This window comes from Pagrus major, chromosome 14 (genome assembly GCF_040436345.1).
Source record: "Pagrus major chromosome 14, Pma_NU_1.0".
Classification (NCBI taxonomy): domain Eukaryota; kingdom Metazoa; phylum Chordata; class Actinopteri; order Spariformes; family Sparidae; genus Pagrus; species Pagrus major.
The window spans coordinates 12,954,159-13,095,822 of NC_133228.1; the positions used below are offsets into that span (position 1 = coordinate 12,954,159).

Here is a 141,664-nt window from a genome sequence, read left to right on the forward strand (position 1 = left end):
ACATTAATTTTTTTAAGTTTTGGGAGAAATACAATCATAGCTTTGTTTATGAACGAGAAAGAAATCGGAAGACTATACAAGATTACACATAAATTCTTTGTAGCTGTGATTACATAATAAAACTAAATACAGTTGAACAGAAACCTGTGTCATAACATAATTGCTGCAGATCACATTTTGTTAGTGTTATTCACCCTGCAGTACATTATGCTTATGTCTGTCTTCTACTTTAAGTATGTTTGAGGATTTTTGTTAAGCTTTTGCCACACACTGGAAACACTGAAAGCTACCTTTCCTACACTGAGGGTACATGTTCATGCATCGAGTCAGAGAGATTCAAGGTCTGTAATTATTTTAATGACAGAAAGTCATTTTAGTCATTTCTAAACAAAAGCAAACAGAAACTGAATAAGTAGGCACTTGGTCAGTGTGGTCATTAACAACATTTAAGACCTGTTTATTCAGGTATATGCACTAAAAATGGCTCAGATATCTCTTCTGTGCTGTTCACTCTCGTTTTTGAAGACTATATTTTGAGGAAAGGAGAAACTGTTTGCTGTAACCATCGTCTTGAGTCACCTTCCAACAAATTCACCATTTTATTTTTTACCTTTGACAAACTTACTCAGCTACCCCTGAAAGATGGGCTTGGTAATGCACCATAACACATACTTAGTGTGGTCTGAGTTAGTCTATGATTTTACTAAATGACATTTTTTTTATTATCTTTTTATTATCTTTGTAGTGTGAAGTCACATTTCTATTACTGCCTGAATTATTGCACAATTTTTTTTTTTTTTTTGTCTGTCCTTTCCCACCACCTGAGTTACTTGTATACTTTTACTTTGAAGGCGAGGCCACGCTTCCGGGTTGTGTCTCTGTTGTGCTCCCCTTCACTTGATGCACCAGTGAGAAGCAGGAGGTCGGGACCCTAAATGGGGGAAGGGTGGGAGCGATAAGCAAGGCTGATTCTCCCCTCTGTCTCCCCCCTCTCTCCCTCCCTCCCCCCGTCAGCCTCCGTCTGCAGCAACTCTCAATTGATTTCACCTCTGAAAAGACCCATTCATGGCTTTAAGTGACTAGTCGTCTTTATTGAGGTGGCTCCACTAGACAACAGAACTGATGCTCGACTGCATTTCGCATTCAGTGAGAAAATGAAGCAACTGACTGATCTATGTTTCATTATTTAGTGTCTAAACCTTAAATATAATCATGTCATGAAGATGTTTCACTCATAAGTGTGATTCAGTAATCTCTGAACCTACTGTGCTGAAGATGAGCAGCAGTTAAAGGACAAGTTCACCCTAAACTGAACATTCAGTCTTTAACTACTCAACCGCACACCGATCGAAAGTCAGGGGGAAGTTTTATAGTCCGTCAAACATTTCTGGAGCTTCACAGCGAAACAGATTTGCAGCATTCTCTTAAAACAAATGAAGATGGATGGGGACTTGTTTTAAAAATGCAAAAATACATATGAAGTAAGACACAAAATGGCTGCATACAGATTGTCTGGCGTGATCCAAGTCCCCACAAGCTCTAAGATTCCCCTGAAATCTTTGCTGTAGCTGCTAAGCTAAAAGCGTTAGCATGCACCCCATCCCGAAATGTTTCACAAGCTCGACTGCGTGTCGAGGGTGTAAGGAACGTCTTTTCAAATCAATTTTGGATCGCAGAGCTTTCAGAGACTTTGATTACGCCGGACAAGCTTTATGGAGCCATTTTATGTTTTGTTTTCTGTTGTTTTTTCCCCGTTTTAAAACAAGTCCCCATCTACTTCAGTTGTAGAGGAGAACGTTGCTGCAACTGTGACTGCAAAACTTTATCGGACTTTCCATCGGCATTGGGGTGAGTAGACAGTGGCTGAATTTTCATTTTTGGTTCGAACTCATCCTTTAAGTCGTTCACCGGCTAAAAAAAACAAAGATTAGCAAAAACCAATGACAATACAAAGCATGCATGAAGATGTGGGCATAAGAAACAACATGTCTTTTGTTTGAATTTTGTTATTTTCTTATTCAGACATGTAATAAACAAGTTCACACATTTTAAAACAATTGAGCATGGCAAAGCAAAAAGCAAATCAAAAAATATCAACAAGTGACACCAACATATTTTTAAGTGTCTTTCCATTTTTGCCACAAACCGAATAACGAACGTCTGTCGGGACGGTTCTCTCGGCTCCACGCGCACATAGTCCCAGCTAGTGCGGTGAGCCTGCGAGATCTCCGACACATTAAATGATGCTAACAAACTAAGAGACACAGCCTGTCCCACAATATACCGAGACCGTAATATTATCATGCCATGACAGTTTCTCAGGATCTGTGCTAAAATGTAAAAAGTAAAAATCTTGACAATAACACTGGTATGATGGATAATACAACCACATCAAAACATTGTAGTACAATATTTTTAGAAATATCCATTTCATCTGTGTATTATTCTACAGGTTTTTATAAGTTATTGTGTAGTTAGGTTGATCTATAAGTTGTTCTGCTGGGAGTTTAGTAGATTCTAAAGCTCCCCCCACTTTGCTACATCAAAATGGAGGAGTTTAAACAGTCTCTGAAGTCCATCACACTGTGCGCCCATCCCCTATACAGCTGATAAATGTGCATGTCCACAAGTCGAAGCTCTTTTTTTTTTCTGTTGTGCGAGCACCGTGCTGTATATCCAGACTGGGTCCGCTGTGGGGGCAGAACAGTGTGAGCATCCACTCGTTTTTCCAACGCGCAGCCCTGTTTGTGCAGCAGAGATTAAAAGGAGAATACCGGGTGTCATTTACAGCTACAGCCCCTCAAACTACCGTCTACAGTTAGGTGCCAGTTCCTCAGTCGATCCCTTGTGCAATCAGCGTTACTTTTTTGCAAAACGAACTCTCCCGTCACGAACCTGGTTGGAAATAAGTTCGAGAACATAAAAGCATGCACAATAAAAGTGGAAACCTGATGAAATATGACGTCTTTGAAGAATTGTTAGCGTATCTGCGCAGATAATCAGCCTGTGGGAGTCATGTGATTGACAATAACCATGGTGCAACATCATCATGAAGCAGACAGTGACTGGTGACAGAGCTTGTATGATTTTCAAAGCTGCATTAAATGATATTTTTGTATGAGGTTACAGCAAGAATGAAAATTTAGCTCATAAAAACAAAGCCCTGAGAGATAGAATGTGTTCGCAACCGGGGCCCTGTCACAGCCGAACGCGATGCAGTCACGTCTGGTGGAATCGTGACAAAACAAATCCCTTTGAATTTTAAGTTTCCGGCCTTCTAGCAAATATTAAGTACAATAAGTACAAGAAGTCAGCTGCTAGCTTATTTCAATCTTCTGCAATGTCAGGCTGGCATGGTATCGCTAATGCTCGTCTGTTTGTGAGGGTAAGAAAACCAATGTAATGAGCTAAAAGCTGTATATAGCCACATATTTACCCAGATTTTAGCTCTGGTTCGGGGTCTGGACTTGGCGAGTAGCTAGCCATCAAGTAGCTGTAAAATACTTTCTTTACCAGCTACTAGCTAACTTCAATCTTCTGCCATTTTATGCTGGTCTGGTAGTGTTAACAGCAGCTTAGCATATCTGAACTGGCTCGCTGGACATGGTTGATGTATTTGAGGGTCAGAAATTAGCTAAAAGCTGCACAAATCCAATATTTACCCAAATTGTAACTCTGGTTAGGTCCATACTTGGCTAGTAGCTAGCTAGCTAGCTAGTAGCTGCGAAAGACTTTTCTTTTTTTTTAACCAGAAAACCCAAGTAATGAGCCAAAAGCTGCACATATCTGTAGAGTTGCTAATTTTCTACATGTTCTCTATGTTTATACCAAAAATATCACTTAATGCAGGTCTGTGGGTGTTGTTTATATACAGTACAAAATCAACTTCTGCAAAGACGGACAAACAAAAACCCTGATTATATCTCCCACTTAGCTGAATGTGCGCAACAAACTAGGAATAAAGCAAAAAGAGGGGTAGCATTGATTATTGGCACAAACAGAAAACAAGACACCGGTATTATCCTTTTAAAATTATATATTATACCTTCCAGCACCTTTGAAAAGAGGGCTTTCATCAAAACCTGCCCAGTGCCTTTACACGGACACGACGAGCTTTACCTGAACTTAACAACCTGCTCCAAACAATAAGCAAAAAATGGTGCCAGTAGCAGTACGGCCACAATGCTGTGTCAAAAAGTCACTCCTACAGCAGCGGCAGTCCAGAAGTAAAAGCTTAGAGTATCAAGAACAGGAGCAAAGGTTCAGTGTGTAACAGGTGGTTCAGGTTCGTAACAGGTAGGTAAAGATTCCACATGGGGGAAGAAGAGGTCACTCTGCCGGCCGATGAAGATGAAGGGTGGGGCTGCAAGGTTCATTCAACAAAAACACGTAAAAAAAAAGAAACTTGATGACCTTGGCGGGTGCATCTGAAGGAAACCATGCAGGACCATAGAGCTTGTCCAAACAATTACTCAGACGTGTCTCAGGTCAGTCCTGAGGAAGTTCCTCGTCAGAATAAAACTGTCTTAGTAAATATTCTTGTGGCGAGCTTTGGACTGCGTGTGGGATCCTTTTCGATTACACCGAATGTCTGAGTGGAAATGTAGATCAGTAAAAACTTCAGGTGTTTCGTATTGCTTTCTAAATGTAGGATTCCGGTACTGTGAAGAATCTTTAAACTCGCCAACTCGGATGTGTCGGCAACTCTGACAATCCTACTGAAATATCCAAAAGAAAGGAAGCGGGGAAAAAAAAATCGGTATCGTACAGCTGTAGAGGCAGGACGCTCCACCAGTGGCGTGAACTTGCAGATGAGACGTGGGTGGAGGCCGGTGGTGGGAGGAGGTCATGAGCGGGTTGACTCAGTGGGACTCCCCGTTGACCGAGCTCCCCTCTCCTCTCGGTGAGGAGGAGCGGGAAAGCCCCTTCTCTGTGTTTTCCGAGCTGGAGCCGTTCTGGCTGTGGTGGTCGGCCGTGGACGCGGCGCTGGACGACGTAGCCGAGGTGGACGTGGGCTTGGCCTTCTCCTTAAAGTCCGTTATGATGACCGTCAGGTCCCCGACCGTCACCTCGAGGTGCTGGGCGCTGCTCCGGTCGATGTTTTTTAACCTGGGCCTGGTGAGCGAGTGCAAATGGTTGGGAAAAGTGAGAAAAAAAAGCATTTTAAGACGAGTTTTGTTTTCATCAGCCCTTGCTCTTCTATTACAACACTATCTTTTCATCTGATTTACCCAATAGTGCCTTGATCTTTCTTCCAGACACTCCTTTGAAATTTATTTCTGGTGTTTCCCACCCTCCTCACTTCTGTCTTTTGAAGTATTTTATGATATATGACAACACATCAGCCCTAACGTCAGGTGGCAACATAAACACCGTCTATTGAGTTTATTCATGCATCCCCGCACCGTCTGATTCCCGTTGATCCCTCCGCCTCATGTGATCTTGTTTACCTCATCTTCTTGTGACTGTTCTTCTTGAGCGCCGGCTCTCTGTCGCTCTTCTCCCTCTCTACTCTCTCCTTCTTTTCCTTTTTGGGCTGCGAGGGCAACACGAACTGCTGCGTTACCTGCTGCTGCGAGACGAGCTGGGAGACGGGGCGAGGTTTCCTGATCCGGGGGGAGAGGAAAAGAGAAATAGACATGAGAGAGTGTGGGGGGGGGGGGGGGGGGAGAGAGAGACAGAGTGTGGCAGATTAATGAGAGGGAAAATCATGGTGAGCACATGGCTTCATGCTAGCGTACCGCCACAATCAAGAGCCAATAATCACTGCCAGCGCTTGTTAGGACGGAGCTGCTCAAGTGTTCTTAACTCTGGCAGCACGGGGCGACACACGCTGAGTGCATTCAGAATACAACCCGGGATTGAGCCATCTGTGAGATATGAGGTGTACCTGCACAGGCTTGTTTTTAGAGCCGCTCAGGAGGGCAAACACTGACGAGCTGGGATCTGTTTTGGTAAGCACGGAGAAGTGACAGGAATTGTAAGTGTGCAAAAATAACACAGACAGAGTTCAAAACAAGCATGCTAACGCTCAAGAAAATCCAGGAAACTAAGAGTGGTGTGATGCTGTGTAAAGGAGAAAAGTGATTCAAAATGTAAACATTCAAAACTTCACCAAAATATTAATAATAATATTAAATGTTGTTAGCATGCTAACTGTCCCAGTCCAATGTTCTTGTGTTAGCAGTGTGAACGCCACACACTTCTCCAGTCGAGATTGCTAGCTGAATGGCTAACTGAGCTAACTAGCCAATGGCAGCTAGCAACAGGTGGCCAATTTGTACATGTTGCACCTTTAACAGAATGAGATTTTTGACAAATAACCATTGGTAATGTGGATATAATGACTGAGTGAGTAAAGGAAAGTATGAGAAAAAAAGGAGAACGGTCAGGTAAGTTAAAAAAAAATCTAAGACAATATATACAGTCTCATGTCAGGATAACAATATAGTATTTATATATTGACCAGCCCTTGTAATATATAAATACAGACGTAAAATTTAAGTTTGAAAAGCTACAGAACAGAGCTAAAAACTCAAACCATTGAGCTGAAGCTAGCTAGTGAGAGAGCCACAGCTAGCCTTAGCTAAAGCTACATTTCCCACCTCTTCCCTACCTGTGTCTTCGACTTAAAAATCTATTTTGCCAACCCAAAAGTGTAGTAATTCAGTTATCCTGTATGAATGAGGCTTCATCCAACCGTGCAAAAAGTAACAGCAGTTAAACGTGTCCTGCTAAAAGATTACTAGCTAGCTTAGCAAAGTATCATGAGCTGACACGGCCATCTCCGTCCCTGTTGGAAGGTTCTTTTTTTCAGCATCGCATCTTTAAAGGTGTAAAGTAATAAATTAACACCACATTAAATTTACCTGATATATCTAGTGGTCACATTATTTGGCTAATCAGCTTCTAAACTTTCAAACTTTTTTTCTCAGCTTCAACCTTTGTGTAGCTCCTGCTCTCTGTCTTAGCACAGTACATCACATTTTTATCACAATGCCACACCCAACACGTTTTCCCTTTTCCCCCCCTCATGTGAAATGTCCAATTCCTCCTGCACTGCAGTCTTTCTGGAGAGCGTACACAGCCATAAATGGTGTCAGCAGCAGCATCAGGGGCATGATCCCTCACCGGCTTCCCACCCACGATCACTTTAAGTAGCGTTAATGGCTTCTGTCATCGTATAATTATATTTTCCGTGATGGTTTATTGAGATTTTGATTATAGATAATGCACAAACAGAGTGATTTGTTTTTGGCTGCCATGGCATCATATGTTACGGTCCCCGGCTTGTTACTGATGACAGAGAAACACAGTGGCTCGCTGATAACCGAGGATGATACACCTTCTTAACACGGCCTCCACTAACAGGCAAATCTCAAATCAAATATAACTGGAACACGGTTAACTAAATGTTCCTCCTCACAGTCACATTTCCATCCTCCGCGGATGTCTGCTGTCTAAAAAAAATGATACATTATGCAATTGGTCTGGCAACAGTTTGCATGCATGAAGGCTGCGATCGTATTTCTGTGCAGGAGTGTGTGTCTGTGTGCGTGTGTGTGTGTGTTTGGTGCTGGCAAGAGCCCTAGCCGAGAGGCGAGCGTGTTGAAAAGGCCATCTGTTGAGGCGGCCTACACATCTAGTGTCGGATTTTTGCACGCGCACGCACACAAAACGCATTCAGACGCAGACGCGCTTATATGTGTGAATGCACCAGCGCACATCGCTGCATGGAGACACTGCAGCAAAAAAGCCAGAGGGGTGTGTGGAAATCAAAACTGGGTGCAAATGAAAACGTATGCATGCATTATAAACGAATCAACAGACAACGCCGAGGCACGCTGAAGCGCAATCACACACAGACAGACACACACACACAGACACACACACACAGCAGTGAGCAGATGAAGCACGAGGGCATGATGAGAACAGCAGAAGAGCACAGTGTGTTTTCGGAGCCATGTTGAGCAGTCGTATCCGCAATTAGAGCTAAATATTAACACCAACAGCTAATTTCTTAATTCATCGGCCAGGTTTTACAGCTGTTCATTACAACAGATCAGCACATAACATATAAAATATGTATCTTAGACTTTAAAGGAGACGTATTATTCTCATTTTCAGGTTTATACATTTATCTTGGGTTACTGCTAGAATAGGTTTACAGGCTTTAATGCTCAAAAAACACATCAGTTTCCTTGTACTGTCCAGTGCTGCAGCTCTGTATTCCCCCTCTCTGTTTTAGCTCCTGTCTCTTTAAGGCCCCCCCTTCCTCTATACCCAGTCTGCTCCGATTGGTAAGCTCTCACATGCCTGAGTGTAGCAGAGTAGCTGTGCTACATCAATTCTTAAGTGCCAAACCAAATTATGCGAATGTGTGACATGGTGACGTAGTGTGATGTCACAAAGTCACGGAATTAAAGGCGGGACTACTGACGAGGCGTTTCGGGAGCAGCGTTTTCTGTGGGAGAGAGGAGCTTCCGTTGGTGTGGACATTGACCTTTTTTAACTTTCAAGATCTTCTCCTTTAAAGGTGCACTATGTCGTTTTGGCATGACATTTTAATCAGAGGAGACAGATCTTCATTGACTGAATCTCATTAATATCGTTAATATTAAGCTTCTGAGTTTTAATTTCATCTCCCAAAACTCCACAGTTCCCCTTTAAGCTGAGCATTGTATGGATGCTCTTGCACTGTGCCTCTGTTGCACTGCACAACAGCTCCGCTCAAGTGTACTAACCTGTGTGTGAACCCTTTGAAAAGTATCCCAATTACAAAACACTGGCCTCCAGGTGCTTTTCGTGAAAAATGTGCTCTCGCTCTTGTAATTTTAAGGGTGCAACGCAGTCCAAGAACAGAGCGTACAAATGTGCTGGACTTGATAAAATCCATCCGCGAAATTAGTCCGAGCACCAGGCCAAGTTGTTTTTGTGCAATGCGACACATTTTTGCCAAAAAAAGAGCCTCGGTGTCCTATTTAGCTTAATTTAGAGGCTTTTACCTTGTTTTCTAAGGAGGAAATACATCTAAGCGAGGCTGCTGGTCCGCTGTTGTTAAACACTAGTGAGATGACCTAAATTGGGGCCCAGCTTTAAAGGAGTCTCTCCCAGAGTCAGTTTTTTTACTTCTTCCTCCTGAGTTATCATTGCCTCCACAGAACATGCAGCGATAGAGTGAAATGCAAATGGGTCTCTTGGCCTACATAACTTGTCTGATAGGGGAGGAGATGTACAGTAGAGATCCTCTAATACGTCTGTCTTGTCAGCAGCACGACACTGCAGAAGTGCTGACACCTCTTTAAATAAAAGCACAGGCCGCTCGAAGTCCTCCGGTAGCTGCTCTCCTCGCCTTCCTACTTTACCCGAGTGCAATAAAGAAATGACTCTCTCTTTCTGGAGCTCGCACACAAAGTGGATACTGTCACAACGGAGTCGACCGTCCCGCCCTCGGGCCACGTTGCCGCATCCAAAAATAAAAAAACAAGACGACTCACTGACTCCCTCATTCATAGCTTCCCTTTTAGTTTATTTGATTTCTGTTCAGGATGTCATCATGTGTCCTCTCTTCTATGTAATTTACTGCAGACGAACCAGATCAATTACTACCGTCTCATTAGTATGTTTTGCTTGAAGTGCGATCAAGGAAAAATGTCACCTGAGACTAATCGTGATCTTTTCTATTTAATGCTGCATGTGCCTGAGAGCGTATCAACATATTTTTGTACATCCAATCTTCTCCGTGTGTTACAGTGGAGTAGATTTTCACTAATAGAGCCGGTTCAATAACCTGGAGGTGAAAGAGGAGACGGACAACCTAATATTACGTTGAGGCCCAGCAGCAGGCCTAAACAGAGCTGCCTCTGTTAACCCAATCAGATGGTTATTATCTTAGCACTTAGGCCTTCGCTGCTGGCCTCCATCTGGAGGCCGAGTGTGTGTTTGTGTGCGCGTCTATTGATTTCGACAGGAATTTCTGAGCCTAATGTAACGGCCTATTCTTTCTGTCATTAATGCTGCGTGTTGGAGCTGTTGTTCCAAACAACATTTGCTCCACTCACACCATCTATCACACACAGCGGCTAATGGAGTCCCACATGAGGGAATTATGTTCGACTTCGTTACGAGAAGGGACAACGTGGAAAATTCTGTCTGTTGACGGGGGGGGGAGAAAACAATGGATGTTAATCACAATCTCTTTACTTTGTGGGTTTTAATTCAGAGATTTAGAGTAACATTAACATTTCAGAGGGAAAGAGCGAGCGAGACGTCACCCCGGTCACAGTGAATCAGGGCAACACTCGCTGCAGTATTCATAATGCAAAATCCAGAGCTGACCAGGGCAACATGTCTAACCTGAGGAAAAACCGGGTCGGACATAAAATATATCTAAAAGCCAAAGAGTGTATTGTGTTTGACAGCCTGAAAGCCAGGTCCCCTGCAGCAGCTGCAGCTAACGTTAGCACGCCAGTAACCTCAGCTTGTAAAACATAAGGTATTATCAACAACTATTGCCAATGGAAAACCAATATAGAGCGAGTCAGGTACCGTGAAATGGAAATACAGCGTGAGTGGCACCTTTTCAACTGTTTTCTTCCAGTTCACTTCAACTCAAGTTGCATGAACTCGATATTCTCATCTAACATTTCCAGGGCATACCAATGAACCCTCCTTCCATATTTGGTTGAGATCAAACATATAAAATAAGCATAATTCTCACTTTAAAGCCCTTCGTCTCAAAATCTTTTACAGCTTTGGCTTTTAACCTCAAGCTTAAAGACAAACTCATCTCGAGCTGCAGACTGGAGGAGCTGGAGAGCAGAAAAGCTGCCACTGATCCCTCACACATTTCACTGACAGGGGAACTCTGGCTGACCTCTTTGCAAATATGTCACACACACACACACACACACACTATCCCTATCTCTTCTCTACCCTTTTGCACTCTCATCCTCCTTCCACTGCACCCGCTGACCTCACACTCCTCCAACTCTGGCCTGTGACTCCCAGAAGCAACACCACCAGAACATATCTCCTCCAGCTCTGATTGGGTCACGGCCTCAGACCAAATGTTTGTCCATGAAAATTTCAGTAGGTGGTCGAATTATGACTCAGAATGGTTTTGGCCAGACCGCCAAAGTTTCTGCCACAGCGGACAAGCAGGTCACGGATGCCGCAGCAAACAGACACTCAGCAATTGACACAGATGGTGTAGCGGGTCGTGAACGAGGCCAGAATCTGTTTGCAGACAATTCACAACACAAAAAAAGACGACTCAGAAAAACCGCCGGTGGTGTAGTCTTCTAAATGTACCACGAACAATGGGATACACAATCCAAAGGCTATTCAATACATTTTAAACAACACTCAATCAAGTGTGTGATTTGTTTTGACCCCAGTGGACTCTGCAGTTCAGCTCTAAAATCAGCAACGATTGGTTTGCGGCCTCAATTTTTTTCAAATATACCCACACAGTTACTCTCGATTCTTCACGGACCTTGTGCACATTTTGACAGAGACCTACTTTCTACCAAACTATGCCTACCAACTGTTTATCCCCACACAAGGAGGAGGAAACCACTCGAGGTTTATAATGTTTTTGGGTGGACAGACAACACAAGTGTTGGTGCAAGGAGGTCCATACAAATGAGGTGCAGTGATGTCGGTGCAGTATTTTTCTTTTAAAGTCTCTTGCTTTTGAAGTCTTTTATTTTGAAATACATATTTGTGTATGCATGCATCTTCAAAGCTCAAAATAGGTGTCTCCAGAGGCGCCCCAGCAGCTCAGCCGGTGGAGCGCGCACCCCATGTGCAGAGGCTGCGTCCTCGCATGTACAGAGGCTGCATGTCATCCCCCTCGCTCTCATCCTGTTTCCTGTCCAATGAAGCCATAGAAAAGGCCACAAAAAAAATGCCATCTCTATACTGATCATTCCAGGCATTTACTCTCTAAAATGCTGTTTGGTAACGCACTCCACTCAAAAGACGGCAGCGCTGAACTCCACAGATGTTTGGACTGCTTGCTAACATTTGTCGAGTACATTGTGTGGTGAGCAAACAGCCCACAGGACAGCTGATGGACTGAAAATAGCGGACTGGAGTGCGCTACTATAAACAACTCTCATCTCACTGCTCTGTGATGATTGTAAGATCATTGTGAAATAGCTTATTTTATGCCCTGTTGAACACTCTCTCAATCTAGATGTAGGTGTGTGTGTGTTTCAGGTTTTCTATCAGCGGGTTGTAGGCTGCTCCCGGGAGCTCCTCCAACCCGATGATTAATGTCTCTCCCTGCCTGTACATGCTACCACCGTGTGTGTGTGTGTGTGTGTGTGTGCAGGAGAGAGAGAGACAGATGGCTCTCTACGTCCTGTGGTTTATGACACCTTCTACAGCCCGCTAGCCACACTATACACCACATTCTCCTCTCTCATACAGGCCCGGCTGCACACACACACACACACACACACAGAGCAGTATGTCATGCAATCAGTGTCACCGCAGTAATTACAGGCTTATCACGTAGCCATAATCTTGAGCCACAGTGACGTGATAACAGCCAGCTTCATTGTCCTCGGTGTACACACGGTGTTTGTATGCTGTGTGAGCGCTACAACCAGTAAGCCACGCGACAGAGCCGAGTGTGCCCGACGTATACGGAGGATGTTGTCACGTAGATGAGATGAGTGAACATTGATTGGCTGTGTACCATATGTTGTACCCGCGTGATACCCTTTTTTAAAGATTTGTATCAATCGCTTTACTGTAGTACGTTTTCCAAATAAATAACATGTTTTGTGGCTCTCTACCTGCAGATCCGGTTCATGAAACCTTTATCAGCATCTGATACACTTCAATGCCAGGGTTATGAGAACTCTGTAGTTCCACGTATTGTGGTCCTTTCCTTAAAAACAGGCATAAAAACAGTTGCTACTATGCTTTTGTTTGGTAGCTAAGTAGCTAGCGAGCTAACGTTACATTGTTATTGCTGATTTGTGGATAACAGTCCAACATTTTGATGTATTTCAATTAGAATTAGGTAGGGTTAGGAAGGGGGCGTGTCGCAGTTGCCCTGATGGACTGTAGTGCCGCTACACCCGTCTTGTAGCTTGTCTCGTGCCACATCTAAAAGGTGAATTTCGGTATCACCCAATCGGTTTGCAATTTTTTAAATCAGCCCAACCCTAATTTCAATGTTGCGTTCCCCGCACTTTGATTGTAGAGGTAGAAGCATTTGTTGCTAATGTTAGCCCTATGAAGCACCGCTAGTTGCCAGGTAATGAAGTGATGTTATTGCTTATTTGGTGACTTGATAGTGGTGAACAAATTGTGACCGTCCAAGCTCTTCCATCTCCATCAAATAAATGGCAAATGGCATTGTGATAATACCAGGTTTGCCACGGTAACACAACACAAATCACCACAGCTGAAGACGGCATACTGGAGATTTCAACCGCTACCCCTTGTGACTCTGTCCTGAGGGGCGAGGGGGCACTTGAAAACGAGGGGAAGAAAAAGGAACTGAGCCACAATCGCTCATGAAGAACACACACGAACAAAAAAGGCTGGATGTGTTTCATTAATCCCTCCACTTTTCTGAGTATGTGACACTGATATGTAGCACCAAAGGTGTTGCACAACAGCACATAACAACCCCAGCATTTCGATTATTAGCACTTAAGGTGAATGAGTACACACTCCGACTCCGAGGCGAGTCGAATGTGTTGCTCTCTGCTAGTTTGCACATTTTGTGTAATCAGATTGGGTAATTAACAACACCAACATTAACACAGCTGCTAAAAGGTTTGGCTTTCTCCCACACACCCCTGCCTACCAAAGCACCAGATTAGTTTCTGATTTTAAAGGATTTGTTTAATTGTGACCCTGTGAAAGGCCGTAAAAAGTGAGGAGGAGTGTAAACCTTGCCGAGAAGCCAATAATATGTCTGACAGAGATGTAAGGAATGGGTAACTGACTTTATCGCCAAAAGGGGAAACTCTGTATTCAAGTCTTGTTGGAATAAGTGCGTGCACAGGCAGCGGAACAATATGGAAGCACGGCTAATTCACACTTTACACTGTGCATTTCAAATGGATACATTTGTCTTCAGGCTGCGTTTTAATGCATACACATATTGCATTATATATTACTATTCCATGGCTGCTGCACACACTTCTATTACTAATGCAGCTCTTTCCAGAGGATAAACAGATAGAAAAGAGGGATAATGAATGCTTTACTTTTTTGCAGAAGTTCTGTGCAGCATCCTGATTCCAAATTCAGGATCCATCATCCTATTGTGCAGTCAACTGTCTGCCACAGCTCAGTTTCTGTTTCACATGATCAGATAGCTCCAGCAGACTGATCAGTATCTCACAGTCGTGCAAAAGCTTCTAAATGGCAACACTTTCATTACAAATGTTTCCTCTCCGCTCCTTGTTTTTCATTTTTTGTGATCGCAGTTCATTTCATTTCACTGAAATGTCCACGATTTGCAGCTTTTCTCTGTTTTATATCGTTCTGATTGTTGGAACAAGACATTTTATGTGTCACCTTGGAGTTTGGGGACATTTTTCTGACTGCAGCCCGACTTAAAGGTGTTGGTACTTGCCTCAGTCCTTCCTCTGCTTTTATGTTTTGGTTAGAATGTAGCTGCGACGATTAGTCGATTAACTGATTTAGTCAACGAAACAACTACTTCGATAGTCAGTAAATGATTGTTGATGATGATGAAGTGATTGTTCAAGCAAATCTTCAGCAACATTTGCTGGTCCCAACTTGCTTTTGTGTCATTTCTGACAGTAAATGAAGAGTCTTTGGGTTTTGGACTGTTGGTTGGACAAAAGAAGCAATTTGAAGACGTCACTTTGGGTTTTGGGAAGCATGTTTCACAATTTTCTGATATTCAATAGACACTAAATGATTAATCAAGTACTTGTAAAAACATTTGACAGATTAATCAATAATGAAAATAAATAAAACTCTTAACCGACACTTTGTAAAGAGGCCAAACCAGCTGCAATTGAGCCAACCGCACAAGAACAACCCAACTTTTAGTGCGTGCACTGCACATGAACCGCGAGGGCGAGCTAGTGCTGCCGATGATAAAAAAACATCTAAAAAGCCAAACGCTGACAGGTACCCAGCCAGCGCAGAACGGCTCGTGCTTGTTTGACAAAATCTGCACATCAGTCAATCTGTCACTGGGAGATGCCCTGGGTTAAGTTCAACTCCTCGAGAGAGAGAGAGAGAGAGAGAGAGAGAGAGAGAGAGAGAGAGAGAGAGGCAGGTAGAGGGAGTCGGATAGAGAGCCAACATGAAAGGTGGGTAGAAAGTGAACACAAACACTGGAGCCAAAGGCAAAGAGAGGGAGAGGACTGATAGGAACATGATCGAGCTCACTGTCCTGACCTGTAGAAACAGAATGCTGCTAAACAAGCTCCTCATGCACACAGCCAGTGTTTCCCTGGTGGCGACTGGCTTGTCAGAGCTCAGCTCGGTGAACAGATGCAGGTGGTGTAGGCGAGACACCAGAGAAGGTCACACACACACACACACACACACACACACACACACACACACACGCCGCTCTATTACACCCAGTAGTATTTGGCTGAGGGCGGTGTTTGGATTCGGGTCTGTCAGCACCACTTCACATGACATTTTCGGCTTTATTCCGAGACAGCAGCGCTTCACCTTCCATCTGACAGTTTAAACATTAAGATGATACTCTAATCCAGGATGAGTCATAATGGGTGCGCTGGGAGAGGCCCCCTCGAGTTTCTTGCTCAAGGACGCTTTTGCCTGGGCATTTCAGCTGCTGCAGGACTCAAACCTGTGACCTTGCACTTATCAAAACAGCCTCTTTTTAAGCACCAACACCGCTGTACTGTGACTTTTATCCTTCCTGGTGGGTTTCAAAGGCTGGGACTGAGCCCAAAGAGTGGCAGGAGGAGCGACGTCTTAAAGGGTAATGAGGCTGTATGATATGTCTGAAGCACAAACGACTGCATCAGGTTTGTGACCAGGGAGCGTTTTCCTCTATAAGGCACTTTCAATTCGACTTTCCAGCTGCACAAGTTTTTTCCCGAGCCGCTGACAGAATTAGCGAGTCAATCAGCCACTTCGCCTCTTTGTCACTCCCGTCTCCCTCTTCCATTTCACTCGTCCTCCGATAAGCGAGTCCAATCCTGCTGATGTATCCCTGTCTTCAGTCAAAGTCGACGGCGCGCTTTCAATCAGCCGCCAGCTTCGGGGTCCCTGCAGTAGATCATGTCTCCATATCAGAGGGATCTTTAGGCTCTGCGAAGCCTCACCTCCATAAAACAGTCATCTTTATCTCTCGACGGCTGTCGGCTTTCAAACTCTCCGCATCCTAAAATAGTTCTCCATCACGTCCGCGGATGTTGGATTTATTCGGCATCCATCATCTGGAACGCTTGCTGAAAAGATCGGCGCTGATTTGTCATTTTACAGATTTGAGTATTCTTTAAGCAAAAATAGTCAAAATTCTCTGATTGCAGCTTCTTAAAGGTGCAATTTTGAGTTTTGGGGAAGAAATTTCATCAGTCAAGTCAAGAAGAGAAAGATCTTTTAATGCCTAAACAAACTAAATAAACAAACTATCTTCATTTTCATGACTGAATAAACAAACTGACCTTAAAGGACAACACTGTTTCATACTGTTTTACTTTGTTGTGGCGGACCCTGCCACCTTTCTAGCTTCAAACAGTGTTCTGGGGACCTTATTTTCCTCTGAGAACAGCTTGTTTATTCAGTTATGGAACAATACATATTTCTGAGCTTGTATTTCTTCTCCACTACACAGATCCCCTTTATATGTGAATATTTTCTGTTTTTTATCTCGTCTACGCGATAAATGAATTAATATCTTTGGGTTGTAGACAAAATGAGACATTTTTCACCGTGTTCTGACATTTTAATGCCCGAACAACTAACCAAGAAATGAGAAACTCACTAACAGATCAATCACCGATGAACAAAAATTGTTAGTTGCAGCGTCGATACAGATCCTGGTCAGGAAAAAGAGACGTTTTAATGCTGTTAGATGACAAGCTGATTTAAACCCGCTCTCGCAGCACCCACACTGGCCGTCAAACCTGTGACCTTCAGGCTGTGGGACGCTGGACTCTCCACGCCTGTGTCAGGCATTAATTCATTACTCCACAGTAATGGCTCAGTCATGCTTGTTTAGTAACCAGCGAGGGAATTTTGCCATGCCCTACATTTATATTCCGCGTGCCGTTTTGCCCTTTAGCACCTTTCGGCTTGCTCGCCGAGAAATCCGCTTGTCTGTTGTGTTCGCTCGTTAACAGCTGCGACCACCTGTGTGGCCATTTTGCTGCGGCATTAGCCTGGCGTGTGGCGTGAGTGTGTGAGCGTGGAAAAGAAAAAAAAAAAAAAAAACTATTTCTGCAGCACTGCAGTCGAAAAGTGGGTTGTTAAGATTAAATACTCTCACGGACGTTTTTCTAAATTTGTCATCAAGCATCAGGGGGTGTGAGCGAGGAGTTCTGGGTCCTTGCGTCCTTGCCAACTTTCCCCACTGCCCAGATGGGTGAGACAAAAGGGTGTCAGAGCGTTTTGGTGACGCGAGGTATCAGACAGGTTCTTGGCGAAGCTGCGGGCCGCTTGTTTTGAACGGAAGCGCAGACACACAGAGAGAGTCCCTGGAGTGTCCTCTCAACAATCCAACCCAACAGCAGCATGGCCGCCGCTCACTCTCTGCGTCTGCCTGAGCAGAAACTGTGCACTTGAGCGTGTTTGTGTACGAACATGCATGCAGTCATGTGTGAAATTTGCATGTTGAGTGCATCTGTACGTGCACGTGTGTGTATGTGTGTGTGTGTGTGTGTGCACGCGTCTCTGATGACAGCAGGCTGATTAAGCTGTTGCATAGTAATGAGCTATGGCTGTCTGTCTGGCAGCTGCTCTGACAACCTCTTTTCACAACTAGCCCTCCCACACACACACACACACACACGCACACGCATACACAAATGCATGCACCAACATGAGCAAAACCCACAATTCTGAAAAGGCATCAAAGCTGACAACCGCACTGATGTGTTGTTGTTGTTGTTGTTGTAGTTAAATCATTGGGAAAGTTGTGCTAACGCGAGAGAGAATAACCGGCGATGCATTAAAGAGCGAGCGCACACACACACACACACACACACACTTCCTGTCCTTCACCCTTTGTTGTGTTTTCATCCTGATAATGACTGCCACTCAGGGATAACAGTCATTTCCTGCTTCGAATCACCAATGTCAGGACAAACATCAGCAGGCACAGAGTGTGTGTGCACCTACATGTTGTGTATTTGTATGCTTGAGCATGCATGTGTGTGTGTGTGTGTGTGTGTGTGTGTGTGTGTGTGTGTGTGTGTGTGTGTGTGTGTCCCAAATATCACCGGGGCAACAAGATGGATGTGTGTGCCCCCCCTCTCCCTCATTTTACAGAGGTCAGTGTCAACAACCAGGGCAAGAACATGGAGACTAATGCAGCTGAGGATTAAGAAGTGTTGAGTTTGAGGGAAACACGGAAAAAGTAGTTGTCACACAAAAACCATGCAGAACACGAGAGGAAAAGGAGGCAGCCTGTTACATGTGTGTGTTTATAGTGTGAAGGGTTAAATACCCATTGTCTCGTGGTGCAAATGCACTAATTGCCCCCCCCCCCCCCCCGACACACACACACCCCCACCCTCCTTTGCACAAGACACCAGAGGTAACGTACATATCCACGGCCTTACCTTGTTGATGTCCCCTTCCTGACATCACACATCATGCACTTGAAAGCTTCTGCCGTGTTCTTGTACGTGCACACGCTGCAGTCCCAAAACCCCTCGTCGGAGGAGGGCTTCGGTTGACGCTTCGGCCTTTAAAACAATACAAAAATAAATAAAAAAAAACAGAGAGAAGAAAAGAACATTAAAAAATGAAGGAGAGAAAAAAAGGGGGTCGAGGAGAGGGACGGAGGAGGAGGAGAGGGGGCGAGAGAGGAGGCAAGAGTGAGTTGAGCTCGCATCCACGAAGGCTATCGATAGCAAACATCTGGGTAAGCCTATAGGATTTGGGGGAAATCATCTGCAAGCGCGCTGTGATCCGACCACACTGTAATTGGCGATGAGGTTTTAACACCCCGCACACACACACACATACACACACACACGCAGAGAGAGAGAGAGAGAGGGAGAGGGAGAGAGAGAGAGACCGTGGAGAAACCCATTTTTTTTCCCGATGTCCGCTCCCCCTCTCCTAGCTTGAATATCTCGGACGCCGCGGCTCGGTGGTTACCTTGTGGGACTCCTCTTGTCGCCCATGCCAGACCAGGGTTTATCTGGAGGTGCTGAGACGAGCACAAGTCGCGTTATTTCCGATTATTTCACCGAAGAAGCGATGCGCCCGTGCCGCTCGGCTTCCAGCTGTCGTGGAAACTCCGCTTGGGAAATGGTCACGTGACTCGGCGCGGCCAATCAGAGGCCGGGTTACTTCCCGAGGCTGACATTCCTCTTGATGAATCTATGCCGCCTTCGCGCACCCGCTGTAAAGCTCGTACTTCTGGGCACCAAGATTTTTTTTCTTTTCTTTTTAATACATAATTCAAATTTACAAACTGTAAGGCAACAATTGATTACAGTTGGGAACTTTCCTGAGTTAACAGACACTTATTAAAGGGGCACTATCTCGTTTTGGAGAAGAAACTCAAACTCAGAATTGTAATATTTACAATATTAATGAAGTAATAATACAAACTCAGACATATTTTTTTCCCCATAAGTGAATAAATAAGCTGCAAATAAGGTCACTTGTGTTGTCCTTTAAGGTCTGTTTGTTTATTTAGTTTGTTTTAGCATTAAAAAAATCAGCCAATGATCTTTTTATTAAAAATGTCTTCCCCAAAACTACACTGTCATAATGTCACTAATTTCCATTTTGAATCAGGAAATGACTCAGAGAAACGCCTTCTCATGCTGTCTTTGATTTAAATGTCACTGTCACCTGCTCGATTCACTTTGAATACAAACACAGAGCAGCTTATGCCAAAAAAAGAAAGGACTATAAAACCATAAATCTAATTGATATACAATTAACGCATATTTTTTAAAAACTTTATATACAAAATTCAAATGTACACACTGTAAGGCCACATTAAATACAATGACAACATTCCAGAGTGAACAGACACTTCTGAGCACATTAAAAAGGACATAAAACATTAACAGAGACAATAATAGGGGGAAAAAATAGATCAAGGCATTATATTGGTGCTGTCACTTTCTAGTAATACAAAGAGATGTATACGTTTGTACTTTAATCAATTCATTTCTAATAACACGTGAAGATGGGTGGGGTTTTCTTTTTATACATGTATGCATACAGAAAATTTGCTAAGATTATCAAAACATTGACCATTCCGGCTTGTTTTGTGTCTTATGACGCCATAAATAATACTTTTATGATCTGAAACTCGTCACACGTAAGAGACAAGCGCTTTCTACACAGCAGCTACATCTTCATCTCACGGCGTTATCATTTCCGACAGCGCCTGAACGCAACAAAAGCCCTCGCTAATGTTGCGTCTCCGGTAATAAATGTGTTAACGCGGCTGCTCGGCTCACAGCACCGGGGATCCTCTCACATCCCTGCATCTGAACCGTGTCAGACCCGCAGAGATGCCGCAGCAGTGACAGACAACACGCGCATAAAACAGAAAACATGCGGGGAATCCCTCGCTTTATCTGCGTGCTGACGCAAGCGGGCATCGATAAAAGCACATTTCCAAGCGAACCACCGTACCGTGACTTTCCATTTAACACGCTGCTTTTCCAGGGCTGGGACTGTCCCCAAAACGTTTTCATATCAAGGGCAACCAAATGGATTCTCCTTTATCTCCCGACGACGGGATTTTACCGCAGGGGAACCCCGACTGCTGCATTTTAGCTGCTGCAATATTTAGGATTCACACTGTGTCTCACAGCGAGGGGCTCAGAACTGCTCATTCACTTGTGATAATCGCTTAATCCTTTTCAGTAATGTATCAAGTGGCCAGAGAAGAGGCAAAGCCCTGGTTGTTCTGTTCACTGTCAAATAAAGAGACAATTTTATTATTTCTTTTATCGTTTTTATAGAGAAATAATAAGAATTCAAACACTTTTAACTGATTGTACTCACTGTACATACTTTAACTTCCGGTTTTCACTGCAGGGCTTTTAGACTACTTGTATTTTCCATAATGGAACCTGACTAAGTACATTTACTCAAGTAGTACTGTAGTACAATTTTGAGGTACTTGTACTCCACTACAGTTTGAAGGCACGTTTTGTAATTTTACTCCAACACATTTATTTTTAAGACTTTAGTTACTAGTAACTCTGCATGCTGCATCAAAGCTAAAGCATGAATTTTTTTAAATGAATTGATTTCATTAGCAATCAGATTAAAGGTGCACTGTGTAGTTTTGGGGAAGACATTTTATTCAGAAGAGAAAGATCTTCATTAACTCTTTGTTTTCATGACTGAATAAACAAACTGACCTTAAAGGTCAACACAATTTCATACTGTTTTACTTTGTTTATATGTGGCGGACCCTGCCACCTTTTAAAATTTAATTTTTGGATACTTTATAAAACACTGCTGTTTTTATACTGTAGTATTTGTTCTTTTATTTAAGTAAAGGATCTCAATACTTCTTTCATCATTGCCGGTTATTTAGCTAGACAAGCAACACCTTACATGCATTTGTAAAAGCCCAGTTCAGTTCTGTTAACTTTTCTTACAGTAAATAACCTTTTTTCTTCAGCATTCTTTATCTGATTCTGCAGTTAATAGTGGATCAACCAGCAACTAATTTGGCTTGTCGTTACGAAGGTTTTATTGACTGAAACAGAAAAACACGTATAAATACAGTCAAGCAATCAACCAAGTGTTTCTATCACCATAAAAAAAAAGGTCTCAGTTCTATGTACAAGGAGAAAATCATCCAACTTACAAAAATAAAACAATATTTTGACAAATGTCCAAACTGTGTCTTTAGTCACTGAGCTCCTCCTCGTCACTGAAGTATGCGCTCTTTTTGATCCTTGGTTTCTTAGAGTCTGAGGATGTTGAAGCGTGAGCACCCTCTTCTTGAGACAAAAGCCTCTGCTTCCTCCGCGTCTCCTCCTCTTCCTCAATACGGGCCGCCTGCAGGGACACAAAAGTTTGCACATATTCAACTTTCCAGTTCCCATAACCTCAGTTTTACCTCATATTACCTCCTTGCTCCCATCTTTTTTTGAGGCAGTGTGTATGTTGCGTTTGAGTAAGGACGTTGCAGGTGATGTTTAGGACGCTGACTATTTAGTTTTCTGTACCTGCACACTTACCTGAAAAGCAATAGCTTGGCTCAGACTATCTAAGGCTGGGTCCTCTCCCTCGTCTTCACTTTCTTCTTCTTCTTCACTATAAGGGAAAAGACGCATAAATTACAAAAACGGCACAGTGTACTATACAATATCTCACAACAGCTATTCAGCTACAAAATACTTACACATGCTCAGGTTGTTGATCCTTCTTCTTCTTTTTCTTTTCCTTCTTCTTCGGAGGTTCTCTCTCACCCAGCATGTTTTTGGGGCATGCGTAGCTCAGATGACCTGTGTCCTGTAATGTAAAAAAAAAAAAAAAGATTATGCTCACAATTTAAAATAAAATTTGACAATATCACAGGACAAAAAAAATGTTGAATATGCACTGACCCCACATTCGTAGCATTTAGTTTTGTCTACGTAGTTCCGTCTCCTTATAAACTCAGTCGCTCGCCCGTTGTCGACGGCAATGCTCGCCTTCAGTGTCCTGCCAAACAACTGGGATACAAACACAATCTTAAAGTCCGACAAGTGAACATCCGTTCTAAGAAACATTGACAAGCAGACTGCAGCTTATGTGAAGACTAATGAACTGAATGCGACACAGACTCACCTGCTTGTTGTTCACAGCTCTGACACAGTTATGAGCCGAATCTCTGTCCAGGAAGAGAACAAACGCCACTCCTTTACTCTGGCGGGTGTCTTTATCTTTAACGATTGTAACCCTGGAATAAGACAATTATTATTACATATTTAAAACCCATGTTAAAACTAAAAACTACTACATTACTACAGAGCCTTTCACTGGTTGTTGTGGGTTATGTGTTCCTCATGTGGTTACACATTGCTGTATAACATATATTTAAAAAGTTGATGACAGAACCTCACTTACTTTACAACTTTTCCATATTTGGTGAATAGCTGAAATGGGAAAAAAGCGTTTGGTTTCATTAAGGAAGTTGCTTACATTTGGAGACCAGAGTGGAACTATTTTGCCATGACACTGATAAACACTTCCATAAGTGACTAAAAGGGCTAACTTACCTTGTGTAGGTCATTGTTGGTAAGAGAGAATGGCAGGTTCGACACATAAACAGTGCTTTTGCTCGGTGCCAAACCTCCGCTCATACTGAACGCATCCGACAAACTATAAAAAACAAACTCAGATAGCCAAATGATCATAAGCTATGTCTAATGCATAGCTAGCTGCTTTGCTAGCTTGGTAAGTCCACTCGGCTAAGTAGTTAATGTAGCGGTAGCTTTATACACTTTAACGTTACTTTAAGCACCAGATGACTTACCAACACAGCCTCCAACGTTTGAATAATATCTAAATTTGTCTAGAAATTGCAGAAATGTGTGTATTTGCAAGCAGCTAGCAAACAGCAACAAACGCCATAGCCGTGCGTCGCAGCTTGATGACGTAGCGCACTCCTCGTCCAATAATACAACCTTTGTACATGTAGCTAACGGAAAGGCTAGGCTATCTAAACGATAGACGAAGGTGAGCCTGTTTTGCTAACTTGTGTGGAATAAATTGCCTTTACCGCGGGTTATTTGGCACACCTTCATGTATAAGGTGCCATATTTCGCCGTAGATATTTATTTATCATTTTTGTGTGTCAGTATCGATGAGTTAACTGGCCCTTAGATGAAATAAAACGTGCGGGTGTTTGCAGCATATATGGGGGCTAGCTAATTAGCAACGCTAGCTGTCCGTTCTACATGGACCTGCAGCAGTTAGTAAATTAACCGATAGAGAAAATGTTGATTTGGTTTTTGTAACCTACCGGGTAGGTGGTTGTCGGACGGGTGCTGTCAAGCTTGTGCTATGTTGAAATGGGCACCCGATTGTGTGTCAGTCTATTCTGCAGGGCAACATCAGCCGGCTCATGTTGTTAGATTACATCACAAAGTGCTCTATCTTATCTTATTTCACACTGTGTCGCACTTCTGGCAAAATAGAGTTGTTGTTTTTTAATTTTCCATATAGCTTACAAAAGATCTGTCTTGTTTGTTGTCTTTCATGGGCTTGATTAAGATCAAAACAGTCGCTTGAAAATATAATCCAAGTGTCTTAACTCTGTATCTGTCTTAATATCTTTTTACAGATTGCGGTGAAGTTCTTGTTTTCACAACATCACACTGATTTACAGAAGTTCCTGTGTCCAAAAGTAAGTTATTACCTAACACTTTTCTGTGCATTACATTCATTCATCAACACGTTGTTTTACACCAAACAAGAGAACTGCTCCTACTGCTTAAACTGATCTGAAAATAAAGATTAAGATCACGACATTTCTCAAGTAGGGCATGCAAAAATTGGGACAGTATTCAAAGCATTTTGTATATCGTTAACAGTGTTTTTGCAAGAGCAGTCTTGGTGTTGCAGCCAGGTGTTTTTCTAAGGAAAAAAACCCAAAATGCTTTCACATAAATAGACAAACACAAACCTTTCCAGTCTCACAGTTGTCATCAAAATAGATGTAGACTACAGTTGACACTACTAAGAAATACAGAAACTAGTTTTCAGTATTTATTTTGTGGAACCACCCTTGTGCAAACACATGTATCTTTTGCTCTTTGCCTTTCGCAGTGACGTACAGGAGAGACAGGAGTATACGAGAGATGTATGATGAACGCTTTATAACAGAGAGACCGGTGAGTGTATGTGAAGTGATTTCACAGTTTAATTTCTTCATGTCATGTCACTTTAGACCTTGTTTTATCACAGTCATAGGTATGCAGACATAAACATAAGCAGGAAAACTTAGTAGTCTTCTATATCTAAACGATATCGCTCCCACCCAGAGATTTATTTCCACATCAGGTCCAGAAGTCTTTAGCTAACATGTTTCCTAAGTCATGAGTCACTTGAGCAGACAGATATCAAGCAGAAGTTGTTGAAATAAAATCTGCAACTGTTTTTTAAAAAACAAACAAAAAACGTGTAACTGAAATGTACAATCATACAATGTGCACATGTATAGGGTCCGTACCCACGGGGAGCTGGAGCACCGGAGAGGAGAGGCCCCTTTGGCAGGCCAGAGGACGACTACGGCCGCGGCGGGTACGAATACGAAGGAGGTCCGCGCTTTTTTCCGAATGGAGGAGGCCCACGAAATTATCATGAAGACCAGAGGGGCTACCATAGCGACAGTCTCCATTTCCCCGCTGAACGCAGAGCTGGTCCACCTTCAAGGAGGGTGAGTGCATAGATGTAATAGAAAATGAATTGCCCAATATTTTGATAATCGAGTAATTGTTTCAGTCATTTTTCAAGCAAAAAGTTCAAACATCTGCTGGTTCCAGATTCTTCAATGAAAGAATTTGTCATTTATGATGGGTAATGACAAGTGTTTGGGTTTTGGACTGTTGATTCAACAAAAGTGGCAAAAATTGCGATGAGACTTTTTCACCACTTTTTAATAATTGAATTGAGGAAGCGATTAATTGATAAATCGTGAAAATAATCGGCAGATTTATTGATAATGAAAATAATCATTAGTTGCAGCCCTAATGAACACGTTGGATAAAAGTTTATGGAGTAAAACATTCTGAAGCAGAAATCAAAACAAAAATATATTGTGAACTTGCAAAGACTCTGGAGAAAAAGTCAAACAAACAATAAATAGATTCAAGTTAATGTTGAACAAACAGTATTCATTAAAAAATATAGAAGCACATAGAGTTGCAAATAAGATGTTCAATTCAATCAGATGTGAATGTTGGGCAAAAAGTTTTGAAAGTCAGAAATATGAGCAGCAAAGTAATTGTTAAATCATTTTGTTAAGTATTTTTGTCATTATTTTTATTGTTTTATTATTATTAATAGGTTTCTAAGTATTATTTTAAAATTATTTTCATTATATTTTAGACCAACTGACTGCATATATCAATTTACACAGACATTTTGATTTATAAACTTTAAAGGAAAGTGAATACGATGAGTAAGATCTGAATAAGAATATTGTTGGTTTAATGTGCACACTAATAACTGGCCAGCTGGGGGCGCTATAGTTGAACTTTCAGGGTGAAATATTTTCAAGCCACACAATGTGTACTACATTTTAGCTGTTTATTATGGTGTGCACATCAGTTGCTACTTGGATTTTGTTTTGTTTGATTTTGAAAACTTTTTATTATTTTAGGTCATGATCACACTGTATGAAGAAGAATGTGTCACTTTCTGTTTTCCATAGGAGGACTATCCTTACAGAGGACCCAGGGAAGACCCACACACAGGACGGCCTTTGGAGTTTGGGTAAACTTCTTTCTGTTTGTTTTAAAGGGGGTACATTTTCCTCCACCAAATAATGAATCTTTACTACCAAGTCGTACTTCATACCTAACATCACTTATTAAAATTGGATCTTATCATTCTGGACAGCAGGGGACAGTCTTTTTCCATGTGCTTGTGCTGTGAACAAGTCCTCTGTGTGGGTTTCTGCAGGGGCAGGCCTCCGTTTTCAGTATGTCTTTGAAATGTTTGTTTAAATAGCAGCAATCATGAATCATGGTCTGCTCTGACCCATATTGGCCATATTTCTCCCTGCGCTCACCTGGCTCCACACTGTAATAGGTTAGATGACTCCTCAGTCTTAGCTGAACAGTGTCTGTATTTAGGCCACAGATTGGGTTGCAAAAATTGAGGCTCCAGATTTTAGTTGACAGGTTTATGATATTCATTCAGAGTCCTTGGCTGTGGTCCCACTCAGTCATTTCAGTAAACATACTGTACGTTATAGTTAATGGGGAAAATTAAAGCAAACTGACAACAGATAGCAAACGCATTTACTCACTTGTAACGTTTATCATCTCAAAAATCTTAGCTTAAAACTATATAAAATAAACATTCAATTATATAAAAAGGTCAAAAATATTGATTAAGATGAATTCAGATGTTGCCTATTCATGTTTTCAAGTAATTTAGTCGCTATGATTTTGAAGAAGAGCGTCATTTTGCATATTTGTAACACCTCAAAGTTAAAATCCCTTGTTTTCTAAAGAATTAAGTTAATTAAAACACTAAAACTGGTGCATTTGACGATGCAAAATGCTGATGATCAGGCTTTCAAGTCGCATCTGTGCTGTTTGATGGTGCCAAAATGATTCATCTGTTTTTGCTGTCGATGGAGGTTTCCTTAGCTGGATAAAACAACAAAGGTAAAATAAGATGACACAAATCAGCACGACACCAGATGCTCTGCCATCTTTGTTGTACTTCAATGTCATGTGAAGAGTTCCATGATTTCTGCTTAAATCTCTTGAATCTTATAAACTGCACTGTTGTTTTCAGTTGCAAAATCAGGAAAGAAAGTGAGACAAATTATACTCATTGGATGAACTACGAAATTCTTTTAATGCTACCCGGCCCTAAATATAAATTGACCAAATGAAACTTCCTCCCATGTCATGCAGTGTGTTTCTGTACAGTAGTTATCTGTAACTGATCACATATTTATGTGTTTTTTATCCCCTCAGCGCCCGTGCACCACCTCCTCATAGCGTGCGAAACCAGGGCATCTACCCAGCACCCAGATCACTCCCAGAGAGCGGGGAGGACACACTAGTACAAGCCATCCTTAACCTGGACAGAGGGTACGCCTGAATACATAATTAATCACATAATTAATCATGTGCTTTCATTCAACTTTTCATTCAACCTTCATTTCAACTACAGCCACCAGTGCGTATGAAGTGTATTTGGTCAGAATGACAACCTACATATATTTTTGGCTCATAGCAGTGTTTCCATCAGTGTTTTTTTATGCACGTTCAAGTGTAGTATTAGATTTGATTAGTTTGTTTCCAGATTGAAACCATGTTCATGTCAACATTTAGATGTCTGTTTTTTGTCTGTCTAGCACATCTACAATTTGCTGTTTTAATGTGTAACTCTCCCTGTTTAATCTTTTGCTTATTGTCTGTCATCTCTCTCTCACACTCTTTATCGAAATTGTAATTCTGGCTGAGCATCACTGTAGCTGTAGCATACTTCAAGTTTTTACACAGAGTATTCACAGTTATGTGTTGCTAGATGGCAGCGTTGAGCCACGTTTGCACAAAACCAGGAATGGCTGAAGTACTTGTGTTTTAAATTTTCTGAAGCAGCTGTGGCAGATATTATAACTCGAGACCTTTTTGTCAGATGAGGAAAAGGAGCTAATGTGTCATTCACACAAACCTTTGGATGTTCGGACCATTAAAGTACCGACAGCCCACACACTCTCCTCTGATTTTCCAGGGAGGACAGAGACCACTACAGGAGAAAGGCAGCCCCGTTCCCTCCTCTCAGAGAACGCTCCCCTGTGCGCCGCGAGGTGGCCCGCTCCCCCCACAGTCGCTCCGGCTCCAGCGTCAGCAGCAGGGGCTACTCACCAGACAGAGCCAAGAGCCTGCCGTTTCCCTCACAGCAAGGCAAGAGTATGTAGAACTTAGAGTTAGCACTCCCCTGATGCAGTAAGGAGCTCCTGTGAAACCCTTTTGTGAGCATCATTGCTCACACAGAATTTTTATACTAGGAATATAAGATTTGTAGTCGGAGTCGATCTTAAAATGTACAAATGGATAAAACTGCAGTATAAGCTGATAGAACCTGCTCATATACAACCAGCAACACTTCCAAAATGAAGCAGACCATTTATAGTCACTGCCTACAGTTAAAGTGTTAGTCATGACTCATTTAGTGCCAAGAACTCATAAAAAAGGACGTGCACTCACTGAGTAAAACATCATTTGAAAATCAGCCCTGCATACAAAAATAAACAAAACGATTGGGAAAAGATCAGTTAGGCCTTTGTCCAGGACAAATCCTCTTCATGTTCCTCTTTTATCTCACTGTCTCTTCCATGACTGATAATCTGGCTGACTGGCTTTTCAGGTGCAGACGGTCCAGAAGGTCACGCAGGTGTCGCTGAGCACGCCTGGGCGCCGCTCTTTTCCCAACAGAGTGGACATGATACTTTGGGTCTGTACATTGAGCCATGCGAACGAGCTCGGACTTGGGTGACAGTGGGCTGATACGTTGTTCTTCGCACGTCTCCTTGCATCCTTGTCATGTCAGAAAATGTGAGAGGGAAATATTGTTGCGTCCTCAGAGATGTCTGGAGAAGGATGCAAGGACAGGACAGAATGATTTCAAGTTTAAACCTATAGGATATAATGAAGCGTATGCAGTGTAATCTATAGAATACAATTAAAAAAACAGACCCTAATGAATTTCAACCACAATGAACTTCTGTCACCCATGTCTGAAGTAAGATAGATCATACATTTTGTTTCTTAGCCGGTAGCTAGTGGTTCCTTTTACTTTCCTTTACCTTTTTATAGAAACCATCTCTACTAACTGTTGTGGAGGTACATTAGCACTTTACATTGTTCCGACACACACATCTTTGAATTAATTAAATTTAGGGGGCAGGTGTGGAGCAATATATGAAGATTTACTGTAAATTAATCTCCTCACCAAGTAAGATTGGTCCTCTTATGTTGTCCCATGTTATTATCAATTCAGACCAGACATGACTCGCACTAAACAAAAACTACTTTGCAGTTCAGTTTGTCTGCTCAGGGAATAATAACTGTTACAATGTGTAGGAACAGCCTTTATCAAAGCTTATAGGCAAGCGTGGACATGTAGCAAAATTGCTAACTAGCTATTTTAAAGGTGCACAATGCTGCTTTTTCAGTAACTGTTTGAAATACATGCCCTTTTTGCTCTAATGTAAAAGTGGCTTAAAGTAGATTTAAAACTCATGTTGCAGACTCATGATTAAGACCTCTGTCTCTGTTTATAGGACCAAAAAAAGTTGCATACTGCACCTTTAATGCCTGTCAGATGAAATTAAATGTTTTTATTGACCTTGCTGACAGTGGACCCAACACCAGTTTCCCAGTTATTTAACAATAAATCTTGAATTAAGCGGACTATTAAAAAGTGCTAAAGTATCTCCTTGTTTACTGCATGTTGTTTGTAAGTTTGTAGACCTCCCAAACTCCCCGTTTCCTCAAGTAATCCAGTGTTATTTAGGTCTGCTCCATCAGTGCTGGTTACGTTTCCTTTTAAAACTCCATCTTGATTGTGCTCCTTACTCACAAAATGAGCTTAACAGACCTCCAAAATGGGGCTAATCATGCTGATATGGCCAAAAATGTTTGGTAATTTGAAATGCATGATTGTAACCTGATTGAAGCAGAGCTCAACATTATTACTCATATTTTTAGTGAAGCATCAGGGGAGTGAGTGTGCTCGCTAGATTACTGTAAGATAAGAAGGCCAAGTTATGATGTGCTCAGCCAGTGACCTTACGGTTTGGTCTTCCTACAGGTTATGAAGAGACTTTTTCGCAGATCAAGATGACTGGTAAGTACAGATCAGTTGAGTTGTTGTAGACAGGAGGGAACCGTTGCATCAAAAACAGTTTGGCAGTGTTTAATCAGACAATTTAAGCACTGCTCCTACATGACACAGTACATGTTATTACCATCTTTCAATTGATTTTCAATCCAAATTACTGAAAGCGAGACGAGATGACATGCAGAGGATTTGTTTCGGAAACATACAAAGGTTACAATCGTTAAACTTAACCTATTCCCAGTCTGGGTAACCCGAGAGAGACAGAGAGCGTTTCTAATGTGTCCCGCAGCCAGTCGTCCTCCCCGCTCCATCTGCCACTTTGTCAGGCCTCATAAAGATGCCACCAGGTCGTGTGTGGAAGGACGAGGAAAGGGTATAGGATGTCTGATGGATATTCCTGAAGCTTCCACATCGGGGTGTTTTTGTTTCATAGCGAGGTTCTTGGAGTTCATGTTTGGTGGTAGACGTGTCTGCAGAGTCTCGGATGCTTGAGGGAAGTTGGTAGAAGAGCAAATAGAAAGTGAGAGAGGAGATGGTGTCTGTCTGGTTGTACAAGAGAGAAATGTACTTTACAGTGAATCCACCCGCTGTAGGACCGTAAAACATCTGTTTCTTGATTGTTCCAGCTGTTCTAGCCTCGGCACCGTCAACACCTTTACAGAACGCTGATTACCATAAACAGACTCACTCACTTTCCAGACATACTAATTGTCCTTTTTCCATTGGATTTCTGCTTCCCGCTGCTTTCCTCCTTTCTTTTGTTTATCATTGACTTATTCCAAATCCTGTTATTTTGCTCCTCACTCAAATCACATGATGACAAACTCTTTTTTGTCTGTTTCTTAATCCTTCAGACAAAATTCCTGGCCTGTCGAGAGAAGGCTCCCCACACAGCGCAACTTCAAATAAGGTGAGCATAAGTTGAGTTAAAGGTGAAATACTATGTAGTTTTGGAGAAGAAATTCAAACTCAGAATTTAAAAATTTGCAACACTAATGAGGAAATAATACAAACTCAATAATAGAAATATTAATCTTTTTGATAACTGAATAAACAAGCTGTTCTCAGAGGAAAATAAGGTCCCCAGAGCACTGTTTGAAGCTAGAAAGGTGGCAGGGTCCGCCATATATAAAACAAAATTAATCGGAATGAAATTGTGTTGTCCTTTTTAAGGTCAGTTTGTTTATTTAGCTTGTTTAGGTGTGAAAAATTATATATATTATACATAATAATGAAAATCCTAAAAATATTGATGTTCTTTGTGCTTAAATTTTACTTTACGTTTACTTGACTGAACAGGAACATAACACAAGCCCTCGCTTTGTTTCATCAATATAAGCTTTTGTCTTGACATTATAAATCAAGCAGTTCAGTCCACGATGTACTGTGGGCCGTTCTGTTCATTATATATGGTGGACTTTGTCACTGTACAGCCGGACACATCTGGAACTTCTTAAATTCCATCCTTTTTAATAAGTGTTTAGTCCCATTGAAGTATGTTAATGGGTTTTAAAGTGGCCCTCACGCAGAGCATAAAAGCCATCGGGCCTGCGCTTTGTTTACCTGTGCTGTAAGCAGACTTCAATCACAAGAACTCGTAACGCTGAAGGGAAAAGGGCTCAGGTGTCGCCGAGAATACGAGCTGTCCTCCCTCAAGGCGCTCGTGTTCTTAAAAAATACTTTGACTGTTTTGAGTAGGTATTGGATGTAGATCTCCACCACCTGTTTTGAAAATAATAGCTTGTTTTGCTGATATCATCCATTTCCAACTGTGCAGAGAAGTGTAAATACAATCAGATGTGATTAGGCGCAATGCGTCTGGCTGCGGCCACCCAGAAGTGAAGAGGCTAACTCAGTAGCCCGAGTCATAGCTTTATCATAGGATCTTAGCCGCAAAGCCCGGAGAAGTCCCCGTGGAGCTCATTGGGATGTGTTTGGAGCGTTTACAATGAACAATCGCTTCCTTTAACTGTTGGAGAGTATGACCGACTGCGCTTGGTTCCTGTGACAGCCTGGCAGATGTAGAAGGTCTTGTGCTTGTGAGTAAATACTGTAAATTGACAAAATGACAGTAAATGCTTTACATTTTGGTTTAATAACACTGAACAACAGACTTTGGCTGGTGTGAGGCGTTCTTGTTTTCTTGGTTGTTCAGACACTTCAGTGTTTAGTGCCAGTGGATATATTGCAGCTTTCAGAAAAATCTCAGTTACCCAAAAATAATCACACCTAGGAAGTTAGAAACACATAATTACAATACTGTAACTCTGATGTGACAGAGCCTTAGGGAACAGACTATCACGTGTCATTCAGCAAGACTAAGACATTACATCCGAACTCTGCCGCCTAACTACATTATTTGATTTTAAAAAATGTGTTAAAACCAGAATCTGACTTTTCAGTATGTTATATATCGGTGGTAACTACACTCTAGTTTGGTAATCTAGAGGCTACCATTGCGTTCTGTAACCAAGAGACAGCCAACCAACAGTTAAAGCAAGAGAGCTAAGGTAGCTGCTGAGGTCGCCACGGCTAGTCCTAGCTAAAGCTATAAACAAATTTGCTCATTAATTTTTTTCATCTGTTACTGAAAAATACATTTTTATGAACTGACAACTTGATAATTCAGTTTCTTATTTCACGCAACTTAAAGAGAAACTAGTTACAGTAGCTAGCAGCTAGCTAGCCTAGCAGAGTAGCAGTAACTTCTGTCACAGCTTTTAACTCCAGCAAAATGAATGCAAGTTGGTAATGTTAACCCACCTTTAAATCACATTTGATTGATTTTTTGTTAAAATAACCACCATCCTAAAACAATGTAGAATTAAGGGACACGGTTTACTAGCTGGCCTGAAAACTTTAAACCCTTGTTTCTCAACTACAGTGCTTGTGTAGTTCTTGCTGTTGTCCTGTGACAGAGACTCTTTCATTATAAGGCAAACAGCCTAACATTCTCATGAAGTCACTTTGATCAAAAACCCCATAAAACTGCACCTTTTAATGCGTTTCTGTCCAAGCAGTCTTATTATTTATCCCATTAGCAGCCCCTTAGATCTTTTCTGAACATGCTGGAGGTAATTTTTATGTTGCCATGTTTTTGTTGTTTTTTTTTTACATTTTCACTGGTTGGTCCTTTTGTCTGGCACGGTGGGCACTTGGATATCTTTGTAAACCCATGCATTGCTTCGTATGTCCAAAATTACAAGACACAAAAGTAGTCCTTTCCTCTCCTCCTTACGTGCGTCTTTGTAAGAACCACCCACCAACACCCAATCAACTGCTGTGATGAAAGTTGTACAAAGTGCCCCACCCCTCCACACACACACATTGACACACACACAGACTCTTGCATTTTCTGTTTGATCTAGCCTGTGGTGCATTGTTGTTTTCTGTTCTGGGGGCACAAACCCATAACCTTGGCCAAGATGAAAGGCCCCTTCGCTGTGCCCCCAGTAAAGCTTGCACTTATGGCCCCAGCCGCTGCCTGCTGTGGGGATTCAACAAACACACACGCAGGCTTTCTGGAGCCATCCCAGACACAAGAGACCAAAGAGGGGACCTAAAGAGCACCTCCGGCTCTGGCTGCGGGCCACCGTGGCCGAGAGGGTGGGAGAGCATGTCCTGTAACTGAAAAGGTCACCCAAAGGTTTTATCCCAACACAAGGCATCCAATTCCTGTCAGTCACAGGACGATAACATTTTGCTAACTAAGATAATTGCTCAGATCTTGGTTGTGGGAACAGGTCAAAGGAACACATGTGGTCAAAGGATCACACAGCTCATAAACCTGTTGCTAATTTGGAAGGTGGATGGAGGGATATCAGTCATTCTTCTCCTAGTAAACTCCTGTAGCACCACCATTAGGTTTACATCCATGGTCTGAAATATGTTAACAACTATTGGATAATTGACATTTGGTACAGACGTTCATGTTTACCACAAGATTAACTATAAAAACTGGCCTGGCCCTGGTTGGATATAATCAGTTTGTGATCGGTCGGTGGTTCGATTCCTGGTCCCTGCAGCCTTCATGTCAAAGTGTCCCTGGGCAAGACACTGAACCCAACTTGCAAATTGCTCACCACCTGATGAGCAGGTGGCGCCTTGCATGGTAGCCTCTGCCACCAGTGCATGACTGTGTGTGTGAATGGGTGAATGCTGACTTGTTGTCGGCGTGTTGTAAAGTGCTCTGTGTGGTCACTAAGACTAGAAAAGTGCAATATAAATGCAGTGTTTTCTCTGTGTTTTTTAGGGCCAGACCATTTTTTGAGCCCAAAAAGTGGTCTGGCCATCTCCCTATAAATGGTCCCTCAAACTTTTATCCTTCCCCAGATGTCTTTGGCAGGTTATCAGTGAAAATAAGAGAGCTACACCACCAAACCACTTGTTAAAAACGCAGTAATTAGGAATCTACAGCACTCCTCACTTTAAAGGTCAGTTAATTGTTCACCAGACTAAGTGAGCTGTTTTCTCAGCACAAAATTAAGAGGAAAAAAAAAATCTCTATTACCCTTTTGTTAAATTCATTTTCAGCTTGACATTAAAAAGAGACTGCCCGACCTGCCAATGGATGACATTTGATTTTAATCCAGTTTGCACAAAACATATCTGCCAAGGCTCTGTATTGATGGTGTAACCTCCCCTCTAGGTTGAGCCGTGCCCAGCAAGTTGAAGTGAAACACTAAGACAGGGTTATTTTTCTCACTGAGTCTAAGAAGGCTGAAGACTGACAAATGCGATCTCACATACATGTACAAGCGTACCGTTTCTCCCAAGCATAGCTCCAGGGGAGAAATTGGAAGAAGGAATAATTGGATGATGCTTTATGAGCTGTGCTTTTTATTTTAGACCACACTCGGCGCTGTGATGTACCATCTCCTGGAATTACTTCCCTCAGTCATCTAGAGATTTAATATGACTTAGTCCCTGGCCTGTTTCCCTTAATGTATGAGTGGACTTTAGTCATGGCTGGGCAGTTCTGCTCCCTGGCCTTCAAACTCTAATAGTATCAGGAAATGAGCAAAAGAAATTGAGCGGTGATCCAAGTTGGCCTCATTTCTCCCCTTTGCTCTTTCTTTTGGCGTTCACAGTAATACTTATGGGTACGGGAGTTTCCAGTCTACCCATTAGAAGGCTCATCATGGCTCGTCTGGCCAGAATTCCTGTTCTCGAGATATAAAAACAGCTGAAATGTCAGTTTGCAAAATTTGCATAGAGACATGGTTTTGTTGCCGAAGCCAGGTTTTATTCACAGTTTGCTAAGTAATGAGATCAGTGTTACATCTCATGTTTTAGTGCCGTAATTCCAATGAATCCCTGATTCTTTGACTAGAAATGTACTCAATGTACACTCTGGCTGTTCAACTGCAGAAGCTAAAGGAAAGAGGAGGTTGATGAGGCGTATGAAAGGATGATGCTTATATACACAGGAAAGTTAAACAGTCAGTAGGTCAGGTCAGAGCATTGCGCTGACTGTCTGTGGGCTATAAGTTGCTGACCTACGTCTTTTCACATCTTTTCCTGTTCTCTGCATCGTGTAATTGCGAGCATTGTGTCATTCCTGTCATTTTGACCGCAGTAGTAGATCACGTCTCTGGTCATTTGCCATGCATCCATCTTGATTTTAAAAACTTTTCGTTTGTCTCACGCTTTGACTTTGATATTTTTTTTCCTTCGAGCGCCGACTCACCCCATTCTTTCCCCTACTTTTAGGAGGAGAACCATCCTCCAGAGGGAGAACGAGAGGAGCCGCTGGTGGCCCCAGTTGTGGAGGAGAGCCAAAAGTTGTCTGCAGACAACTTTCAAGAGCGACGAGCCCATGCCATCGCCGCCAAAGCTCATGACATAGAGAAGGTACTTATCCACCCTCGTCCCGAATCTAACATCCTTAAATTCATATTTAGCTGCTCAAGGCGTTTTAACAGGTCAGTGTAAAAATAACACCTAAGCTCTGTGTGGTTTTATAATCTCTCAACTTTAGGCTTTCGGATATGTCACTATTTTGTATCGATAGGGTATCAAGAATCCTTTACTGTATTTACGTAGCATTTATAAAGGTACATTTATCTGTAAATGAACATTTTTGTGTCAGTCACTGTCAATTGCCTCCTCTGGAAAGTCGCTGCATTTACAGTCCTCTCATTACAAGTTGGTAATTTGTAAAACTTTTCTATAAATGTCAGCTTGGTGCATGCGTGACACACGCTGCAACCCTGGCAAACAACCTCGTACATATGGTGTCCTCGACTCCTCTGACTCACACATGTGGATTATTTTACTGGATAGGCATTACTGGAACAGCCACCTATTATGTTTCCCTAACAAGGCAGGAAATTAACTTTCCTGTCCACCAGGCACAGTGGTGAGTACATCCTAAAATTCACCAGATTGCCAGCCAGGTATCGTTTTCAGAACAGTATTTAAGTGATGGGTAATTATCTGCCAAAGTTGCCAGATTTATCAGCATTTTCTGTTGGCTCTCTCCTAACTGCAGCTCATTAAATCCTGCACCGGCTTAATATCCCACATGGCTCACATCTCTCCTTCAGCGTTTGACTCATCTTTGCATATGCACGTACACATACAGTATAGGCATGCACACATAGAGTTGGAAACACTGGGATTATATACATGCCACGGGAACGCATAAACAAAAGCAGAAACACAAGCGCGGCCCCAGACACGGTATTGGTTTTGCGCGTACAATAAATTGGGAGGCCGACCACTTAACGGAGCTGAAACCACCCGAGGCTCGAGGTTCCAGCTCTGCTCAGTTATCTAATGAAGCCCATTCCTGCACCAGTGAGCACTACCGCTGCTTTACTGGGACCATTAAACCTGAGCCAGCTCTGCCCCGGAGCACACACACTGCTGCGTTCTCACATATAGCAGCGCCATAGAGCCTATAGGTTGTTATAACACTGTTGCTGACGCTGCAGCTTCTGGCCTGTTTTATAGCCTGTCTCTTTCTCCCCCGTCTGTGTCTCCTCGCGTTCATTTGAGCTCTATTGTGTGAGTTTTATTTCATATTTTCCAGTAGAATGTACCAAGATACACCAAGATCCGTGTGAAGAATAACCTTTTGGGTTTTGTTTTTTTTTATAATAGTTGAAAATGAAAAACGAGAGAGAGCGGTGCATTCCAGATATAAGAGTTTTCAGGTTTTCTTTCCAGGATTTAGAAAGGGAAAAGGTAAAACAAAATCTTTCATCCCTGTCTTTGGCTTTCGTTATGCCCAGATCACTTGCATGAAGGTTGTTTGTAGTTTGGCAGTCCTCACTTTGTCCACCATGAAAGGCTGGCTTGATTAGTCACGACTGTAAGTGAAGTCGGCCCTTGTTTCTTTCGCACACAAGCAGGTCAGAAAGAGAAGTTTAGTAATCAAATCAAATCATTTCTGCCCAGTGTTTTTTCCTTATACCGGCGCTCCAGACTAACTTTTCCCCCTTCTGTCTTGGAACCGACCCAAAAGCCAGTTTTAACCATCCCGAATTCAAAATGTTGTCATTTAACTCGGCTGAAGTGCATGTACATGTATTTACAGTAAACATTTTGTGTTGTCACATTCAACTGCAGTTCAGTTTTTTTTTTGTTTTCAGTCAGGAATATGCTCAGACTAAGGTGTGTGCCACAGGAAGGAATATTTAGCTAACTTTGGTTGCATGCCAGCTGTGTAACATGTGCAGTGTATGCATAACATTAGTGTTTCATAAGTTTTCTAATGAAATATTTCACACACCTTGCAGGCTAACCTCCTCACTTATTTTGTTTGGGTAATGCTCTGCATGCATGAAAAAAACAGAAAATGTGCCTCTCTCATGTTAGCGGTGGCATTTCTATCCATCCGCAATTAAATAATTTCATTGCATTGAACCCTAGGGGCGCACATCCATATGTACTAACGCACAACCAGCTATGGAAGAAACAAGGTGTTAGCTGTTAGCTCTGTTAGCCAAACACACTGCAGGACTATGTTGCCCACTGGCTACTAAGAGCTAACAGCTAACTAGCTGTCCTCCAGATGATTCCAACATGGGTTTGTTGTTCACAATGTAGCATTATTAGGGATAAAATAGGTTTGGTTGGCAACTGGAAAATGTATAAGCACTTGTCTGGTGGCTGGTGTTCATTTCCCATCGTGCCCAGAACAGACAGCTAAAACACTCTCCAGTTGGACTCGCTCTTTCAGTCTGAAACAACAAAGTCACTTTCACATGCGCTCTGCGAAGTCGCAGCAGCGCTTCTGTTGCAGTATGGCTGCGTTCAACAACCTGACAAGTGTTGGCCAGATGTTTGGCTTTCTGCTGCCAATCTGGTCTAGCCATCTCTTCTAAACACAGGGACACAAACACACTCCAGTCCAGTAGCTCCCCTCACAAGCTCACCAACTGTCTTTACACTTCTCACAGATCACACGCTGAACTTTCCATCATTGGCCAGACGTCGTGCTGGGCAGCGCTATACCAGCGCCTCAGTGTGTGTGTTTGTGTAGCTAAGTGAAATTGGTCTGCAGAAATTCAACCTGAGCCCCGTTCTCATTGTCAAAGTTGACTTTGGCTGCAGTACAGACTAACTGGTTATAGTGAGTGACAAGGCATGAGAGGCTATAAAGGGTATTATGTTTTACTCCTCACAGGCCAGGCTCTGATACAAAGGGAGTTTTATTTCATTTGTTGAGGAATCTAAATATATTTGGCTACAAGACAGACAGCCAGACAGTTCCAGCCTCAGTGGGTTTTTTTAGGTACAAAGATGGCAGAACTGGACTCGGGCCCCAACTCTTTCACTCGTCTTTTCTGTAGCCAGGCAGGCTCTCACGCTCGCTCCTCCTAATCCTGTTTTAACCGGCTATAGAAACCGAAGTTTAAAGTTTTCAGAAGCAGAGACAGTTCTGGAGCGACCCCACCCCAAAGTCGAGAACTGGTCCTTTTCCTTCCTGATTGGATAACAAGGGAGGGATTTCAGGAAGTGCGTTCCTATACAGGAAGTACATTTTCAGCGCATTGTTATCTAGGAACGACTATTCAGAGAAGTTGTTGTCAGCACACTTGATTGGATACTTCCTCCGAGAGGTTGATAAATAAAATCACAGTCATCTTTTATCAGCTGTTGAATGAGACCCCAGGACATTAAGATTCAAAGGACAATGTATTGATGCTAAATTAAGCACAGCAGAGAAAGTTGCTTCTTGTACAGATTTGATAGTCTGGCTGTTGTGTAACATCTTCCTCTTGATCCTTCGTTGTACGCGTGGAATGTATAGAAACGCCCTGAGGAGGTGGTGTGTTCATTTCACGTCTTTCCTTAAATTGTTTATATCTAAATTTCCCGTGGATTGATTATCCTATTGTTAGATTTAGGTCACCTTAAGAGGTGGAACTGAAAACTCATCACTGCTTTGTTGTATTTCAAGAGGGAAGCAACTAAGAAAACATTTCGGTTACTTATTCTGCATTGTATAATATCCAAAAATAAATTTCTGTCCCTAAATCCCCGTTTGCAGATAAAGCACATGGCTTATGCAACAGCGGAAATGTAAGTGTTTAATGCAGATTTTGGAAAGCAGCCATCTGTTGTCGCAAGCATATTAACTGTGTTTGACAGCAGATCTTTATTTGTGTCCTCTCTCCTCTACTCTGACCATCCTCGCTGTTGAGGGAACATAGTGGAAAGCTATAAATAAGCCAGTGAGTTCGAAAACACCCCGCAGCACAGAGGCCACTGTTGGTATCCAGTGAATGACTGAAACTCACACTCGCCTGGCCTAATTTTACACACAGGCACACGTGTAAACACACACATCCCGACACAGGCCTCGTCATTGTAGGTGCCAATGTTTGCTGCAGCACGGAGGCCTGACTCTCACAGTGATGGGCTGATGTGCGAGTTAATAAGTAGCAGCATCAGTGGGTTGAATCACATTCACTGAATGAGGAATGGAGGGTAAGACGAAAGGACGCACAGAGAGACTATTTCCATGATGCATGTCCTTCTCTAGTAAAAGGGACAGATGGAGAGTAGAGAGCAGCATCCCCAGAATAAGAGAGTTGTGTCCCTGAGGGTTGTCAGTGTGGACTTTTATAGAGAAGTCCAGTTAGAGAAGGTCCTGATGTGTGATGTGTATTTATATTTATTATTGCATTTTTTGCTTTTATTAGACTGGATCTCTGGATAACAAGGGATGAGGTGCAGGATTTGTTGAGTTTTCTTGTTTGTGGGAATCCATCCACAGCATGTCTGAAGCTTTGAAGAAAAACAAAAACTGACATTTAAAAAAATTACGATCAGCTTAGGTGACCGATACTTCCTCCCCCATGAGTTGGTATTTTGCGAATCATCCAGTTTATATGGCAGCACTGGGCTCCCTCCATTGTTTAATGAGACATTTGAGGCTCGGTGTGAAATAGCAGCTCCCCAACAAGATACCAGCACCTCTTCCTCATTGTCCCTCCAACACCTGTTTTGAGCCTCTGAGCCACCATTAAGTGGGGTTTTATTGCCTCTTGGGCTACCCTGTCCTACATAAAGGGCCCTTATTAAACTTGAGAGGAGAAGTGTTTATCTTTTGACACTAGATGATGTGTGTTAACACCAGAATGATCAGCTCAGGCTCAATGATGCTGGAATATTAACACCTAGGCGCCAGGTAGAGCAGGAAGGAAACAACTTTTTATCTCCTCAATTAAGAGTGCCTCTCTCATCAGGTTTGACCTCTGCCTGTTGTCTCTTTGCCAGTGTTGCAAAATCTACTCAAAATTATGAAATACTTGAGTAAAAGTAAAAATATAGTGTTAAAATATCACTTTGGTAGAAGAGAATTGAGAAGAGAGAAGAATTGTGATTTAAAATTAAGCTACTTTGGCTCTGATGCTCGTGTTATCTGCAAAGTAACTTGTAAGTAAAGTAATTACATTACTTTGTTGGAGTAAAATGTAAAATATTTGCCTCCAAAATGCTGTGGAAGTATAAAGTAGCAGGAAATTGAAATACTCAGGTAAAGGACAAGTACCTCAAAATTGTACTGAAGCACAGTACTTGAGTAAATGTACTTACATTCCTCTCTTCAGTCCTCCTGAAAGTGTTTTGAATGAAAAGTGTTGTCTTTTCTTATTTTTTAATTTGTGCACCTCAGGCCTTTATGCTTTTCTGACTCATGTTCTCATCCACTTCCAGATGTACCGTCAGGACTGTGAGACATTTGGCATGGTGGTAAAGATGCTGGTAGCTAAAGACCCCAACCTGGAGAAGCAGCTACAGGTCCCCCTCAGGGAGAACCTCGGGGAGATCCGTGAACGTTGCCTGGAAGACCTGAAACACTTCATCAGCGAGCTGGACGAGGCGGTCCGGCAGCCAGAACCGTCCGTCTGCGACTCGACCACCCCGCCTACGACTCTGACGGGTCATAAACTTTCAAAGACAGGAGTCAACCACAGCTCATCTTATTGACACATAGGCCTGTTCTGCTCTCTGTGAGACTGAGCATTATGGGACTTACTGCTTAACAGGATGGATTTCTGGGATACATTTTGGATTGCTGGACTGAACCGGTGCTACAGCACAGCAACCTGAATAGCAGCTCAACACGGCAAGGATGCAGTGTTGCGTTGTATGTAGGGATGAACAGTGTTAGTTTTGAACAGACCGTTTTTACCTTCAAGATTTCTGTTGATTTTAAAATATTACGTTTTTTTTCCTAAAAAATGTTGGCAAAAAAACACATCTTTTATTTAAAAAGCTACCAGTCTTACACCAATGTGGAAATGGTCAGCATGGGTTTCATTATTTAACCGGTTTTGATGAAAATATGTCGTTGAGAATAGAGTCCTACAGCATGATCAGAGTTGTGCAAAAGAAAACTCAGATGGGGACAATGTTTTGTTTTGTACTATGTTTTGTAGCAGTCAGATGGATGACCCGGTGCTGCTAAATTTACAGTTCTACATTCTTGTATAAATTTGTACTGTCCAGAGATGCCAGTTGGGTTCCTTTTTCATTGTGTTGTCTCATTTTGCTTATCAAACTTTATATCCAATATGCCCCAACGAAAAAACCTGCACAAAGCTTGATTATTTTGATGACATTGAGATGAAGCTTTGCACAATCTGGGATGCATCTGAAGGTTCTAGTAAAGATGATTTCTATTAACTTTGTTTTATTGTGATCTATTAACACAAGTTACATTATTATTATCCCAAGCATGGAATACCTAATCTGTAATTATCTCACTGGCATTGTTAAACTCTATTTTAGGCTGTCATTGCATGTCTCCCTGAGATTTTAGTAAGAGTTCAAACGTGCCTTACATGCCAAACTACCTTACTTTTTTCTTCGGATGTGCATGTTACATATCATGAAGTGTGGATAGAAGTTTAGACAATTTCAACAAGGATGGCACAAAATCCCCTAAAGTCTGTGATACACCTCCAATATAAAAACACCAATACATTCTGAGGTCTAAAAAATCTGTTAAAACATTTGATGACAAAAAAAAATCATTCCTGAAGGTTTGAGAGGAGAAAAATATTTATTACGAGCGTCTTTACATCACAAAGCATTTAGCTGGTTATGTCAGAGCAAGGGTAGTGAACAGTTCAGCTGAATATGGAAATTGCAGGTGTTACTGCCGTTACGTTTTATATTTTGTACACCGATAGTGAGCATTGTGGAGTATATGTTATAATCGACATTGTTACAGAGTAACATGGCACTTGACTGTGAAGAACACAGTTTATGAAGTGGCACCTTCTTTGTTCTTTCTCATAAAATAGGAGGTCTGTTTGTTTACCGTTACAACTGCTATTGTTTTATATCAAACACTTCAAAAGAAACAATTCTTTAAACCACAGATATAAAAATACCAGTATTAAAATCTTAACTTAGTATATACATTATCATTTTGTACTATTATGCATTAAATAATTATTTGGTTTGTTTTCTATTTTCTACTTTATCAGCCATTGTGTACAATATGTTGCCATTTTAAAGCACACAAAGGTATTGCTGCAAAACCTTTAACTGAACATAAAACATTAAAAGAAAAAAACTTAATGGCAAATGTTGAAATGAGAGAAAAAGTATGATGTGGCCACTCTGCCAACTCTGTACATAATTTTGGTCTGTACTGTCGAAAGGAAGGCTTCCAAATGTACCAGTCCATGCATCATATTAGTGCTAAAATTCAATAAGACCTGGTATCTAGGCCAAGTTTGCACGCACAAAAATAGATCTTCTGACTAAATGTTACACAGATCCAGTCTTTCCTATGCTGTCTTTGCAGTTTGAATTGATTTATTCTTTCAGCAGATTAGAGTCTCTAAAATATGATATGCATTTTGACATTTTGGCCATGCATCTTCTGTTCGGGTGTACTATACAGACTGCATGGTAGGTCTTTCTAAAACCACATCTGATCTGCAAAACCCACACGATTAGAAAATCTGACTTAACTTTGGAGTGCAGATTATAATGTAAATACACTCTGAGCTGTTATGAGATGATACAGTTTTTGGAGCGGTGGCTCTTTTTGCGACCAGTCTGTGAGCCGTGGCTGTGGGAAGAGAGGGCTGTAACCCTTGTTGGGTAGTCCTCAGCATAGTAGCGCCCGGCCGGTCGAGGCTGAGGGATCGGCTGGCCCAGGAAATAGCCTTCCTCCTCAGAGTCTGACGATGAGGAAGAGCAAGTGGAGCAAAAGTCATCCTCATCTCTGTAGAGACCCATGAAATGCTCAACCCGTGGGTCTCCTTGAGCTGAGCCCTGAGGCATGAAGTCAGATCGGCTCTGGGAATAGGCCATGGGCGGCCTGTGTGCGGGATGCTGTAGGAGCATAGCACCACAAGGAGGGTTTACCAAACCCGGCTGCTGGGGCTCATACGGCCTCTGTGCTCTCTCCAAAGGCACCATGTGAAGGTTGTTGTCCGAGCGGGTTTTGCGGCTCTTGTGATGCCGACCCTGTCGGTGGGGGTGCTGCCTGCTGCGCCCGTGGTGGCTCGATGGGCGGCTTCTTTCTCGACCCATCTCATCTGGGCAGTACACCCTCCTCTGCGGCCTCTCACTCATGGGATGCTTTCTAATATTGACATCAAACCCATCATTATATCCATTATCCACAGTGTCTTCTGAGAATTTGACCATCTGAGGAGGCCTGGACTGGGATTTGCTCCTCCTCAGAGCTGGAGCATGGACAAAGGAGGCAGGGAGGCCTTCTGAATGTGGGGAGAGAAGTCCTCCTGATGTGCTTCCTCTTATTCCCAATGTTACCCCCTCCTCATCTCCCTTCTCTATGTTAAGATTGAGAGAGTTGGCACTGTGGTGAAGATGAGATGAATTAAAGGTTCCCATGTTGCTCATCTTCTCACAGTCATCTGTCACTGAAGGATCCTGCATGGCAAGGGTGTAGACTATGGGTCTGTCCCTGCCATCTCCATCCACTGATGCACCTAAAAAGAACAGACAGGAGAGACAAGTGTTAAACAGCTGCTCGATATAAAAATAAAGCACATTTTTCCACTGAACGCATGCAGTCATCAGTCTCCTTACCAGTGATGTTTGAGAGCGCTAGGGAGTCCATGGAGTCTCCAGCACCCTGCTCGACTTTCCTCAGTTCATCAGCAATGCACTCAAGAGAGTCTTCATACCACTGCCTGTTGTCTGGCCAGAAGGCCTGTCTTCCTGTCCCAGATTGGTCTTGATCCTGGTCCAGCTCCAGCTCTTGGATCTTCCTGGCACTGGCAGGACCTGGATGACTTCCATAGGCGGAGTCTCCCAACCCGTCCTGGGACTGGGCCCAGTACATTTCAGGCAGGTGCTTCTTGCTCATCAGTCCAGGGCTAAGGCTGTGGGCTCTGGATTGATTGGAAATCTGGCTCTGGGTGGGGCTGGCAGGTGTTGGAGATGAGGCGGGAACCCCCAAAGATGTACTATCAGGCTTTAGCCAGGGGTCAGAGGCAGGTATTAGTCTGTTTCTGTCACTGGTAGGGCTGGGAGATTTTAGGGAAGGTTGCTGAAGTTGGTGTAACATCCCGCGGTCACCAAACTTAAGCAGGAGCTGAGTCATATAGTCCTCATGCTGTGCCCACTCCTCTGGATCCTCCTCTCCACCGGCATCCTGCTCTTCGCGCTCCCTCCAGAATCTCTCCTCCTCCAGACCTAGACGGGCCAGCTTGCGCCCTACGATACCAATGTCACAATCGGCATCTCCATCACCCTCTCCATCTCTATCTCCGAACTTGTACTCAAATGAAGGGACGGTGGGGGGTGGGTTAAACAGCTGTGACTGCCTCCACTGTTCGGCAGGTCTGCTGCTCTTCCCCATGCGGACACTGCGCCTTGACTCACGTGAGCGGGCAGACTGGAAGGCAGAATCAGACGAATCGGAGGCATGAATATCTTCCCCCTGGCTGCAGGCCTTTGAGCAATAGATGCGACCCTGCTTTGGTAGGAAGGGACAGCCCAGCAAGGATGTCTTGCACTGGGCACAACAGAAGCACTTGTCTGTGGCATGCCAGTGTACACCTTCATAGGTCATCTGGGCATGGTCAACACCTGAAGGATCGTGGGATGAAGAGAAGAGGCGCATGGCATTAGCAATAGTACTTCTTAATACAAAGTCATAGAAATATCAACAGGATCTTATGTTCAATCTTAGATCTTTCTGGCACCTGACGATTATAACCTACCAATGTTTTCACCACAGGCCTCGCAGTACTCTGCATACAGCGACTCAAAGCAGCCACAACAGTAGGGCCGGCCATCTTTCATGATGTAGCGCTGCCCCCCGAGCATTGTCTCACACTCGAAACAGGCAAAGTGCTTCATGTGCCAGTGACGACCTTCTGCTTCAGTGCATTCATCCGAAAATATGATCTGAAGGGAAAAATACATACCATGTTAGTGATTTCCTAGGAACTCTTTGTAACTTGGTAGTGATATTGCCATGGTTCATTGTGAAACACAAAGGGCAGTGGTACTGTTAGTACGTCTTACCTCATCACAAGAAGAGCATCGTGGTTTGAGGAGCTCAGCGTGGTGTCTCCCGCAGAGGATCTTGCCATTTTGGTAGAAATAGATCAGATCCACCAGCAGCTCTTGACACGTGGCGCACACAAAGCATGCTGGGTGCCAGCAGGGGCTCGGCCCAGCTCTGGAGGCAAAAATTGCCATCTCCCCTCCATTGATGCCTCCACCACACTGACAATCGAAAACAAACAACAGATGATCCATGAGATTTATATTTCAAGCATCTCGTTGATACGGTTTGTCAAAGTGGCTCACATGGTGTGGGGGACAAAACATGTTCATCATCGAGCTTATGACCTTGCTTATTATATATCAGTAATAAACCTGGTGATAAGTATGCTACCTTGAGAATGAAATGTGATGATGATTAGATGTGTGGGACATTCGATGCCTGTAACACTTGAGGAATGCTACATAAACAACAGAGAGATTATGGAGATAACTATTCATAATACATCACATATCTGCTGATGTTTCATTTGCAGTGATGCTTAAACAAAAGAAGGCCAAACAACAGGTGATCATACTGTAAGTGCCAGAGGAATATGATCCATTCTAAACACATCAGTGCATCCTAGAGTGGTGACAACCGTCGCCAGAAAACAGTTGATAACACAGTGGGTGCAATTTATCTTTTCAAGGCAACGAAAACACAGATTGCATCTGTGACAACTCCACCAAATATCCTCCTGAGCTTAACTCTTTGTTCTGACATGGGGTCAGATACTTAAACATTTCAAAACTCTTATAAATCTAGCACTCCTAGCATAACTTCTTCACTAGAGGTTGTAGGACAAATGCTGGCTCAAGTTAAGCGACTTGTTTTCTCTATGTTTCACTTGGTGCCTGTTTCCCTTAAGTAAAAAGTAATCAATTATTCACTGGGTGTTGCTGAGGAACTGGACAGCATTTCGGTCCTGTAAGATTAAACAGAATACACTGGCCTTGGTCCTGAGTCAAAAGATCGTATGACTCCACAGAGATCGTCGGAGCGTGTCTGAACGTGCAATCAAGGCTTTATATAACCCAGCAGAGCTACGAGACGCCCATAGGCAGCTATGAGATAGCATGCCCAGCTGTTAACCATTATTACCAGGCTGGACATACAGGGGCCTTGGATACAGGAGGGGGCTGTGTGTCCCTGGGAGTGCGGCACCACGAAACTGGAGCCTGACAAAGTGTGTGTGAATGATGTATCCTTTTGAGCATGTACAGTATGTGTGTAGGTGTGCCTGTATGGATGAGTGAGTAGGTGGTTATAGCGTAACACCGCTTGCAGAACATATGTGAAAACACATGCATGTCTTAAGGATTTGAGTGCATCCGTTGTTGTTCCTGCGTGTAACCTTGCATCTCTGTGGCAGCATCTGTGTTTGAGTGCTGACAGACATCATCTGCCTGTCTGGGGGTATTAACATGGCTTGCCTGCTCTTCCTGGATGCCTGGCAGAGGATGTGGTTTTACTCACTGGTCAGGGCTCAATTTGCTGGAAGCCACATAACACTAATATTTATGTTTGTTGCATTGAAAGGGAATTTTTCACCAGTATGATGAAGGGAAGCTTGAATAGCACTGGACGTTATGTTGAAACCTCCATCACCAAATCAAAAGTAGGAAAAGGAGGTCATGTTTAAGAACTGTTTTCTGGAATGCACTTTGGTTGATAGTTTTCATGCCTATCCTTTATAGAAAAGTCCTCAAACCAGCTGCATGTACTGAGTGGAGCTGTAATTATACCAGGAGATGTGGAGTTCTGTGCCACATACTGTGTCGTGTTTGGAAAAAGTAGGATTTTAAGACTTTATGCAAGAATTACTTGTTAACATGTACATTCTGTTGCAGCCTGTCATGCTGAGATATAGACGGGTAGCAGGAAATTTGCTGAATTCCTCCTGAGGAACTGGCTTTCTCCGCTCGGCTTGAGCACGAGCCTCTTAATTTCCCTGCTTCCCCTCTCGTCCTAATGAGGAAGTTTATGTCCATGATTAAAACCATCACGTTAGCCAATCAGGAACGGCCTCGGGGTGCCACCAATGGGATGGGATAGTGGGTGTTGGCTGCTTGTGATATAAATAACTCAAGACCCACAAGTTGGTTTCCTTGTAATGCTAGCTTACCTAATGGCTACATGAGCACGAAATGATGCAAGCGTTGTGTGCATATGCATGTGTGTGTGTGTGCTCATGGGTATCCACGTGTGGCACCTACATGTTCACAGCGGGTGTGTTGCAGAGCTCGAGGCAGGATCTTGGGTGTTCCTCTCCCCAGTGCCTCCCTCTTCCTCTGGGCACTGAACATGTGGAGCTCCCTCTTCTCCTCCTCACTCAGAGAGTGGCAATAACGCACCTAAAAGAAAAGACAGAGGGAAATCATGAGTGGAGCTGACAGACTTAAAGAACAAGAGAGCTTTATTTTACGCCAAGAGCACTGTTCATTTTGTTGATGAAAACTGAAAATGCTCGTGAGCAATCATTTTTTCCATGACTAAGACGAGACACTGACGAGCTAAAACTAGACCTTTGAAAGTAAAAACTGAAGAAATCTACGTTTAGTTATCTTAAAAGATTGTGAATCCAGTGGGAAGTATACAACTAACCTGAAGAGACTCTTGAAGCTACACCACCCTGCTATTAATGCCACGGCAAGTATGCTAACCTAAGTCTAATGTTTACTTAGCATATACATTTACTAATGTTTAAAGTGCAATATTAGCATCCTATCAGTTTTATACTCAAAACAAACAGAGGAAGCATATCACAAGATTAACTGCTAACTGTTGCTAACTGTAGCTGCTGTTAGCTCAGTTAGCTATGTAGCTAGCAGCGGAGACTGGGAGCTCGGAGCATCGGGAACAGCTTTAGACTGGGACGGGACGGGCTAGCTGGTTAGCATGCCAACTTCAGTAGATATCAACACAATAAAGACATTAAAATGGCAAAACTGTTATTTCTTCACATTCTGTTGATAAGTTTAATTATTTTTTTTTATGTTTTCAACTAAAATTTTCGTATATATTGCACCTTCAACTTAATGTTTGTCATCTTGCTTTGGAAGTGAGTTTTTTCTTGCTAACAAAGGTTTTCAGTTTGCGGTAACATTGGCTGGGTTAATTTGTTAGCTAATGTCAGTTTGCTAGCTTCAAAGCTTGTGAGTGAAACATACAGGGCTTGACAATTAACATAATCATTGTTTTAATTTGTCTGGGACAAGTTAACGATTTGGTCGTACAAGTGAAATGCTTTACCATGTATTGTTCTATGGTTATTATTCAAGTAAAACAAAACCGCGTTAGCTAAGTTAAGCTAAGAGAGAAAACATTTTGACATTTCGTCAACCAAACTGGACCAAAATGTTTTGAGTTGAAGGGTAAAATGACTAGAGAAAAATGCCCATTAGCTTTAGTCACACTAAAGACTAGACTTAATCTAAAATGGCTGCCAAAATTAACACTGGCGAAGAGAGAAACCGGTTAGAAGGAGAAGCAGATAATGCTTAATGACATCCAGCCATTACCGCTGATGGTTCATCTCTCATCTTCGCTTTCAACTTTAGGGAAGTGTATCACACGCGATCCATATATGGTTGGAAAAAGGGTTTAATTAAAGCTGATTCCTCTGAAGGCTGCGTTGAAAGGATGGCGTGAGCGATACACAAACCCTTCCTCTGTGTTTAGAGATGGTGATGAAGGCCCAGATAAAAGACCAAGAGTATCCTAACAACCAGCTCGGTTGTTCTCTAAACAACAGTAAACGATGCCGGTGTGTGAGCTCACACACACACTGTCTCAGTCTCTCCCTTTCACACACACACACAACACACACATAGTGCTTATCCCTCCGAACCACAGTTACGCAAGGAATCCTCCGGCGGTTTGCCTCCTCAACCGCCAGGTCTGCCGACAAACATCATAAAACCCGCTCAGTCAAACACTGTGCGGTTGTGTGTCTTTATTGTGCGTTTTCCATGTGTGTACACAGAGACCACCTCCGTCAGACAGTAGCCCCCCCTCCCCGGTCATCCCCTCTGGTGATAACCCCTCCACCATATCTCCTAATGTAAACTCTATTAACACAGATGTGAAAGGAGTGCTGGTTTACACACCGTAAAGCTCTTATACACAAGAGGCCGGCATGTGCTTTACTGTCACAAGAGGGTTTTTTGTCAGTTGAGGGAATGCGGCCATTGTTTCAGTTTTATTAGAAAAGGTCAGCAAGATTGTTTGAGCTTTACTCAGCTGCTGGCTTTAGGTCAGTTAATGCTGGGTATAGTTTGTCATTTGTAATTGTCAATATGTGAGCAAAATGATACCAAAACTATACTTTTATGTTCACTTTACTTTGAGGGATTGTTTTACATTCAACAAAAACACCAAACTTTTTAAATGTTACTAAATACAAGCAGCTGTTAAAGAACATTGCCCAAAACAATAGTATCAAAACTAGAAACGGCAAAAATAATAATAATACTAATTTAAATGCAAAGACTGTAAACAGATTCAGATGTCCTAAAATGTTTTTGTTTTTTTCTCATGGAAGTTGCAATTGAAGCTGTAAAGTAGTTAAACTGTTGTTTAAAGTTGAAGCATTGAAAGCATTTGAAGTGTCCGCTTAATTGAAAGAGCCCCTGAGCAGCTGAAATCAGTTGAAGTGTAATCAGTGAAAGCATTTTTTTTTCACCCTTGCTCGTCCTTGCATCATCTTTGACACTGATTTGGAGCCACTTTACCATAAACTGGATCTTCAACTCCTTTCAGCACCTTCATCTCAACCCATATTTCAGTGTCAGCTCCCTCTTTCACCTCCTTCAGCACTTTCACTTTAATTGTAGCAGGTATTTTCGCTAAGTATTTCCACAATTTCAAATGTTTCAGCTGCAAAATCAAGCGGTGAGCACGGAAAGACTTTAACCTTTTCTAGTTTTAAGTTAAAGTTTGTGAGCGTGTGAAAACAATTCAGTTCACACAGGTATGTGAGCACTGAAAGTAGTTGAAGAGCAGTATGCCCTTATGACAGAACGTGATTTGATGCACGCAGAGCGCTGCATGGCCGCTTTCCTCGCCGCCGCAAAAAGCCGTTGTGGCTTTGAATATTGAATAATATAATATCTGAATATTAAGTTAGTAAGTTGAAGGTTATAGTGTTAACTTCATGTTGTCTCACATGTAGATATAAAGCAGCGACCCCTGTTTGACTGTCTGCCGCAGACTGTTCCTATCTCCATCTCTCTCTCCCTCACACACACACACACTGTCATGTCAGTGTCTCTCTCTCGTCATCTCTACCTCGTTGTCTTGCGGAGGCAGCTGGTAGACGAGCTGTCGGATCCTGTGCTTCTCTCCGGGGCTGTTGACGTACGGCACCTTTTCCTCCGGCAGACAGGAGAAGTACATCTGTACCTGCGGATGAAGACAGATGGATGAACTTTAAAGGACAGAAAGAAATGGCATTTTGTCATTTCATTGGTAGATTTGTGCTGTAGACTTGGTCAGGGGGGGAAAACAAGATGGAGTGCCAGATTCTCATAATGCAATATTTGAGATTCTCTTTCTGAGTGAGACATGATGCCGCGGGCGGTGTTATCAGTACACAGAAGCCAGCTGGAGAATGACTGCCGCTCTGTGTGTCCCTTGTTCTGGGACACTGTGGGGCAAACATGTCAATCTCGATCCAGTCGCAGGTGCCTGACTGTGAAATCTCTCCACATATAAGAGACAGCAGTGGACTGGAAATGCTAATGTTTGCCTGGGAGAATTGCCGCTGACAGGGGAAAAGGAAACGGTGACAACATTTAGTTTGTCTCCGTTAAAAATATGGGAATATGTGGGAGAGCTCAAACAGTTCCCGAACATGTGTATCTAAAATTAATAAATGTGAAAAAATCCCTTTGCCAGATGTTGGACATCAGCATGTGGCACCACTAATCCGCTCGTAGGGCACAGAGAGCAGAAGGTCGGCACACATAACCTTATTTGAACTAAAACCATGTTCTGTTATCATGCAGATTAATACTGTCATCCTCTTAAGGAATGCTGATGCGCAATAAATGTGTGGTTGGTGTGCCCACAACCTTAAATTACATTCAAGTACTTTTCAAGAACTTTCAAGGTACCAAGACCAAAAAGACTGTCAAAGCCTTTATCAACACATCTCAATTGTTACTATAAATGCAACAGTGAAAAATTAAGTTTGCAGAATCCCTTTATACCAGCAGTAATCACTGTATACCATCTCACTTCCTTGTTTTTTATAAACTTTGATTAAATATTCTCATAATGATTATTTAATGGTGGGTTAGTCTGGTGTGAGATGCCAGAAGACAAGAAATATATATGACGGGTTAGTTTGTTTGAAACAAGGTGTTTCTTGCAGTGTAATAAGGTATTTCAGCCATAAACATGGAGAAATACACTTGGTAAGAACTTGAGTTTTTGCAGTGTAACAGGCCACGGTACCAACCTGCTCAGGCCTGACTCCCGGTGGCACCCACGCGTACTCCTCCAACGCACACCCGGAGTCATCATCCGAGGTGGAGCTCCTCTGGAAGCCCACGGTGATCTTCCCCATCTTTCCCCCGGCGCGAGGCTCCATGTCCGGGCCCCGCGGTGAAGGACGCTCCCCTCTCTCACTGCGCTCCAGGTTCATCACACACGAGCGCTGTGGATAAAGAGAGGGTTTAAAGGATCACATTTACAGAATCCACCTTTCATTTTTTTTAAATAGCCTTTTCAATCCCCTCTCTGTTCGATAATTGCTCTAATTGGCTGGGATAATGCTGACTAGGATTTTTTTGCACTTATTGTAAACTCCTCTGCATTCTTGTATATGCCTGCAACATCGATTAGCTTTAATCGCTGTTTCTCAATGAGATAATGGTTTTTCCCAGCAGTGTTTTAAGAGTTCAACATAACGGCTTGAACAAACACTGAGAAGAGCTGCGAAGAGAACCAGAACAAAGACTCTTCTTAACAAATCACACAATTTCCATCCTTTCTCAATTCAACCCCTTGAGTCACACTCAAGAATAACTGATATGTTATTTTCCATCGCATTAGCGCGGTGTGTCATACTTCCTTTGTTTATCCGTGACAGAATTATGCTTGATACCTTAAAAGGTAACGTAAGACAATCTTAGGGTGATATATAATGGAAAAATCATAGCAGGGTTTTTCCATTATGATGCACTTATTCAACAACAATATGTGACTCTTGCCAGCTGGACTGGACTTATGTTGGATTGCATGAATGACACACGGAGGTAAAACAGCAGCATTGTTAAATACAGAAGGTTTTAAATCCTGTATTTAAATTTAAAGGAGCGGTATGTAAGAATGGCTCACCTGTCCAATTCTTACTCAAAACAACAAATAGGGGGCAGCATATCACCAGAGTAACTGCGAACTGCTAACTTTAGCTGCTGTTAGCTAGTTAGCTCAGTTAGCCATGCGGCTAGTGGTCCCGATCAGGGCATTGTTGGTGTTGACACCGCTAGCACAGGAGCTTTGGGGTGGGGATAGCTGGTTAGCATGCTAACTTCAGTGGATAGCTCTGTAATAGGTCTACATAGACATCAAAACTGTCATTTCCTCATGTTGTGTTGCTAATTTCTGCATGTTTTCAACTTAAATTCCAACACATTGCACCTTTAAATCTCAAAATCTATATCAGAATAAAGCATTTACTTGCTGTGTCTTACAAATGTAAAACCTTTTCGACTGGCTTCCCTCCTTTTAACTGCAGCCGTGAACAAAATGTACACCGGGTACATTTGGGCGGCGCTCTTGAACTAGGATTGTAATGCTGTGACCTAACATGATGCAACAGAAATTTCCAGCTGTTACCCACCAAACATCTGTTGCTCTTAACCGCTGTGCTCAAAAGTGCTGAAGGTTGTGAAACACGTGTAAGCAGCCTAGCACGTTACGCCGACGGTGATTTACAACTATGTGCAGGAAGTCACGTCTGCTATGATCGAGAAATTGCAAATGAAGGGGCAAAAAAACTGATATAAATCTTAAGTCAACCGCAGCATGAATCCACTCTCAGCAGCATTTCAAGCAGTTTTTATTCCCCTTCTTTACAAGCTGATAACAGTTGACCCGTAACATGTACAGGAATTAATCTGTCTCGTCATCGTGCGTCTCCCGCCTTCAGCAGTAGCCTCTCTTATCTCAGACGCGGCCATGGTCTTCAGAGCCCCCTCAGCCTGCCCTGATAGCCGCACTTTGGTCTCAAAGGTGTTGAAAAAGCCACTTGCGACTCGCCCCGCTCCGAGTCTTTCACATGCAAATCTGAACCAGAATAGAGCTTGTTTGGGTGAAAACAGTCAGAGGACTTCACACAGGCCCTCCAACTTTACATGGGTTTGATCTTTTACACAAAAGCAGCGCCTACGAGGGACATTAAGGTCATGATGGCTTCTATTGACCAAACGTTATGCCTGTTAACTGACTGTAGAGCAGTTCGGTTCAATTCATTTAAAAACCAGGGCTTGTCCCAGGTGATAATCAGCTACTTAGGGACTGTATGGAAGTTATTGGAATGGGGTGGAGGGCAAAATGTAAGAAAACAAAAACATAACCAGTAATCAGATTACAAACTTGTACATAGAAAATAGAAATCCTGTATATTCTTGTACTTAAAGACCTCTTCCTCATCTTTTCTTGCTGCATCTAAACATAGCAGTTGTGCAGCCTCACCCTTGTAGAAATGTCCAATCTGTCATCTCTCAGTTCACCCTCTAGTCCTCCAGCCACCACGTAGTCAAACCTCAGTAACAACACTCGGGAAATATCAGCTCTCCCCCGATTAGCATACAGTTGAATGAAGCCCAGGGCCTCAAAACACTGAATTTACAGATTAGAAATGCAGTTAAAAGTCAAACCAGAGCTGTTATCACAGAACAAAAGGGCATCTGACTGTCGCTTTGTTCTTCAGTGACTAATCTATCAGGTTTTATGGTGGGACAGATAATGTTATCACCCAGAAGCTTTTCTTTACCGGCTCTACTTTATCTCAGCTAAACTAGTTAAGACCAGTAAGTGGTGCAATTAGATCAAGTTAGTTTTTCTTTTCTCCAAGATTATTTTGAGCCACTATCTCAACAGTGGTGATTGTCTGTAAGATATGTTTGTGCAGCTTGGACTTTAGGAATGACTTCAGGAATGAGTAGGTGGCTGCAGGGCTCCACACTAACAAATGTTTCATCCACTCATCCATCATAATTGACTAAATAAAGCAGATAAAACCAGAGCATGTTCAGCATTTCTGCTTTAAAAGTGAATAAAATGATTAAGTTACTGTTAAACTGCCAATAGTCTGGCATCCCCTCACTCCTGTCTGTCCTCCTCTGCCCTTCAGCTCTCACCCCACAAGTTTCTGTGGAAAGGTGACTGCGGATTCCTGAGCCAACACACACAGCAACTCACATTACACCATGTCACCCGCTGGCAATCGCACAAAGGCTGTCTTTGTCAAAAACAAAAACAAAATGTCCAACCATTCCACCTTTAAACCCGACGGAGACGTGACAGGAGGAGGTTAAGGGGGTTAAAAAGGGAAACTTTTTTGAAAAAGGCATTTAAAGAGTCACAACATCGGGCCTGTGTAAACACGGGCCAGATGTAGCCGGCTAACGGTTAATCACGTGCGCCTCCCCCGCTTAACTGACACTTTTAAAAGGGTTCTCCTCAGTTAGTCAAACACATATAGTTTCAAATGAACACAACCTCAGGCGACCTAAAGGAATACATCCTAATTCACCGAGAGGTTTGACTTTTATGAGCCGATATATGAGTAGATATTTATTTAAAGGTGCAGTATGTAGAAAATTAAATCAGAGGAGAAAGATCTTCATTGACTGATTTTTTTATGCCCAAACTAAGTAAATAAACAAACTCTTCGTTTTCATGACTTGTTTTCATACTTTTTTTTATATGTGGCGGACCCTGCCACCTTTCTAGCTTCAAACAGTGTTCTGGGGACCTCATTTTCCTCTAAGAACAGCTTGTTTAATCACTTATGGAACAAATAAATATTTCTGAGTTTGTATTATTACCTGATGCCTAATTCTGAGTTTAAATTTATTCTCCAAAACTACATAGTGTCCCTTTAAATATCAAAAAGTTACAGATTTAGTTGATTTAGTTGATTCAAAGGACAGATCTGGAGAGGTTGAGCACTTGCTGAAACCAAAACAGTTCAAAAAAAGAATATTTTTCCTAAACGTCACGGGATTTACTTTAGGAAAACCATTAAATAGTGGAGTTCAAAGGCCGAGGTCATCACTCTTTGACTGGTGAGGAGTGTTATTTTTAGGCCAAATGGGTGTCAGGGGGTGCACAGGAGACTTAACACAGCTGGAGTGAGACCACCAGCACACACAGGCACAAGATGCAAGACCTACACACACAAATAGAGCCGTGCACACATGAAGGATCACCTCTCAGGCGCACGGCACTTTAATCTCGAGCCAAGCTCAGCTATTCACTCTCCTCAGCACTTCACAAATCTACCCACAATCCATTGCACGGCGTCTCATCGACGGAGCCGAGTAACGGTGGAACTTTGGGTGCAAGCATTTTCCACAGTGCCCTTCAGTCAACAGAAATCCCTCTGCGTCTGCAAGTTTCAGGAAGTGTACTCATCTGTGCTCCTCTTACCTCCAGGAAAAGCATCCCTCTTTCCACCTTCGCATAAAGCTCTCATTCACTGCCACAATCCCCCTGGTCGCACACGTTGGAGGGCTGGCTACATGTCTGCAGCATCAAGCTCAATGGGTCCACGTTTTTAATCGGATCCAGATCAGCCGGGAAGTATTCTCCAAAAAGTTTTAGCCGTCTGAAGAGATGCACTCACTGCTCAGCTGGAGGAGCAACTCATTTGGATCCAAAATCTATTAAGTCCAAAGAGCGACAAGGAGGGCAGAGAGGTGACGTCTCTATCTGGAGTGTCTCTGATCCCTGTGAGTGTGGGAGTGAGTGGACGAGTGTGTGTGTGTGTGTGGGTGCTCCAGGGGCAGCCAAGCCTTGTCAGCCCCTCCCTCATTCCTCCCCTCCAGAGCAAATCGCCTGCCACTGCACTTCAATCACACACACACACACACACACAGTCAACACCCCACCTATCCCCACACCCCTTCCTCCTCCAGAGTGACACCAAGCCCTCCACCCCACCCCCCAACTGTGCTGCAGGATTCCTGAGAGCCAGATGACATGCCCACTCTACTCTCACACTCTTTTCTTTCAGTCAGTCTTATTCTTTCTGAATGTTTTTGTTCTACAAGCCAGACAGCTGTTCACCGCCTTCTAAGAAAGTAGTCAAGGGTAACTGATCCCAAAGTCAATTTCAAACTCTGAGGAAAAAAAGGGCTCGCCTTCCTTCCCTACGTAAAAGTGTAAAAGAGCAAATGCAATTTGATTTTGAAATCACTGATTCCTCCGTGGCAAAAGTTTCTATTTAAAATTCAAGCGGCTACACCCTCCCGCCGCTCTCTCAGTCATTAAATGGTTCCTGGGGTCATCCAGTCTGATCCACCTCATGTCATTTGCTCTAATAATGTCACATTAATTTCCACTCAGCTGCTGATTAGATCTCATGCTGGTTAATGCAAGTGTTCTCGGTCCAGCCGCTCCGTTATCCCATCGATGAAATGGATCATTCGTGCACAAATATGAGCGAAATTAGAGCAAGAAAAGGGTTTGACTATAAATGCTTTTTAATGAAAAGCAAGCTTAGGTATGGCACTTTAGCACATCCAGCAGAAACAGGGACATCAGAAGTGATTTGGAGTCCAATATTGAATCTCTTTTAGCTCTTTTTTTGGTCTCCACCAACTCTTGTTCACCAGCTAATAGCTAACTTTGTTTGTCTGGTTTCTGATGCTGGTAAGTGGGGGTACAGTTGTTTTTTATATAATTTTTTGGATGAAAACAATAGTTATCTGCCAGAAAACCAAAACAAGAAGCTGAAAGCTGCTAAAAAGCTCCATAAAGCTGAAGTGTGGGATCATTCCACATTGTTTTTTACTGTAATACATGCAGTCATGTGGCTAATTGTTAATAAAAAAAAATTGATGACTTAAATCATTGTTTGACAACATACTAACACCTTGAAAAGCTGTGATTCAGAGGAATCGAGTCATTTGAAAGCAGCAAATGGCTTCCCAAAACTAAACCCCCTTGTGTCTTCTTGAAGTTTTTCTGGTTAAATATTGACTGCGCTTCCTCCCAAGTCGGCCTCATCCATCTCAGGAAGTTTCTCACGCAGGGGACCTGTCCGCTCACCCCGTCCCTGATAACACCACCCCCCTTCCTATTTTGAAGATCTGAATGAGCGAGAGGGGAGGGGTCCCCTGTCGTCATCTCTCACTTCAGCACAGCATCACAATGACGTTATTGTCAGAAAGCACTTCACTTCAGGAAACTCCTGACAATCCGGCAGAACTAGGAGTGAAGAGGTTTGCTCCGAAATGACCACCGTGTGAAGAACGTGACACCTGCTCGACCGCTTATAACATGTATGAAGAAAAAGTGCAAAAACCAGTGCCGAAAAACAATCTGCACGCAAAACAGTAAACAAAAAAAATCCCTTGATATGCCTGGGGAAGTTTGTAATGTAATTTATTTGGACAAGCTCTGCACCATCCGTCATTGTGAAAGGCTGAAAAGCAGCAACGGCTTCATTTAAGGAGTCTAAAATGACAAATGAGTTTACTCAATTGTCCGGCGGACAAAGGCGCCCTCTCCCCTGACAACCCCACAAAGTGACTTGCGGCGAGGGCAACGGAGCTGTTTGTCACATGCCAAAATACCTGTTACAAATGAGAAACGACTCCGTTAGCTAACTAGCTGAGAACAGCGAGATAAAGCGACAGATTCTCCCTGTGCACAGAGATGGGATTGTCTGTGTGCTTTGCCAACACGGCCTTCTTTCCTGGCATCCCGACGCATATTTGAAATTTGACTGAGAGGAGAGAGAGGAGCTTGGCAGTCCAGTCGGAGGGTAAACCTTTCAGAAAAGCTCTCAAGTTTTCCAGGGGTCTTGGCGCCGCTCGGCAAAAGCCACTTTGTGTTTAACCCTCCGAAAGATGTGCATTGAGTTTCCTGAGATATTTATCTGGATATGCGTTCTGAAAGCTCTGGGGTACGAGATAAGGAGGAAAACCGACAAGTGCTTAGTTCGAAATAGACAATGAGCGGGTGAGGGATGCTCTGGTGTGAATAGAGGACAGGTCAGAGGATGAGTGGCTTTATCCCAGACAATGGGGCAGATATCAGCCCGTTAGACTTGTGGCCAAAGACCCGTAGTTCTTTGGAAAGCACAAGAGGAGAGTTGACCTTGTTGTCTCCTCTGCTTCCTCTCTGAGGAGGGAAGGCGCGACAGGGCAGAAAGTATCAAAAGTTCAAATGGAGCCTCTTGGATGGCGGGTGCGTTCGTAAATATAATCTGGCGCTCTACACTAAAATGAGAGCCTTGCTGTTAAAAGTAAGGCTTTCTAGGACCACAACTGCAACATCTCTTTAGGAGACCAGAACTTCTGCCTTTTTCAAATATAAACTGAGATTTTAATGGCCGCTATAAGGCAAAGACGTCATGTATCAGCCACTGGACATGTGAATGAGACCAGGGTATCATCCATTCAGCACATGTCTGAGGCTGACGAGCAGGAACTAACTAATGGAGGGTTTATGCAGTGGCCTTTGACCCGAGCGCCTACAAATACAAACTGATGCTAAAATAGCACATGTGCACAGATACATAAGAAAATGGCAAAAACGTGCAGCCTCACATTCCTTAAGCAGCTATTTCATACTGCTTGATCGACCCCAGGCTGTTCTACGGCAGAGAAACATACTGACTTTAAATCAAAATGTATCTGATTTCATGGAGGAACCTTTGGCTGATATCCAGTATTATTTAAAAGGACATTATTGTCCAAAAATATCAGTCTAGCCTTCAGCCAAGTAAAGTCACAAGCAATTTCGTCACAATCCTTTTGATCAAGTCTCTCAAAGGACTTTCTGAGCAGAGTTTTCTTTCCTTGGCAAACTCGTTGCTCAGACAAGATCTAGTGGCCTTTTCTATTCTTGAAATCCAAGACCAAGTCTGGACTACACACTCACTGTACACACACACACACACACACACACACACTCTTACACATACCAGGCACACTTACTCACTCTTTCTGGCTGCACATTTCATTTATCTATTGGAACACAACTCGACTGGTAATTTGGCCTTTTCTTAACCTTTATTGTGCTGCACAGACGTGCTCTTTTCTGCAGCGCCGTGCTTCATTTTCATTTATAACAGTCGTTCACACCTGGACTCTAGCAGCAGCAGCACTGTGCTTCATCCCCAGGAGGCAAGAAGTGGTTTAACTGATCCCTTCCAATGCAAATATCAGGTGAGATGTCCCTCTGGTTATTCGAAACAGACATCAACAAGGACAGAGACGTGTCCCGACTTGTTTTTTTCGTCATATAAACAGCCAAACTCAAACAGAGCATGGAGACCATTCCTGATGTTAAAGTAGCATAAAGTACAAATAGCTTTACAAGATTGCGAAACAGCTCTCATACACGAGATTAAAGCCAACACAGGCTTTAAAGGTCCGCTTTGTAAGAATGTTGATTTTTTGAGTCTCGTCCCAGACTTGTTAAATACCGATGCTTTGGGATGGCGACCGACCCGACCTACGATCCCAGAGAGTTGGAAGTGGACCTTCACCCTAATGCCAACGCTTACAGCCAAGCCACATTCATATAATTCTGTTGAATGTAAGGTAGTGGAGGTCATAGTGGTGATGCAAATTCTAGGTATAATTTGTCCGTCTTGTGGAACAAATCTTGATGGGATAACGTTAATTATCAGGTTTTGCACCAACTTGTGGAGTCCATACCAGCTCGAGTGCATGATGTCATCAAAGCAAAAGGGGGAAATGCTAAGATATTATGATTTTCATGGACGTTACAGGAACAATCTTCAAGAAGTTCCACAGCAACACAACAAGTTACACCGCTGAACCGAAGTAACAAGCCCAGACAAATAAATCACCATGGGGGCATTTCAAACTCTTCAAGTTAAACTTGATTTTCTCCTGAAAAACTGTCTTTAAAGTATATTTTACATTTCTAGTCCTCTGCATTTCCCTCTAGACTAATTTGTTTTTCATACATCTACACGAACACCAGCAAGAACAAGTAGCTTAACAAATAAAGACATACAGTATCTGCATCTATTTCTGATTTTAATCAGCAACGTCCCACTTACAAAGGCCACATGCACAGCAGCTGACAAACCAGCTCACACACACACATATCTGCCTCACATAAAGACCTCAGATCCGCGTCTCAATTCACATCCATTATTCCTTCCCCATTCAGCCCCATTCACGCCGACAGACGCCTCTCAGCGGCCTTTCACACCAGGAAATAGATCTTTAGCCGTCGCTAACCAGGCCCACCGGCTCGACTCGCCACCGCACTTCAAGTTCGTGGAGGTGCTGCTCAGCGGTCTTGCCAGTCCGGTGTTAATATTCCCTGACACTCCCAGGCAGAGTGTGATTTAAGTTTCAGGTCATAAAACCCTCCGCCGAGATTTGTTAACCACCGCAGGGTGTTACCTGCACACCTCTGGGACAATGGGAGCAGCTATAAAAGTGCCGTAAAATGGAGGAAATTGTCAAGTACCTGTGATGGGAGCTTAGGTAGGGATTGGGTTGGGAAGCTTCGGGTAAGATTCTTCTTGTTCAGAACTCAACTACCATTTACAAGTGAAATGCAGAGTCCATTTTTGAAGTTCTCAGTCCATCTGCACCTTGGAAAACACTAGAATAACCCAACAGCTGTTGGATGGATTGCAATGAAATTTTTAAACAAACATTTATGGTGCTCAGAGGATGAAACCTTAATGACTTTGGTGATCCCCTGACTCTTTCTGTATTGCCAACATGAGATGAAATTCATTTCCAGCTTCGGTTCTGAGGAAACCTTTCCATCTGCAGCTGCTGTTTGTGATTTCTCACAAGATCAATAAAGCTATCTGCTCCAGGGTAGGAAACTAGAGCAGATTTCAGTCAACGGCGCACAACCGACAGATGCTTTTAAATGCTCTATTCATTCTCATCCAAAACAGTAGGAATCTCATTTTGGATAAATCGCTGCAAAATGGAAATAATCGCTGCTTCAATGCAGCTTCTGTTCACCCTTACACGTGTCTGTCAATCTTTACTGTGCTTTTTTCTGACGTTCAAGTGGATTTTCTGTAAATCCCTTCGCTACTCACAGGCTGATTAGAGTATGTTGAGGAATTATGCTGAAAACAGTACAGGGGCTTTTACAGTACGTGTCTAGAGATAACTTCTTCTTTATCATCATCATTATGCTCATGATTTGGCAGGGTCTACCTCACTTAAACTGCTAAATACGTGTCATTACCTGAATCGGACTGCATGCGAGTGTTGGTGCTCCCGTAGGCTAAAATGTCTTGCCAAGCCGAAGCATCCTCTTGGATACAAACTGTTTCATCATCTGTTGTGGGCAAAATAACTGATAATAGATGATGAATGATAACTGCATTTCAAAATAATAGTAACCCAGGTCTTGGAACATGCTGATCCCACTGTGCGATGTAAATCCATCTACAGCTGCACTGAACACATGCACTTGTATTTCTACATTAATTGTTGCTGTGTATTTATAATAATAGACACACTCCATAACCTGTAATTTATGAATGAATCTGTGATGTCTCATTCGTTGGAAGGGATGGAGTCCGTGCTGCTTCTATTAAGAGCTGCAGCAATTAGTTCCCAAGTCTTTTGATAATAGTTATTATCGTTTAAGGAATTTTTCAAGCAAAAAATGTAAAAAACATTTGCTTTTCACACCATTACCCACAATGCAACATAACCACTAACACTTAACACACGCAGCTTCTTCTGGAGCCGCAAAAGACTTTATACTACTTTTTTCACATATGCAGTATTACTCCCCAACACCTGTAAACACACTTTAATGTGTGAAATTGTCGGAGTTACCCTTTAAATGTAAGGATTTGCTGCTTTTCTTTGTCATTTATGACAGTAAATGAAGAGTCTTTTGGTTTTGGACTGTTGGTTTTGACAAAAGAAGCAATTTGAGGACGTCATTCTGGGCTTTGGGAAATTGCGATGAGCATTTTTCACATTTTTAAAATATATTTAATAGATTAATCAATTCATTCTGAACAAAAACGAATCGTCCAATTACTTGTTAATGCAAATAATCTTAAGCTTCAGTCCCAGATTCTCTGGCACCACATGCGAGCTACATATCAAGTTACACACTCCTCTTCAGACAGTACATGGTGTCAATAATAAAGGCTAAAACCTTGGCAGCAGTAGACAGTGAACACAGTCTTCTTCCTCCTGTATTCACATTTTCGTCGAGGGCATTCGAGGTTTGATGTCCACATGCAAACAATTAACCTGCCAAATCTAATGAATTCTTGAGTTTTGTTTGGTCATATTTTGAAACACAGATGAGCCTTCTCTAGTGGAGCTAAAATGGTCAGTGACATTAAAGAAAATCACTCTCAGCTGACCACAATGTGACCAATCCATTATAATACCAGGAATTTGGATGAAATAAGGACGTAGTTTCACACATTCCTCCCACTTCAAGCGTCTTAAAGGAGACCTATTATGCTTTTTGTTTTTTTCCTTTCCATAAGTGTTTTATTCAGGTTCTTGATCATGTAAAAGATCTTGAAAGTTAAAAAGGTCAAAGTCCACACCAACAGAAGCTCCTCTCTCCCACAGAAAACACCGCTCCTGAAACGCCTCGTCAGTAGTCCCGCCTTAAATTCTGTAACTCAGTGACATCACAGAGTTACACATTTGCAGTTTGGCATGTAAGAATTGATTTAGCACAGCTGCTCTTTTGTTGTTAGCCGTGCTGGGTCAGGCGTGTGTGAGCTGACCAATCAGAGCAGACTGGGGATCCTGGAGGGGGTCTTAAAGAGGCAGGAGCTAAAACAGAGCGTTTCAGACAGAGGGGGAATACAGAGCTGCAGTACTGGACAGTTTGAGAAAATGTATGTGTTTTTTGAGCACTAAAGCATGTCAACCTATTCTAGTAGTAACTTGGCACAGAGGTGAGCAATAGAATTATGATAATAATGAAAAATGTCCAGAAGAACCAGATCGTCTTGTTCTTGTTTACAGGGTAGAAAGGTACGTGACACTTTAGTTCTGCTTCACTTGAAGTCATGTTTGGGCTGATGTAGGGCCCACAAACTGTAAATAAAGGAGTAATACTGAAATATCCCAGCTGCCAAGAGTCACAAAAAACTGTTGTTGGGCCACAGATGTAAGGCAACAATAAAAAAAATAAGAAACCAGTTCCTCTTGTTCTTGTTCAGAAGAAAATAAAAGTGACACACTGCAGCTGCACACCTCAGAATAAACTTGTTTTTAACCACGAACGACGCAGCTTCGTTATTGCTATTACGGGAAGTTCGTCCATCAATCCATGCATCCATCTGACTGATTTACGGTGTGTCACACTTTCAGCCAAGCCAAACAGATAAGTCAGGGCTTTTAATGAACTGTGCCAATCAAACTATGTCGAAGCATCGCTTATGAAAACAAATCCATAAAAACAACAAACAGAGAGGGAGAAGGAAATGTAAAAACAGATGCATCTGATGACATATCATGCAAGACAAGCAGCAGCGTTGCATCACATTCAGTATGGGAAAGCTGTATGTGGTTGTGTGCGTGTGGTTGTGTGTGTGTGTCTGTGTGTGTGTATGAATCCCCCCATATGAATTCTGAATAAGAGATAGATGTAGGCCAGGGATTGGGGTTGTGTACACAGAGGCTTAATGACAGGGACCCTGGAGGGATGGTATATCAGTCAAGCAGAACAGACAAACACACACACACACACACACACCGGCTGTGTATTACACAACCAGCACCCTCACTTTCCCATAATTTAGCACTGGAAAGACAACAAGGGCTGGGAACGGCGGGTCTGACCAAGTTCGCAGCCTCGGGCACTTTGTCACACGCTGGCTGTGCAGTTTGGCCTACATGTGACGGCACAGTTCTCAAGGCAGAGCACAGTGTCAGAGAAGGGTGTGTGTGTGAAACCATATAGCCCTTTAGTTCCAAGAGCTCATTCCCCAGGTGCTTTTTGTTTAGCTTTATGTGGGTTACTGAGCCAGAGATTTTGAAAAGAGACAGATTACAAAACAGCTGAGTGATATCAGCTCAGCACGGTAACATTTTGGTGGCGGGTTTGGATTGCCACGAGGGCGCCAGATATCGAGGCTATGTGCTATGTGAAAGTCGCTTTGAGCTCCGTGCTTAAATAAGCTCACTATCACAGGGAAAGTGGCGTGACTGGCCGTTTTTGCGGGGCTGTTTGCCTCCCCTCCTCTCCCAGGGACTGCGGTTGAATTTGGCCAGGCAGCCGCTGTTGGCATTCCACACTGACCCTCGAGTAGCGGGCCTGAGGTTCATGGGTAAACAGACAAACCGTTTGGTGGGCTCGCTGTGTAATTTTGGAGCCTGCCTTACCCCCTGTTACTCCCCCCTTGCCTCTCCTCTCAGCCAGCCATATCCTCAGTTGGCCTCTCTGTTAATTCAGACCTACCTGACAGTTCTGACTAAAACCTTCTGGGTTTACTATCTGTCCCGCTCGGCGACAGGCTCAGCTCTCTAAACACACACTGAAGACTAATCTGCAACAGATGGGACGCGGACCGGGGAGGAAGTAGTATAAAAGGATATACAGCATATTTGTACCCCTCTGAAGCAAACGATAGGGTTTCAGCGGAGCTCCAAGCAAAGCCGGAGGAAGGCTGTAATGATGTGCACTGCGGCGGCTCCCACAGGCTTAACTGGACATATTACTTGGAGATATAAGCTGTCCATCCGCAACCAGATGTCTGAAAAGGTCCCTGAGGGGGATTCTTGAGGGCTTTCTATGAAGGGAACCTGCACACACAGTCATTCACACACCCTACAGGATGTATGTGAAGTGCCGAGTGCATCAAAACGTATGGAAACAAGTAAATGTGCATGGATACATACATTGTGTACACAAATAAACAAGCCCGCACATGTTGGATTTCATGGGTGGCTGGTTTGGGATAATGAACGCCTCAGCCCCCCCAGTTAACTGTCTGGTTTTCGAGGTCATTAGTGTAAACACAAAAGACATTTATTTACTACCTCATTAATGCAAGTGGCAATTTAAGCTCCCCTTTCTCAGGCGGGAAAAAAAAAAGAAAAAAAAAAAAGGAGCGGATGGATCTCACTGTGCCAAAACCCAGACGGCTGTCAAATCACTGTTTGTATTGGTTTTGCGACGAGCGCTTGGAAAGCCCCAAGCTTTCATCAGCTAACCACCACGAGTGAATATCTGTTACATTCTCCCTCTTGTCCTAGCTGAAGGATACACCGCCTCTTGATTACTTGCCGCAGAGCACAACAGCAGTTGGGGGCTTGTTAATGTTATATAAGAAGAAGGTTTACCTCTTATAAGAAAGTGTAGGCGTTCATTTGAGGAGTCTATAACATTGAAAAATGCATGGCATGTGGGTTTGTGCACATGCAAATGTAATTTAAAGCCACTTGGGAGCAGCGGGACATCAGTTTTCATACCATATTGTGGTATGATGGTTGATACCATGTACTTGATATTGAATTTTACCATTTTTGTGCTATTAAAAGCATAAAATTTAGTTCAAAATAATAAAGTTGCGTAACCAGAAAACAAAAACAAGGAGCTCAAAGGTGCTAAAACACTGTACAGCAGTCTCTTTTGTGGCTTTGGCGCACAAGATCGGCCACTGTCGCATCACACAAAGTCATTTGATCAATTGTCACTATGAAAATATAAGTTATAGCAGCTTTCATGTACTTTTCAAACTTAAAGGTGCAATATGTAGGAAGTGTCCACCTGTCACATTCACACGTAAATCAAATAGGGGGCATCATGTCACCAGAGTAACTGCTTACTGCTGCTAACAGTACATGTCAGTCTGGGTATTAGGAGCTCTGTGATCAGGGGAGGGTTAGTGCTAACATCGCTAGCACAGGTGCTTTGCACCAGGATTGGCCGGGGCTAGCATGCTAACTTCAGTAGATATCCCTGCAACACAATACATAGACATCATGATGTCCAAACTGCTTTTTATCCACATTCCGTTGATAATTTTAGCTAATTTCTGAACATTTTTTACTAAACTTCTGACGTATTGCCCCTTTAAAGCAGGACTCCTGTGAGTGCTGAGGCAAAGGCAAGTGTTGAGCTTTTGGCGAATTTGGTGAAACTCCTGTAATCTTCCCCACCCTCACTTACACAGCATTTATCACAACAGGCCATTTCCTGACTCCGAGTGCCATCAGATTGGACGTATTCCTCTGGGGTTGCGTGAGGCTGCATGGAGATACAGCGACAGATAGGACTCGTCTCCGGAGACTGTTACAGAGACAGGCGACCACCCAACAGCAGAGGGTTTTACGTAAATGTCTTGTAAGAGCTTCGTCATAGTAATGTCTTCATGAAACTGTACGACTTCAAAATCCTTCTCTTCTTCGTCTGCCTCTGTTTGTTTGAAGCAGACCGACCAAACAGAGTTGGACTCGTGAGGACGTCCCGTGTCGTTTTGGGCAGAAATGGAGGAAGAGACAGAGACAGCAAAGAGCAGACTGTCTCTGATTAGGCCTGAGATGAGACATTCAGCTCAGAAGCTCGCCTTAGCCTCAGGATCAGAGTCCAACACATGAGACCACATGAGACTGATTTAGGGACTAAGCAGGAGCTAAGTCATGTTTTCCTGATGCACCCAGCCAAACATTGATCCAAGACACACATATAAAATGTTTCCCCTTGGAATATTTATGAAAATGATCATTTTTATGTTGCTTTTAACCTGGTTCTGTCTTTTAAATGCAGCTTCTTTTAACACGACAGCTCAATAATGGCTTTCTGCGTCTAACATCCACAATACGCTTTATTCTCATGCCAAAAAGAGTAGGTGTCACTCGCGTTTCAGGACACACTGCATGACGCAAACAGCTGCAAGTTTGAAACAAAACCGTGTTTTGATCGCACCCGCGAGGCTCGCGACGTCACTGTTGCACGTAAAACCGTTTATCTCCAAAATGTCAGCTTCTCGCCAACAACAGCCGGATTGTTTTCGGTTCTGCGTTTATGACATTATCGGATTGGATTTAGAAAGAAAGGGCGGTCCTCCGCCTGAGCTGCAAACATGAAACCACCAAACATCAAACTGTGAGACGCGATGGAGCTCCACATCGCAGACGGCAACATTGTACGAGTGATGTCGCACCCAACAAACCCGAATCTGTTATGGAGACCTTTTATGTTTTCTACCGAATCAAAAACAAGACTGAAAGCTATCATTTGTGTTCTGCCTCAGGGTGGTCATTTGACTGGGAGTAATTACGTGGTTGTCGCGCTCCCTCGCAATCTCGTCTTCCTATACGAGACTTTGCTTCTATCTATACTGTTTACCTTTACCTGAGCTTGAAAGCCTTTTAATTATTATCATCTAATAATCATCACCTTTAATGTCTCCACAACCACTGCGGCTGGCGACTGGCAGTGTCTGGGCGGGTGTGTGTGTGTGTGTGTGTGTATCTGTGTGTGTGAGTGGCTTTAATCATCATCAAATAGAGCTGTGTGTATAGGTAATTAAGGTGGTGCCAAATCGACTCTCACTCGGAGGCACGAGTCAGGAACTCTCAACAACACCTCGGCTTTGCATCGCTTAGCAAACGCTGGGGGCAACTTTATTCCAGCTCTGCTGCAAGTTTTAACACAGAGTTCAGTGCAACTCCCTCTCAGAGTCCATTACTCAGTGTCTGATAGGCTTCTAAGCCCTGGATTACTTTTCCTCCCCACAAGCTGACCATAATACCAGGCTTGGGGAGCCAATGCGGCCTGCAGGGTTTGGTCTGTAACCACTCAATGAGCACAAGGATCACGATTAGTGTTCGCAAGATCAAGGACTGCTTTTCCAGCCCTCCCGCCCTGACACACACATTCACACACTGCACCCTTCACCTCCTCTGCCTCGCCATGGTTTATGGCTACTGTAAGCCAATAAACACGTACAATATTAGCTTATCTTTCAACATTTATAGTGCAATATTTCCCTCAAACAAGAGTGAACTTGAACAGGCATTTCAGACACAGCTATTTCAGTGTTGGGCTGCGGAAAATAATTATTTACATTTTCTACTGATCTCTTGATTGATTGTTTAGTCTATAAAATGTGAAAACACGCCCATCGTAATTGCTCGGAACCCTAGCTGACATCTTTACTTTGCTTTTTACAGTCGAAAACTCCCCATTTATAATATATAATTAAACAAAAATCGAGAAAAGCAGCAATTGACCGTATTCACACGGCGCATATTTTCTTCTGACGCCACGCTCAGAGTAGGAAGCTCTAATGTTAGAGTAAGCTTTCAACCATTCCTAGCTAACGTTACTGTTTGATTACATCCAGTGTGTTTCACTTCCAGACTTAGATAACAGTGTCCACGATGTGCGTTGTTATTTTAGAGTTAATTCAAGTCTATACTATCGTTTTACGTGACATGTAGCAAACGCTAATGTTAGCGAGGAAGAGGCTGGATGCTCACGTTAGCTGTTGACTTTTCAGTTGCCGATAATAAAACTAAATGCATAAAACACACATCTACGACACATTTATTTAAGCCTGGAAGTGAAACACACTGTAATCAAATGCTGATGTTAGCTAGGAAGTGGTTGAATGCTAATGTTAGCTTATTCAAATATGCTGTTTTACCTTGAAATATAGCCAAATGTGCCTCCAGTGGTGAAATGAACCTTTTTTTGGGGGGGGGCATGTCAGGGGAAAATGGCCGCCATGTGACTATGGCCTATTCCTCACATTTGGGAAACCGTGACCAGGAAATGTTCGGCATTTTTGCTCGGTCAAGGTTGCTCCCAGCGCTGGTTGTATGTAATCTCCCACCGCACCAACGCTAATACTGCTGATAGCTGGTTTAACTGGGTGGTCCGAGCGTAAAATTCTGAATATTACTCCGAGACTCGTTTTGTCTCCCTTCTTCCAGGAAATGTCTGTTTTTCATTGTTCACTGTTCTGTTTCTGCCGTTCAGTGATTGGCCCTTCACTCTGTTTGGCCCTTCATACACAACTGCAGGGGATAGCTGCTTGGCAAGCGCGTGTGCGTACGTGTGTGTGAGTGTGCGAGGGTGTTTTCTGAGGTTTGGAATGATTTACACAACCCCACACTCGATTAATTCCAGTATGACAGCACAAACTTGCCTGTGTGTACACACGTTGGTCGGAGGTATTAGGCTGACAGCGGCGCACAGACTGAACAGTGTTGACTGATTAATAGATGGAGGTCTCTCTCTCTCGCTCTCTCTCTCTCTTTTTTTACGGACACGCACACATGCAAACACACACACACTTCACATTCGTGTTTATGTTTCTTATTGGTTCCATTTATTTAATCTGATGCCAATCTGTGCTCCAACTCAAACAGCGGGACAGAAGAAATCTGTGAATGCTGCTCGACGCCCCCCTCTATCGGAGTTGGCCAGCAGCAAATCATCCAAAATGTATACACTATTAGCTTGTGTTTGTAATATTATGCACTATAAATGTGAGAAACTGCTCTAAAAACACTTGAAAAAGCAAAGATTTACGTTACCTACTCACATTCAAAAGTTGATTTGTCCCCATGTTGCTTTAAATGCCAACAATCCCCCTTTTAGATTGAATCTGTTCTGCTTAAAAACATAAAAGGTGAAACACGGCACATCCTGAGCCCTTCAAACACTTTAACGGCTCTGATCAGATGAGGTGCTTCAGCCGAGAAGCCAATGGCTCTAAATCCAGAACACCCTCGGTCGCCGAGCAAAAAGGTTTTCCAGGAGACTGTCCAACAATATCAAAACAATCTCCAGGCTGGATTTCCTCTCTGGCACTCAAACCCCACTGGAGAATGAGAATCTGGGTTGCATATGAGAGAGGACTGTAGGATGAAGGATCGAGAGACAGTGCTCTGAAAAATGAGTCTGTCAATTCAGCAGTTCGCCCATAAACAAAAAGTCAGCAGGGGCCTCAGAAAAGCAATGAAACAAAAAATAAAAGTCAAGGATGCATTCATTATCTGTCCAACGTCGCCTGCCAAAGCTAGGCTCATCATCGTATGACGTTACGCGTCTAGTCATCCTTCACTGAAACCTCAAAGGTCATCTCTTCAAGAACTGCTTCACATCCTCCCCTCTGATTCACATCCTCCTCAGCCGGGAACATCTTCCTTCTCTCCTCGCTTTGACATGTTTAAACAAAATCAACCCCGGCTCTCTTTGATAATTGTTAAGCTAGCAAGAAACTTCCGACAAGCTTCACAATGTAGGACGTGCATGACTTCTAACTGAGTCGACTATTGGGAAATACTCTTATTAGCTTTCTCGAGGGAGAGTTAGATGAAAAGATTGATACCACTCTTATGTCTCTACGCTAAATGTGTTGCTACAGCAAGCAGTTAGCTTAGCTTAGCATAAAAACTGGAAACAGGAGGAGAGGTCTAGCTTGGCTCGCTCCAACGGTGTCAAAAGCACATCTTAAGCTCATTTGCTACAATTTATTTTTTAATATTTTGTATAAATATCAAAGTATAAAAATGATTTTTTTTCATGGTTTTATAGTTGGTGAAGTGTTTCTTCGTATTTTATGTGCCGTGTAGTTTTGTAGTTTATCGTCTTTGATATATCACTGCTGGCTGGTCTAACTGCTACTGCTAGCTTTGCTAACTAAAGCAGTCATTTTCTTCAGTTTGTGGCCCAACAGGTAAATAAGGTCTCCAACCTTATGTTAGCGAAAGTGTTGTTATATAAAAGCATCATTAATAACATCATAAAAAAGTAAATTACATTGTAGCTATGTAGCCAAAGCTAGCCTATGTGATGCAGTAGCCTCCTTTCAACTTATTGTAACCAACATTGTGATTGGTTCTTTAGATTAAATGAATGAGATATAATGTTACAATGTTAAAATTAGTGAGCTTTTGACCTGTTCAAAAAAGCCAGGCTAGCTCTTTCCCTGTTTCACATATTTAAGCTAATGGGCTGCTTGCTCTAGCTGCTAGCTACATATTTAGCGGTCAGAAACGTGAAAGCAAATGAGTGTATTTCCCAAAATGTTCAACTATTTCTTTAAAGGGGCTCTGTGTTGTGCTGGAAGCCTATTGTTAAGTTATGTTAGCGGAGTCCATTTCTAGCGAACGTTAGCTAAGGTTGCTCTCTGAGGCACTAAGACGTATAATAAACAACTTGAGCAAATCATCCACAGGCTTGTGTAGGCAACCGAGAGAGACGGAGAAGGTCTAATTTTTCACGTCACCTTACAAACCGCCCACATATAGCCAATAGAAAAAGTGATCAATACATGTAAGTTACCGCAAAATGTTACACGGAGCCCCTTTGAACTAATTCTGCTGCTGCACACAAGTCCCTATGGATGATAGCATTAATTATAAAGACTCTAGAGACAGAAGACCCTGTTCAGTATACATTAAAAGCATAGAATCGATGTTATGTCTCATAGCGGGCGGCGGTCGAGCCAAACATGCCGATCATTTCAGCTACTGCCTGACTCGACTCTCCCGTGTGGTTCGAATGGCTGACCAATTAACAGCAGCTTAACTCCTGGTTCCAAACACCTCTCTCTCTCTCTCTCTCTCTCTCTCACACACACACACACACACACACACAAGTAACAGACATGCAGATCCACGAGCACTGGCGCCCGGTACCACACACAGGCAAGGACACACACATACGCACACACACGCAGATACTCATTAACAAAGGCTTAGCATTTCAGAGTGTGTACCCCCAGCAAAGTGCAGCATAGTCTGGCTGACTGGCCCCCCACAGAGGGGGAACACACCTCAGTCACCTGATCCTGGGCTGCTCTCATCATCCTGGATCTGCTAACTGCAGCAGTTTGTCATTGACCGACTCTACAAGATTATTTTAAACGATTAAAGGGGCACTGTGTAGTTTTGGGGAAGAGATTCAGACTTAGAATTTTAATATTTACGATATTAATGAGGTAATGACACAAACTCAGACATATTTATTGTCTCCATAACTGAATAAACAAGCTGCTCTCAGAGGTAAATAAGGTCCCCAGAAGACTGTTTGAAGCTAGAAAGGTGGCAGGGTCCGCCACAAATAAACAAAGTGTGAAACTGTGTTGTCCTTTAAGGTCAGTTTGTTTATTCAGTCATGAAAATAAAAAGTTTGTTCATTTAGTTTGTTCATGCACAATGAAGCTCTTTCTCTTCCCCAAAACTACAGAATGCACCTTTAACTACAGATCACACTGAAGTCATATTAGCGAACAGGCTTTCTTCATGTTTTAGGACTCAGACTCAAAGGATCCAAAGCTTGCAGCATCTTTGCAAACCTCTCCTACCACTAGGTGCCACCACTGGCTTCAATACTGATCCCACAGCGCTGAAAAGTCTAAATCTAAAGACGTCACTGGGACTCAAATATATATTTTTTAATGCTCTTTAAACACATTTTTATGCAGACAAAAGATAGTATCTCCAAAACAAAGACAGATGAGTGAAATTACATGGAGACCAATAGAACAATTTGACTTCAAACACTTCAAAGTTTGTTTAAAAAAGATCTCAGTCTGCAGTTTTGATTGAATTGCGCCTCGCACGGTCAATTGTTCTGTGCGGCTCAAGTGATGTGGCTTCACTTCGGGCTGTGGTCTGTCAGCGCTGATGCCGATCCTGAGGTGATCAAGAGCCGCATGAAAGGGGCTCTGAAGTCAGCCCGCAAGACGGACGGAGAAAGCCAGAGAGAGAGAGACCACCTGAGTGACAAGCAACAGCTGAGTTCACACATCTGGAAACCTGAACGCGACCCCCCCTCCATTACGCGCGTCTTTACGCACACACGCACTCTCCAAAGCTGGACGCAGCCACAGATTCACTTTTTTCCCCTTCAAATAACTCTCCTCTGGTGTGTCTTTGCTATGAAGTCATGGAGAGGCAAATCATTCCCATCTCTTCACCTTGATGACGTCTCATTTCTTCTTATTAAAACCCTTTGACGCGCACTTGCATGGTTGCAACACTTAAAGAAAAAAAAAGAGGAAATGATTGTAAAAGTTCTGAGCCACTCACCTCTCAGAAGCAACAACTTGGTGCGGGCAAAGTCTTGAATATTCCGTTTATCTGAGCAAAATCACGACTCTGGAGGCATCCGGGCTGACTGCATCCAAACAAACACTCACAACTTCGAGTCCCGAATCAGCTCGATGGATGTAGTCTGTCAGTGCATGGTCGTAGATAGAGACAGAGTCAGGGGACGTTCACCAGGGTTGAGCGCTGCGCAGCTCTGGCACCGAGCTAAAGCGTCGAGAAATGACATTAGCGCTGCTCTGCTCCTATTGGCTCAAACGTGAAGCCCCCCTCATCCCTCCTCCTCCTCCTCCTCACACACACACACACACACACACACGCCTCCCTCTCCTTCTCACTTACAGGCAGACAGCATACTGTATACATTCATGACTTTATGGATGTATTTTTAGAAGCCTAATCAAGTCCACGTGGTCTGTTAGGAGGTTCCCATTAGATTATATGTGTTGGAGCACCATAAAGTCTGATCAGGTCATTGGGAACTCATTAGTGACACTACTCGCAGGAATACAGCAGCAAGCAGGCGATAAAATGTCCCTTAGGTTCACCTCTTTATCATAAATTATACTCAAGAGCTTTACGAGGAGAACGCAATACACACAGTCTGTTAAATCCAAATTGTTAAAGGGGCAATATGTAATAAGTTTTTGTTGTAAACATTTAAAAATCATCTAAAACTATCAACAGAATGTGAAAAGAATCAACAATTCTGATGTCGCGACATCTATGTGGTGTTTTGCAGAGTTAGCATGCTAACCAGCTAGCCCCGAGCTCATGTGCTAGCGGTGTAGGCCTAGACACCAACACTCCAGTGGTGCTCCGAGCTCCCGCTAGATGCGTGGCTAACCGAGCTAAGCTAGCTAACAGCAGCTATGGTCCAAACCCCGCAGGAGAGCCAGGCTCTGAAGACAGTTTTCATAGTGGCCAAACCGTGTAATTACAACATCGCGTGACGCACTGGGGCCCAAAAAGACAAGCTAATACCCCTTTTCCACTGGTGCATTTACATTGGTATCACCTCGGCTATGATCTAAATGTATGAGTGATGTACAACGTAACGCTCCAGAAAAAAATCACAAGGACGGGCTGCCTTGCTTGCGGGAACTGGGAATGGGGTCGATGGGTGATTTTTAGCAGGTTGACCCGCATTTAAGGAGTCTCCATTGCACACGCTCTGTGGTCAGATGAGTTTATCTTTACCCAGTGCTCCACTGGTCAGTGAAGTGGTCGCACTGGTTAGCTCCATCACTCTGGATTCAAAGTTGTTGTGTGTCACATTGTGAATGACACCAAAGACACTTTGAAATTCAATTTGAGCGGCCACAGCGTCTGTAGAAATCTGACTGTTATGGCATTTCAAACCAACTCCAAATGTGGCTTGGATCTGGTTTGTAAACATCATATTTCATGTGGTTTTTGTAAAGTCCAGACTTCATAAAATCAATCTGGATACGGCAAAAAAAATGGAATTGGGCTGGCAGGTTAAACAAGGCCATGGTTGGGTGTGCAACAGACAATTATAGTACATTAAAGTACAATAGACGGAGTCTTTACAGGTGAGAAAAGACCGGCCAATTGTATAACAATGTTGCTGTCAAGTGGTATCTGTGTTGCGTCAGCATTCAACAGTCTTGGTAGTTGCCAGTTTGTGGGGAAAAAATACGTAAGAATGGCAAAAGTTACAGTACTCGGCTTGCATAGGCCCATAGTGGACAAACTGGCAACTTCTTAAGGGGGCAGATGATTCGAACTACAGCGGTGTTGTGACGTGAAGGCAATGGTGGAGGAGCTGGAATGCTACATCTAGAGGCTGAATGTTATCGATGACACCTTACATTTCCATCGTGACTGACTGCTCAGTTCAGCTTGTTCGTTTCCACAGTATTGTATCAGTATACGGCTCATGTCCTAGTTTAATGTAAACAGAGATGGATAGACGTTATAAAGAGTTTCCAAAGGCAGCGGATCCTGATTTGTGGAGCGGAGCCCGTGGATTGAAGTTTCAGTCTCAGCTGTGGAGTCAGGGGAGTGAAGAGAGCCGTCTGAATGTCCGTGAACCTGGCACAGGCACAGACAGGGCAGGTCAAAACAGTATGGCTTATTGTCCCTGCCAGCCAGTCGGCCGGCCCACACAGCGAGGGACCCACGGACGCCCTCGTTCACCTTGCTGCTCTGACAGCATCTGACAGCATGATTTACAACTTAGATTTCACATATAACTTTTTTTTTTAAGTTTCAGTAGGATAAGCTGCAATTCATCCGCTGAATACAGGCAGTGGTACGGCTGCTGGGAGCCTGGTAACAGATGTAAACAAATATTTCAATTGTTGCCTTAAAAAAAAGTGGAAAAAAAGTTGAACGAGGCGATGAATGAAGCAGAAAAACCCACATTACAAACACACACATCTACGGCCACGCACTTTAAGCACGCACGTAGCTTGCTGAACTTTTTTAACGGGAAATCCGATCATCTTCTCTGTCCCGATCGCTCTCTTTCCACCTGTTCTCCTCGCCTCCGCGTCGAATAGAGCCGGCCTCTGTGCTTCGCCTCGCCTCTTTGTGCTCGCACACAGACATCTGTAACATTAAGCCTATTTACAGCAGACACAGAGCGAGAGGGAGAGAGGGGTATAAAAGGTAAGCCTATAGGCCTACACATGCAGCCGGAGAGGAAGCCGAGGATCAGTGCAGCGTGGAGAGCACAAAAGGGGCCTCTGGGTCAGTAAATCCTGCCCCTGTCACCTTCTGCGGCGTGGAAACGGTTGATGAAAGTGTCATAGGCAGGCGCAGCACGTTGTACATCTCGGATCCCCGCCCTTTTATCTCCGTCCTTTCACCCCCTCTTGTCTTTTTCTTTATGGAACACTGCTTTGAAAACAATCCAGATTGATGTGGGACTGCGTGCTTTGTGACGGCAGCTTGGATGTCATGAGCGATGAATGGCAAGCTCCGGCATAAGGAGGTTATCTCCCGATCAGCGTATCTGGTGGTTGTGAGACAGTAAAAGGCTCATCTGTCATGCAGCGGGCTCTCACAGTTATGATTCTGCATCTCTGCTTATGTTAAATCTGGAAAAAGACAACTCTAGTGTGCAATATATCTGATGGCAGTGGAGTGAAACTAAAAAATGTGGCATATAATATCAGGCCTGTTCTGAAAGGTGATATCAGGTCATTAAAAACCTGAGATAACCTCACACCGTGTCGTTAACCTGACTGATGAATTTCTGCCTAAAAGTCACATTTAACCCTTTCAAACTATGTCAAACAGACGAGTTAACGACCAGCTGGGAAAACTACAAATAGCCACAAGCACAAGCGCTGTGAATCCGGGTATTTTCACCTAGAAGCTCTGGGATCCTAGCTAAAATTAAAGGTGCACCATGTAGTTTTTGGGGAAGAAACGTTAAATCCGAAGAGAAAGATTTTGTTTATGCCTAAACAAACTAAATAAACTATTTTAGTTTTCACGACTGAAATAAACCGAATAAACAAACTGACCTTAAAGGACAACACAATTTTATACTGTTTTACTTTGTTGTGGCGGACCCTGCCACCTTTCTAGCTTCAAACAGTGTTCTGGGGACCTTATTTTCCTCTGAGAACAGCTTGTTTATTCACTTATGGAGGAAATATTTCTGACTTTGTATTATTACCTCATTAATATTGTAAATATAGAGTTTGAATTTCTACATAGTGCCCCTTTAAGCTGGCTGGGAAATGAGTTTGGGATCGTCAAGCAATATGCAGAAAAAAAATGTGTTTCCTTTCCTGGTCTTGACCCATCGGGCCCCTTCTCTCTCTATGACCCTGTATAACCCAGCTCCAAAACCTCCAACCCCCTTCAGTGAGAATGAGGTAAGTGTTTCCAGATTTGGCCTCAAGGAAAACTGTCAATCAAGCTGTGGGAATCTGGGCTGCGTTTCGCAACGGTCCGGTCGCCCCCAAAACATCATCTGGATTAGACGGTGAACGGGAATGTCGTCTGATTCATCCTCTGACTGTCCTAGCCAAAAATACACTCAGGGCAGAGCTTCTTTGTCCTTGAGATGAAAGCAGAAGAACATTATTGTTAAGTATTATTAAGTCGACAAAAAGTACAAGCCTAGTCTTGCATTTTGATTCCAGTTATTTTATAGTAAATGAACGTCCAGTCAGTGTCACTCATTACATATATCTACCTGTAATCTATGTTGTCTCACGGCCCTGTCATTAGGGGGTGCACTGTTATCACTCAGCTGTCATCAAAAGCGTCAGTTCACTGAAGTCAGGCACGGTTGGGATGCTCATTTCATACTTAGCTGAAAAGATTTACAGTGGCTACATGTATGTGCCGTATACTTACACGCACACATGGGTTGTTGTCAAACAGTTGTAACTTTAAACAAATATGTACAAACGTATGTGCCTTCCAACACATTCTCATACTTAAACCACTGATGGGTACTGTATCCCCTATTGCCAGTCATTGGGCTAAACCCAGCTAACTGACTGCGGGCAGTGAGTCAGCTTACAGTACAGATTTTGGCAAAATAAAGCTTATTTCATCAAATGTCAAACTTTGAAATAAACACAATTTTAACAAATAAAACAGCTGCTGCCTAAAGTGCGGTGTCCTGTCCAAGCCTAACTCAGTCTGGCACCTCATCACTACCTGCATGCGCAACGGAAGTCATTTCAAAGAGGAATGAGTAACTCAAAATGACGGCTGGACCTCGAAGGGTGAGATGTGGTATGACACAAGAGAGGCTTAGCCAACTAATACAACTAATTCAACTAATTCAGGTATTTTTATGAGAGGAAGGGCTCCGAGTGGGATGCAGTCCTTCCTCATTTCTGGAATTCCTGCCACCTGCGAGTGGTAATTGTTGGATGAATTAAATCAACAGCCGGTGCCCCCCCACAGGGACCGTCACGCACACACGTACAGACGCACACGGTTTCCTGACTCACTGGTGTGGTGTTTTTTTAGACAGGTGTGACAGCGAGTGAGTGCGCTGGTTAAATGTTAATCCCATTAAGTGGATGTGCTGTTCGTTGCTCAAGGCACATGTAGTTCCTCCACATACTTCTATGGTGATACCTCTCAAACTGCCCTAATTAGGCTAAGGACACTAAGGACATCCGGCGTGCTACCTACAACCTCTGCAGGACCTCCAGCAGTTAAGCTACCATAGCTGGCATACCTGAGCACTTTGTCAGGTACTTGAACCCCCCCGAGAGCTCGCCTGTTTAACTCTTGAGTCTTTGACCATATTAGGTTGGGTGGTCGTTAAGCTCAACTCGAGTGGATGGAAGTCGCCACATCGCTCGCTGCCTGCAGCTTCCTGTCGAGTCCCCACTCCTGAACGCAATTACTGGACATGTCAGTCACTGCCTGGCCAAAAGACCCACACTTGACTCGCATAAAAGGATTTAATGGCAGGCTTTAAGAAGAGAAGTTAACGGGGTTTACACGTCAAATATGTCTGTAATATAAAGACACGTGGTTGATGTGTGAAATCATTATGTTACATTTTATAAATTAATGCTTACATTCGTTTTTTATATACTTTTTGGTTCATTTAATGATGTATTCATATATTTATTGAGTCATTTATTCATTTTTTGGTTTATTTTTTATTTCCATAAACATCTACGTAGATTCAAAAAGGCTAAACACTTAAACTAATGTTTGGCCTGCATCCACATCTGCAATGTAACACCTGACTGTGTCTCTGGAGTGGAGTTCCCCCCTCAGGGCTGCCCAGTGAGCAGCGCTGGTCATCCTGTAACTCAAGATTTAGGGTTCGGATCGTTACGTCGGGTTGCTGACAACCGATTGTTGTTCCTGTGGTTTAGGGTGAATGAAATGAACTTAACTTTAATAATGAGTTAGAGACAGTAAATATAGTCTAAGAGTAAGTTAGCTTAAAAACACATCATATATAAATCATTATCCTTGGTCTTGACACTGGCAGTACATTTAATAGATTTGTGTTTGCTGTTCATGGATCAGATCTGTGCCCATATACGGGACCACTGTATAGATGTTGAAGTGATTACCTCACTCTTTGAGTTAATGCTAAACCTCTCCTATATGACACTGTCTAATCTTTAAGCCTTCACCGACCCGAGGACCACCATACATGATCAGCTCTCCACAGCAGCTAAACAAAGGAGCTATTTTTAAATGGATGTCACATTTTAAAGATGACAGATTTATCTTATGTCTCGTTTGTTACTGACCAATTAAGTGTGTGGGTGAATATATTAGTCACTGAAGTGTAAATTACGATATATTAATTACAAATATGATGGATTCCAGCTAAATATTAAGTATAAAGTCGAGCGCAGGTACGCGAGGCATGAGAAAGAAGATGATCACTCATTAAAATGCAAACTGACGGCTGCGACAGTTACATCATTTATTTGTTTCGACACGATTTACGAGAGGGAGCTCCTGCAAGCGCACACACCAGACTCTGTGTGTGTCTGTGAGTGCGCGAGGGGGGGGGTTAAACAAATGAACCTTTTGGCTCGGTGCTTACTGAGGCGAGCGAAAAAGCAAACAACATCAGGCATTTAGGCGAGTTGAAAACACACACACACACACACACACACACACACACACACACACACACACACACACATACATGCACTACCTTGCAGATAGAATGACAGGGGGGGCCTCACTGGTATGTTTCAGTCTAATAAAGGAGGTAACCTGTCAACTGTGCATGATATCACATCACCAATCTTCAACATTCATCTACTACTCGTGCTCACAGGAGGTTCTTGGTGAGTATTATGTGTGTGTGTGTGTGTGTGTGTGTGTGTGTGTGTGTGTGTGTGTGTGTACTGTACACATGAGCAAAGGTTTCAACATACCTGCGCACCTTTTGTGCATTTTTCAAAAGTATTTTCAAGTCGTGAGCCAAGCTCCCTCCTCTTCCTCCTCAGGGTTTCGGGCCTCGGGGAGGAAGTGTGTGACAGCACGGAGCTCCTGGACCGTACTGAGGAATGTCTCACACAGAAACACACACACACATACACACGCACGAACACACACACGAAATCCAGGGGATATGTCAGCCAAGGGCAAGGGTGGAGATTGGATGGAAGGGGCGAGACAAAGTGAGTCAAGGAAAGGAAAGGAAAGGAAAGGAAAGGAAAGGAAGGAAGAAGAAAGACCTCAGATTGCACTCTCGCCTTGGGAGGCCGGAGAGAACAAATGTCTTTGACAGTCCAGAAATGAATTTTCCTGCCGTTGTTGCAACTGCAGCCAAATGCTTCAAACCCTCCCTGCAGTCCCCAGACCGCAGCGCGTCAAAGACAGATAAAATATTAGGAAAATACTTTGAAAACTCTTTCAAGGCTCCCTAACTGAGGTGTCCCGGGGGACGCTTCCTTTCTCTCGCAGATGAAGTGTTCAAGTCCAAACCGCTGTTTAAAACAATTTGGCATCCACTTGGCAACAGCATTTTCATTTTGTCCATCAAACACTTATCAAGAAGTTACCGACTTTGCTTTACTTGTTTTGCCTTTTGGAACCATCAGGTTTGTAGTTTGAATGCTTTCTTTGTTCTGGTTTACTAAACTGTAAAGAGTTTTGTTTGACATTTGGGGAAATTCACAGCCGGTTAGCTTAGCTTAACATAAAGACTAGAAACAGGGGGGAAACAGCACACCAATCCAAGAACGGGCAAAGCGGTGGAGAATGGGTGGACCTGAGGCGAGCCAAATGAAGCCAGGTTACTGAAACATGCCCACTTAGCTTCAAGCTACCAAGGCTAGCTAAGGCTAGCTAGGTTAGCTAAGGCTAACAAGCTGATTTTGTTACCTTTGGCTTGCTGTTTTCCCATTTCCAGCCTTTTTTGCTAATTTAACCTGTTGATAGCAGCAGGTTTATATTTACAACACAAATATGAGAGTGGTATCAATCACTCTTGACAAGGAAGCTAATATCTCCTAAAATGTTGAACTCTTTAACTCGAGAAAACTACATTTGGTGGTCAAAACACTATAGCATACTCTTATGACACCCCTGTTCCCTGTCATTCAGTGAGACATATATGTGGTCCGAAGCATTACAGTTCTCCTCTTCACATCTGTAACCTTAGAACAATCTATTTTTTCAACCTGTCTCATATCTCCGTCCGCACATAAACCCAGAGGCTTTGGAGGTGAGAACCTGGCTCAGATAGGCAAATGAAACGCAATGAAACGCAATGAGAAACACATGTTACACACATGGAGAGTCTCTGATGTACGAACGAGATACACACACGCACAGAGCTCGGCTGTGTAACGTTTCAGATGATATATGCACCTTCTGTATACACACAGGGCGTAATCAGCGATCCGGCCTGTGTGACATATAGTAGTGATGATGCAATGCTGTGTTTTATGCCTTCCTATCAAACTACACCCACTGAAATGTGGACTGTATGAACTTAACTAAAGCTCACAGCCTTGTCCAGCAGAAAATCAGGCTCCCACAGGCTCAAAAGAGAAAACAAGTGCAGATTTTGGCCTGATAGTACGTTTCATTATTTGCTTTGAGAAGAAACAAAACACTTTCTGGCAACGAAATATGTGTCTGGCAATTTCATGGAGCTCTGCACCAAATCATACTGATTTAAGCTTGGAGTTCAACGGGTTAGATTGATGCACCTTCTTCTGCATTATGTCTGTTGCTCACCAGTTTAAATTACTCCAGAAATTATCGTCTGTTCCAAGTCTTTTTAAAAATATTTGCACAGTCCATTTCAGATGCTCGATGACAGCGAATGTCAGCAGAGTCCAGGGCTTTCCAGTGGCTGCGAGCTCGAATGCGCAGAGTTGGTTTGTGTCCACTGCCTGCAAAGGGCACCGTTACGAGACACAATCCAGATAAAGAAGAAAAGATACTCAACGAGCATGATTTCCCTCATCTGCACAATCACATTAACACGAGGGGACACCCATTCTCTCAGTTCCATTAATCATAAAATCAAAGACGGTAGAAAGAACCCAAAACCAGATGTACGAGCATTAGCTTACTTCATTAAGATGATTCAAACTTGAACTGCGAAGCTACTTTGTGGAGCTTTGAATCCAAAGACGCAGCAACACATTGTGATCGGCTTAAGACACAAGCAGATGTCAGCAGATATGCTTTTGTCCACACATGTAGCGTTGTCTGAATGCCAATGCATCCTCGCATGATCGCTCAGCCCCAAGGTTTTCAAAGACCCCTGCTGCCTTCATAAATTATACTTAGGTACAGTACATGAGTAAATTTACTTAGTTACATTCCATCACTACCGCACACATTACTAGAGACACAGTCTTACGCCAGATGTGAACTGTAGCCTTTTTTTTTAACTCTGTTATCAGAGAACTGGGGATTACGTTAAGTAACCACAGATATACTGTATGTGGAAAATACACAAGTGAAAATAAACAGTTGACATATTTTGGGAGATACACTTATTTGCTTTACTGCTCAGAGTTCGATGAGAGGATCGATACCAATCTCAATATCCAGCAGCCGGTTAGCCTAGCTTAGCATAAACACCTCTAAATCTCACTAATGAACACATTATATTTTTTTTTTTATATTTTTTTCATCTGTACAGAATGACAAGTTGTAGTTTTATGGAGTCACACTGCTTCCAGTCATTATGCTAAGCTAAGCTAATAGCCTGCTGGCTGGAGCCTCATATTTACTGCACAAACATGAGAGTGGTATTGTTCCACTTATCTAACTCAGCAAGAAAGCGAACAAACGTAATTGTTAAACTGTTTTTTGAACAGGAATAAGCCGTAACGGCACTGATGCACAGCTAAAGGATTAGCATACTGTATACTACATACATGTATTGCTCGACATGGTACAGGGTAAATAGGATCTCATAGCAGGGGAATCAGGCATGTAGACTGGCTGCAGACTTGACCGTATGTTCCATCACCGTCTCCTCAGCCCAGGTGGGTATGGTGAGCTTGAATTAATCCATTCAACATGTGTTCTGTGTATGGGCGTGCATGTTCGTTGGTGTGTGTCTAGAGGCTCTGGAGTGTTCATCTGCGCAACACGTGCCAAGGAAGTTCTGTCATCACCTCGGCGAGGAGCGAAGGAGAGAGGGAGAAGAGCGGCGAGAAGGAAGGGGAGACAGATGGAGGAGTATCAGGGGAGGGGAGAGCTATAAAAAGAGAAGGGAAGAGGGGGAATATGAGGGATAGGGGGGAATTTGGGTGGGACGTACAGAGTGTAGGGGAGGAGCTGGAACCCTCCAGGGAAGGATGTGAGAAAGCTCTCCCTGTTGGGTTGCACCCCTCCGGCAGAAATGTTGGCTTGTGTCCACTGAACATGCCTCCTCTGTGCCTGCTCCATCTATCATTCTGTCTCTCACACTTTCTCCCCCACTCTGTTGCTTCGTCTCGCATCCATCTCTCGGAAGTATCGAAAGCAGAGCCGAGCCAAAGTTCGGACACTCTCATAATCAGACTCTGAATAGCTTCATTTGCCAAGTGCAATAAATGGACAGGGATTTTGTTTTAGTGAAGAGACCGCTGGAGGCGCGTGTCAACAAATAATGAGTTAAAACACGTAAACACTGGAACACTTGGCCGAGGGGCATCAAGTCGGTGCAAACAGACAGTTATATTAAATATATACACGTTTATTACTATAAACAAACATTCAGAATTCAAACACTGTCAGTCGTTCTGCACCAGCAGAGAGGACGGCGCTACATTTACTGTGGAGGACAAAATATGTTAACCATTTACTCTCCAGGTAGGTTTGAACATAAGGGGTGATTTTAAAGGGGCACTATGTAGTTCATACTTTAATATAACTAATCAGGTAATAACATGAACTTGTCATGACTCTGTCTGTTGTGGTTTTATATTGTCATGATTCAGTGTTTTGTTCATTATTGTCATGATTCTGTGTCTGTTTGGTTTAGTTCCTGTTTTATTTTGAAATTGTTCCCTTGTGTGTCACAGTCTACTTGTCACTTCCCCCTGTGTTGTTTCCACTGATTCCCTCACCTGTCCGTGCTGCTCCACCTGTACCTCGTCTCGTCATTAGTGTCTGTGTATATAGCCTTTGTTCTCCCTCATGTCTTTGTCTGATCGTTCCTCCTTTCCGTTTCGTTTCCCTCTATAGTCTATGTGCTCCATGTCTTGTAATTCGATGTCCCGCTCCTGTTCCCATGCCTTCGTTATGTTAGCCTTCGTGTTTGTTTGTAGCTTGTGTTAGCATGTGTCCGTCTTCGTTCGTCACCCTCCGTCTTGGTCTGTCTTCCCCCGTGTTTGCCTCCCAACTTGGTCCTCAGTGTCTCCTCGTGTCTCCAGGTCCTCATGTTTCCAGTGTTGGTATGTTTTGTAGTTTTGTTTCTCTGTTAATTTTGTACTTTGCGTTTGTTTAAACTTTGCTTGCCTTTTGTTTTGTCTAGTTCGTTCCCCGTGTTTACTCTGTTGGTTTTTTTGTATTCAGCTTTTATTAAAAGCTCGCTTTTTGTTTTCCCCTATTCTGCCTCCTGTGTGTGTCTGCATCTGGGTCCTCCCCCTTTAATATATATCCGTTAAAAAACCGTGACAGAACGATCAGACCAGTATGGACCCAGCAGACATCGCCGCACTTAGAGGCATCATAGATTCATGGTCTGCTTATCTTGCTGGCAGGGTAGAGCTAGAGGATGCGCTTCAGGTTCTCTTAGACGTTGAAGAAGAACTGTTAGATCGGCCCTCATTTTGGGAGATTCAGGGGACAGTAGGAGTATTAGCTGAGGCTAAGAGACTGAAGGGGCTTATGGAGGAGTGGCAGGGCAGTGACCCCTATTTAGTCGCCTGCCAGCTGCCTGTGAGCATCTCGTCAGCCCCGGGGCTAGCTAGCCGTCAGCCAGCTAGCCTCCTGTCTACTGCAGGATCTGGCGGTGGTTCTCAGTCGGCGGCCCTGCCGGCGCCTGACCCTGTCCCTCGGCCGGAGGTCCGACCGAGTCCTGTCCCTGCCTCAGCCTCAACCCCAGACAAGCCCCCAGTGGACCCATTCTGGGGAACCCGCCTGGCATACAAGATGCCTCCCCGGAGAAGGCGACGTTCTCAGCAGCGTCGTGGCTCCCAGTCGGCGGCCCGGTCGACACCAGCCAGTGGCTCCCAGTCGGCGGCCCGGTCGACACCAGCCAGTGGCTCCCAGTCGGCGGCCCGGTCGACACCAGCCAGTGGCTCCCAGTCGGCGGCCCGGTCGACACCAGCCAGTGGCTCCCAGTCGGCGGCCCGGTCGACACCAGCCAGTGGCTCCCAGTCGGCGGCCCGGTCGACACCAGCTCCTGGCTCCCAGTCGGCGGCCCGGTCGACACCTGCTCCTGGCTCCCAGTCGGCGGCCCGGTCGACACCTGCTCCTGGCTCCCAGTCGGCGGCCCGGCCGACACCTGCTCCTGGCTCCCAGTCGGCGGCCCGGCCGACACCTGCTCCTGGCTCCCAGTCGGCGGCCCGGCCGACACCTGCTCCTGGCTCCCAGTCGGCGGCCCGGCCGACACCTGCTCCTGGCTCCCAGTCGGCGGCCCGGCCGACACCTGCTCCTGGCTCCCAGTCGGCGGCCCGGCCGACACCTGCTCCTGGCTCCCAGTCGGCGGCCCGGCCGACACCTGCTCCTGGCTCCCAGTCGGCGGCCCGGCCGACACCTGCTCCTGGCTCCCAGTCGGCGGCCCGGCCGACACCTGCTCCTGGCTCCCAGTCGGCGGCCCGGCCGACACCTGCTCCACGGTCGGCTCCCAGGCCGACTCCTGACCCTGCTCCACGGTCGGCTCCCAGGCCGACGCCTGACCCTGCTCCACGGTCGGCTCCCAGGCCGACGCCTGACCCTGCTCCACGGTCGGCTCCCAGGCCGACGCCTGACCCTGCTCCACGGTCGGCTCCCAGGCCGACGCCTGACCCTGCTCCACGGTCGGCTCCCAGGCCGACTCCTGACCCTGCTCCACGGTCGGCTCCCAAGCCGACTCCTGCTCCTCGGTCGGCTCCCAGGCCGACTCCCGACCCTGCTCCTCCGTCGGCTCCCAGGCCGACAGCAGCCAGTGATCCTCCGCCGGCTCCCAGGCCGACAGCAACCTGTGATCCTCCGCTGGTGGTCCTACCGACATCCAGGAGTGTTTCCCAGACGGTGCTTCGGCTTCCAGTGGGTCACAGCCTTCGCCTCCGCCGCCGGCTTCCAGTGGGTCACAGCCTTCGCCTCCGCCGCCGGCCTCCGGAGGGTCACAGCCCACGCCTTCGCCTCCGCCGCCGGCCTCCGGAGGGTCACAGCCCCCGCCTTCGCCTCCGCCACCGGTCTCCGGAGGGTCACAGCCCACGCCTTCGCCTCCGCCGCTGGCCTCCGGAGGGTCACAGCCCACGCCTTCGCCGTCGCCGACGGCCTCCGGAGGGTTCCAACCTTCACCGACGGTCCCCTGAGGGCTTTTGCCGTCGTCAACGTCCCCCAGAAGGGCCCTGCAGGTGCCGCGGGCCTTCTGATCGGCCCCTGCCCCATGCCTTGACCTCCTGGTCTCCCCCTACCCTGACTTTGGCCCCCCCTCCGGACCCCCCTCCACCCTCCCGGCTTCATTTGAACTTTAGCCCTCCTCCAGACCCCCCTCCGCCCGCCCGGCTTCTTTTGGACTCTCTTTTTTTTTGGTTGTTTGGGGCATCTGGAATCTGCCCCTTGAGAAGGGGGTACTGTCATGACTCTGTCTGTTGTGGTTTTATATTGTCATGATTCAGTGTTTTGTTCATTATTGTCATGATTCTGTGTCTGTTTGGTTTAGTTCCTGTTTTATTTTGAAATTGTTCCCTTGTGTGTCACAGTCTACTTGTCACTTCCCCCTGTGTTGTTTCCACTGATTCCCTCACCTGTCCGTGCTGCTCCACCTGTACCTCGTCTCGTCATTAGTGTCTGTGTATATAGCCTTTGTTCTCCCTCATGTCTTTGTCTGATCGTTCCTCCTTTCCGTTTCGTTTCCCTCTATAGTCTATGTGCTCCATGTCTTGTAATTCGATGTCCCGCTCCTGTTCCCATGCCTTCGTTATGTTAGCCTTCGTGTTTGTTTGTAGCTTGTGTTAGCATGTGTCCGTCTTCGTTCGTCACCCTCCGTCTTGGTCTGTCTTCCCCCGTGTTTGCCTCCCAACTTGGTCCTCAGTGTCTCCTCGTGTCTCCAGGTCCTCATGTTTCCAGTGTTGGTATGTTTTGTAGTTTTGTTTCTCTGTTAATTTTGTACTTTGCGTTTGTTTAAACTTTGCTTGCCTTTTGTTTTGTCTAGTTCGTTCCCCGTGTTTACTCTGTTGGTTTTTTTGTATTCAGCTTTTATTAAAAGCTCGCTTTTTGTTTTCCCCTATTCTGCCTCCTGTGTGTGTCTGCATCTGGGTCCTCCCCCTTTAATATATATCCGTTAAAAAACCGTGACAGAACTCAGAAATATTTGTTTTTTCCATAACTGACTAAACAAGCTGTTCTCAGAGGAAAATAAGGTCCCCAGAACACTGTTTGAAGCTAGAAAGGTGGCAGGGTCCGCCACATATAAACAAAGTAAAACAGTAACTGTCCGGTCAGTTTGTTTATTCAGACATTTATTTAGTTTGTTCAAGCATAAAAAATCAGTAAATTGAAATGTCTTCCCCAAAACTACATAGTGCACCTTTAATATTCACATGGTTGCACTGAAGCTGTTGATATCCACCATTTTGTGCCAAATTTCAACAATTCTTCCCATTTTTATGCCATAAAGTCCCCAATTTTTATGCGAAACTCTCCTGTACAACAATGTTTAGACCCTCTCAGGTGAAAAACTCCTCTCACAGTAGCTTAAAATTAAGAATTTATTCACAGAGAAAACATTACACGTCGTGTCATCGTAACATTCACGGCTCAACTTTCAGTCCTGTAACACCATCCCAGCAGAGTAAGAGGAGAACTTCCCAAACAGTGATTAGCGAGCAGAGAAGCACCAGTTTATCCTAATGAGCTGTGGCTAATGGTAAAGTGTGTCAGTGATGTAACGCTACACCTGCCCGAGCTCTCCCGGGGCCGCTGCTGGGTGTACAATAACACACTCACAGGTGAGCTCAGGTGTGTGTGAGGGGAAGAAAAAGAGCGAGAGCTGCTGTTTTTTATTCACCCGCAGTCCCGCAGTGCTGCTCCTGACAAACTATCTGCAAAGTAAAGACGCCACCCTCGGGAGCCCATATGTTGTTTACAACCGTGTCGCCGCAGCGCAAGGAACACAAAGTTATAATGACTCTACTTCTAGTCGGATCATGTCACACGGCTCTATTTGCATTCGTGCTGTGGACGCTCTGCAAACACTCTCATTACTGTGATTTACAGCGGATGAGCAAAACAGTCAGAACAGCTCAAACTGAGTGAATACTTGGCTCGTAATGGCAACAAATGGGAAGCTGTATAGAGTGAAGCTGTGACCTGTATGTTACAGGACCATTTGTCCATAGTGTCAGCCTCTTGAATGTACGTAAATTATGATTTACCATTTGCTATTTGGGGTCAGTCCAGTTAAAAATATTAACTCTTCTTTTAATTAAGGAGACCTATGTTTTTTTTAAAATGTTTTTTCGCTCTCCTTCAGTGTTTTATATAAGTTCTTGCACATGTAGAAGATCTTGAAAGTCAAAAAGGTCAAAGTCGGAACCAACAGAAGCTCCTCTTTCCCACACAAAATACTGCTCCTGAAATGCCTCGTCAGTAGCCGTGCCTTTAATTCTGTGACTTTGTGACATCACACTCCTTCACAGGGTCGAGCATTTGCCTAATTAATGCCTAGCGGCTAGTTTGTCACGTAAGAATGATTTAGCACAGTTGTTCTGCTGAGTTTAGCGGTGCTGGGTCAGGCGTGTGTGAGCTGACCAATCAGAGCAGACCGGGTATTCGGGAGGGGGTGGGCCTTAAAGAGACAGTAGCTAAAACAACATAAAATGACCTGAAAATGAGCATAATATGTGAACTTTAATCAACTAATTCGATCAGGGCTTTTAATTTTCATCTGATTTTGTTCGTTTGCTATAAATCCACTCCCTCCACCTGATCTGTGTTGCTGCACACCACACTACATTTGCGTCCAATGAGGCATAAAGCCACCAGAGCTGCGCCGTGCTTTGCTGTGCTGTGCTAACCCCTCAGCTGATATTTACAGGTTAGCGACTGGAGAGGAGGGAGAAGCAATCGATTCCTCCATCTAATCACAGCTCTAGATCATTAATGGGGGCTTTTGATGCAAACGCAGGCCACGAACGCTGATGTGCGCATGCAGGCGCGGACATAAGCTTGCACACACACATTTATGCACGCGGCCCACCCCCATAGATTTCTGCAGCCAGGCACGGCATCGCCATCTCCTCAAGTATGTAAACAAAGTGATCACCAGGAGGCTTAATGCCGTCTTCTGCCGAGGTTGTTTGTTTGTTTGATCGCGGGCCCAACTCCTCTGCAAGAACGTGTTGTTTGACGGTGCTGAGGCCCGGTGTTTGAGTGGGTTGGAAAAAATCATGTGATTTTGAAGCGAGCACGGACGAAGAAGAAATAAATAGACACGAAGGAAATATACAAATAGAGACAGCGTGATGGAGAGGGAACACTCTTCAGGTCAATTCCAACTTGAATCAAAGGAGCTGCTGCATCTGCACTGCACCTGGTTTCATCCCTGTCCGGTGTGTGTGTGTGTGTGCGCGTGTGTGTGTGTTGTAATGACTGGGTGCCATGGCTCCTCGCTGTGTTCTTGCTAGCTATGACTCACCATCACTGCCGCACCAGGCTGCTGCCTTGGCATGACACACACTCAGCCACCACGGCAGCCAACTCCCACAGAGTCAGTGTGTGTGTGTCGAGAGAGAAAAAGAGAATTTACAGCGAGAGAAAGGACAAGAACTGACACAAAACATACATATTTTGCTAAAGCAGAAGTCTTCCACTCGTCCTCCACTAAAGGTGCTTTCTAAGGGACCTTTTAAGCTGTTTTGAAGGAACACAACCATCTGCGTGCAGCAGCGGGGAAGACAGGAATTGAGATAAAACCTGCCGCTGAGATCAATGAGTCTCCGAGGACCAAAGCCATCAGAAGATGCCCCTGTGGATAAGCTCTTAATTTTATCCCAAATGCAACTCCATCTCCTGGAGCCTTTGGTTTGGGTCTAATTTTGGTTCATTTCCTTGAGAGGTGTTTAAATGTTTGAGGGCAAGAAAAGCTAAAATCCCCTTGTATTTTTCTAACAATCAACAGAGGAGGGATGGAAGTGTCAGAGCGAGGGCTTCTTGATCATTGAAGTAATTGTTGGAACAGTTATTGCACCCAAAACGGATATAATATATTTTATTTTTAAACTGGATTTCGTATTACATAAAAGAACAGCTTGAAGCACAGCTTGAAAAAAACAGTGGAGGCCAGAGATGGTTCAGCACGGCAGCAGGTCTTAATGATTAATTTACCAACAGATGACAGGCCTACAGGATATACACAGATTACATAAGGTTAGAGATCCCTCTGTCTACACACAAACACACACTGAGAGACTCACGGTGTTAATGATGAACTGGCGTTGTCGGCAGTTAATTGGCTGCTTTGTACCGGCAGTATGACGGAGACAGTGGTCGAGTTTTGTCATCAAGTGGAGGCTCACTGCAGTTTCATCCACTGGCAGCGAAGCAGCACACGTGTGGGCAGAGAGCATTGCTCATATTAACATTTCAGTGTGATTGTGCTGCATAAATTCACATTTTGCAGAAGAGGGTGGTGAAGAGGTCAGTGGATTTTCCATTCACGAGGCAGGAGGCCTGTGAAAATGTGGAAAGTGAGCAGGATGTGCTGTTTGAAGAAGGTAACACCTCGGGAGGCAAAGTCCCACCCCCTCTTTTGGACCACCATGGGACCTTATATCAGGAAAAAGTATGTACAGTAGGCAAGCAAAGGGCAAGATCCTGTTTGAGTGCCATGGTGCCAGGAATTGCATATATGTTTGTCAATTGACTAGCGCGTAGCCCATTAGCAACTGGAAATTTATGGTAACATTTGATTGGATAACTTTGTTTAAAAGATTAGCTGTTAATAGGCACAATGTCGCGGTGCCAACGTCAGCATGCTAGCATGCTCCCAAGGATAATGTTAGCATACTTGATGTTTAGCAGGTAAAGTCACATTAGTTTAGCATGTTAGCATAGTCATGGCACAGCATTGTGACAGTAGCTCACATTGAGCACAGAACCAAACACAAAGTAGCACATAGCTTTGGTCATAAACCGAAGTGCTGGACAAATTTAAAACTTTGACTTGATGATGGGGCAAGTCGGTTTATCCTCTAAGGACCACGAATGTCAGAATTAGTGCTGTCATGATATCAGATTTTCACCACACTGTTATCGTGGCCAAAAGAATTTACAATCACAATAATTAGCCACGCTATGGGTAGTGTCTTGTTCACCAACCTGCTGTATACAGTATTGCCTGTAACCATGAATCAGCGGACTATAGCTTGAGCACACGAAAAGATGTAAATAGATGGGACATAAATGCATTTGAAGTAGAAACATAGCAGAGTGAGACATGTCAGGTAACTGCGGTCAGTAAGAATAAGCCCGTCTGACACAAACAGTGCTTTTACTTGATGAATGAGAGGTTTCGGGGGTGAAGTTTGTAAAAGGGATGAATGAAAAAGTGAAAGGGAAGAAAAGAAAAGAGAAAATTCTTCATGCATGTGATAGAAACCAGACTTGTGTGGGTGAAACTTGTTGCTTGTTGCCAAATAAAGTCACCCCGATGAGAAAGGGAGGCAGACAAAGCCAAATAAAAAGGGCACACATACGCAAGCATGCGTGCGTACTCATACATGTGCTCACTCAACTAGTACGACCAATCCTCCCAGATTCCTAATGAAAGCTTTCATTATGCCTACACGGCCACTACTTAGAGCGTCTCGCAGACTAATGATACCTATTTCCACCACTCTAAACTCTGACACCAAAGACTCGCATCGTAAATCACTCGCTACTCATTGCACTAATTAATAAAGCCGTGCCAGACTTTGTGACTCTGGGGAAATTTAATAATGCTCACAAGAAAACCTTCAAAGTCAAATTTGATTATCAAAACCAAGTAACCAGGGAGTTTGTTTTCGCTGACTCAGCAGCCAAGCGCAGGAGCTCGGTGTGTGAGTACATATGATTGCCTGAATGTGTGTGTCTGTGGCCTTGGGGTTCCAGGCCTCCAACCCCTCTCAGTGTGAATGCGGCCTCGTAACTGCCGAGGTCAAAGCACGGTGACCCCGAGGCTACCAGTTGGATCAAAGGTCACCCGTCCTCAGGGGAATCAGTGGCGACACTCCGGACCTACAGGCTTGACTCAACAGTCTGAACGCTACATCGAACCTGACAGCCAAAACCTTACCCCGACAATGTCCAAGGAGGAAGAAAAAAAATTAATCTCATTCGTCCCAACAGATTTATTAATTGCTTAAATTGCATCTTGTAGGACCGTGTTTGCTAAATAATAAGCTGTGAGACCCTTCAGACAGACTCTTGCCCTCTCTGCAACTCGCCAGGCTCATTTAACCCGCTATTAGCCCGAGGACACAGCACAAAGTGACCTCGGTTCACCACAACCAAAACAAAGACATTCCCAAGGTCGCGTGTGTTACATTAAACGGTTGTGAAATGTTTGGGAGCCGACAGAGAATACTGAGGTAGCAGTTTCCTGTTTTCCTGCCAACAGTTCTCGGAAAGTGAAAAGATTAAGAGATTTCTTCCCAAAACTTTTATATCCACGGTGGACAACTGTGGCATGCTTATTGCTCTATATATTCAAAGAAACACAGAAAGTGTTCTGAGATAGCTAATAAGCCTTTTAACCAGGCTGTAGTGGCATGGCTTTATAGACGTCAACTAAAATATCAGGAGTCTTGATTTCGTCCTACCATTCATGGTCCTCAGTGGATGAACCCATTGACATTAGTGGTCCCTTATGAGGTTGACAGTTTTGTGTTATAGCTAAATATCTCAACAACTGTTGGACGGATTGACCCTGAAAAATGTGGTGCAGACATTCAAAGTCCCCAGAGGATGAATTGTACATACTTTGGTAATCTCATCATCTAGCAGCACCATCAGGTCAAACTTTGAGGGAAGTTGATTTTTCATCTGAATCTTCAAATACTGACACGTTGGGATGGCAGCCAACCCGACCTACAATCCCAAAGCATCAGTATTTGTCAAATTCAGAAGTCGTATAAATTAAAATTTTAACTTTGTCCAGTATTTTTGTTTATGACCACCTGCTAAACTGCAAAACTAGTAAAATTCTGTTCAGCCTCAGATGTACTATGTCTTCAGTGCTAATTAGCAAATGCTAACATACTAAATTAATATGGTGAACATGGTAAACATCACCTGCTTAACATCAGCATGTTAGCATTGTCACTGGGGGTATGTTAGCCTTCTCATGTAAGCCTTTAGCACAAAGCACCACCAAATGCTAGCAGAGCTGCTAGCATAGATTCTTAGCTTTGTCAAGATTGTCAGATTAACACATTCAAAAAAAGTTATTCCAGTTGTTCCACTTTCAACTTCCTATTTCTTGTCGCACATCGGCAGACTGGCGTCCTTTGTGCAGTCATGCGACCTTCATTTTGGGCTGAAAGAATCAAGCCTGGTGGGCAGGACGAATACGCAGATGGTGTCATTTTTCTACAGTCATTACATTGTGAGAATGATATTGGCTTTTTTTTTTTTTGAATGACCTTCAACTGCCAAAATGCAGAAACACAGAACAAAGCTGCTTAATAGGCATCATGTGCAAATCTGGTTTGGAAACGTCCTTTTACAAAACTCAATCACATTAAGCACAGTTCTAAGTGTTTAGTCCGAAACTAAATAGATTGCCTGTTAGTTTGATGGATGTGCATTTCCTGCCAACCAGCTCCCAGTCTGAGAGCAAACCATACATCATGTTTGATTATGTCCCTCTTTGCGTGCCCTACAACTGTGACACCTCCACTAAACTGATTGCTTCCCAGAAGTGTCACAATCACAAGTCTGCAGCTTTTAAAGTCACATTTCTGTGCCGACCGACAGTCTGGTAATCACATCACAGCCTTCTAATGTTGTTACCGGCGTGGGCTCCCTCCAAAATCCGGTTTTCAAGGCAACCTGAGACATGTTTTCTGTTTTATGCATAGCTAATCTTGTCATTTTGAATAAAAAAGACAAGGTTTTTGGTCAGTAATTCACTCCTGCTCCAGTCTGCGCTTGAACTGAGACCACCTAGGAGATAGGTCCTTGCTGCAGCCATCCATGCTGAATAAAGACACTATTCATTGACTTACTGGCCCGATTACTGTTGACTTAGGCAGAGGGGGAAGAAAACACGAAAACATATGCTGATTTAGTATGCCTCAGAACCTCCAGGCCTGCCTGGATGAATTTAAATGTGAGTTCTGAGTAAGCTGTTTACCCCGAAGTAACATGATTTGAGAACACTATCTATATCAAGTGAATCACTAAAAGCAATAATGCAACGGCATTCCCGAACACTGAAACACACACAAAGGAATGGTTTCTTGCTTAGATCAGATAATCCTTTCTTCTTTGACCTCTCTACTGTGTTGTGTGATCTGAAAGTGTGTGTAAACCTCTCCTCTTCTGCACGGTTTGTCCCTCACACCCTCTGATCCTTTGTTTACTGCAGATCATCTCCTAATGCCCAACCGTGTCCTGCAGAAAGCCCATGCTCGTTATTCACACCCGATTGACTCACAATGAAACGCAACGCTGGGACAAGCGCACGGTCCATATAGCAGCACAGCCACTCTCCGGGCCCGGAGGGGACTTAGCTATGGAAAGGAGGGCGGCAAATGACCATTGTGGATCACATAAGGTACAGCCTGTATACATTTGCCCTGTCCAACTCCACATTATCATGCTCAGTTATGTCAGCTGGTACGAGAGCCAGAGGTCACAGAAAAGGACCAACAACCTAAATGTGGCGACACTGACCGCCGTCCGAGAATACTGTAATTATTTTTCATTATGATCACATGAACATGAGTCAGTCTCTTTAACAATGATGTACATGTAAGGCCACTAATTGACCGTCGCTTAACCCCCCCGAGCCATAACAAGGCATGGCAGGACTGTCAAGCTTTGAATTTCTTTGCATGTTGACGGTGTGCACGGGACAGTTGTAAGAGTGATACTGTGTCATTTGGAGGTTGTGTTTTTTTCAAACCAGATACAAAACCAAACCAAGTATGTGTGCTCGGACATAAGCTGCATACATTAGCATGTCCAGCTCACTAGAATGGATGTTTTAAGGAGAAACTGGAGATGGCGTCGGAGGCGGAGCCCCATTCATTCCTGTGAAAACTGTTCAGTGGTGCAGTGGAGCCAAGAAATATGTGACTTCTAGGTATGAAATTAGCCGTGACTTCCACCTTCAGGTTCAGCCCTTTAGCTACAGTAACGCGAATTAGGATAAATTATTTAACTGTGGGGCTCTTTAGACTTTCCAAATGTTATCGGACTGAAGTGATCAAAACAAGTTAAACGGGTCATTTTGTAGGGGGCTGTTATTCTTTCACAATGTAAGTCTATGGGAAAAAAGTAATTTTTGCAATTGTGCAGCATTATTTTGTGGGATAACAGATTCGGTGCCACAGGTTGCTACGGTGAAAGTGTCTAATAATAAAGCCCAAAGTCAAACATACTGAAATGAATCTGCTTAAACATAAAAAAAACAAAAAAAATCAGTGTTAGCTTAATTAGCTACGCAGCAACGGCAAAAAACAGAATCTGGTAGCGACAGTCGTAATCTCAGTTGGCAAAACTGAAGAAGAAGAAATGAGAAGCCTGCTTTTGTCTTCTTTTCCTGGAAAGTATAAAGCTGAAACCTAAAGGTGGAGATGGTATCGAGCAGCACAGCAGACAGTGAACAAGAGGGCACTGACAACAATCACAGCAGCTGAAGGGGGGGGGGGGGGGGGGCTGAATCAAGCCATCTTGATTAACCCCGTTTGCTTGAGTGCCCATTAGTGTGAGCGTGCACATACATAGTGCGTACGTGCATGCGTTTTCTCTTTGTGCGACAGCCTACGAACGCTGTCCTTGGTGTGTATACATGTGTGTTTATGTATGTGTGTGTGGCTGCCTGTTATTACAGTGGCGCTCATTAAAGCCTTACCAGCGGGGTGCCCCCCCCCCCCTACAGCTCAAAGCTTAATGTAAACAGAAGAACCAGGCACTAACAGGACCGTTTTACACTCAGAGCTCTTCAAAAGTCAGCTGCGACGCATGAAGCTAACCGCACATCCATCACGTCAAGAAATGTCAAATTTATTTAGAAAGCATTCTTGAAAATAAACAGGTTAATTACAAGGTAGTACGCAGAGCAACAGACGACATCACTCCACAGCCTGGGGGACCGGGCGAGCCAACACCGACCACATTAGGAGAGGCATTGTATGTGATGTGGCTGAGGTTTGGCACGGCTGTGAGAAAGAAGTAAGAGTGTAGCGCAGTAATACAATGAGCTGCTGTACATTAACGAGGGATGCTCCGCATTCTGCAGAGGCACAGGATTAACCAGCCCTTTGTTTTGTAATCTGTGCATTCAGGATTTAGTGAGCCACATGTTCATTATGTGGGTTTACTGTACATTGAGTGATTATAACACAAAAGCTTAAATTGTTGTGATGTTACTATTTCTATTACAAACACTCTGTGTTTTCAGTTTTCCCACCAGCTTTATAGGTCGCCACCATGCAGTCTCGTTGATTGAAATGCATTTACGTGGAAACTATAGAAATTATGTGACCACTATTTCCATAAAAGATAATATAAAATCTCCCGTGTGTCATGTTTCAGTTTGTGTTTCTGTGATTTCCTGTTTTATTTTGTAAATAAATACATTTTATTTATATATTTTGAAGTTTTGCCCTCATGTGTCGCGTTTTGCTTTTCATTTCCACCTTTTTGCTGTGTCTTGTCTGTTAATCAGACAGACTTGAGTCCCCTCGCCCACTTTATTGATGCCTCAATCAGCCTGAGCAGGCTCACCTGGCGAGAGGAAGAAAACAACAGACCATGAGTAAGTGACATCAGGGCATCACATGATCAGAAAGGGGGGAGGATGTAACACTCTATGGTAGGCCTACTCGGATTTTTCCTTTAAAGGAATGTTTCAGCGTTTTATATAGATTCTTGTGCATGTAAAAGGTCTTGAAATCTAAAATCCTAAAGTCCACACAGACTGGAGCTCCTCTCTCCCACAGAAAACACTGCTCCCGAAACACCTCGTCAGTCGTCCCGCCTTTAAATCTGTGACTTCTATCACCATGTCACACATTGTAAATGCTCCTTTCGGTCGGGTTCCACTTGCATGCAAAGCTTTTACATGTCGAATTAAATTATTTACCATGTAGACTGTACTGTTGAGGATCCACACGGGCAGCTTTGTGTGTCAACATGTGTGTCACATGTCTGTCAGGATCAGATAAGTCCATAGTATCACCATGAGAGCTAGAAGGCCGATCAATCCGCTCGGTAATGTTGACTCAGGATGGAGGCAACAGGATGACATGTCCTCTCTGTCTCTCTCTTGCACAACACACCCAGTTGCTGCCCTGCAGAATAAGTAATTATTAGTGGATGTGTGCGATTAATGGCCAAACATATCTAACATCATTTCCTCCACCACACCCAGTTATTATAGTCTCGCTGTGCCCGGTTGCTGCTGTCCTAATAGCCATATAATCACATCTCACATTGGCCAAACATCAATATCACACCATGGTGTTTGCATTCCCATCATTTTTAACTATTTCTGGAATCAGGCTGACATTTATTCCTTTACCGCACCAACTGTTTATCTAGAGAGGAGGGGGGCTAATCAAGAGATATATTAAATACAGTACCTGTAAACGATGACAAAAACAATATGTCTGGAAAAATGTCTTTATTTAAGGTTCATAGCTTATTAGACCATATTTACACAGTGGCCATTTTCTTCTGACATCACGGTGATACTGGGTGATACTGCTGTGATCGTTAGCTAACGTTAGCATTCAACCTCTTTCTAGCTAACGTTATTGTTTGTTGGTGTTCCACGATATATGATAGTAAAGGCATAAATTCATTCTAAAATAACAACACATATCTCGAACACCTTTATCTAAACCTGGGAATGATGTGCGGCGGTTGAAACCGAACTGTAATGTTAACTAGAAAGTGACTGAATGCTAACATTAGCTAATGGGTTATCAGATATGTTGTTTTACCTTGAGATACGGCTAGGTGTCCCTCCAGACTTAAGGCAGACAAGGTAAAACAACATATTTGATAACTCACTAGCTAACGTTAGCATTCAACCTCTTCCTAGCTAACATTATTGTTTGGAAGTGTTCCAGGATATGATAGGAAAGGCAGATTATAACAATTACGTTTTAGGACTTGCTACCTGGAACACAGCAGCAAGACATTAGCTTCCCACCCTGAACGTGACTTAAGAGGAAAATGGCCGCCGTGTGAACCTGTTCTTTCTGTTTTGGAAACACCTCACCATCCTCACATTCCCCACAAATAAAAGCTTCACATTAAAGCAAAATAAGAGTGGAAATGTATGTTAAGACCTTTTGAGGGATTTGTAATTCATCTCATGTTGACGTGACAAACACATCTTACAAATGACAGCCTCTGCTTTACATTCCACAGTAGTTTTCCTCTAACCTTTCTAATTTTGATGACCTTAATGTCGGTTAAATGCCAAAAATCCGCCACCAACTTCAGTGCCATCCTCCACCCAGTGGGACGCACTGAGTCGAAGGTTTAAAAACCTTGTTGTTCACTCTCAGCGTTGCCCTTTCTGGCTGACTCCTCTGAGATTTTCACTTTATGCGGAATGACACATCGATCATCTGCCAGACGGAAAGACAGACAGAGACGGCCAGCTGTGTCTGAACTCTGCGTGACTTTTCATTCGTCCTCGAACACAAGCCCGTCATTCTCAGCTTGTAACTGTCAAGCTGCAGCTTTCCTCGACCTATCAGACGATGAAACGTGTGCACCTGTGGCAGTGGTAGTTTATTTAAACACACTTCGACCTGTGGCACGGTTTCGCTCCGCTAACTTCAGGCCATTTTACAGCTTATTGCAGAATTATAGACCTGCTGTTATTATGATTAATTCAAGGTGAAGGAAAGAGTTTCTTCCATACAGGGGATGTTTTCACTCTCATTCTCAGTGTTCTACTATACGCAGTTTCAGCTAAAGCTATTGTTCCTGCAAAATGCATAAATAGACGGGCCCCAGGGCTGACAGCAATTTATTCATAATGAAATGAAAAATACTGAGCTTGACCCCTTTTCTTTGAATAGACATCCTGCATTAGAATAATGCCCTGACTCGTCCGACCACGGTGGCCTTCATACAAATCATTTGTGACAGGTTCACCAGCCTCGGCTTCACTGATTACTCTTCTCATTACCATGTCCTGTTTAGAAATTCTCCAAATATGTGGAAATCAAGCGAAAAATAACCACATCTGACTTCTTGGAAATGACAAATGCTACCTGAACCACGTCACAATAAAGCTCTCAATCACGTTTAACATGGACAAAAGCATAAAAATAGAGTTTTAATTACGCAGGCAACTTATATTTACGCCATTATGACATTGTCACATAAGAAACATGCGTATCCAGTCAAGATCAGCGGGGTGATGAGTCCTCAGGTTCCACGTCAGCACGGGGGCCGATCAATTATGTATATGATAGTGTGGGTTGGCATGGTATTGACAGTGTGGCAGCATGACACTGGAGGAACAGGCCCGCGGCAGGAATCAGACATGGGAAAGCAATTATAGGTTTATATAAACCACATCTACGCAAACCCAGCTCATGCTCAAACACGTACAAAGACCGAATTCTCACACATACAAAAAAGTAAAATCAGAAATTTGTCTTCGAGATGAGTTAATGTGAGAATAAAGGCTTTATATTTTGCATATTTAATGTCTTAAAACATTTCCATTGCCCAAAAAAGTGACCGATATTACAACTCTGTCTGTTTTTTGTCCATCAAAGCGGTATTTAGACCACCTGCTCTGATTGGTCAGCTCACACACGCCTGAGTCAGCGCCTCTCGCCATGTCTTCTGTCGGCTTTCTGTTTTCAGCTTCTAGTTAGCTTCGTTTCTACCATGAATATAGGCATAAGTAATGCAAATGTGTGGCATGGTGATGTTGTGTGCTGTCAAGTAGTCACAGAATTAAAGGCGGGACTACTGACGAGGTGTTCCAGGAGCAGTGTTTTCTGTGGGAGAAAGGAGCTCCTCTTTGTGCAAACTTTTGTTTTTTCAGGATCTTATACATGCAAAAGAACCTATATAACACACTGAAGGAAAGGAGGGAAAAAAACAAAAAACATAACAGGTCTCCTTTAACATTTTCAGGTTTCACAGCTCCTCCGAGCTGCCTGACCCACTATTCCTATTCAGCTGCAGGTGAAACTCCCAGTCTTTAATATAGACTCAATTTAGAGAAACAATTTACAACCGTTAAATGAAAAAAAAAAGATATAAAGAAAATTAAATGTTCAAAGACTTGTTTGATGTGGCTGTGGTTCGAGAGAAACGAAAACCTCAATACGGGTTTGGCAGACTGGTTTATTCCTTGTGAGAACTGTGAATGTTTAAAGGGATAAACACACTGTAAATAAAGGAAACAGTTGGTAAAACTCACACACAAGAGGGAAGTTTCCTGAACTTAATACCCATTTCCTTTTTACATGCAGAGAGAAGATTCCCTATGAGTCCCCGGAGGTTTGCTGTCAGACACGGCTGAAGCCCCTCCACAGACCTGCGTCTGCTGGGCCCCATAAAATAGTTTTACCTCATGATGAGATATCCACCCTGGACGGTAACGCAAAATCTGCCTTTACAAAATGACACACATTGTTACTCGGTCTAGGAGCATGAATAAGCCCTCGAGCCTATATGTTTGATTCTACAAATAGGTGACTCAGTTCATTCATTTTCAGCGCTGAAGATGAATGAAAATAATAATCCTGCTCTCTGTCCTATATTCGGCAGCCTTGTCGTCCTCATTATGACAGATTACATGAAGGAAATACACAAATAACCGTTCCAGCCCCTCCTTCCACTGACATGACATCCTCATACTGTACAATTACTTGTGACACCCAGACTGTACAATTCCCTTCCCCCCCATCCCACTTACTTTATGTATATAATGGCTGGACCAAGTTTTCTCTCTACCATACATTATATTTGTTGACATTTTGCAGATACTTTAATCTAAGATGCCAAAATGCTGGTTACATTTTAGGATTTACACTTTTGTATATATATTATTAAGCCGGTCTACCACCTCCTCAACCAGCCATCATTATCTGCCTTCATCCTCATAATATACAGACTGAGCCGTCGCCTTAATTTGACCCCAATCACAACCCAACCCCCACTCCCCCGGTCTATATGTCCAGATGATGCGGGACAGCTTGACAAACAATGGCTCTCGCAGCCCCGTCTGCGCCGCTTCTCTGTGCACACATCCTTCCAATTATGTAACATAGATCGTAGATAGATAGTATCTCAGTGTAAAAACAAATTAAGTTCCAAGGCTGCTGTCAGAGTTTTGACAAGTCTCCGAAGCCGTGACTCACGCTGACCACGAGTGACCGAGAAAACCTTCAATTAAAGTCAACAGAAAGATTTGTTGTACAAACTGTTACTAGTTTTATATGAGACAGACATTTGTAAAATATAACTATTATTGTATCCCGTCACTGAGGTGTTTTTAGGCTTTATAAAAAAAAGACTTTCTAGGAATATTTTTCTGTTTATCTACTTTACCACATCACAAACCCGTAACACTCGCTGGCCCTCCATCCTAAAAGTTGGTTTAGCATACATTAAGCTGAGCAGCTAACCTCACCCTTAAGCTGCTTCAATCAACAGCTATGTAAACAATGGACGCAGTGTGGAAGTGTCAGGTGAAAAGGCTCATTCCTAGAGAAAAAACGCAAAGGGAATCATCAACCAGCTCTTCTGCAGCTCCGTTTTAGCTTGTTTCAGCTCATTGTTTTGGTTTTATGTCTTGCAACTTCGTCCTGTTTCTGGCTGCTGCATGCAGCTGTTTTAAGTAAGTGAATGCTACCTGTACCGGCCCCATACCACAGAAAAACAAAGTAAGCAATTATTAGGTGAACATATGCGGACCATGTAGTGACTTAAGAACCTTGTGTGTCCCTCTTGGGTTAGACTGTAAAACAAAAAAAGCCAGAAGGAGAGTGAATATTGGACCTAAATTCATCAGGTGGACGCAAACATGCAACACATGCTCAAACCTAAACGACTGAATAGGTCGATTGCCAGTGACTCAGTGGTTCCCAAAACAACATGACTTCTGCAGCACACCAGCGACCGGTGTACTGGACCTTTGTTGTACAGTTGCAGTTTGGTTAGGTTCAGGCACTGAAACTACTTGGTTAGGTATAGGAAAACTTTGTAGTTAGGCTTAAACGGCCTGCAAACATGACTCTTATGACTCAATTAGTATCAAATGCCATAAAAGTTTCAGAGCAGCTATAGGTCCATTGTTCAGATAATATCCAGCCTGAGTGAATGCTCCATATTGGACGTACAGTATGGACGACTTTGGCGCCTGTGTTCCCATCACTTAACAGGTATGCTGACCAGCGGGCCAACCTGAGCATATTTCTTTAACACATACATACATCTCTGCAGCCTCTCCGAGGAGCGGAGATTAACGAGGAGAGAGGCTGAGTCTGAGAGGTTTTTGTTGACAGGGCTCTCTATCTCTGTGTGTCTCTACTCGACCCCCTGGAGTCTCACAAAACTCAGAAGGGCCCCACTCGGAGGCAGGATCTCTGCTTGAAACCGTAGTGCACACACATGACAAGGGCATGCACACACTCTCCTCCTCTGTCAGACACACACTCCACTTGAGGCGAGTATATAAAACATTTAATTGCAAGCTCTTCTACGCAGGGGATAATCCTTGAGCATATCTGCACAGCGAGGACATATTTTGTGGACAGCTGCAGGATGAATCACAGAGAAGGAGAAACAATAGGACAAGGGAGAAAAAAAGAGAGAACAAGAAGACAGAGATCTGTTTAGTAGAGGGAAGACAGCGAGACAGTTTTGGGATGCTGCATGTGTTTTCATGTCAGTTGTTATTTGGTACCAGGGTACAGGGAGGACATACAGGACTGATTTCAGTTGCACTTGAGGCCACTTTGCTCTGGCCAGTGTTCATGCTCTGCCGAGTAAAAATCAGTGACATGTGTGGAACATTTGTAGTCTAATCCGCCAATGATCCACTTTACAAATTTGGAATATTTGCTTTTAACTGATCCCAGGACAGCTTTTGTGTGTTGAGAAATATTTGGCCAAGGTATGCAAGGAGATCATTTTAGAAGCTTTATTCCTGGTTGTTATTGTATTTTGAAAAGTAACTTTAACATGGACTAGTAAGTTTTTCCTACGCTGAGTTAACTAGAGGTGTGGACATTTCTTGATTATAAGATGATGCGGACATTGAAGATTCTGTATCGATTAAGAGAAAGAGCATAATCGGGAGACAGCAGCCTGCATCTATTTTTGATTTTCCGGCCTCGCTGGATGATAAAGTTGTAAAGTTATGGCGTAATGTCGCTCTCATGCCTTGAATTATGGGTGGACAATGGTGGTCAGTCAGGTAATATCGCGGAAGGAGGCCGAGAGTCATTAAAAACAAAGCTCTCAGGTCAAAATTGGTCAAAATTCTAACTTGTCTCAAAAGACTAATGACATACCCATCAGTTCCTTGTGTTTAGTGCTAATTAGCAACGTAACAGTAGTGCTTGGATCTCAATGCTAATGTAAGCATGCTAACATGCTCACAGTGACAAAGCCAACACTGATGTTTAGCAGGTATAGCCTACTGCTCACCATGTATCACACTGCTGTGCGTGTGTGGGCTTCAGCCTCTTAGCTAGCAGCCGAGAGAGCTAGCATGGCCTGTCTTGTTTATCTGATACAGCATGTACAAGTGTGTGCATTAGCATATATAATATATATAGCTGGATGTTGATCTGTAAGATCACAATAACAACAATAATAGCTTTTGTGTAGCGGTGGCAGAATATTAATAAATATATAAATATACATTTTGCATATGGATATTCAGTAGAGGAAACAATAGCGGTGGAAGAAAAGGCTCGTAGCGGCTGACTTAATGATGTGCAGTGGACGTGTTTACAGGCATGTGAATGTGTGTGAGTTTGCATTAGCATTAGCATTAGCAGGTACGTGAATAGGGTTGCTCTTGTACATGTATCTGTGTGCTGCAAATGTTCCGATACAGAAGAGAGACTGTTCTCAGGACCCTGTCCCTCCCCATTCCTCTACAAGTCCACATGTGTTTTATTAGCAGGCAGGCCTACAGGACTGTAAATTCCAGCAGCGGGCTGGCCTGGGGATATGCACGGCCCGAGGTTGGGAAAGATCACAGAAAAAAAAATGACAGGCACGGGAGGAATCACCTCTTTCCTGTCCTCTATTTTCCTAGTGTCCTCTTGCATGTCTCCCATGTTTGATTCTCTCTCTCTGTATCTGTCTCTCATTGATTACTTCTCTCTCATATAGTTTATTTCTAGCTCTTGTTTGCATGCACATTTTTGGTGCCGGGGTCTTTGTCTTTCTCGTTGTAGCTTTGTCTCTGGAGCTCCCTCTCTCCCTCTCTTCTTCCCTCCATCTGCTCTCGCTCTCCTCCTCACTTTGTTTCTGTTTCTGTTAGTGCAACACTAAGTTCTTGTTCTGTGACTCCGAAACCACAGCATTCCCACTACAGCAAACACTTAGGAGACAAGAGCTGTGGCTTAAACAATGGTTTCCGTTTGCCCCGGGACAAAATAACTCACTCTCCTCCTCCCCTACACACACAAACTCTCTCTCTCTCTCTCTGTCATTCACACACACACACACACACACACACACACACACACACACACACACACACACACACACACACACACACACACACACAAACACTCACATTTCCACGGCCCAGTACCTATCATTAAAATTTATGTTAGCTTGCTAATTTTCCAGTCTCTTTCCTCTCCATCAACATGACAATCACAATTAGAGCGTGACATGGCAGGTCGTGACCTGCACCCCTCTGATTCCCCCTGAACCCTGACACCCTCCTCAGGGTATAGTCTCACTTTGACTGTATCAGGGGAGGGAGTGGGAGAAAAGTGCAAGTGATAAGCTTTAACCCAAAAATGACATGATGATCATTAAAATAAACAAAAAAAAAACACTTAGTTTTCAATTAGTAAATGTCACAAAGTCATTCCTTGCTCCTAAACTATGTAATTAAGTAGCACTCTCACAGAGAGGTAGCGATATTAACCTTGGGACTACCTTGGTTACACATTTATAAAGTCAATAATTCAATGTTAACAAAGAAATTACACATTAGATTGATTGGATCAACTTTCTGTGTACACACATTAACTGCCACTCCAGACATGTGCATTTACAATACAATATAACTTTATTGTCCACTTTGAAATTTGTCTTTTTCCACACCTTGAGAGTAAGGCAAAAAAAACACTTAACTTTTATACAAAAGACAATAAAGCTGACGTATCGTCACTTGTTAAAAGTTGTGATGGTGAACATGTTAGTTAACAGTTACCTCTTTACATATCCAACAGACGCAGACAACATTAGCATTCATTTGTCCAATCTTCACTCGTTTTCACCGTTGTTTAGGCACTTACCAACCCCTGAAGGAAATATATGGTGTGTAATACCCTTTTCACACTGGACAAAAAACAAAAAGTTTCGATCAGCTTTAATGAAAACACAAAACCCAGGAGAACACGTTAATTTTCGCGCCTTCTCAGGCGCAGTGATACGACGTGTGTTGAAGTTAAGGACGCTTTTCCATCCATCTCTGTTCAAGAGGCGCTCAAACATCATTCAGTTGGTGCTGTGTTTGAAAGAGAAGACTGAAGTAAAGGCTGTTTTAAAAAAGTTACCTTTCCAGCCAGCTGCCTGATTGGTACGGCTCATGTGCAACCCTCGACAGAGATCAGAAAGAAGCGAGATGCCTCACTCCTTTGCAACTTCCGTTATCAGCTCGGGACAAAAACATTAAGCCTAGAAATCAAGTGTAACACTGCTGTAGAATCTGTAACTCTTCACCTCTGAGCAAAGCTGCCACTTCAATTGCGACATAACGTTAGTAGACAGCCAATAATTGTGCTGAACTTGGCTAATCTAAACCTGGAACAGTCTGCTTCCACCAGCAAATTGCAAGCAGAGATGTAGAAAACAGCATCCACGGGTTTGTCTGATTTTGGGCACATCGGAAAAAACAGTAACCTTCACCAAAGACCAAAGTATGTTTATTGTCCTTTATTGGCAAATAAGAAATTCTTCAAGGGGCTTCACTGTGTTAAGTTAAAGGGCTGAAGGTTTAAGTTATGTGTGCTGTAATTTGCATATGATAATTTAGACAAGAAACAAGGAAATGAAAATGATAAACAACAGCAGCTGAAGTGAAGCAGTCACAGTTGGCACTGCGCTGACTTTTGCACACTTCAAATGATATTATACGCTGTCACCCAATTCAGTGTAATCACCCTTCACAGATCTTGGATACACGGGACCCGATAGGAAAAGAAGGAAGAGTTAGGAGGTAAAAACTTCTCTTGAAGAGTTTACGAGTGGTGACGCCATTGTGCTGCGCAGTTTAATTACCTCTCAACCAGCAGGTCTGGTTCCCATTATGTGTGCTAACAGCCAGCTCTCCTCTGCGCCGCTCTCCTCCCCGCTGCCTTGTCCTCAGTTGGCATCTCTCTCGCCACACAAAATACTCATCTCAACAAGTATTTCACTCTGACATTCGGACCTACAGTCCTGTTTTTGCTGCAGTAAGTCAGAATGTTTGCCAGTGTAGTTATAAAGATGCACTTCTTTAAGTTAACTGTATTTGTATTTCTAATTTTCTAATGCTACTTGTGGTGTACTTACATAAAATGTCAGTCACAATGGGATACCTGCATCGAGCTGTGCTATAACCAGCACGTTAATCCGCACAGTGATGCTGCCCCATCATGGCTGTTTTTCCATAAGATAAACTTGGCAGTGGCAAAGGTGTTGCATATTTAAAGCTTTAAATTTGACATTTCAATGGCAATCACCCAAAAGATGTTAAGATGGCTCCAACATACATGCATGTGAGCTGCATAGAATCCATTTTTTCTTTTCCCCTTAGCTTCGAAAGGCAGGATGTGGATTGTGAAACCACCGAGCTAAAGACAAACAGCAATGAGGAGTGAAATCAAACCGTGGGGCTTAAAGACGAGCCTTTACTGAGGGGAGGATGTGGTCACAGCATCCCCTCTCTGAACAAAATAGTATTATTCCATACAATGTCTGAATGACGCATGTAATGATGTTTGCAACACATTCCGGGAATGGATGCTTTATTGTTTTCAGAGTTTGGTCAGTTTTGACCATGAACATTTGTCTTACTTTCCAATGCACAGACCTACATATGTTGTCTCAATGTGATGTATTGTGTTGAGAGCGTGCACAACATTGTCTGTCTGTTGGTCGTCCAGTTTGTTCCGGATAGACAACAACTCTCAGATGTGTTGCCATGAGACTTGTACATACATTCACGGGCCCAAGATGATGTGTCCTTCTGCCTTTTTTGCATCACTTTATTTTGTCTTTTGTTGACTTAAATATGTTTAAAACGATTGGATAGATTGCTATGAAATTTGGTATAGATATTCATGATCGCCAAAGAATGAATCCCAATGACTTTTTTGATCCCCCGACTTCTCATTTAGCACCACTAGAAGGTCAACATTGTGATTGAGACAACATATGCTGATGACTAATGACTTTCCCTTCAGTGCCAACATGAGGTTGATGTTTGTAGTTTTCAGTGAAGTTCACAACAACTACTGGATCGATTGCCATAAAATTTGGTATGTATTAAAGTCGTATACATGTCAAATTTGGTCACGTTTGCCAACTTTCCCCTCACTCTGATGTATCATCTGATGAGCCACAGCGACAGGTGATCAAATGAAACACACCGGTACCTTGAGTATACTTGTGGATTTCTCTGGGTTTGAACATTGTTGGAAACATTTGGGATAATGTAAGTACACAACTCAACAAGTATCCAAGTATCATCTGATGTATGTTGGATATTTGGGACACTGAAAGATGAAACTGACATCATCTGACGCTGAGTTTCATGGCAAAATGCACTCAAATACTGTTCTTTGTATTTTCCCATGGTGTTGCAGGCTGCCACTTAGGGCAATCAGCTGCAAACTGTGGTCACTCACTTTCACATGACTCTAGCCAGATGCTCAGTGTCTTTTTTTATCATGTGCTCGCAGGCACATTACAGTCAGTGGGTGCCAAATCACATCCTCAAATACAAATTAGTGTTGTCAGCAGTGGCATCTGATGCAAATCGGATTCAAATGACATCCATTAAGGATCTTGTTTCTGTTGCTGAACACACGAGAGCGCAGAGTTGAGGATGTGCAGCTGAAGCCAATGTTCAATTTGATGACCATTCAAAATCATTCACGTATCTGTTTCTCATTACGTCCTCTCTCGGCTGGTGGGATCCTCATGAAGCCAACAGTAAAATTGTGTAATTACAAAACTTTTCCACAGGTTAATACACAGGTTAATTAACTGGAAGAGAGCCGCAAGTTAATACACTGCAGCAAATTGGAGAGTAATTCCCCCTGCAGAGCCAAAAACATGGTAGGAAGGGATGTTAATCATGTCATCCCCTGCTGCCCCTTTAAGAGGCAACACCCCCACTGTCTCGTTACCTGCAGGGCTTTAGGGTGAAGAGGATGTGGTCTGCTTAGCCAGGATTTGCTAATGTTTTCCCCCCAACACAATGTGCAGACTCCAGCTGTGGGCTCAGACGCACAAGTTCATGTGCCTCTACATGTACATACTGTACACACGCGATTAGTCCAAGGCGGCCGATCAGGCAGCGCATGCCAAACACTGACCTCACAGCTACATGTGGAGGACGTTTAATGATGAAAAAGACAGATAAGAAAAGGCAAAAGATCAACAGGGAGAAGAAGAAGAGGGTCATAGAAGTGCTTCCATCACAAGTAATCATCACATTGTGGTGCTTTATTATTCAGCTGTGAATGTGTGTTTATCAGTGTGAGTGGGTGCGCAGCCATTAGTTGGCACACCTTTGCATTACAGTGTGGTCATAGTGGGGTCAGCCAGCAGTGTGTGGGCAGACACAGGGATATAACTCATATACCCACATCGAGGGCTGCTTCTTAAACTGCGAACATTTGCGTTAACACTGGGAATCGGGGTGTCACAGAGCATTTCCTGGCTCTTTTTCAGCTGAACTGAGAGAGGGAGAAAGACACAAGACACATGAAGGAGGCACAAAGGGGTAAAAGTGAAGGAAGAGCGTAGGATGTGAAAAATGGGACAGCGAAATGAGGAGTGCGGTGTGGGAAAGAAAGGGGGGAAAGACACGGATATGATTGGTGCTTAGCCTGTAGCTCCCTTTGTAGCTTGTCCAGGCCGTCTCCTTATCTGGGTCGTGCCGCATACCAGACAAATGCAGCACTACGTCTACTCGCTCCATCTCTGAGATGCTGCTAATGTATCCATTATCTCAGTGATTTGGTGATAGGGGGTGTCCGGCAACACTCTTCTCAGTTAATTACAGGCTAGCTAGCCTCAGCCAGGTCAGGTCAGGTCTGGAAAAAGTAAGTTTGCCGCTAATGAAAGAAAAGTTAATAATGTGAAAAGTCATGTAACTACGGAAAAGGATTAGGGTACCTGAAAAAAACACTTACATTGCAGAATTCATATGACAACTCTCCAAACTCCCTACATTTTTCCCTATTAGCAGTTTGTATGAGTCATCAGAGGTGGTGCCAAGTTTTACAAAAAGGTCACATATGTCTGATGCAAAAAATTTGAAACAACCAAGAAGTAAGGCTAAGTGGGAAAAATGGCCTCCGTGCATGATTGCTATTACGCTCGAGAGCTCATCACTCACTCCCAGGAGGTGAAATGTAGCCGTGGGCATAAGGACCAGCTTGACCCTCCAGTCGTCTGAGTAATTGCCCGAGTGAGAAATGTCTGGTTTGATACTCTGGATGGAGGAAGACAAAGGAGTCAGACAAGGGGAGTCAAACAAATTATCTATCGCATAGAAATGTTGATTACTGTCAAGAGAAACTGGGAGAAAGAAAGAATGAGAGACAGTGAGAGATAATGGACTAATGGACTGGGATGGGCTCTAAGTCTGCAGGTAAGGCTGATACCATCTCTCTGGAAGGTATTTTCCTCACCACAGTAGACTGTAAATCAATCACAGCGACTCAGTAAACGCCTAAGGGCGGCTGGCCTTCCACAAACGCTAAACCTTAACTTTACACTGTGTATACAGTACAGCATATGTACGTGCAGGCCTCACCATGTCTAATGAACGTTTGAGTTTCCCACAAACTGCAAGTCCTTCACCTAAAATGTTTGTCTGTATAAAACTGTCACTCAAAAAAGTGATTACAAATATCCACATCCACAAACCAACAATCACTTACTATGACATCCAGCAGGTGTTTTCCCTTAAACACATATAGTTAGGCATCTGAGTTACATTACTAGATACCACACGTCTGTGTAACCTAGCATAAAGACTCACCTTGTGAGGCAGCTTCATTTGCAGAACTATGTGGCTATGTGATCTCGCCAGTCCAGTGCTGGCAGCTACAGCGGTTTAAGTGTGACGACTGGCGAGAGAAGCTGCTGCTCGTTTTAAACTAATGGCGGCTCCTCCTGAGGTAAGCTTAGCTGCTTTAGCATCAGTTATATCAGAACTGGAGAGTATATTTCATTGAAAGAAGAGCAAAGAACAGGAATGAAGACTTTTCTCAACTGTAAAGATGTTTTTGCTCGGAATGGCTTTGGTAAGTATTTGATTTACCAGCTCACTCTGCTGGTAGTGCTATCTTACTGTTGCTCTGATTGGTTGAGGTTAGCCTATCATGTTATATAAAGTCTGAAAACAGCTAGTCTGCCCCTCTCAGGCAAGTCCAAAAGGATGCTTATCATTGCATATAAGGCTCACTGATGGTTGTATCTTATTTGTTTGAATGCTAAACAGCAATGTAAAGACATAATGTTTACCTTTAAGCCTCAAACTGCTGAAATGAACCTTAAAGTGTTTTTCACTTGAAAACACAATGAGCCAGAAGCAAACTCACACCAAAAAGCAAACCAGGGATTCTGAATTTCAGATCAGCTATTAACGGATGACTATTATTCAAAGTTGTTCAGTCTTTTTTTTCCCCAACTAACAAGCCTGTTAATCGTCCCCAAACTGGCTGGGTTGCCTTGGTCACTCATCAGCAGGAAGTGAATGGACTTCCGCTGACATGCCGATGGTGTTGCTTGCAGTGTGAACAAGGAGCTCAGCCTTGTGTCCACCAGTCGCCTCTTTTATTAGCTTGCAGTGTTAAACAGATGCTTGTGGGAAGTGCAAGTCTTGATTGTTGTCGTTACAAAGTGACTACTGGAAATCTGCTTGAAGGACAGAGTACGTGCCATACATAAATGAATAAGGACACAGTTGGGTGACCAACATATATGTGTTTTGTCAAGAGTCATGACTTGTAGGATGGAGCTGTGAAAATGCTTTTCTCATTGGCCTGCACCTCCTGCTGACTTTCTGAGTAAGTGTGGAAAGGCTCATTGGAGAACACTTTGGAGGGCAATATTTCTTCCTTTCAGTCGGCTGTGAAGTTAACTTCTGCCCAGAAACTTTGAGCTTGCATGCTGAATTAATAAAAAAAGATGGAGAGAATAACACGGAGGGAGGCGGATAAGGACAAGATAATTCAGAGCAAGAGAGGAGGAAAAAACGGATGCAAGAGAAAGAAAAATTTAAGTGGAAAAATGTAAAAAAACAAGACAGTGAACTCTTTACTGCTTTGATTTAAGAGGCGGTTATCCGTCCAATGGGAGGAGGATGCGGTTTTTATAAGACAGAGCAGTAAAAGTGAGCTGGATACCAGAGAGCATTTTAAATCAATAAAGAGATATTTGTTAAAGAACACAGAGGATGAGGATGAGACTGCTGAGGAAACTTGATCATGAAGGTGGAGCTGATTGATATTTGATCAGAGTTAAAGCGTGATGCTATCATACGTGATTCAACTTTACTCTGCACGAAGGATCCGTTGCTTTGATTTTACTTTCTAACTACAACTCTTAAAATCCCTCTCTGAAGGCCATGATGCAGAGGAAGCCTCCACAGAAATGAGCCGGTAAAATGAACCATAAACATTGCAGCCTGATGCATGATAGTGGTACAACAGAAAAACACCATCTGATTCATGTAACATGGCAATAAGCACGTAGCAGGGCTGGGTAAGACGTACAATGTCAGCTGCTTCTTCCCTATGTGTTGTTTTATAGCTATACCATTCATCTTCCCATTCACACAACTATGCACAACCATTTGTCTGTGTTATGTTGGGAGGATGTCATAAATCTGACCACTGAGAGTGTGTGTGCACATATTCGTGTGTGTGTGTGTGTGTGTTTGCATCTCTGGTTTAAGTTACAAAACAGGCATGATATCTGTGGATGTGTTTGCGCGGATGTTTTGGGATCCTGTTTTCTCCAGTTACATTATCCCTGTCGTTTGGTTGCCGGGCAAAAAACAGTGTGTTATGCTCATTTGTCCATTTTGTTTTAATGATGCTGAGGCCCATAATTGTTTTAAGATGCTCTTGTGCTTTCTGGCCATCTTGAGAGGCTTAACAGTGAATATGCTGCGATTTTTAAGGAGCACGGAGGGATTTGGGGAATGAGAGCAGAGGAGCTCTGTTGAAAATTAGAGAGCAACCGAATGAAGTGCCACAGAACAGATTGATTGGGGGCTTCGTTAAGAAATCTTGCAAAACGGTAGCTCTTAATGGCTACTTAAATCCTTGGTTGGCATACACGTTTACAGGGTAGATCATCTAAAGCAAGTAAATCAATATTTTTATATTAACAATACATCACATAATACTCGTATGTTAATGATATACCCAGACAGCGGGCAGTGGTTTAATGCCAACAAAGTTATAAAACTAGAATTACTGCCATGTGGTCGTATGCCTTTACGCACCATTCAAGTTGCTGTTCCTGAGTTATGCCGTTGAATACACGTTGGCAGAGTTTATGCAGTACGTTACGATGTCACGGTGAAGTTGACCTTTGACCTTTTGGATATAAAATGTCATCATTTCATCCTATAAGACCTATATTTGTGCAAAATTTTGTCGTAATTATCATGAATTGGTGAGTATTGGCCAAATTTGATTTGTGAGGTAACAGTGACCTTAAACTTTGACCTTTGGCCACTAAATTCTAATCATTTTATCCTTGAGTCCAAGTGAACATTCCTGCCAAATTTGAAGAAATTCCCTCCAGGTGATTCTGAGATGTCACCTTCACAAGAATGAGACTGACGGATGTAAGTACGGACGGATAACCCAAAAACATAATGCCTCCGGCCACGGCTAGCGCTGGCGCGAAGGCACAACTCCGACTGCCCAACACTGAACTGCAGACAGACAAAGTTAGCGACTAGCTGGTGAACATAGTGGAGCATTTAGCAGCTAAAGAGCAAGATACATTTCTCTCAGGAGCTGGTGGAGACCAAAAACAGAGCAAAAAATAGACTAAATATTGATCTTTGATATCGTCATGTGGCCAGAAACTAGGCTGCAGGATGTACGTGCAAATGAAATATGTTGTTTCTTAACAAATTTGCCAGATCATCTGTTTAAGTCTTGCATAACATGTTAGTGTTCAGTTCAAAGTGGTCAGCTGTTACAGCTTAAATTCAGGTCATGATTTGATTCTGCCATATTTCCCCCACATTTCGTCTGCTATGACTACATCCACACCAGTGTTGGGCAGTAACGCATTAATCAGTGGATGTGGACGGAGGATGAGGGAGAGAGGTTTTTAGCAGTGAGTTTGTCTCAGTCAAACTTTGTGCGAGCAGCAAAACGCTTTCAGCAGCGAAAAATCCAACATGTGAATTACTGAAGCATCTGATATGGCAGCACTCTACACAACACAAACTGGATTTCAGAGCACAACGTGGTTGTAGAGAGATGTTGAGAGGATAAGATGTAAAGAAGCTTGTCGCTGGGTAAGTTATATCGTGGAGTCGATGTTACCTATGTAAAAGTAATAGAGTAATATAACAAATAAGGTAACTAATTAGTTTTGATACAGAGTAGTAAGTAAAGTACCCTGACTACTTTGTAACGGAGAAATAAGTAAGGAGTAACTGGTCTATACTCACTCACACACCTTGAAAACCGGGATTTTTGTAAAAATGATTAATTACATCTCACGTCAGTCAGCTCAGACAGACAGGAGGATACAGGGTGATCAAAAACGCTGGCACGCGCTCTTGCGTTGAGCGCAGCTGTTGTGCTCACTGTTGCTGGTTGATAAAAGAGGACACGTTTTTGGAGTCAACTTGACAAATAGCTTCCTTTCAGCTTTTGTAGGATCCGATGAAGTGTCTGGTCATCACAAACACTGGAGACGGGGATTTCCATGTCTCATTTATTGGAGGAGGTGTGATTAGATCACAGGAAGCAAGATTTCCTGTTGTCTGAGCTTTTCGGTGTGGACGTGGACATGAAAAAAACCTCATAATGCCAAAGTGTACACGCATTTTTACACATTTTCAAATTTTAGCGTGGCAACATCGTCATATTTGATTCCTCTCACCTCTTTGGATTTCTCTCTCTTAACCCCTTTAGACCATATTTCCATTTCACATGTGTATATTTTAACACCCATCTTACCCACATCACTGGCTTTTTGCATAGATCGCACTGAGGTGACTTTTAATTTAGAGATCTGGCTGATCCCTCTCTCTTTCCCTCTCTCTGTCTCTCTCCCCTTATGCGTGATCGTCTGGTATGGCTGGAATGTCACACATCACACACGCAGAGCCAGCAGCCGTCACGGCGACCACACACTCTCCTGAGTTTACGGTCAGTTGACAAGTGGATTATGGGACCTTGAGGTACAGGGACACCAGGCACATACTCACACACATGTACTCTCCCGTGCTGTTCACAAATATATATTTAAATATGGTTTGAAAGAATGCCAAAATGGGCAACCCCCGCTGAAAGTTTTTTTTAGTTTAGTCCCAGTATTCCCAGGAACACCGCACAGGAATCCAGACCGGCCAAGTCCCCCTCAAGACGCCTCAGATGATGACTATCTCACTCTCAGCATGCTTGTTGGCTCACTGTTACACCCCAGACACACAACCCTTGGAACAGGTCAGCAGACAGGGGTCAAAGGTCAGTCTGTTTACCTAATGAGAGACGAAGACTGATGGAGCTACAGCTCCAGAGTGAGATGATCTGTACAAGGAAATCAGGAAAATCACAAGCAGAAAATGTTAAATCTACTTTTTGCTATTTTCTAGCATTTTTTGACCGGTTCGTTTTCAAAGTTTCATCAATAATATTTGAAAAACAGGCGTGAACTTTTTTTTTTTTTTTCTGGACAGTAAATGCATTCACATGGACCCTAATATTCCACTAATAATCAGAATAAACGCCCAATCAGAATAAAAATGCCTCATGGAAACACCTCAACTGAAAGAGACGATCAGGTCTGATCATGATGATATTAATCATGTAAACGCTCAATCCGATTGTTTCTCTCTGGTTGAAATACATATAATCTGTCTGATCATGCTCGGCCCAAAACAAAACTGGTCTGTGGCCGACACAACTTATTTGCTGGAGGTCTTAAAGGTCTTGTGTGTTTGAAAAGATGAGCGAAGACGGAATCCAGCGAACCACTGACCGAATCAAGTACCGCTGTAGAAGTTTGAAAGGAGCCTACTAAGTACAATCAGTAACTGTAGACATCACGGTGCTGATCACCATCCAGTTGGGAGATATGTTGACCTTGGCTCCATCCAGAGGAAATGTCATAATGCTTACTTAGGAGTTCAGCTCCCATATGATGAGGTGCATACAGCCTCATGCATTAGGTTAATGTGATTTCAAGAACCTCTCTAATAATAAGGGAGTGGACAGAAAGGTCGTGTCTGCTTCACAGAACAAGAGAGGGAGGAGAGCGAAAGACACAAGAAGATAAAAAAGACAGATGTACGAGAAGATCATAAGGAACGAAGAGAAAACAAAGGAAAGGAAGTGGAAAGAGAATTATGTGACAAGAAATGAATTCAGGGGGACGGTCACAAGCTAAAAACTGCGGCTGAAGCCACAGTGACCGTCGAAAATGGTTTACTCATTCAATACTGCCTTTATGGCTTTATCTGACATTGCATTGCATATTTCCTAATTGCCCGTCTCTTTTTCCACTGGAGACAAATGACTTAATGTTTTTCACATCAGACGCATTCCCCTAAGCCATGGGAGCATCGTGTGTGATGCAGTGTTTCCATTGTTGCTGTATCGATTCAAAGGACAGGGACTGCGGTTGGATGAAGACATTTACATCGTCATAGTCTCCTCAGCAAAGTCATACATGGATGAAGATACTTATTATAACCACAGAAGAAGTTAGAGGTTAAGATGTGTGTTTTTCATCAAATGCAGTCACATTACTTCAAACTGTTTTTGTCACTGTTTTCTTCTGAACACGGTGCAGAGAATGTTACAGTGGTTAGTCAGTTTGTCCAGACTGAAGTATCTCAACAGCAATTGAAAGGATTACCATGAAATGTTGTACATACATTCATGGTCACCAGAGGATAAATCCTAATGACTGTGGTGATCGCCTGAATTTAACTTTAGCGGCACCCACAGCTCAAGGTTTTCACTTATCCAATGAAACATCTACTTGATGGATTGCTGTCCAATTTTATATGTGCATACATTCATGGTCACCAGAGGATGAATCCCACTGACTTTGGTGATCTCCTAAATTTTATCTTCAGTGCCAACCGCAGGTCAAGGTTTTCAGTTATCCAGTGGAATACCTACTTGATAGCTTGTCGTTGAATTTCTCACATACATTCATGGTTTCCGATGGATGAATCCTTAAGATTTTGTTGACTTTCCCTCTCAAATCATCACATGTGCTGTTTAAAGAGAAATAGAAATCCTCTGGTCTCAATAATAAAAGATTTCTTTATAAAAAAAAAAATGTTTTTGTCTTTTTCACCAAGCACCCTTGAAAAAGTTTGATAGATGCCCGAGTGCGGCTTGGGACGCAACCCATGACCGAACGGTCCTGAACCGAGACATCATTTGTCAAAACCCGGCCCACCGGGGTTCAGGTTGGCTGTCCATGCTTCCATGCTCTAATGCCCATTCTGCTCAAGGACAGGACTGTACAAGCACAAGTGTGTATTTACTTGTAATCCAAATACAACGTGAACGAGATAAAATGCATGGATGGGAAAACTTATAGGTCTGTATTTTTAATGGCATAAATGCATGTGTAAATGTGTTTGTGTTTTTACTTTCATAGGGAAGTTCTTGTGAAGACCTTTAATCCTTAGAAATTGTGAATAAAAGAACAAACACTAAAAAACACAGCAAGTAAAAGAGGCGCAATAATTTCCTGATTTACCACTAAGTTTTTTTTATGTCGGAAAGCTGAGAAAATAAAACATTCTGATTTATCATAAACATCAGTGATAATATCAGTCATTATTAAAACACAGTCCTGCTGCTACAAAGTAATTGTGTCTGCCACTGAAGAAAATGTACAAATAATATATCTTTTCTTGGCAGATTTATGACAGTGGAAAGAAATAGTTTTCTGTCTCAGCCGGATGCAAGGGGGAGTGGTCGTTTATCTGCAGATCATATACACTCACACAAATATATACACACTTGGGCCTCTTTTAGGGAGATCCCTCCAGTCTGTCTGTCACAGTGGAATGAGTTTAGATTGATGAAAGAGGAAGAGAAAGTCACAGTAGAAGAGTCAACATATCACTGGAGGACTCAAGAAGAGAAAAGAGAGAGACAAGAAGTGGGGAAGATAGTGAAAGGCGTTGAGGCGGGGGGACTGAAATAGCCCAGGGGCATTCCTCAAACATCTATCAAGGCAGCAACATATGATTCACGGCACTCCCACTTGAAACAACCCCCCCAGCAGCTGCCCAGGAAAGACACTGACAGACAGGGAGAGCCAAAACCAGTCACCCACTCGTCTGATGTGGGGAAGATTTCTACAGGCAGGCCCACAGACAGAAAAAACTAATGAGTGGCAGCGGTTAACTGAGTACTGACAAGCTGACTGACAGGCAGAGAGGGCAGACAAATAGAGAGCGTCATGCAGAGGTTTACAGTTCAATGATGACTGATGAGATGATGGAAAGACACACGGAGAGGGTGTAAAAGGTGACAGAGTATTCTACTTTATGAAGGCCACTTTATGTAGAATGTTATGCTATTGGCATCGTTCTTAATTTTTTATGATGGTAAAAGTTTTATTTTAGAGAAAATAAGACAATCTGGGAGAAAATCGGCACACTGTATGTGTCGCTTACAGCCCTTTATTAACCCCAGATTCTTTCTTAATACTACCACTAGGGGCACCTACAGTAAACAGAGTTATGTTTATCTCCAGCGTTGTACATTGCTGTACCTGTGTTGCACCACCATTTGTTGATTGGTGGAAAAATGTGAAACTGGCGTGAAACCACTGGTGTTTGGCCGCAAATTTTGAAATGTTAGCTTAAACAGCGGTCTCTTGTTGAAAAGCATCCAGTGGCTTCATGCTTACAAATGTTGAAATGTCAACTTTAACAGTGGTCTCTTGTTTAACAGATCCCGTGGTTTTGTGCTTGCATGTGTTGAAAAGCCGTCTCGAACAGTGGTCTCTCATTAAAAGTATCTAGTGGTTTCATGTCTACAAATATTGAAATGCTGTCTCCAAACATTGGTGTCTCGTGAAAAGTATCCAGTGGTTTCACACTTGCAAGTGTTCTTGACTTTAAATGCAATACATGCCACTACTAAAATACCCTTTGCATTCTGTCTGGACCATCCTGGAAGGAAAAAAAGGATTTAATGAACTCCTGCCAGCTTTTTCATTTGGCCCTACATCTCATGCAATCCATTACAACTCTGTATTCTTCGCATAAACATTTACATCTAAGGCGTCTTCCTCATGCTCTTATCCAGAGTGACTTACGCTGAGAGCAACAACTGAGTGAGCTTCATTTCTCAGATGACTAACTTCGCAGGCAACCAGAGAGCTGAAAGTACGTATAATAAATATTCCCCTTTTTCCCCTGGCAATAGCAAGGAAGGTAATAGAACAGATTCAAGTGGAACAAGAAACAATCTACAGTGCATCTCTTTTATCCACGATTGAGACAACAAAAACTGGAAAAAGTTAAAGTAAGACACTGAAAGTGATGCATTACAAAAGAAAAGAAAGTAGAGAGGGAGAAAAGAAAAGAGAGTTAAAGCCGGGCAAAGCCACAGTCAACACAACCATGTTGAAATGATCAGATAGACCTCTCAGCAGACATCTTATCAATCAGGGACATGAGACCACAGCGCTGTGTGTGTGTGTGTGTGTGTGTGTTAAAAAAAGAGAGAGCATGTGATCTGATCTGCCAAGAGATGTTTGTCTTAAGGCTGAGTACAAAGAAATGCTAACAAATGCTGTGGCAGAGGTCCGAGTTGAGTGTACACAGACTGAGGCTCGACACACACACACACACACACACACCACACACCACACACACTGACACACACACAAAGATGCACGCTAAAAAAAGCACACACACATTCATGCACGTGCAGTCGCACTGAGAAATTGCTCTCTGTGGGTCTGCAAATTTGATAGAGATCTTGCAGATTCAGGGCACTTAGCCCTGGCAGCTGAACAGACAGAGTGATTGCATCTGCGTGTGCATCATGTGTGTGTCCGCATGTGCGCGTCGTCCTCTCGCTGAAGACGCTCTTCAGAACAGGAAAAGACGATGAGGAAAAAGAAAAGAAAGAAAAAAAAAAAAGATGCTCACAATGATCTCACAGCTGGAAACATGCACCGAAACCCAAGGACAGCCCTCCTCCAGAAAACAACTCTGCTTTCAGAAAGTTGCTCTGACTTCTTCCACTGAATCTGTCATCTGCTCCTGTATCTTTAATAAAAGTAATACACGCATTACTTGGAGGTGAGCGCACAGAAAGAATTTGTCTGCCGCCACATTCGGCCAAATGCTTTCTACCACTTTGGGAATCAATCAGTCTGACGCAGCAAAAAGTGCGATATTTAATCCTGGGATTTGGGCTTTAACTCGAAATCCATGGCTTCAATTTATCGCAGTGTGGAGCCGCGCTTGGCCGGCCTTTCAACAAGGAGTGCCATTCTTCATGGAGGGGAATATTTTAAGAGTCTGAAGTGCAATGCATGAAACTTTCCCACCTGAATATCATCAGTCAAATGAAGATTTAGATACAAGTATTCAAATCCTCTGGAAAAGTGATTATATTTTGTGCTGTCAGACTTTTTAAAGCCAGTTTTCAAATAACGGATTTTTGAATGATAAATTTGATCCAATAATAATCATATCTGACGATATTAATGTCTTGGAAGATGACCCTCAGTTTAATCACAGAGGTTTTTTATGTTTAAACTGTGGACATCATATGAAGGATCGTCCTTGTGTGTGCTGTGAGGAAATGGCTGGTTGGTGGTGTGAGAGAGACGGCACCTATCAAACCCAATCAGTTACGTTAGGGAAGCAACTGTATCTGATGTTTTGTTCCTGGAACATTATAATTAATGTTGCCCCAGGATCATCATTTCTGCTTATCAAAGAGTCACACATCAAGAGTCAGCTGTTGTGGCTGTATGCGTGAGGTACAGGACTTCCACCCACGAGACTGGAGTTTACCGTTTTAACGCCAAGTTCACCCATTTTCTTTTTGCTTTTGGTTTTCTGTCGCAGTTTGGTTAGGTTTAGGAAAAGATACTCTGGGTTAAGGTTACTCTCCACAGCACTGTATCAGCACTCAGGAAAAGTTTCATTCTGGTATAGAGGAAAAAAACCTCCTGGCTTGTTTGCATATCTTTAAACCAATCACAGTCTTGGGTGGCGCTGAACCCTCTCTGTTTTAGATGAGATATTTTGAGAGTTATTATCATATAATCTTGTACATCAAGTCAAAGTGTGAGCATGTCTGCTTGTGCAGCGGCTCATCAAAAGGTACGTAACAGCTAGTGTAAAAACTAACGTGAAAAAAAATGTGTCAAAGTTTGGTCATAAGTCTAAATATTGTTTTTTGTCCTGTATATTTGTGTTTATGTATATGTGTATATGCACATATACATATACATACAGGCCTCACAGCAGACATCATGGCTTGTCAAGCACATGTGTTGCTAATAACGTTAACAAGGGCTCTGATCTCGTTTGTGTCCCAGTAAGCCGTGACAGTGTGACAGTGTGACAGCCTGCACAACATGTCTCAATTCAATCATAATATTTACACTTTATGCTTTTCTGTTAAAAAAAAAGGTATATTGTCTATGTTTTAATTCAGATTCCCTTGTAGGCATTTTGATCACAGCACTTAATAAGTTAATTGAAAACACCTTCTGCCTCGTACCACCTGATTGGCTGGTCCTGTGCGTGTGTGACAGCCTATTTAAGTCTCTACAGTTTCATGCTCTGTAAGCTGTGCTGGAAATAGCCTTGTGACTGAAACTCCTCACTTTTCACCCCTCTGCATTTCATACTTCTCCAAGTCCTCTGAAGTTGTTGAGGCCATTTAACACACCTGACACCACTTCTTGACCCAGGAGCGAACACCTTTCCACATTGTGAATGAACTGAAAGACTCGTATTTAACTCAAGATTAAAAGGAAACATTTCACACACATCTCCACAAAGTAATGGGTATTTTTTTAATTTGCATAATCTCAGATATCAGATTTTCAGTATTGCCCAGTCATCAAAAACAAATCTAATTTTCTATTAACTTCAATCACCTTCAGAGGTTCCAGCGTTTGACATGTCAAAGCTAATTAAATCATTTTTTTCTCTCTCTCAGCATATTTTGTGTGCGTGTCCGACCACGTCTTACCTGCTGCTGCTGTGCAGATTGATTTTCGCTACACAGCCTGTCATCATGGCATCCATACTAAGTAGGTGGACTTAATGTATTCACAGATGGCCTTTGATTTGTGGCTTATTACGGAGACAAGGAGCTGTCAAGGAGAAATGGAATAATATAAGCGAGCTTCTCCACTTTGAAGCAAGGCTGGGATTTTTACTGGACAACAAGGCTGAATAATTACACTGAAGAAAAGAAAATCTGTTTTATGCCAAGTTACAAATGTGTGGAGAATCAGGGACGTCTCCAGCCAGCATGCCACAGTTTATTGGGGCCTGAGCTGTTGACACAATACAGGACTGTGATTCGACCATCTGCAGATCAGACTGTCTTTATTTCCCAGCGCTCACGTGGATCCTGCGATTCTCCACACGGCTAAATGCACCCTCATGTTCCCCCGAAACAGAACCCCCACTGCACTGTCCGACTCCGTCTGCCTCTCCGCGTCGCTCGTTCCCCTATATTCAAAATTGCAGCCACATGTCCGAGGGGACCCCAGGTTCAAACACCTTGAGAAACAACACTATTATCTTCAATTGACTTTCAACTTCAAGTGTATAAAGAGGGCGAGCAATCGTTCAGGGAGAAGGTGGAAGGGGAGATAGGGAGATTAAAAAAGCGAGAGACAGACGAGGTTAAGAGGGGTGATCCCTCGATGTGTGTTTCTGTGTGTGTGCGTGCATTCGCCCCCCCCTGCCGTTGTCTAAATCCCGGGGAAGATTGATTGCCTTCCAAGGATAATCTGTCCCAGACACTTTAAAGAACCACCCCCCTCCTTCTCCTTCTCCCATCCACCTCAAACTCCTCTCCTCTGTCTCCCCTTTCTCACCCCTGTCTACCTTCCCCTGCCCTTTGCTCTCCCAGTTGCCGTAACCTCCCCATCCTGTCTGAGCAACCCCCGAAAACCCTCTGCCTCCCTCCTTAGGCACTTTTCCTACCTCCCCTCATGATTTGTTTTCTTCGTTTTGACACCCACCTCTGCAGAAGAAGGCGAGGAAGTGCGAAAAGCATTGTCCAGATCCTACATTTCACCTAAATCTTTAGGTGAAGCGGAGATTTATGTGAAGGTTCACATGTCCAAAGGAAATGTATCACACTCTCTGTCTTCTCTGCTGTCTCAGAAGAAAAACATCACACTCTTTCCATGGTTAGTGTCTTTTAATAACCCTTGATTTCCTTCTCTCCATGCCCAACCCGAACCTATGTGTCTCAAGAATTTATATGACAGGCTGCGTAACAAACCTCTTCCATCTGGCTTTAAGATACAAAATGAATAAAACATATGACAGACGGAGAGAGGCACCTTTACGTCTCCTTTTCTTGTCCTCTTTGTCCTCTACACCCTGCCACCAATAAAGAAATATAGAACGACGACAGAGCACCTTTGGGTGATAAGGTCAAGGTAGCATCTGAATCTGTGGGTTAAACAGCAGACATGCTAGGGGTGACGGTCTCTAGGTGATGTTGATGAGCTGTAATCTATGACAAAATTTAACGGGGCTCTATTCTAAGCTGGTGACAATTCCCGGCGTTGCTGACAGGATTTATTTCCCGGGGACTGACGCAGGATGTCACAGCGCTGGTAACGTCATGGGGGGGTTAACTAACTGAAGTAGGCGTGACAAGTGCCGACTTTACCTGCTGGCTACACTATCATTCTAACATGACAATCAACATTGTGATGTTTAACAGGTATACCATGTTCGCCATCAGTGTCGCATTTTAACATGCTAACATTTGTTAATTAGCAGTAAACAGTGCACCCTCGAGTCAGATTTTCAAATCACGCCAACCCCAACCACAAAATCCATGTGAAAGCTGTAGAGTATAGTCCACTACAGTATTTTTACTTCTTCTGTCTTATTTGTGTCTCATCAGTCTCACGCTCAGAATACTGTCCAACGTCTATCTGTGGACATGCTGCAACAGTGTTTTATGTGTACAAAACACCACATGATGCAGTGCTTTCAACTGGTATCGCTATTGGCTAACAACGGCTAACCTGGCTGGATTGCTAGCATTGACTTACAAGGTGAATGGAACCGTCAAAAGACCAGCTGACACTGGAATGTCTTTCGATGTAGTACTGGTATAAAGTCCTAAACCAGAGGACAAATTTAGACCTTAAGATGGTGCTTCATGAACAGTCTGAGGATGGCCAAAGTTGTTATAATTCATCGTTTGGGGGGCATGAATGTCTGTACCAAGTTTCGTGGCATCAAAGGAAACCTTAGAGGGTCATCAGAGTCAGTAGGATTCAACATCTGGGAACCATGAATATCTGAACTACATTCTGTGTTAAATCAACCAGTAGATGTTGAGATATTGTGCGGGGTGAGTGGTAAGTTTGACTAGCTGATGGCACTAAAACAAAAGTCAGACTTATTACCAAATATATCACAATTCATCTTCTGGGGACCATGACTGCAAAATCCCATGCTAATTCATAGATGGAAAGATATTTCAGTCTAGACCAAAGTGATGAACCAACAATTTGACAATTTGACGTTACCATTTATGGAGCTTGCTAACATAAACTGTTTAAAGTAAGTATTGTGCCTGCCATAGTTTGTGTGTTTGTGTCTACAAACACCCTAATCTACTCTCAAATAAACAAATACAGACATGCAAGCACACCTACCACCTGAAGCATAATATAGTCCAGCACAAAGAAACAACAGGAACTGGTCAAACCAGCTCTGATTCAGTCATGATGGAGCTAATAAACACTGAGCTCAAAACCAAAAGCCTCAATCACGGGAACGGGCCTCACTACTTACGGCATGGCTAATTATGAAAATGATGCCCTGCGTCCCTTGAACTCCTCCTGACCTGCTCACAGCATTCAAATGATGCCCCTGCGCTGATGTTTAACCTCTGCATGGAAACAACCTCCCCAGCTATCCTTGGAAAATTGCAGGGTATGAGCAGCATTAGCCCGGGAGCGCACATGGCTATCTGTTGCTGAGGCGTCTGCGGGGAGAGAAAACACATTGTTGCCATTAGCGTGTGACGCTGCCTTTAACAAACGGCTGATCTGTTGTGACACGCTCTTCTTTTTCCTGGTGGATGTACAGAGATGGGCTGCTGTCGGCTCGACTCAGCCAGCCACAAACAGTCGTACATGAGATTTGTTAAGGGGGAATTTAAGCTCGGTTGATTATCTTTAAGCCCAGAAATAACAACCTTTATATCTGGTTTAGGAAAAAAAAGTTCGTGCCCCTTAGTTTGAGAGTTTGTATACCGGGATAGATCCAAAAACATCTTGAGATATTAAAAACGTCATTAAAAGTGTTGGATGCATGTATTTAGGGTTACAAAATGTGTTTATCAGAGAGTGAAGACATATTTTAAGTTTCACTTAAACTCCACCTACCAGGTGTGCAGGATGAGCCACATTGAATACGTCTACTTTTGATTTTGCCCCAGAAAGAAAGAAAGAATCAATGATTTAAAAGAAGTCACAGCTGCTCTTACAAATGATTCACACTGAGGAACAAAATGAAAGCACATTGAGGTTACTTAAGTTGACAAACCAGCAGGAGGTTTTATGAGCTGATGATGAACCGTTTGACAAAGATTTCCTTAACAGGCATCTTAATGCGCGCATGTGTTTTCAATCTCAGAGGAGATTCAGGTCAGCAACTTAAAATTTGAAAAGCGCTGATGGATGTTTTCATCCTTATCTCATGTGTCAGCTACGCCGTTAAAACTAATTCCATTACAGGAAAGCACTTAAATGCCACAAAGCATTTTTAAGTGTAGGTGTCATTCTTGTCAGATGGAGGATATCTCATGTTGGCATGAACCGGCGTTTTGTCTAAAGCAGACATGCTCAAGAGCTTTGAGCCAGGAGTCGGATCGCAAGATAAAGTTTTGTTTTGGCCTCAGTCTGGAGAGCATGCAGCCGGGACACACTGTAAAAATGTCAGTTTTTATAGGTTTTCCAATTGATGTCAATTAAGTCCTTTTGTCTTCTTTTTAAATGTGAAAACATTCTGGTTAGGGTGATAAAATTTCACTTGTGGCCAATTAAAATCAACATTCTGCTTGAGGAGACACTTGAATGGGTCATGAATGCCTTTTTAAAAGTTGAGTCCCTGAAACTTAAAGCTGCTATAATCACTATTTATGTTAACAATAAACCAAATCTGTTGGACCTCAAACTTACCCGGCACCAACAGCAGACAGACAAAGTTAGCAGCTAGCTAAACACAATAGAACATTTAAATGCTAAAGTGCTACATACTGTTTTTACCTGAGTTGGTGGAGACCAAAAACAGAGCTACGAGAAGTGTGAAAATTGGACTTGCACTTTTGACTCATAAACACGCTAGCCTTTTTGCTAACATATTTGCCATAAAGTAAATAGATGGTAATACTTAGGTGTTGCCTACAGCTTGTTTCCATTAAAGCTGAGGTTGATAATTTATTTTAGAAGATTTTGTAGAAAACCTCATTTTAATCGGCTTAAATCAAATAATTGGATGACCTGTCTACCCATGTACCGCACTCCTGTGTCTTCTACAAGGCATGGAGGGTATAACCTATTGCTAAAGCTATTAGCATGCTAGTCACACTGAGATTGCAGAGAAAGTGCAGCAAAACATTCCCAATACTAAAATGACAGCTGTGAGTACTAGCAATAGCCATGTCCGTTGTTTTCGTTCTTTATGATAATTTTAGGTGTTTTCTTACATGTGAAGGAGACATGAGAAAGTTGGATACGGTTGACAACAATTTGCTGCACTCAAAGCCCCTCAGCCTAAGAAGTACGTGCTGTAGCGGTGACAGAGCGGCGTTCAGCAGCTAACAATAAAATGAAAGTCTTGTAACTATTACTAAATGCTAAAATCATCTCAGAATAAGAACAAATGATTATTGTCGTGTAAGGCGGGTATACTTTTGCCTATCCCAATTCTCTAACACATGTCAGAGCTTGGCAGTGAATTCTCCTATTACTCAACAATAACATCCATTAGTGACAGAATTATTAACCTGATCCAGTTTGTATTGGCTGGCTGCACCTTTCACATGGCCAAGGAGGGAAAAAAATGGCAAAGAAAGAAAGAAAAAAAAAGAAGCCAGAGGCATTAAGGCACTATCACGCGCTAATTTAGACGCATTTCACTAAATCCTGTCGTATGGAGTTTAGTCTGGGACATTGCTCTGGGTCTTTATGGAGGTTTAATCCAGGCTGAAGGTGATGGCCTGTGACACTAATAACCAGCCACCCAGTGACACGGACCACCACCTTAAAAAAAATAAAAAAAGTCCTTATGTCCTTACACTTTCTTTTAAATTGAGACTGAATATCTGATATTGGCGCCAATAATATGCTTGCCAGTGAATTAGATCATTTCATTTGTTTTCCAGTGCAATAAACATTGGTTTTCCTCAGTGGACGAGGACACTGAAGTCCACCAGCTCACTTCTCTGAAGCTGATCCATGGGTGGAGGTGAGCAATCAGGGTTGCAGTACCCTTGGGTGAAAAATGGTCTGAAGGTCAAAAATATGGATATTATTGTTTCCATCATTATATCCCTTGAGTCCCAGTTAAAAGTTTTTTAGTTTTTAATAAACTGGCCTCACAAGATGAATTCCATACCTCAGGACTGCAATCAGTGACATACAGTGTCAGTAACATACAGTCTATTCCCAACAGAAACCAAGCCCTTTGTGCTATTTTAACGACAACTTGACTGACTTTTCTCCTGGGCCTTTTCTATTGTTACAAGCAGATCTGTCCTTAATCAGCACTGTGCTCTGATGGGTGGTTCAACAGTACTTTTCGTGATGAAACTGTACGCTCGATGGTAAAACCTCAAGCCGGGAACAATAAACATCACAAACACATGTTTGTTTACTCACCAGCCAGCTCCGAACATGTGGATGCGGTGTCGTAAACCGGTGATACTGAGATGTAGAGAGCCTGATGCTTGTGGGAAATGGATTAGTTACAGATTTAGTGTAAGTCCTCTTTTTTCTCTCTCTCTCACTCAGAGACTCACACACGGTGACTGAAAGCCACTAAAATCTTCCCTCAAAGGCATGTGTGAAGCTGTTCTTTCCGACTGTAAAATGGCCGTTGTCCATCCATTCACGTGACAGTGCTGAACTTTGATTCCCGTTTCTCACCCTTTACTCCGTCGACCTGAGGAATATGAGTCCCACGGGGGTGTTGTAAAAGCACTGGGAGGGCTTACAACAAAAGGTCACAGCAGGAGCATAAAACATCATGACACTTCACAAAAACCCAAGGACCTCACAGCAGCGTGATCAGACATATAGTCCATCATGGAAATGTCAGCATCTGGGTCAAAAGTCAAGGACGCTGGGTTACTTCCTTTAAAGGAATGCTTAGACATTTTGGGAAATATCAGCTTTCTTGCCGAGAGTTATGCCCTGGTCAGGCTACACAACTCGTCAGATCGCTGTACTGTACTGCAACTTTCTGTCTTGTGATTGGAAATCTTGAAGTCGTGGTTTGCACAACACATGATCGATCAGTGACAGGAGGTCCCTGGAAATGAGGTGATACCATGCAGGATTTTCTTCCTGCAAAATTGATGTCCCCAAGTAACAAGCAGTCCGAGTTGTTTGGGCGCCGATTTGCAGCGAATGTGGTTTCTGGCCGATGCTCTGGTGCTCTTCTGTCTCTTGTTCTTGACTCCTCCCCCCCACAGCCCACGTCCGCTGTCTTTGACTGATACTCACGGCTCCCAATTCAACATGATATTTAGCCCCCTAGTTAGTTTTTGGGCGCTTGCAAGGTAATGGCAAAGCTCTTGGATCTGGTCTCTGCGAGTGGAAAATCAGGGCTACAATCCTTCAGTGTGAACTCTGTTTCCTCCTGTTTCCAAAAAGAAAGTGAAGAAAGTGATTTGCGACCCAATTGCACGAATGAACGTTAGCCAAGTACATTTCTGTAAAACCGCAGATCAGTTAAAACTGAGAGTTTCTTTATCTTGCAACTTCACGTTTGTCGAGGTGGAATTTTCTATGTTTGTCATCACAATGCTGTGCTTATGGTCTGGTTGGTTTGCCTAGGGTTAAGAAAGCATCATGGTTTGACTTTTTTTTGGTTGCCACTAAAACAGCCGCCTCGGACGTATCTGTGGTTTGCAGAATCGTTAACTGAAAACATTATATCCTGGCAACTGGGCTGGGTATTTGCCAAATTTCTGTTTTGTCTATATTCCTACATACTTAACTTTCTATTTTTATTCCTGTCATCTGATCTTTCTTTCTTTTTTTCTTTCTTTCTTCCTTCATCTAACCTTTTGGCCTTTTTCTCACAAGTATCTGGTGTTCATCTTAATCTGGCCGACAGCCTAAGCTTGTCTCCTTTCTTATCTCAGTATACATGAACAAGTGTGCATGCTTTGGTGCATTTTGCATGCTGTGTACTCTTACACTTTGTACCTGTGCGAGGACATCTCGCTGTGGATCTTCTGCGTAGGTGTCTGCGTCCCTATCTATGAGGGCCAGTCCTGGCAGAGGCAGCGAGGCACGTGTGAGGCCCGATCGCGCGGTCTCGAACCCTCCCCCCCCCCCAGCCCACTCTCCCATGCCTGACTGGGAGTGTGGGAATGTGTCATCCGATATCATACCTCCAGCGGGACCTGTGAGGACAGGGAAGGCAATCCAGCCGGTGCAGGAGAGGGGGTGCGTTCTAATCAGATCATCTCGGCAATGCATATGGGAAGCTAAAGCAGTGATATTTTGCAGTGCATTGCTGATCTCTGTGTTTCAATGCCTGTTTAAGCAAGCCAAAAGTAAAGATGGCGAGCAGACGTTGGAACCTGGGCTATGTGTCAATTTAAATTCCTTAAAAAGGGCTAACAGCTGCTCAGGTGCTGTAACCTGCCTATTCAGCTGCAATGGAAACACCCTCATGGCTGTCCCTGACCTCAACCCAAACGAACACCACCAGGAGAATTTAAATCAGTGTCACACACTCTATACTGAATCAAGGCCAACGTATACTGAAACTGTTTTGGCAGTTTGTAATGGCCCAGCACTCTATTAAGACACGTGTGCAGGTGTTTTTCTTTAATTTAGGGATTTCCTTTTCGTCCAAATCAACAGGTCACACCATTATAATCTTTTCCATTATGTAAGTGTTGAATGCTTCACGCACAGTCTTAACATACAGTATGTTTGACATTAGAAACTGTCACCCGTCCTGGTCAAAGTGTAAATGGGAATCACATGACTTTTCCACTCCCACCTTAAAAAATGACGCAGTGAGCTAAATTAAAACGTAAAATCCCCTAAATAAAATATTCTGGAAATCAGTCCCTTCTTTGTTTCTCTTTTAAATCTTCTACCATGGAGTCTCATTCCTTTAACGGATAATGAATAAAATGGATGAATCACTACTGCAGTATAATATTCTGATATATACATTAAAGGTGCAATATGTAAGAATTGACCACCTGTCAAGTTCATACTCAAAACAAATAGGGAGCAGCATCTCAATAGACTAACCCTTAACAGCTGCTGTTAGCTAGTTAGCTCAGCTCACTGTCTTTTCAAGCAAGTCGCTAACTTTGTCAGCCTGTCATTTAAAGTTGGAGAGTAGCTTTTACTTGGTTTTAGAGCTTTTTCGTGAATAACAGGCGCTCCATGTGGCCGAAATCAACACAGGGAGCAGTGAGAGTTGATCAAAACAATCAAGTTTTAGACTGTGAAACCAAAGAAATGAGCTGAAAGATGCTAAAAATCCCACATTATTGATATCACATTGCACATTAGTCATTTCATCCATTGTAATGTTTGTGATGAGAGCAGTTTTAAGTATTGGAGTCCATCTCCATGCAAAGCAGATGGACAACTCACGAGATACAACCCAAACACAACCACTGAAAATTTCATTTCCAAATCCAGTTTCTTGATCGCATAATACTCAATATCAACATTTAAAGGAATCCATCTGTTCAAGTTTGGTCGTGTGACAACTTTGAGCAGTTACAATGAAGTCAAAGATTTCATCTTAGATGTCTCGTAATAAAATCCACTTTGTAGTTCCATAACACAGATGTATGACAACACCTCAAACCCAGCCTGCCTGACCGTCACATGCTGTCCAAACCACAGAGGTCTGGCTTTCTTAAAACGCCATTCAGAGTCTATTAAGTCACTCACTTAGCTGAGAGGGAGAACAGGGAGATGGATAGAAGACGCAAAAAGACAAACGAGAGAGAGAAGACAAATGAGAGAAGTCAGACAGAAACAGATACGGAGAGAGTCTGTTGTAAATTTATACGATTGAGTAACAAAAAATGAGTGATCCTGTGAATAATTTAATTTTAAGTTTTGCCAACATTAATAAGTAAAATGAGGCGCAGCCAGAAGAAGTTTGGTGGGAACAATTTCTTGATCCTTTTGGTCCCTATGAGGCCATCAGCACCACTAATCCCAATTGAGCAGTTCACAGGAGAGAGGAATTAAAGAGACGAGTTACGTAATCGCTCGTAAGCACGGTGTTTGCTTTTTCTAGCCCTTATCGGCCATATAGTTTAGACAGTGTTTCTTTAACCACTGAGTCCAAATATACCTAAGTAGGATAATTTCCCTCTCTCTCGTCGAAAACATGTGACAAAGGTTGATGCAATAACCCAGATGTGACAGAAGTGTGGAAACCTTGGATCACACCGTATATACACCCCAGCAGATGTTCACATGTGCTCATGTCAGAATCCGACTTGAATTTTCTTTGAACGTTAAGTTTTCCCATAGAAGACTGTTCAGTGATCTTCTCTGGCAGATTGTGCATTATGATAAAGAAAAATATGTTAAAGGTAACAAGTGACTCCTGCTGGAAATCAACTATACTTAGTCCAAAGCTACTCAGCCCTTATCTTGATAAATCACACAGACTTCACAACAAAACTGAGGGACAGAGTCAAGAGCTCCAGCCCTGAGTCATTTCTGAAATCCTGGCCATGGCTAACTCAATGTGAGCAGCTTTTTCCACTGCCATGCACATGACTTTACAAAGTAGCAGAATTGGACAGTGCCTTTGAAATTGGCTGATGAATTTCACACCCTGGTGTGTTGCCAGTGTGTCGTAGCGTTATTTGCAATGGAAGCCTATACTTTTTTTGGGTGATAGTGATTTAACCGTGCCAGCTTATTTCACACGACTTGCCAGCTGAATTTAGAGATCTGCTTCCCATTGAGCGCAGTCTGGGTCACAAATTAGCAAATACCAGTGCTAATGATCCACATAATACTCTCCATAGGAAGAGTTCATATCCAGAATGGTAGCCATGCATTACAGAAAGAACATGTAATTATTAGCCCCCTTCAGCTCATCATTGAACAGTTCTGAAGCAAACAAACCCATGAAGATCAGGTTATATTTTATTTTATAACAACATTTTACACCATTTTCTTAAATAATAAATACAGTGGTAATAAAAGCTGATACAACAGCTCATAGGACAAGACTAACACTCTAAAACCATGCTAGCAGCTCTGTGATGCTCAATTTTGGTTTAGTAGTGCTAACATCAGCATGCTAACATGCTCACAATCACAATGTTAACATGCTGATGTTTAGCAAATTTGTTAACCATTGTCACCATCTTAGTTAAGTGTCTTAGCATGCTAACATTTGCTAATTAGCAACACAAAATGCCGCTGAGGTACTGTTGATGGCGCTATATAAAAGTTAAGAGGTCAAGAGTTGGGGGCATTTCATCATAAAGGGAATATGAGTGTCTATACCAAAATTCATGGCAATCCATCGAATCGTTAATGAGAAATTTCACTGAAAACCACAAATTTCAACCTCATGTTGGCCTTGGGTCACCCTCTGGGAGCCATGAATGTTGTAACCAAACCTTGTGCCTATCTGTTGGCTGGATATCAAGGTAATTTATCGGATGAGTGAGAATTTTGACCTGCTGGTGGCGCCGGAGGTAAAAATTGAGGGGATGACCAAATTCAGTAAGATCCATCCTCTGGGGAGCATGAACACCAGATTTCATGGTGAAATTTCAAGGAAATAGGCAGCTATAGATTTTCATGGTGAAATGTTATGCTCTCATCTTTGATGTAGTTAACTCCATCTAAGATGCTGTCTTTTAGTTACTTATCTGCCTTTTCATGCTGTACAGAGCATCTTCATTTCTGGAGCAGGGCAGCTGGATAAGTGGGCTGAAATCTTTTCAGTTTGTATTTACTCGTGAAACACTTCCAGGGCTCAGCTGAGCGGCTTATCCAGACCATGAGTCATCCTTGAAATGTATGTTTATTATTTCTATTTCATAAGCAGTTGGAGAGACAGTTTCTGTGGCCTGTTATCACGAACATTTCTGGAGATTAAAACCGCATTTCTCCTGAATTCACAAATGTGAGCGCTCAATGTCAAACATCAGTCAAAAGAGGCCTCCGATGAGATTTCTCTTGACAGGTTGACTGTGTTTTGACGTAGGAGATGAATCCATGTGGGATAACTTGTTCTCATGTCTCTGTCTGAATGTGTTGAACTCCCATACATGATCAGTGAGACATGCAGGCTTTGTGCTCCTCCAAAGAACCATGTCGGTGTATAAAAAGGAGGGCATGGCAGTCCATTGAGCCTGTGTATTTACACAAATCATGGCAAGGAGCTGATAAGAGATTTCAGCAATCGAGGGAAAATGGCTGAGGTGTTTTTGTCATGTAGCTACAGAGTGGTTATATTTTATCATCTCAAGCATCTACAAAAAGCAATATTTATGTGTTTCTCCTTGTGTGGCCTTAAATGTTTTATCCCCAAATCAGCAGCATATCATCCCATCTGTTGTGCTCAGTTGTTTCTACTCAACAAAACGCCACCGATGCTGTGTTTTCACGTCATTTATGATGAATGATCTTTTTCTCTTTGTCTTTTTTCTCCTCCTTAGTGAACCAAATCCATTTCCTGTGCAGAACAACAGCTTTTGAAAGAACCACACGCGCAGATGCATGTCAGGTTTTTCCAGATGCCCCCAAACAATGGCTCCATTCTTGGCAAATTCCCCTCATACTAAATTTAATTAGACATTGAACTGTTGCATACTCTGTACTTTGTGTCCTTGCTTCTCCAGCCCTTTTGTTTCTTGTCTCCTCTCCCTCCGTCTCTGCCCTCTTCACCGGCAGTTAGCGTAATTTGGGTTTACAGGACAGCTGAATGATGCTCAGTAGGTTTGTCTGGAGGGAGCACACGTTTAGCTGTAAGACAGAGACTATTTGTGAATTTCCTTGACATGTGGAAGCTGCCAATAAAGAACAACAGGGAGGCTTGAATAGAGTTTTATATGGTGGATTAAAGGTGGTTTCAGCATGTCTGTACTGTTTAAGTTATGTCACATCACATTCATAAGTCTAGTGTCCATTTTGCTTTCTCTAAAAAGAAGTGCTGGTGGTCTTGCACGTTAGCCAATCTTCTTTGTTGGTGCATTCAAGTTCTTGTTTGGAAACTCGGATATCTCATCACTTGCTGCCAAACAGCAATATTAAAGGGGCAGTTTGTAAAATAAGGCCATAATTTTAGCTCACAAAATTTTACAAAATGAACTAACATTATCAGCAGAGTGTGAAGAACAAACACTGTTGACGTTATGTCAAAGATGTCTATGTACTGTGTTGCAGAGATGTCTTTTTTTTTTTTTTTCAAACTTGTCTTCAGCTCCAACTTGACATCACTTGAGGCAATTTACGCCCTTCCCTCCGGAGCTAAAAGGCTATCTTACACTTTTTCCACATATTCAGCATTAGTCCCTGAGACCTGTAGACAGACTTTGATGCATGAAACTGGCAAAGTTCCCCTTTAAGGTCAGAGCTGTTCCTCAGGCAGCATTGTGTTTCATTTATCATCAACACAGCAAGTATATGCAACGATTTTTGGCACCTAAACCTCTAATGTCTAACTTGAATGCATTAATGTGGAAGTGCTGCCAACAACCTGTGCTTGGAAATAGATTAGCATGGCTTCAATGAAAAAATAAGCAGGACTTTGATTTGGATCTTGAATTTCTGCAAATTGTTTTTCATACTTTTCTGAAATTAGAACTTAGAACAAAGTTTGCCTGGAAGGTAGGAAATCAATCAAAGAACCTATGGTATGCTTCGGCAATCAATTGTGGTTTATTGGTTAAAAGAAGCTCATGGTACTTTAAAAATGTGACTTTTCTTAAATACAATGCAAAAAAGAAGACAGTAGAGTCCTGATGTAATTTGGGTGACTAAAGCTCCTGTGCGAAGTGAGCTAACTAGCTAACGGCAGCTACAGTTAGCAGCAGTTAGTGGCGATATACTGCTCCTTATAGTTTGACATTTTAGGAAATACGCTTAGTTGCATTGTGGTGAAACTTGAGCGGATGATTTATATCACATGTCATGCTTCATAGATGTGATAAGGATAAATCAAGAGTCAGGAGACAGTTAGCTGAGCTTAGCCTAAAGCAGGCAGCAACAGCTAGCCAAAAACCCTTCCTACTAGCATCTCTAAAGCTCAGCAACTGACATGCTATATCTTGTTTGTTCAATCCATACTCCAGGAAAGTCTCTGCGCCAGGCCAAGAAATAGTCCAGCAAATAAACCCCCGTGAAACCCTCCTTCCAGTCTTTATGCTAAATTAAGCTAACCGTCTCCTGGCTCTCGCTACGTATGTAGCATGCAGACACATGGTATCAATTCTCCTAACTCTGGGCAAGAAAGCGAATAAGTGTATTTCCCCCAAATGTCAAACTATTTCTCTAAACTTTTACATGAGGCGGAAAAGAAAAAAGCAGTGTGGGAACGAAAAGAGAGCAGAACAGAGATCAAAACGGGTGTAAAAAGAGAGGGAGTGGACAAACACAGGCAAGATATACGTGACTTATAGGTCTGATTCCTGACTGTTTGTATAGACACAGGGAGAATAACAGCTTTAAGTATGTGCCATATCCAATTTTAGCGGGCTATAACGTGTCTGTTAGCCTACATCTCTGATAAATGGTGCTTTTACTTCCCTCAACACATTATCTAATGGTCTAAGCACGTCTGGATGTGAGATACCGTGTAGATAATTTGGTGTATGGAGATATCGGCCGGCCATATGTAAACAATATCTGCCGTTCCTATGTAAAACAAGGGGGAGGGTTAGGGGAGCGGGGCAGGGGGCTTGAAGGACTGAGAAAGTGAAAAAGATGAAGAGGGGCTATAGGGGGGGACTGGAGCAGGATATTTAAGAGCATCAGGAAATAACGATGGTCCCTCAGAGCTCCTCAATAACCTCTACCAGGACAGGAAGCGGCTCCATCAATCACAATGAGGACAGCTCTCTCTCCCTCTCTCCTCCTCGGGCACTGAAACCAACAGACTCATCGGTGCAGCTGCTCCAAAGTGGCCTGCCTCCCATTTTCATTCCTGTTGGTCCATGAACACACACACACGTGGACATATTTTGCAAATACACACACACACACACACACACACACACACACAGACACACAGCTGGGATTTGGCCAACAAGGTAATTACAGGACTACAGTCGGCGGTGTAGCTAGTTTGGAGCCTTAGACGCTGTTTGATGTAAAAGAGAAAGGTTGATGGCAATGAAAGGATACAGGGCGCTAAATTCTAGCATGTGCTTCTTAAGGCGTGTATGTAGATAGGTATTTCTTTAAAGGAATAGTTCAACATTTTGAGATACGTGCTTATTTGGTTTTCTTGCTTATAGCACTTTCATGACTGTATGCTTAGCATAAAGCCTGGAAACAGGAGGGAATTGCTAGCTTTCCTTTGGTCGAAGTTGTCAGGAAGTAAAGCTTTGTTCAAACCAAGTGTAAACCCACCGTGACGTCACCCAGTAGTTTGTGGACTACCTCTCCGAAGCCATAATTCTTAGTTATAAGTTCTGAAACCGCACAAGGGCCGTCGCCATCTTGGAGCTGGGGAAGATGTCTTGATTGGATCTGACTGAGAACCAAAGGACCGATGTGGTATCAATCACTAGGTAGCCAAGCCCTAAAGGATGCCCTGCTTTATGGTCCATTTTACTCTAAATGGGGCCGTGACGTACAAAATGAACAGCATGCTGTGTTTAAGTTGGTGGAAAACGACAGAAAGAACTGGAGTTCTTGAGTGAGTTCAGGTTTATTTGAATTAAATTTAAAATGCGTTGTCAGACTAAATTTAAATAAACTAAATACATCACAGCGCGGGTGTGCATGTTTGCATACACTTGACAAGGCCTCAGTGTTGCAGTCTGGAGCTAGCTATGATAGCATTATGGTTCATCTCTCTCTCTGGCTCTCTCTCTCTCTCTCCCTCTCTCAACCGGTGGAGAGACGCCATTAAAAATAATGAGCCTTCCTTCACCTCCCTGCGCTTTGCAGCCAGTCAACAGATTCTTCCACTCTGGCACAGAGTGCTCACTGTACCCAGGCAGAGGTTTAACAGTTTTTTTTTCTTAACTTTTACAGTGTGAGAAAAAGCCCCAGTTGTAGCGAGTAACCCATTAATGGCTCATGTGCAGGCAGTTTACCACACGATTGGTGTTGTGCCTGAGTGTGTTAAAAGTTGGGTCATTCGTTGGGTCACAAACGGGGCAGGAAATTAAGTTTTTCCACCGGCTGGACACAGTGAGTGGTCGGATCCAACAGTCGACAGCCACTTCTTATATTTTAGCAGCCAGATGTTTTACGGCTTTTTTTATTTATTATTATTATTACAGAAGAGAGCTGTAGGAAAGGATCTGTGCTTCATTTGTATCCAAGATAGAACTGATCAGGATTTTACTAACAGTTAAAGATATAATTCTTGGGAATTCTGCGTTAAAATGTCTAGAAACTACTCAGCCTTTGTTATATTTTTTGTCGAGTTGTGTACATACATTATCCAAAGATTTCAAACCAAGAGAAATCCACACGTTTACTCATGGTAACATTTCATCTGGACACCTGTTGCTACTTCTGGGATCAGAAAGTCAGCAACAAGCCTGAACTTCAGGTGAATAAATCTAAAACGTTACCTTGTTCATGAACATGTGTGCCTGAAGTCATGTCAGATAGATTTGCATCAGTACTGGTGCTTTTTTAATGCCGTGTTCACCACCAGAAAAGCCAGTTTGACTGCAGGATCATTCGTGTTTATTCATGTTACTCCCGCAGTGTTTATCCGCCCCAAACTGCCAGATAACTGTACATTAGCTGTAGAGCGTACGTTAGCGAGCACCATGTGTGTCTGTGTGTTTGAATTTAGGTCAACTCTGACTCATCTCAGCACTCACCAGAGACTCCGGTTGTCCCTCTTCTTTTCCTCCTCTCTGCAACGTTACGTTCATGAAGGACATTTCCCAGAGCAGAATCAGATGTGACTCCAGGTGTGTGTTCCTCCAGAGGGTCTGGCTCTGCACCTGACTCACAGCGGACATTGACTCGTCATGTTATGGTTTCAAATTCTTAATCACGACCTCTCCAAGGAGGGCTGAGTGAGCTCTCGCCAGCGTCTGATTATCACTCACACCTTGGGGCTTTCAAATGCAACTGCGGTTTTCTAAAGCTGTCTTCAGCACCGCTCTGCAGTAAACATCTGCTTACAGCACTTCAATTACAGTTTCTGAACGGACGAATGCACTTCTAGCACTTTTGATACACATTGACATCATGGGAGTGTCTCACCCAGCTATTACCCGCTGTCTTTTGTGCGATAGATCTGAGTGCTCAACATATGCAGGATCCAGTGACGCTCCCAAAGCTCTGCAGCATTACATTATCCGTTAATCAATCTCATTCCACATTCAGCAGTGTTTTGTTTCCCTTCCGCTTGTCAATAGCTCCGCTGCATTTATCAGGTCAGTGTTTTTTCCACATGCAGACCTCTCACATGTGGGGCACAGACTGGAGCACACTAAGTGGGTGATAAAGCAGCCTCCGGGCAGCGGCAGAGAGGTCCGGTGGTTTTTACCGTTGAATGACACTGTGTCTCAATGAAACGACCACTGGTCAGGATTGTGCAGATGGCTCACATGTTCGGCCGTGTGTGATTATTATTTCATGCATTTTTTCACAAGGTACATTTGCAGCAAGCTTCCTCAAAACCAGTGCAGACTAAAGAAAAGTTATGCTTTCTGTGGATGGAATCGTCTGTGTGTTAAATGTGAATCTCATGTGGTAGAGCCATTTCCAAATGATTTCAAGGGCCGGTTTGAACTTTTGCACCCTTGTTAGCTTCTGTCCTGGAAATCAAAGCAAACAAGAATCCAGGCCAAGAGCCTTCATGCACCTTCTCTGTGAATGTCACTGACCAAATCAGGCGCTACAGCAGTCCTCCCATTCATTGTGAGCGTGGGTATTGTGTTTAGGTCGCCAGTGTCCCTGAACACATTTGGAGAAATACAACCGAGGACTGTTGTTTACACTAAATTTATAAAAAGGACATTATTATGTAATATAGCCCACCACTATAGTGCTTAAAATGGAC

General features: G+C 43.2%; 4 protein-coding genes across 9 annotated transcripts; 1 reads left to right on the plus strand and 3 right to left on the minus strand.

Moving 5' to 3' along the window:
- Positions 1-1,164: 1,164 nt before the first annotated feature.
- yaf2 (YY1 associated factor 2) lies at positions 1,165-19,475 on the minus strand. Its single transcript, XM_073481116.1, has 4 exons — positions 19,321-19,475; positions 18,777-18,902; positions 5,451-5,606; positions 1,165-5,115 (listed from the first exon to the last, which is right to left on the minus strand). Exons 1-4 carry the CDS (start codon positions 19,344-19,346, stop codon positions 4,863-4,865), a joined length of 561 nt encoding a protein of 186 aa, XP_073337217.1. The 5' UTR covers positions 19,347-19,475; the 3' UTR covers positions 1,165-4,862.
- Positions 19,476-21,880: 2,405 nt separating this feature from the next.
- On the minus strand, positions 21,881-23,793 carry zcrb1 (zinc finger CCHC-type and RNA binding motif 1). Of its 2 annotated transcripts, XM_073480589.1 has the most exons (8): positions 23,672-23,760; positions 23,415-23,517; positions 23,263-23,291; positions 22,984-23,095; positions 22,761-22,868; positions 22,556-22,665; positions 22,392-22,467; positions 21,881-22,209 (listed from the first exon to the last, which is right to left on the minus strand). In XM_073480589.1, exons 2-8 carry the CDS (start codon positions 23,496-23,498, stop codon positions 22,057-22,059), a joined length of 672 nt encoding a protein of 223 aa, XP_073336690.1. In that variant the 5' UTR covers positions 23,499-23,517; positions 23,672-23,760; the 3' UTR covers positions 21,881-22,056. The 2 variants fall into 2 exon arrangements, with proteins under 2 accessions (XP_073336690.1, XP_073336689.1); XM_073480588.1 differs by having other exon boundaries at positions 23,415-23,793.
- A 48-nt stretch (positions 23,794-23,841) lies between these two features.
- pphln1 (periphilin 1) lies at positions 23,842-42,873 on the plus strand. Of its 5 annotated transcripts, none has more exons than XM_073480583.1 (12): positions 23,842-23,874; positions 24,482-24,544; positions 24,967-25,031; positions 25,361-25,576; positions 26,573-26,634; positions 27,855-27,971; positions 28,618-28,790; positions 29,254-29,340; positions 30,700-30,735; positions 31,584-31,639; positions 36,442-36,582; positions 41,902-42,697. In XM_073480583.1, coding segments are annotated over exons 2-12 (1,227 nt in total). In that variant the 5' UTR covers positions 23,842-23,874; positions 24,482-24,543; the 3' UTR covers positions 42,175-42,697. The 5 variants fall into 5 exon arrangements, with proteins under 5 accessions (XP_073336684.1, XP_073336683.1, XP_073336686.1 ...); XM_073480582.1 differs by having other exon boundaries at positions 28,618-28,796; positions 41,902-42,262; XM_073480585.1 differs by lacking the exon at positions 29,254-29,340 and having other exon boundaries at positions 28,618-28,796; positions 41,902-42,873.
- Positions 42,874-43,233: 360 nt separating this feature from the next.
- On the minus strand, positions 43,234-75,104 carry prickle1b (prickle homolog 1b). The gene is made up of 8 exons (XM_073480650.1): positions 74,983-75,104; positions 53,199-53,396; positions 52,025-52,138; positions 48,952-49,089; positions 46,711-46,914; positions 46,404-46,590; positions 45,265-46,269; positions 43,234-45,164 (listed from the first exon to the last, which is right to left on the minus strand). The coding sequence occupies exons 2-8, from the start codon at positions 53,382-53,384 to the stop codon at positions 44,215-44,217; spliced, it is 2,784 nt and encodes a 927-aa protein (XP_073336751.1). The 5' UTR covers positions 53,385-53,396; positions 74,983-75,104; the 3' UTR covers positions 43,234-44,214.
- Between the last annotated feature and the right edge of the window lie 66,560 nt (positions 75,105-141,664).

Coding starts and splice junctions, on each gene's coding strand:
- zcrb1 (XM_073480588.1), bottom strand. CDS start 23,552: ATGATCATTTGGCTATCTGAGTTTGTTTTTTATAGTTTGTCGGATGCG. Junction 22,869..22,983: donor GAGCTGTGAACAACAAGCAG/GTGAGTCTGTGT, acceptor TTTGTATCCCAG/TTGTTTGGCAGGACACTGAA. Junction 22,210..22,391: donor GCCAAGCTATTGCTTTTCAG/GTAAGTGTGCAG, acceptor GTGTCCCTGCAG/GCGGCCCGTATTGAGGAAGA.
- pphln1 (XM_073480582.1), top strand. Junction 28,797..29,253: donor TCCCTCACAGCAAGGCAAGA/GTATGTAGAACT, acceptor CTGGCTTTTCAG/GTGCAGACGGTCCAGAAGGT. Junction 29,341..30,699: donor GAGTGGACATGATACTTTGG/GTCTGTACATTG, acceptor GTCTTCCTACAG/GTTATGAAGAGACTTTTTCG.
- prickle1b (XM_073480650.1), bottom strand. CDS start 53,384: ATGAACCTGGAGCGCAGTGAGAGAGGGGAGCGTCCTTCACCGCGGGGC. Junction 49,090..52,024: donor TGCCTCCGCAAGACAACGAG/GTAGAGATGACG, acceptor CTTTTCTTTTAG/GTGCGTTATTGCCACTCTCT. Junction 45,165..45,264: donor AGCGCTCTCAAACATCACTG/GTAAGGAGACTG, acceptor TGTTCTTTTTAG/GTGCATCAGTGGATGGAGAT.
- yaf2 (XM_073481116.1), bottom strand. CDS start 19,346: ATGGGCGACAAGAGGAGTCCCACAAG. Junction 18,903..19,320: donor GACAAGAGGAGTCCCACAAG/GTAACCACCGAG, acceptor ATTGTTTTAAAG/GCCGAAGCGTCAACCGAAGC. Junction 5,116..5,450: donor AACAGTCACAAGAAGATGAG/GTAAACAAGATC, acceptor CTCGCTCACCAG/GCCCAGGTTAAAAAACATCG.